A 130,871-nucleotide genomic window follows, 5' to 3' on the forward strand; every position below is an offset into this window, starting at 1 on the left:
AGATTGGGGACATGGCTGCTGTGCCTGGCACTGCCCTGCTCGCGTGGAGTAAAGGCACACAAACCCCACAGGCTCCGCTCCCACCTCGATGTGGCCACCCAACACACTTCCCCACTCACGCATGGGCAAAGCGTGACCCCCTTTGGTTCCAGCTGCCACGACGTCGCCTGGCCTTGCCCTGCTGCATCCCCCCCCTGCTCTGCAGCTGATCCCTTCAGCTTTTAATGCTCTATTTAAAGCCCGGGCTGCGGCTCTGCGGCCACATCCTTCTGACACAGCCAGGCACCATTCTCCTCCGGCGAGGACAAATTCCCATTGCTGGAGGCTGAGCACATCACCCACCGTGCAGCTGAGCACCAGCAGCTCATCACAGCAGTGCCCAGCTCCACTGTCCCCGGGGGAACTGCTCCTTGAAGGGCAGCGGGCAGCAGGGCTCAGCATTACGGCGAGTAATCCCCCGTAAAGCTGCGTCCCAGAAGGGAGTGCTGACTGCAGGGATTAGGATTGAAGCATCCATCCTCACCTATCCTCCCTGCCCCACATGGATGGGAATGGGGGTCGCTCACGCTCCCAGTACCAGTGCCCAGTAGCCTGCCATTGGTGTGAGCTGTGCATGTTCCCTGCTGTCTTCCAGCAGTGGTGTTAATGCTGGTACCGACTATCTGCTGAGCAGCACTCAGTATTGTCGCCCAATTCGCAGTGCTGGGGCTGCCCCCTCCCACCACTACCAGGTTCTGGTGCCAGTGCTGGTGCTCTGTACCCAGTACTGGTGCCATCACCCTTCAGTGGGTACCCACACTGGTGCCCTGTGCCTGGTATCAGTTACTGCTGCCCATACCCGGTACTGGTGCACTGTCCCGAGGCCTTGGTGACGGTGCCCCACACTCAGTTCCCAGTGCTGGAGCCCTATTCCCAGCACTGCTACCCCACACCACTGCCCTGTGCCTGGTGCCAGCACTCGGTCCGTGGCACTGGTGCACTGAATGATGCACACAGTTCTTGGTACCGGCGCCCTGTGCCAGTACGAAGCGCCGACACCGATGCTGGTGCCGGTACAGACGTTATCGCGGATGCCCGGTGCCGGTGCCAGCAGTGATGCCGCCGTCGGTGCCGCCCCGGCCCGCCCCCGCCCCGCCCCGCCGGCTGCCGTTCCGCTAATCCCGGCGGCGGGGCCCGGCCGTGCCGCTCTCAGCCGCCGTTCCCGGTCGGCGCCCGCCCCGCGCGGGCCGCAGCCATGGTAAGGAGAACGGCGGGGGGAGGAAATGACACACGGGACGCGGGATTCGGGATCGTCGCATCCCGGCTCTGCCGCATCCCGGTGCCCTCCGTGAAGGTGACGGTGCCGCGGGGCGGAGCGGGCCGGGCCGGGCCATCCGGTGCCGCAGAGGGGCGGGGGGGGAAAGGGGCAACCCGGCCGGACCTGACAGCCACGGGAGGAGCACGGGAGACGTCAGGAGGGGGGAGCGCGCTGCACGCTTCTCGTGCTTCATCGAGGCGGGACCCCCCTAACACTTCCACCTGCGCCCCGTTATCTGCGGAACCCCCGGGTCGGGGAGGGTAGCGGCTGCCCCAGCACAGCCACCCCTCACTTAGCGCTCTGTCACGCCTCTGTCACCCCTCGGTCACCCCCGGAGACGCGGCCCCGAGCGGTCCATCCACGTCCCTCCTCCGGAGCCCCGCGTCCCGCGCCGGTGGCACCGCTCCTCCGCCCCGCTGCCGGCAGAGGGGTCCCCGCGGTCCCCGTAGGGAACCCGTGCCCGCGATGGGAGTGCGGTCCCCGTGGCACCGGGGAGGGTGGGGACAGCGCTGCGGCCACCGTGGGAACCGAGTGGCACATTCCTGCGGCGCGGGACGCAGGGAGAGGGGAGGGAAGGGCGGCCGGAGGAGCGCGGCGGTCCCGCGGAGAGCCCTCCCCAAACGGTGCCGGATGGGCCTGGGGGACGGACGGAGCCGAGGGACGCCCCGTCCCCGCTGCTGAGCCATCCGCTCCCGGCCACGTCGGGGCCGCTCCGCGTTCTGGGCGCGCTCAGTGCTCCTGCTCGCCTCCCCCCCGCTCCGGGCTGCGGTGCGATCAGCGATCCGTACCGGAGCGCTGCGCTGCTTCTAGACCGGGCGGCCCCGGTATCACCTCCAGGCTGCGGCACCGCCGTGCTGCCCTGCGCTCCCGGCCCGCTCGTTCCTGCGGCTCTGGAAAGATGCCCTCGAGGGAAGGGCTGAACCAAGGGAAGGAGTTTTTTGCGCGGTCCTCTGCCCGATGCCATCACCATGCCCGGAGCCGGGCACCGTCCCACTGCCCGACCCTCCGCCCTGCTCCTCACCTGTGTTTCCCACGTCCAAAGCGATTCTCAGCCCTGGTAACGCTCTCAGCCCCATCACCGCCTCTCCGGGCTGCCCAAGAGCAACAGATGCAGCCCGAGGATGGGTTTCCCAACAGAGCCACCACCGATGGGGTGGGAGGTGGGAGTTGGAAGTGAGAAATTCTGATTTTAGGGTATTGGTGGCAGCTGGGAGCTCCCGGCACAGCTCAGCAACGTGTGGCTGCTGGCTGCCTTGGGAAAGGAACACAGGGACAGTTGAGTTCCTTGTTCTTAAGGGGGAGGGATGGGGAGCCATGAAGATGGGTTTTGGAGAAGCTTCTTGCAGTTTGCAGGGAGCAGAGTGGTTGTAGGTGTTGGGTGAGAGGACTGGCAGGCTGCAGGGGGGCAAAGGTGCTGGTGGTGTTGTGATGTGGGGAGCGGTGTGTGCAGGGCTGTGACACAGATGGATGCCACCTTTAGGTGAGATGCAGTGGTAGAGTGCAGTGCGGGTCTGGGGGTGCCCACATCCTGGCTGCAGAGCTTCCCCAGAGCAGCCTGGGAAGGCTGAGGGGAGCAGCCAAGCGTGGGGATGCTCAGGGTGGCTCTCCCAGCGCAGGTTTTGCCGCCCCAGTGGCTCTGCAGCCTCCCCCCTCGCAGCCCTCGAGCTGTCACCTGAGGGAAGGTGCGATGCGGGGTGGCAGGTGGGGACGAGGCAGCAAATGCCTCCTCGCTGGCGTGTGCAGCAGGGTGTGTAATCCGCTTACGGGGCGTGGAGCTGCACTGTAAATCCCCACTCACAGGTGGGATAGTCAGGGCCTTGTGGTGATGCTGCTGCTGGGACTCAGTGTGACAACCCGTGTGGCACCTCTGCGTTATGGGGTGCTGGGGGGTGGAGCATCACTCTCTACTGGACCCCTCTGCACCTACATCCCCGTGGTTCAGCTCTCCCCCTTTAGCCCCCCTGGTGCTTTGGGGCTTTTTAGCACTTTCCCAGCTAAGCCAGGCAAGTGAAGCGTGCCCAGTCCCGTGCCCAATGCATCTCGACATGCATCAAGGCAAATCAGCATCGGGCTGATGGGAGCAGACCCCAGCCCTGACAGCTTGGGCTTCTGCCCTGCAGGGGCCCTGTGAGCACTTGGGTTAACCCCTGAGGATGAGCTGGGCAGCAGAGAGGTGTTTTGCTGTGGATGGGGGTATTTGGGAAGGAGATGTTGCTTTTAGGATAGATGTTCTACTCAGCCTGAGGGGCGTACGGCAGTCAGGCAGCCCAGTTTTCTTCCCACCCACCCACTGCCTTGTCTGGTGATGCTTTATGACCCCTGCCACCCCCAGAGCTGCTCTCTTGCCTCACAGCTGGGCTCACTCTTCTCCCCATATCCCGGTGCCCCCCTGTGCCCCTTGTGCTGCTCCTGCACCCCTGCAGAGCTGTGTCTGGGTGCTGAGGGTGCTGGGTGCTCACGCAGGGTGGAGTTATGCTAATGTCCCTCCTGTCCCTCCCTGAGCCTGGGCGCAGCCTGTGCCACTCACAGCATCTCCCTGCCACGAGTGACAGCGGCTGGGCCATGGCCACCTGCCCCGAGCTGCAGCCTCTGCAGGAGGTATGGGGGGTAGAGGGGGCAGATGTGGGTGGGGGGCACAGTGGGAGCCTTCACCTGGCTGGTGGGAGCTGGGGAATGTGCTGCAGCTCTGTCTCCAAGACAGCCTTGCTTGGGGACACGCTTGCTGCAGGGTCCCCGAGGATGTGGTGCAGCCCCTAATAGAATGCTATTATAGGGCTCTGTGCTGGGCAGAGGACCCCCAAGGTCTGCTGGGAGAGTGGGGTAGTGGTTTTGGGAGTGGCTGGGGACAGAGGACATTGTCACCTGTCCCCGTGTGGTCCTCAGATGGGCAGCATGCCCTGAGCAAACTGATCAGGGTGAGGACACACTGAGTGCTGCTGACACGCTGAAGATGGGGGGGGGGAGAGGAGGGGTACTGCAGGGGCCATTCAGCCCTTTGAGGGGACACCGCTGTCACCATCCTGGTGGCAGTGGGGGTGCTGGGCAGTGCGGGGCAGCTGAGCATGCTGTGGCCCGGCAGCAGTGTGACCTCGTTTCCAGCCCAATAACTCAGCGTGCTTTGCCTCGCCTCCGGCAGGGACATAGGACAGGGGAGGGGGGAAGTGTGTTCCACGGTGGACTGTCACCTTGAGACCCCAAGATGCTGTCCTGCAGAGTGGGAGCTGCCCAAGGCCCTCCATGTCCCCTATTTGGGGCCACCTTGTAGGGCCAGGGATTCTATGGTGATGACCATGGGGAACCACGCACAAACTCCTGCCCCCTCTAAGGTTCTCCTCAGCTCCAGGGCTGTCACCTCTCATCTTTCTCGTCGCTGTCTTCCTCCCTCCCCAGTGCACCTTTCCCTCACAGCCACACATGGGGGTTCTGCCAGAAGACCCCAAGGAACGTGGGGGTGTCCAGGGCCCTCCCAGGGCCAGGGGGGACAGCCCCCACCCGTGTCCCCAGGAGTGCCAGGATCCGGCCGACCTCCCCATGCAGCAAGCTGTAAGCGCCCTCACCACCCTGCTGCATGGCACCGCGCTGTCCCCGCTCTGTCCCCACACCTGTCCCGGGGCTGGCACTCTTGTCCCTTTCTTTTGTCCCCAAGGTGTCCCTGCCTTGGGGTGCATGAGGCTGACAGCGGAGGTTTGGGGTTCTGATGTTGTGTTGATCTGGGGCTCCCACTTCGCAGAGCCGTCACAGCGCGGTGCCACCGTGGTGCCACCACGGCACGGCACTGCCGCCACAGCCGTCCCCTCTCTCCTCGTCCCTTCTCCCCCCCAGATCAAGCGCTTCCTGAAGGAGGACTCGGAAGAGGCTGAGCTCACCCAATTCCTCAGGGACTGCCCTCCTGCCGACAGCCCCCGCAAAGTGGAGCCCCCTGAGGGCCGGCGGGACTCTGGCCACCCCCTCTGTGGGAGGGCCCCCGGTGAGGAGCCTGCCGATGAGCACGACGTGCGGTCCTTCTCTCGCCCCCGACCTTTGGACACCCAGCAGCTCATCATGGCCCCCCCACCGCCCAGCCCCTCACGGCCGCGCAGCCCCTGGGGGCAGCTGGACCCCTACGATTCCTCTGAGGTGCGGTGGGCCCCTGGGGAGCAGGGGTGGTAGAGGGGATGGAGGAGTCACCGTGAGGTGTGCGCCCAACCCACGGGGTCCTACGGTACCGTGACCCCATGGGACCCCGTTGGGGTTGCCCAGGGGGGCACAGCCCCATGGTGAGCATGCTGTCCCATGTCCCCTCTACCTGTAGGATGACAAGGAGTACGTGGGCTTCGCCACGCTTCCCAACCAGGTCCATCGCAAGTCAGTGAAGAAGGGCTTTGACTTCACACTGATGGTGGCAGGTAGGAGACAGCATGGTGGCTGGAGTGGGGACAGTGACCTGAGTGTCCCCTCACCGCTCTCTGTCACTGCAGGGGAATCTGGGCTGGGCAAATCCACCCTCGTCAACAGCCTCTTCCTGACAGACATGTACAGGGACCGCAAGCTTCTCAACGCTGAAGGTAGGGCAGCAGGGAGGGGGCACGGATGGGTCTGGAGAACCATCTCCAGCTATGACCCTCGGAGCTGGCAGTTCCTCTCCACCCCAGCTGGGCTCCTCCGGTCCCCTACACCCATGTTTGTCACTTTTGGGCTTCCCCCAAAGGAGGAAGCAGGCGTGGGGCTCTGCCAAGGCAGTAGGGTCCTCTGGCATGGGTTTGTCTCAGAGCAGTGGCAGAACAAAGCCCGGCTTGTTGGGGCTCATAGGACACTGGGGACAGTCAGGTCCGGGGCGCAGTGCCACGTGGCCTGGTGAATTGAAATACGGTCCCTATCCCCGGGATCCAGCAGAGTTATTGGATTTCTGTTGGTTGCTAGGAGCTATTTGCAGCCTCGGTGAATGCATGCATGGCTACACACAATGGTAGCATCCTTGGGGACATGGAATGCGAGGACAGAGTGTGAGGGCCTCCCATTGGTGTTGTGTTTAAAAGCCAAGGACACAAAGCACCCATGATGTGCCTGGGTTTGGTGCCCATGGTGACCAGGTCACCATGGGGACACCGGTAGCCTGGTGGTGTCGCACGTCCCCAAGGGCTGGGAGACACTCAGGGGCTGTGATATCTCCTTGTGTCACTGCCGTCCCATCACGGGCATTGTGCTGAGTGCAGTGCCATTGTGGCTGTGAGCACATCCTGCTCATCCCCACCCCTTGCATGGAATGCCAGTGCCATCCCCGTGTCTCCCGTCCCTGCAGAGCGCATCACGCAGACGGTGGAGATCACCAAGCATGTGGTGGATATTGAGGAGAAGGGCGTCAAGCTGCGCCTGACCATTGTGGACACGCCGGGCTTCGGTGATGCTGTCAACAACACTGAGTGGTGCGACCCAGGGCACATCCTCAGCATGGGGAGGGGAATGGAACGTCCCCAAGGATGGGGATCTGGGGATGGGGATGTGTGTGCGGGCAGCCCCCGGTGGCTCGGTGATACTATGGCTTATGCTGTCCTTGGGACATGATACTGACCCTAGGAGGAGGCGTTGAGCCTGGAGATGGTGAGTTTGGGGCTGGGGAAGGGCCGTGGGGTGATCACCTCCCTCCCAGCCCGCTGTCCCCACAGCTGGAAGCCGGTGGCTGACTACATTGACCAGCAGTTCGAGCAGTACTTCCGCGATGAAAGTGGCCTCAATCGCAAGAACATCCAGGACAACCGCGTGCACTGCTGCATCTATTTCATCTCGCCCTTTGGCCACGGGTAGGGGTATCCCCATCCCCTGCCCACCTGGGTCTTGCAGCAGAAATGGGAGGGACGGGGAAGGGCTCGGGGCTCACGGGGCTTCCCGCAGCCTCCGGCCCCTGGATGTGGAGTTCATGCGGGCGCTGCACCAGCGCGTGAACATCGTGCCTGTGCTGGCCAAGGCTGACACCTTGACACCTGCCGAGGTGGAACGGATGAAGAATAAGGTGAGGTCCTGCCCCGGACTGTCCCCTCACCTCCTGCTCCTCTCGTCTGGTGGCTCTTGCAATCCCCTGCCTGGGCTTTGTGTGGAGCATTCTCTGTGTTCCCAGCAGTGACAGTCCCCAAGGACGTGTCTCTCTGCGAGTGGTGGGATGTCTGTGTCACCCAACTTGGGAGCAAGCATGCTGGGTGCATGAGGGACATGGGGTGTGTGGCCCTGTCCCTTCCTATGGAGCAGAGCCCTGCCACGCACTGGCTGTGTTCTTCCAGATCCGGGAGGAGATTGACCACTATGGGATCCGCATCTATCAGTTCCCTGAGTGCGACTCAGATGAGGATGAGGAGTTCAAGCTGCAGGACCAAGCACTGAAGGTGGGTTGGGTTCCTCCAGCACTGTGGAGAGGGGGCAGAGCCCCACAGAGTGGGGGTATCTTGTCCTGGAGGGGACCTGGGGCCAAGGAAGCCATGTCACATTCATGGATGCTGGACATCCCATGGAGATCTTGTCATCTCCACCTGCAACTTGGGGGGAAGGGATAGGATGAGGATGGAAACGGAGATGGGGATAGGGATGGGGATGGGGATAGGAAAACCCATGCTGTGATGCTGCCACCCCATAGACAGTGCTCCAGAGTATCAGTGCTGGATATGGACAGAGAAATGCAGGTGGAGGGTTGCGGGCTACAGCAGCAGTGCCAAGACCTGCTCTAATTCTATGACCATTCCCTTGCAGGAGAGCATCCCCTTTGCTGTCATCGGCAGCAACACGGTGGTGGAAGCCAAGGGACGGCGTGTCCGTGGGCGGCTCTACCCCTGGGGCATCGTGGAAGGTAACGTCACCGGGACGCGTCCCTGTGGAGATGGGGGCACCTCGTGCTCCTTCTCCACGATCTGGTCCCCATGCGGGTGCATTCGGGGTCCCCTGACCCCTGCTTTTCCCCCCACCCCCTCAGTGGAGAATCCGTCTCACTGTGACTTTGTGAAGCTGCGCACCATGCTGGTGAGGACCCACATGCAGGACCTGAAGGATGTGACGCGTGAGACGCACTACGAGAACTACCGCACGCAGTGCATCCAGAGCATGACCCGCATGGTGGTGAAGGAGAGGAACCGCAAGTACGGGCCTGGGAGCAGGGCTGGGCTGTGGGAGGGCTGGGGCAGCCCCTCCTCTCCTTGGCTTGTCCATGGGATGCCCTGTCACGGTGGGTGGCCTCGCCTTGGTGGCTGGAGGAGTGATGGGAACCCTGTGTTTATGGGCTTTGGGGGAGGAGCAGAGCAGGCAGCAGGTGCCAGGGCTCTGCCGTCATCGCCAGATTGATGGCGCTTGCACGCCCTTCAGCACCCCAAAATCTGGGTGCCCAATGGGCTAGCAGGGTGTGGGTGGGGACTCTGCGGGGGACCTCGTCCTTAGCTTTGGGCAGTCACTGGTGATGGCCATGGGTGCCCTAAGCTTGTCTCTCCATGTGCACTGGGAGAAGGAAGCAGCCCTCGGCGCTGCGGCTGTGCTGCTCCGACTGCTCCGCAGACTGAGCTGGGGACGGGCCCGTCCCCCTGCCACCACCGCTGCACCCCCTGCCCCTCTATAAAGTGCTTGCTGGTACCCAATGCTGTCTTGGTCCTTCTGTGCCTGGCAAGGGCTGTGCACAAAAGCACTGGGGGGGGGGTGCTCCTGGGCCGACCCTGCAGCCATCCACCCATTGCCCAGATTGGCAGCTGGTTGCCCTTGGTGCAGCACCGATGGGAGGATGCTGTGCCCTCGTACTGGGGACACCCAACTCATTTGGGCAAGGCAAGGACACCCTGTGCCACTGTCACCAAGCACCCACCTCCAGCAGGAAAGTGGCCCATGGGGACGGGTGCGCCAGGCACAGCACAACTTAGTCTCATCCTAAGGCACACAGAGCAAAGCGCCTCATCCTGGGGTGAAGCCAGCTCAGGGTGCAGCCACTGACTCCTTTAAGAAGAGTCCCTGGGGCAGGTCCCCTGGGCTGGTGACATTGCTCGGCCCGTGCCTGGTTCCATCCCCAGTGACCTTCCCAAAGTGACCCCCAATGGTGAGGGGCAGTGATAATGGGTGGTGGTTTCCCAAAGCAACTCAGGACGCAGTCAGAAGCCAGCCCTTGCCTGCGCACACCCACACCTACCCCAGTGCCTTGGGGCAGCCGTCCCCTGTGTCAGCTTCACTGAACCCATCACCGCTCCGCTTGTCGCTGGCGCATGGTGACACGCGTGACCACTGTGAGTGACAGTGATGTCCCCACCGCGTGTCATCCAATGGGGACCCTCCCCGTGCCCTTGTCATGGCAGAACCCATCGACTCAGCTCACTTCAGTCCTGCCCAAAAGGGTGGCCCGGGGGGGTGGGGGGATGCGCTGTGCTGCAATGCCTGTCCTCAGCGATGCTCTGGGAGAGCTGCACTGCCAGCAGCTGTGGGACACCAGGTTGACAGTGCTGTCCTCAGACGTTGCGTGGGGCTTGGAGGTGTTCGGTGAGCTGGGAGAGCTCGAGCCTGGGGGGGTGGGAGCATCCTCACCTCCTCTCTCTGCCCTGCAGCAAGCTGACACGGGAGAGCGGCACGGATTTCCCCATCCCTGTCATCCCCCGGTGCCGGATTCGGAGACGGAGAAGCTCATCCGAGAGAAGGATGAAGAGGTGAGCACTGAGCTTCCATTCCTCCCCCCCGCTGTCCCCTTGTGCTGCCCCCAGCCCCAGCATGGGACACCCTTTCTGCAATGCCCCACTCAAGGTGGGGAAGAATTTGAAGAAAATTGTTTGTTTTGCCCCAGAACACAACTCCTGGTGGTCCAGACTTGGCAGGCTTGATCAGGGGAGGTGACGTGGCCATGGGCAGCACACGGTGATGCCACCTTCCCTGTTGTCACCTCTTTGTTCCTTTCCAGCTGCGGCGGATGCAGGAGATGCTGCAGAAGATCCAGAAGCAGATGAAGGACTCCCACTAACCCCCTCCCCCAGCCCCTCCTCCTCCTCCTCCGGCCGTGCCCCACGCGGATCAGAAATGTTTACATCATGCTCCATCCCAGCCAAGCTCTGAGACTCGGTACCAACAACACCTCTCACCTTAAGCTGCTGCAGTGTCGCCTTATGGACTTGGGGATGGCGAGGGGATGGGGTGCACCTCCCAGGTTCCCCCAGACATTGTCCCAGTCCCTCCTGCAACCCCTGGGCTGGGCGCAGTGTTGTCCCCACGGCTTTGGCTCCCTCTGTGTCCCTCCTACCCCAGGTATCTTCAAGAGGCCACAACTGCCCTATTGCCCATGGTCTTGTCCCTGCCTGCTCATGCTGTGAAGGAAGACGGAAGGAGAGAACTGCTCCCAGTCTCACAAATTGGGGTCTGTACCACTCAAGATAGGGGTGGAAGGGAAATCTGATGACAGAAGTTCAGTGGCTCCTGGAGGCCACAGGTCATCCTTGGCCAGGGTCTCCCCTGCCAACAGAGGAGGTTCTGACGACCAACGGTGTCCAGCCCTGTGTCCTTGTCACATTCCCTGTCCCAACGGAGCATTGTCCCATGGGAGCATTGGATGGCTCAGGCTGGTGCACAAGGAACCCTGAGGAAACACCATCTCCCCCAAACACCATCCCTCCAACCCCAAATCACAGTGAGCAGAGACCTGACCCCACCTTGTTGGCCCTACAAAGCAATAATCACTGTCCCCCTGCTCAGCAAGAGCTTTGTCCCTGATGGCATTTCGGCTGCTTGCTTGTCCATCGTGACACTGTGTCCCCCCAGATGTCCCCATCCACGCTGCTTCCTGGCAGAGCACCCCAACTCCCCGCTTCCCTCAGGCAATGGGGAAAGAAGAAAGGGGACAGTGAGGCAGCACGGTGGCCCTGAGGGCTGGAGGCAGAGCTGGGGGCATGGGGACGTGTCCCCTCCCTGCCTGGGCCAACGTTTTTGGTATCCCCTGGGTGGGCTTGAGCCTCAGCCCCACAGTCCCCATGTCGTAGTTTGGATGGCTCAGGCTGGGTGGCGGTAGGGACAGTGCCAGCAGTGTCCCTGTGTCAGCCACAGCCTGAGGGGTCCCTGTGTCAGCTCGCCCATGAGCGGGGACCTGCAGGCTGGATGAGCACTTTCCTTTTTTATCTCGCTATTTTCTTACTGAAGAACCTACCTTTGCATGATGGCCATAGATGCGTTTATTAAGGTATACAAAGAATATAGGTTTATAAATTCGTATAGAGCTAGTGGAAATATTTTTAACCCCTCCACGAACGTTCTCAATAAATACAGCTGACCTGCCTTGTCTGCACCATGTGTCACTTCCACGGGTGGGCGCAGGAGGATGGTAATGGATGGCCCTCAGACCCACCCCCTCCTCCCTCCTCCCTCACCTTGTAGGCACTCAGGGAACCTCTTTACCCCCTGCTCCCCTTCATCCCTTCCATACATTCCCTGGATCCACATGGATGGTTAAAGCATGTCCTGGATCGACCGGATGGGAGCTAAGGCCAGCTGTTGTGTTTGCACCACCCAAGAGATGTCGATTCTCTTTTCTTACATGCTTTTGCTATCAGAAAGTTGTTAACCTCCCCTCTTGTCCTGCTCTTCGGGTCACTTTGGGCAGGGTCCTTGAAGGGGCAGGAGCTGCTTTGGGCACCCTGACCCCATTGTCACCCTGCTGCAAAACGAGGCTGTACCTCTGTTACGCAGAGAGCCTTAAGTCGCCTTCATCACTATCAATCATCATAATGCCAACACGGGAATGGAGAAGTGCCTGAGTTTCCCTGGCTGCATGAGTTTGCCTCCTGGAGCACACTGCGGTGGCCATGCCCACTGTTCCCTGCCCAGGACAGCTGGCCAGGCTGCTTGCTGTGACCTCAGAGCAGCTGACTTGGCTTGGTGCCCTTCACCCATCTCTGTGCTTGCATCCTCAGCAGGAAAACCCCAGTGCTCAAGCTCCGATACCAGCTCCAGCCTGTCTTCCTTCCCTTAGCTCTGCTTCGTTTCATGTGATTTTGATCACATCCTTAAAAAAACCCACACCCACCCAAAGCCAGCCTTCCCACAAGCGTTTCCAGGGCAGAGATATTTTAGTGCAGCGAAGTCTCTGATGTGAGTTTATGATGTCCTATTTTAGGTCCCTTGCCAGCGCTGGCACCGTGGCTCCCTTCAACCCTTTGGCAACGCTCGCGGTGGGAGGAAATGTTTTTGGGGAGGGAGAGGAAATCTCTGCTCCTTCCCTGTGCTGTGCTACCCCTATGGCTGCTGAAGCTCCAGCCAGCGCCAGCTCTCCCTTCCCAGAAGCCAAATGAATGCTCTGCACCCTTCCCTGGACCAACCCCGTGAGGTCCTCCTGCCCCATCATCTCTGTGCCATGGGGCATCCAGATTTTTGATCCAGAAATCAAGCCGCTGCCTCTGGTTCCTTCCCACTCCTTCTTGAACCATCGCTGTGGCACAAGAGCATTAAAACTCCAGGCACTGCTTGCAGGATGGCTTTTCAGACATGTAAAGGACTCGGGATGCTGTAGCACTCGTGATGAGACTGGTTGCCTTTGGATCTTCCTCCTCTAATGGGTTTCAGTAGACCCAAAACCACAGCGCTGCTGTGTGTGATTGCTCTTCTCCTTCTCGAAAAGGTGGGTGGAGCACTGCGGAATTACTCTGATGTTGGCCAATGGGCCACAAACCATAAATTGGAGAAGTGTTTTGGGATTCCTCTGCTCAAACCCTTTTCTCTGGCTCCTCTCACAGCTGATGGAAACCCTCAGCCCAGATGAGTGACTTGACTCCAGTTTCCAAACTACGCTGTGTTTTTTGCCATACATTCTCCTCACCAATAGCCTCACAAAACCCATGGAGAGCATCTGGCGTGACAAGCAGTCCCTCAGCACCCTTGGCAAACGCAGCTGTTCCTTCCCTGCCATGATGAGGTGACAAATGACATCAGCATGAAGTCCAGGGACCGAGTGGAGGTGACAGTGATGACGTCCCCCTGAGAGCAGGGATGGGGTAAACGCTGCTGGGTCTCCAGCAGGGACTACAGGCCTCTGCTGTTGGCTGTATTTGGAGAAACAGCACCATCTATTTGCAGCACTATTTGATGTGTGCCTTTGCTTGCAGAGAACAAAATGCCTCCTGGCGGAGCCAGGTGCCTGTGACCCATACTGTGCTGCCCAGTGGGGAAGATGTCACCTCTGAGCTGCTGCCCAGACTTTGCTCTGAGTGTAGGGCAGGCAGTGGGAGCTGAGTGATGTGTGCACAGGCAGCAGAGGAGGAAGCAGGCACGAGAGGTCCACGAAGAGGTCAGACAGCTCTGCACTGGGGCCTTCATCAGATTTTTAGCCCTGCCCCTGCTCTCCTCCGCAGGGACATTGGGGCACCCATCCTGAGTTCCCCTCCTTCCCCAGCCGTACATCTCCCCATAGCAGCCTCAGAGCCCTTGGATAGCAGTAGGTTGTGTGCCCTTGCACCGCTCAGTGTCCTTGGCTTTCTGCAGAGCCTTTTTGGCAAGCCATGAGCCCAGAAAAGGTGTTGGCATCCCAAAATCCAGGGGGAGGAAAGCCAGCCAGCCTACCCATGGCTTTGCTCTGGCTGGGAAAGCTGCTCCCACCGCAGTCTGCCCCCAGGTGGGTGAGAGCAGTGTGCCAGGACCACCTCCCAGCTCTTCCTTTCCAGCTTTACCACAGACTTGGGGGGAATGAGAAAGCTCTGCTCTATTAAACCTGCTGGGAAAAGGAAAGGCATCAGAAGCTCCGGGGCAGCAATCGCTACTTCCTCTTGCTGCTTCTCATCCTGCTTTCTATCAGGCTCAGCCCCTGCTTCTTGATGTCCTCCCGGGTGGGAACCGGGTCGTGGTCTTCATCAACAAAATCAGAGGGAGCTGAGGGAGAAAGCAGGGAGGAGTGGGCTTAGGAGGTTGTGAGGCTTCCGCTGCCATGCCTGCATCCCCAGGGAGAGCTACCAATCTCAGGGGGTTGGTAGCATCTCCAGCACAGGTGCTGCCCGCTGGGTTTTCCCTTCTCAGCATCCCCTGACCCTAACCCTCATCCCCTGGCACCACAGTGGTTCATTCCTGACACTGCTGGGGCTTCCCATAGAGGGCTGGAGCCATGGGGTGCTGGTCACAGGTCCTGCTTTGATCATAAAAAGGTGGTAAGCAGCTGAAAACTCAACTCCTCCAAGTGTCCCACAGGAGGTGAGGCTTCATAGAGCCAAGCACTGGTTTGCTTTCCCACTCAGGTGATGCTGAAATCCCTTATTTGGCTGATGAAGACACACAGCAACCCCAACCCCTGCCCCAGAGCCGTTCTGCTTGCTTCCTAATAGGGTTCAGCACTCACCCACCCGCTCACCAGCTGCCTTTACTCTTCTCCAGTCCCAAAACCTACCCTCAAAGCCTTGCAGACAGACACAGTTCATGGGTTGGGGTCTGATGGGACAGAGGAAGGCAGCACAGGACACCCAGAAGTCCCACAGCCACTGCCCAGCCCTGGGCACATATCCCTGCTGTGCTCACTTACCTTGCACCCCTGAGCCTATATCCTCCAAGGGAATCTTCAGGTTCCATGGCTCTCTCGCAGTCGTTTTCTCCATTAAATTCCTGACCTTCACAAAAGTCTGTGAAAGACTTAGAATTAATCGCCGAAGGGAAGGCGGGTGTTAGGACATGAGGAGTGTCCCACCTTGATGTCCCTTGGGAAGAGGACACTCCACAGTGTCCAGCACTATCCTGCCCTTTCCCCAGGGTCACCTCCATTCTTCCAGCAGGGAGGACACCTTGGGTTGTGCCACAGAGCCACAAGTGGACCCCCAAAAACCAGAGCAAGGACAGAGCATCCAAGCACCTCATTGTCCTCATCAGGGCTGTAGCTGTGGGCAGGCAGGGAGCTCACGCGCTGGGCCAGGTGCTGCAGCTTCTGCCTGCAGTGCTGCAGCTTCTCATCCACCCCTTTGAACTCGACGGTGAGATCCTGCAGGTAGAGAGAAAGACAACCACGATGGGGACAGCGAGTTGCTTTGGGTGATGGTGGCTGCACCAAGTGCCACAGTGATGCACTGCAGCATTGAACGCTCATCCCCGGAGGTGTGCAAGGCCAGGCTGGATGGGGCCCTGGGCAGCCTGAGCTGGTGGAGGACACTCAGTCCACGGCAGGAGGGTTGGAACTGGATGGCCTTCGAGATCCCCTCCAACCCATCCTGTAAGAAATGATTCTTGCCATGGGTCTTGCACTGGGGAGAGGACACACGGTGGGGACAGGCAGGAGCAGTTGGTGGCACTGTGTCCCCAGCTCCTCTGCACACCCCATACCTGCTCAGGCACGTTGATGCCATGCAGACGGATGATGAGGTTGTCGATGCCGTTCTCAAACTGCAGCAGCAGCTCCTGGTTCCTCACATACTGGGCTCGTGCCTGCTCCAGCCGGGCCTCCTCCTGCTGCAGGCGCACCCGTAGCTCTGCCTCCAGCTTCCTGCAGCTGCCCAGACCCACACACGTCCCTCTGGGTGTCCACATGCAGACATACCCCAACGTGCTGTACAGGCTGCCCACATGGACCCAACACTATGGAGCAGAGTGGGCTCAAGGCCCAGTGATGCCACCTCGCAGAGCGGAATGGGAAGAAGGGTCCTGCACGTGCCCAGCAGTGTGCTGGGACTGGGCAGGCTGGGTTTGAGGGATATCTCCACATCACAGCTTCAGGACCTGCTGCCACCAAGGCTCTGCAGGACCTCATCCATCCCTCCTCGCCTTGCGTCCCTGCTGTCCCAGCTCTGGGTGCTCTGCTGGGAGGAGCACCCTACTGAACAAAGCTCCTGGTGCAGGAGGACCTATTGGGACATGGACATCCCCGTGCCCAGGTGATAGCAGAACGTGTCAATACTGCCCAGAGCATCTGCATCTGGCTGTGTCCTGAGCCCATGGCAGCACCTGATAGCACTTGGGGGCTGGTGGAACTTCAGCTTGGCGTGCTTCAGCTCCAGTTCCTGCAGCGTGTCCTTCAGTGCCCGCCGCTTCTCCTTGCAGGCTCTGATGTGCTGCTCCAGCTCTGCTGTGGACTTCTGCTGTGCCAGCAGCCTGCTGGTGATGTCCTGCCAAGGGACGGTGCAGGGGCTCAGCCACGAGGACAGAACCTCAGATGAGACCACGAGCAGAAGGCTCAGGTGCTGGCAGAAGAGTTTTGCCCAGGGTGGATTGTTCCCTTACCCAGACACGGGAGCACTGCACCGCAGCCTTGGCCTTCTCCACCTCCGCCGTCACAAAGGTCTCGTGCTCAATCTGTGACCTAGTGGCTTGTACCTGGGAGCCTGGGTGGGAGGAAGGGCACCAGGGGATGGAACCCTCCTCCTCCCTCCTCAAACCCGAGCCCTAACCCTGTGCACTGCCAAGTACTCACCCAGCGCTGAGTCCTGCATCAGCAGGGAGGGGAAGTCCACAGCCAGGTCATACCTGGCTTGCTGAAAGGACATCCATTGTCACCACTGTGCTGCTTGCACCCAGGGAGGGTGGTCCTGAGCTGCTGCCCTGCCCCAGCTGCCACCCACTCACCGCTCTTGAGTGCTTTTTGCTTGCCTCCTTGAGACACAGCCAGTCGGTTTGCACCTTCTGGGCAGACAGGATGCGGTGTCTGTGCTCCTCCTCTGCCAAGAATCGGGTTTCCAGCATGGCCAGGTCCTTCTGGAGCACAGCAGAGCCGGAGAGAAAGGAAAAGTCAAAGCTGGAAGGACCTTTGTGGGCCAGCTGGACTTCTGGGATGGCCAAAGCAGACTGCTGTGTAAAAGGGCTGTGTAGGAAAGCAGGAAGGACAGAGGGCACATAGGGCCCAGCCCAGGGCAGCTGACAGCCAGATACAGAGGAGCTATGAAGGCATCTGCATGCCATGGGCAATCCCAGCTTTTTGCTGAAATATATTTCTGCAATTTACTCCAGGAAGATGTACTAGCCTGGGCAAATGGGGCCATTCGTGCTAAGCCACTGTGGGGATTTGGGGCATTGGAGAAGGCCCCAAGGTGACGTGGGGCTGTTCTCACCTTGGTAATGTCACTGGCTCTGAGAGCACCCGAAGCCATCAGCTCCCTGTCCTGCACCTCCCTGTGGTACGCCCCAGCCATGGTGTACAGCAGCTCCAGATGCAGAAGCAGGTAGTCCAGCTCCTGCAGCACAGAGCCACTGCATGTCACCCACTGAGACGTGGGTCAAACAAACCTCTGTGAGACGCCCTCAGCAGAGGAGCAGCCCTATCACACAGTGGGGACAGTGAGGGGCAGCTCACCCTCTTCAGGACGTCCCGCAGTGCCAGGTACAGCGTGGTCACCTTCTGCCCGGCGTGGATTTTCATGTGCATCTTCTCAATGTTGTTCTCCAGCTGGCGAATCATCTACGGGATGGGACATGGGGTGACCCGGCGTGCTGAGCCTGGGCAGCGCTGGGATTGGGAAGGATCTGTGTACCTGCACTTGCTCCTGGTGCCTCTTGTCATCGATCCTGACATCCAGCAGCTGCTGCAGCTGCCATCGCAGTGCATCCCGAGCCTGGCTCCTCCGCTTCACCTCGTGCAGCAGCATGTTGCAGGCATTCACCCGGTCAAAGATGCTGCTCCGGAGCTTCTCTTGGGCCCCCTGGATGGGCATGCAGGAGCTCGCGGGCTGGACCTGCCTGAACCTCATTCCAGGGCAGAAGTCAGAGGCTTGGGGACTTGGGGACACTGGGACATGGTGAATCCCAGGCTGGGCTGAGTGTGGGAGAGCTTTGCCCCAAGCAGCAGAGCAAGGCAGAAGTGGGTGCTGATGGTTTTCCAGAGCCAGGACTCTGCAGGATGCAGAATGCAGACCCAGGACTGAGCGAGCATCAATTAAAATAAATTGATCGTGCCCCAGATACAGATGCTGGCAGCATGTGATGGCACTGCTCTGCCCTTGCAAGAGACCCCTGGGCAAAGCAAATCCTCTGGGATGCCCTGGCTCCTCCGGCATAGTCCATGGGCATCTAACCGGGCTGTGACCTTGGGACAGGCAGAGAGAGCATGCTGCTCCCCAGGGTGCAGCCCTGCAGGAGCCCAGCAGACAACGCAGGCAGGACAGCCATAGCTCTGCAGGGGAGCTGGTCAAAGAGCTGGAAGATATCTATACTGATGGCTCCTACAACACAACAAGCATTTCTCATGGGATGGGACCCATGCAAACCCTAGGTCTCACAGCACCAGCCCTGGGGGGGGATGCTGGTCCAAGGACTCCTGTGAGCACCTGTTCCCAGCTGCTGCCAGGCAGACCCTTCCTGTTACCTGCACAGTTTTGCCACACAAGTACTTCTGCGCTCTGCAAAACTCAGACATGATGCGCTGGTCATGCTGCAGGCAGGAGAGAGACAGAGAGATCAGTGTCTGTCAGGGCACCATCACTGCCTACTGCTGCTCTACACGGCTGGCGTTTGCTCCTGGAGGGACCCAGCAGAGGAGCAGGGGGGCATCTGTCAGGAATGGCAGGTACCTTCTGGGCAGTGTCCAGTGCATGGATGTCCTCCCGCAACGTCCCGTGCAGCCGGGAAAGCAGATCTTTGTTCTGCCTACGCTTTTCCTCAGACAACTGCCTGGAAAACTTTTTTCCTTGCTCTGCACGATGTTAAGGAGCCGTTAGTGCCACACCACCCACTGCTGCTGCCCCGCGTTAAACACGAGTCCCCTCCTCCGCCCCAGAGGCTTGGGAAATGGGGAAAGGACAGTGGCCAGGCAGAGACATGGGACACTGGGCCAAATGCTGCTTCCCTAGTGCCTAGGCCCCACTGAGCCCCAGTGGCAGCCTGATGCCCTCTTTCTCCAGTCACTGCGCCCACGGGAACAGGAAGCCGCTGCAGATTCTGTCTCCTGTGGGACTGTCACCCATTTCGTTTGAGCGCCACACTGGAGACCAATGTCCAAAGCCACCACGGTCACTACCCCTCAACCAGTGCACGCATTCCTGCACCCCAGTGCCCCCACGGATTCAGCTCTGCACGGGCTGTCCCTGCAGTGCAGTGTAAGAGCAGCACCTTGCAAGGCAATGATGTTGCGCAGCTCCTGGATCTGCTGGTTCATGTCTGCCCTGCGGCCCTGCATGGTGCCAGCAGTCCTGCCTGCGGATTCAGTGCGTGCGACAGTTGCTGCAGCCCCCGTCTGTTGGAAGCAGTCTGTGACCTCAAACAGAACCAGCACCACGGCTCCTCCAGGCGCTGCACGCCCTGCGCCGGCCTTCTGGCACCCCCTGCTTGCTCACTGCCCCAACAGCTCCAGCACAGCACTCACAGCCCCTTCCCCTCCGCTTCTGCAGGGCGCAGAGCAACCTCTAAGCAATTACTGAGCTCTGACAAGCAAGGACGCAGACTGAGACCACGCTCACCACCCAGTCACCATGACTACGGCAGTTCCAACCTGCCCAGCGCCACCAGGAACCAGGGCACACCCAGAAGGATGGGCTGCTTTACTGTAGGGGCATCTCAGCACTGTACAGAGGATGGCTTGGGACCATCAGATCAGGAAAGATGAGTTATTACCTGCTAATTGTTCACTGCATTCTTCTTGTCCCCCCGCCCCCCTTGATTCAGCTCCCATCTCTCCCTCGTGAGAAATTCAGTCTGTGTGACAATTTTTTGTCTCACCTCAAAGCTGCCTGCGCAACAGAGATGACTGTTATGATCTGTGTATCTTTGGAAATCCCTGTTAATTAGCCCTGGAACCGTTACGCTCCTTCTTGAAACGGGCAAAAGTCAAAAATGGAAAGAACAGCTGCCAATACTGGTATTTATTTTGATGCTTACCATCCATTCTTGCTGAAATACAAACATGACAAGAAATGCGAGCATGTTTATAAATAAAATCAAGCTCCCTCTACCAGAGAAAATCCTCAGCATTTGATGTGTAGAAAAAGACTATATGGAAACTGACTTCCTAGCACCAAGCTCATAAATCAGCTTAGATTACGTTTCTGTAACTCGAGGTCCTTAACCTGCAGCCATCCTCTCGCACTCTAAGAGCATAAAACCCAAAGAAATTACACAACTGTGAAATCAAATCAACCAACACGACGCTGCATGAGGTTCTTGCTCAGCGTCTCTTTTGCAGATTTATGGATTACATCTTAATTCCAAGTGCCAGGGACAGGTTACATAGCAGCATTTCCATCCTTTTCATAAAGAATGCACAAGAAGACAGGCTGTTAAGGGCTTGCACACATGGGGAAAGTTGCCTGCCTATCCACACAGGTCCAGATCTCCACGTTTAAACTCTGTCCACCTCACAAATACATCAATTACACCCCTAAACTTTCCTAGGCAGCGTTTAAGCAGGACAGCAAGCTGTCCTGGGGGCAACAGAAAGCATTTTAAAACTGATCAAATGGTTCAAGAATCTCCACCTCACTACCCTTCAGCAAAACGCAGGCTCCACATTGGCAAGTCATCCCAAAACTGCTGAGGAAATTAAATCCAATCTTGTACAAGCTCACATTCACAGGCTGCAATTTCAAAAATGAAGCCCCTCACTGAGGATCTAGGCTCCTTCTCATCTGACATTTCCAATCTTTCTCTGGTTGACTTCAACTCTCCCCACATCAACTCACAGCATCTGTCAGAGGTACAAAGGAAAAGGTCACGTGAAGAGTACAAACCAGAGCTCCGTTTAATTGTCATAGAAAAGGTAAATTACCAGCAAGGAATGAACAGAGCACAGATTCATTTGAAGCAGAGATCCAGAGGTCGGCCAGCTCGCAAATCCCAACTCCTGTGTATTATCAGCATGAAAACAGGCTCATGAATACCAAAGGCTCCCCTGAAACTCCTGCAGGCTCAGCCTTCAGACACACAGGGCTGTGTACCAGGTATTTTCTTATTGTATTTTTAGTATCTTTCCAGCTTCTGTCCTCTTTTCCCCCTCTTGTTTGAGATTCCCAATTGAAACTTGAAAGCACTCGTTTGGCACAGCTGAAAGAAGCCTTCACAAAGCCAAGCAGAGTGCTGGGCCTCGGGAGCCGGCTGGAAATGCTGTGCTAGAAAGAAGCATAGAAAGCCACAGGATAAAGGACAGCTACCACGAGGGAAGGAGGGCCCAACAAAAGCCTGTCTGGCACAACAGCCAGAGGCCACTGCCTGGGAGAGATCCGCTTCATTTCATCCCATGAATGACAACAGCTCAGAAATGCAGCCTATGCCTTCAGCCTCCAAACGCAGCACTGCAGCCAGGGGCAGCTCCTATGCTACAACAAAAATAGTCTTTTCTTTCTGTATCTGTAATACATAAATAGATGATAATTATTATTTCTTTTTTTCCTCATCAATGTAGCTAAATATATTTTATGAATAAATTATTTGGAGAACGTTTTTTCTAAGTTAGCAAGTACTGTTATACCCAGTGATAGGAAATACACAAGAACGGTCCTTTAAATTACTGTAATCATTAAGCAGCCAATTATGGGTGTCTACATCAGTTTTCATGCTGCCAAGAGATCAGCAGACACGACCCACGCTTTGCACTTGCCTGAAAGTGAAAACGTGTCTCTCTTTCCCTCTCCCCACATCCAAACCCCCCTGTGCAGCCTTCCACTCAGCACTGACAGCTCAAAGCAAACGTGTTTGGCACCCTATCAGTCAAACACCCTCCATCAGCAACCCTTAACATTCACCAAAGCTGAACTCCCTATCGAGTCTTAATTCTCATTAGTGCAACTCTGACACCAAAGGTTCCTACAGGCAAATCACCTGTAAACCAAGTGGAAAACGATTAAAAAAATAAAAAACACCAAACCACCGCATGGAAAAAACCCAAAGGGTTCCTATGTGTCAGAAGGTATTTGGCAGGAGAAACAAAACAAGAAGGCTTAACAGAAAGGAGTGGCTAATGCCAGTTGTTTGCAGTGCTCCAGAAGGGTTTTTTTGTTATTCAGGGCTTTTTTTTGTTATTCAAGCTTTTCATCTCCTTCCTCCACATCTTTCAGACTGAGCACTTCCAGCGTTCCCTTCCCTTTGGTCTCAGATCGGATCAGCTCGTCAATCTCTCTGAAGCAGCCCGGGTCAATAAGGCACACCTGAAATACACCACAGACCATCAGTCAAGCAATAGTATTTGATTCTCATCAATTTCTCAAGGCCTTTTTAAATTTTCCTTTAAAAACTGTTATTGTTCAGTTACTAAGAAGGACTTGGTTACTTTGAAGAGTTGATAAGCAATCTGTATCAAGTCATCTTCACAAAAGCTTTCAGTTCCAGCACAGTCAGGATTCAGGACACTTGGACAGTTAGGTTTCTAAATTCTTAACTGTTTTTTACCAATACCAAATTTGCTGTACCACAAATTGCTTTTAAAAAGCTAACTATTGCCAAAACACAGGCCAGAACCACCAAATAATTAACAGGAAAATTCCATATATGCAGAGAAACTCATCAACGTGACAGGATAATGACTGCTAAGGGAAACTACACTGTGCTTCTCCTCAACCTGAACCAGCCACGTCTGTGCCACAAAACGACTTCCAATCTCTGTGTACAGAGAACTACCAGAGATCTCTGGTAGCCTTGCAGTTTATCTGAACAACTTCCCCACATTAATTCTACACTGCACAGGTGAAATCACATATGAAAGCCAAGATCTGCTTTATCACTTACAATTTCTAACTGATCATGAAAGTCTTCGTTCTCAATAACTTTAATCAGTGGCTTGAGCTTCTCTTTCAGTTTTTTCCCCTCCTTTACCGGAAGAATAAATCGTAACCTCATGTGAGCACGTTCAATTTGCATGGTCTCCTTTAACTGTCTGATCACTTCCAGTGCCTGCAGAGACATTCAGAAAAGGATAAAGAGCATTTAAACGCCACAGAGATCAAAACTTGTCATTTACATCACCATCAGAATTTGCTCCTACTCATCATTCAGCTTCCAGCCAGTTGAGAAACCCTTGTGACAGCTTTGAACCACAGGGCTTTTTTACTCCTGCGAGAACATCCATAGCAAAACTTCACTTGAAGGCAACACCTCTGAGTGCAAGCTGATTTTTAGGGAATACCAACCTGCTGCTTCGTGCTCTTGTTTGGTTTGACAGAGTAGTGAATATCCTTCATGGCTCTTTCTATAAGGATTACAGTGTATGGCCTCTTTGTCTCAGGGTTCACACATTTGTCAGCCACAATAGTTGCAATGTCCCTAAACATCTGCTCCAGCTGTGTTTGTCGCTCTTTGTCTGATACCTGCAACTCCCCTTTTGACAGAATCTGTAGAGTTAATTAAAAATAAAGAGGTTAATAAATGCCAAACATTTGAGTAAAAAGCCTAACGTGTTAAATTTAACAACTGCTGGAAAGTTTTGGTTAGACACCAAGAGCAGAAAAAGAATAAGTGTATCAACCATGACACACAGTGGTGGAAAGACGTCAGGGGAAAAACCCACAGCAGCAGCACTATCCGGCTGCTACGAGCTCTCCCTGAAGCCTCATCCTCTCCAGGCTGAACAAGCCCAACTCCCTCAGCCTGTGTGCATAGGAGCGATGCCCCAGCCCTCTGAGCATCCTTGCAGCTCATCTGTGTCTGCAGAGAACAGTGCATGAAAGCAGTACAGAATAATCACAACTCTCATCTAAGAGACGTATAAATTTAACATTACACCAAAGAGCTCCATCTTTCAACAGATAAATCATTCTTCTGCATACATCAACACTTCACTCTACGAAAGCTTTCCAGTAACACACCAACCCACCAGGTCTGCACGCCACGCATATCTCCAAGCTTTTATAAACATACTGCAAAGTGCACAGAACCTACCACTTTACAGATTTCTGTTTGGTCATCTGTTCCAAACGCCCGGACCAGATCTTCCTTCTTTGCTACCTGGCCTTTAGAAACATTGACAAACACTGTGTGGGTCTGCAGGACCTCATCAATATCCTTCTCCCTAGTGAAGGAAAGCAGCATTACAAAGGGCTGTGGGGTGACAACGAGCTTGGGGTGGAGAGGAATGAATCCTATTGCTAAGGGCTGAGACAGTGGCCCTGGGGCACTGCTGCCAAGGTTGCGGGGGGCAGCTGGGTTGAGGCAGCCGGCTGAGGCAATCCCTGGGCTTCTTCAGATCCACAGCTGCGTCCCGCAGGCACCTTCCTTCTGCAAACTGAGAGCCTTTTCCCCTCGCATCTGAGTCCCACGGAGGCCTCCCTCCCACAAATTACCCCACTGGGGGTTGGACCCTCTGCCCTCCCACCCCCCTCTCAGGGCCCCCTACAGCAGGGTACCATGGGGTTGGCTGCTGGGAGGGGGGTTGTCTCCTTTTCTAGAGATATTCAAGATCCATCTGGACAGTTCTCTGTACAGCCTGCTGCAGGGAACAGTGCAGTGGGGTAATGAGTTACGGGCTGGGCTCCTTTAGAGGGGTGTGCTTGGGGTAACTGGCGGAAAGGTGATTAGTGTGTATGTAGGGGACCCTGAGAGGGGGGTGGGAGGGCAGAGGGTCCAACCCCCAGTGGGGTAATTAGGGGTGGGTGGAGGGACTGACCTCCCTCCCACAGCCGATCCCACGGGAGCCGCCCCCTCCCTTAAACTTGAACCCACCGCGGACTCCCAACCTCCCAGTCTTCACCGGGGGCTTTCCCTTCCCCTCAACGCATGCCTCTCACTGGCGGCTTCCCCTTTCAAACCGGGATTCCCCCCACAAAGCCGGCCCTCCCCCTCCAAACAGGGCCCCACGGAGGCCTTCCCCTCCACACCGGTCCCACCGCAGGCTCCCCCTCTCGCAGCCAGGCCCCACGCGAAGCCTCCCCCCCCCCCCCCCCCCCAGCCGGGCTTTCAAGGCACTCACGCTCCGCTGCGCCAGCCCATGACTTTATTACGGTAACAGGCGATCTCGAAGCGCTTTCCGGCGCGCCGTGCCCGCACCACGGCCACATTGGTGAGGCGGATCTGGTTGGTGGGGGTGAAGATGGACATGGCGGCGGCTTGGCCGGGCTGCGCCCCCGCGTCACTCACGGCGTTTGGGGGGTGGGACTTCCGGTCAGTGCATCTTTTCATTGGTCGCTCTGTCCACAGTCCCCGCCTACCCGCGCACAGGAAAAAGCCGTCCGATGGGAAACGGGAGAGCGCGGCGGGGCCGGAAGGGAATGGAGGTGGCACATGGCGGGCGGTGGGTGCGCGGGGCTGGAGTAATTAACTAATTGTGTGGGTGCAGTGGGGTAATGAGTTACGGGCTGGGCTCCTTTAGAGGGGTGTGCTTGGGGTAACTGGTGGAAAGGTGATTAGTGTGTGTGTAGGGGGCCCTGAGAGGGGGGTGGGAGGGCAGAGGGTCCAACCCCCAGTGGGGTAATTAGGGGTGGGTGGAGGGACTGACCTCGGAGGGAGGTGGGGGCGTAGATAGGGGCATAGGTGTAGGCATAGGGTCTCCTCATGGGGTTCATGGGTGCGTTGGGTTATGGGAATGGCAGAGCTGCACAGTGGGGCAGTTATTGCAGTATAACTTCAGTGGGGAAGTGTGGGACTGAGGCACGGTGCTTACGAGCAGGAGGTGCCCCGGCTGGGATCCTCATCCAGAGTTGTGAGGGTGAAGCGATGGTGAACTTTCCAGTTGCTATGAAATACTCAATCTCTGAGCCTGTGAACAAAAAACAAAAACCAGAATCGTGGGAGGGCTGCAGGCAGCTGCAGGGTGCCACGATCTGTTTCTCATGCAATAGGTGTTGCAAGTGAGCCTTATTCAGGCTCTTGATTTTTATTCCTATGCAGTAAGTAATTGCAGGGGTTGCACAAACAGCACTCCTGGCTGCAAGATCATGTAGTTGAAATTTAGCGTGAGAGAGCCATAGCCATGGGGTTGGCTGCTGGGAGGGGGGGTGTATCTCCTTTTCTAGAGATATTCAAGATCCATCTGGACAATTCTCTGTACAGCCTGCTGCAGGGAACAGATATGGGGTTGAATTAGGGGAGCTCCTCAGGTCTCATTTGACCCTTACAATTCTATGGTTCAAGTCAGTTCATAACAGTATCAATAGCTATGAATTAAACCTCACCTATACTGCCTGGGAAAGCACTTGAGTTTGAATCTAGACTTCAGTCTGTTTTTTAAACTCTATCAAGCCTGTTAGAAGAAGCGTAGTGCCTTGCATGTGCAAGGTCTCTGTTCTGCAGCAGGCTCTCTCAGGATGATTCCCCTCCTTGGAATGTCATTTCCCATCTGCAGAGATCTACATTTGTTGGTTCTGTGTGAAATGAAGGCCGGGAAACTCCAGCTGATGTTTCACAGGGATGTTTTAGGCAGTAGCACTGTACGAATGTTTTCTGCTTTTCTTTGGATCAGAACCTGTCCTAGATCAGAAAAAAAACCAGTATTTCCATATGATAGCCTAAAATGTTTGCTTGGGTAGGTAGATGGAACTGCATATGCGCTGCTGGGAAGGTGGAGGTTTTTCTTTCAGTAGTGGTGGTGTCTTCAGCTGAGAGCTGTTTTCTGCAGAGCCTGAGAATAGCTGATGGCATGAGTTTGTGGGAGTAGTATGGTTTTCTTGTTCTAATTTCGTTCTGCTTCTGCTACATATGTGATTTATTCCAGGTTTAGATGTCTCAATGGATACGTGGAATTTTCTCTACACTTGCCTGGTGTCCTTATGGCTGCACAGAATTTACATCTATTCTGTTATGGCTTTTGGGATCAGCCTTTGGATTGCCATTCAGTTCTTCACTACCAAAGCCAAGAGGAAGGTAACTGAGTGGTTAAGTACATTCCTCTGAGAAGAACCCAAAATCTGTGTGTGGAAAGGAGTAGTAGTTACAAATGAAGGTGACTGCTGTGTCCCAGTTGTAGCTTATTTGAAGTTACAACCCCCTGTGTGGATTGTATTGAGTGTGGATAACTACAACACATTTGTTCCTCTCATGGCAGAGCAGATCTCAGCTGAGAGCTTCTCACTTTGCTGCAGAGAAGTGCCAGCCTGAGTAGCTCAGTCACAAAGCAAGTTGCTCTGTTTGTGCCCAGTGCATCAGGTTAGTCTTTCTGGTGACCTTAGTGGAAAGACTGAACTGGTTTTAGGATGGGAGTGTTGTTAGCTCATTCAGAATGTTAAAGCCTCCTTATATGCTGGAGCGAAGCTCTGTTGCATGAGGTGGGAGGAATTACTTCTTGGGTTCTGCCAGATCCAGCTGTTGCTCTGGGGTGTGAGATGAGTTTGCAGAGTGGCCTAGTTCAATTAAGTAGTCAGTTAGGCTTTTTTTTTCCTATGAGAGTATAAGAAGCTAGAATACTTTTATTATTGCATTTGCTTAATGCTGAGAAGCTGGATGCTGGCTTTGTATTTTAAATGCTTTTGGGCAAGTAGGCCGAATGACACTTTGAAAAGGGATTGAATGAGACACAATGTTCTTTTGTTTTTTGTTTTTTTTTTTTCCATAGGATGAAAATTCCAATGGGAATCCAGTGTCTTCTGAGGTAGCAGAAGGCAAACTAGTCAATGGATATGCTGCTCTGCAGCCAAAGGAGATCTATGTTGCTGGAGTGAAGATTTTCTATGGGTCTCAGACTGGCACAGCACAGGTATAAGTTACTGCTTTTTCACCTCTGAAATTGAGATTCGAGTATGTTGTTTGCCTCGAAGACACTGAGCTATGTAAAAATCTGAAAGCTTATTGGAAAGCTCATTAGGAAGTAGTGCCTGATGTGAAAGCTGACTCAAAACTACAAAACAGGAAGACAACTGTTCTCTTTGTAAGCAGGGCATGTAGTAGAGAGGTTAATTGTTGAGCTTAGGACTTGCTCTTAAAATATACTCTTAATTTGCTAGCAGATATTTCCTGTAGACAGAAGTGCTGTTCTGGGTACTTAGTCAAAAATGCTAATTTGCATGTATGTAAAATTATTAGCTATTAGCCTTTATGTAAATTCTCAGTGTGTTTCACTTTTTAAATATAAGTATTAGAGGTGCAGTGTCCAATTTTGAAGTGTCTGTACTGTGGGAAATCTTATGATTGGGCACACAGAGTTTCCTTGACACTCGCTGTAGCTGGGTTTGTCATTGATAACTTTCTGCCTTTAACTTTTTAGAGATTTGCAAAGGGTTTGGCTGAAGCTGTTACTTGCCTTAATTTGCCTGTGGAAGTCATTAACATGGGAGAGTATGATCCTGATGATTGCCTAGCAGAGGAGGTAGGTACTTAGTTACCTACAAGCTTTTCTGGAGATTGAGGCTCTTTTCCTCTTGCAGTTTCTCTTGTCCTGGAAGTCTCTAGAGCTGTGTGTGTGACTGCTTTCTGTTTGATGTAGGAAAGCACAGCTCATCAGTCCTCACCACTGATCTTGAAAGTTACTGTAAAACATCGTGTAGAATATGCTGATACTGACCCTGGTTTTGTGTGAGCTGGTTCTGCAGCTCTGGCAGGGCTACACCTGAAAGATTGAACACCAGAATGAATGGATTGTGAGACCTCCATAGCCTTCAAAGCCTGAAGTGAGAGAATTCCTTGGAGGCACGCTTATACTGAGTAATCCTTGATAGATTTTTCATCTGTAAATATTGATCGTTGCCTCTTGAATGTGTGGGAGATGTTATCACTGCAAGAGTTTGTTCAAGAAGCTGCTGATTGGGTAGGGAAGGTGGATGTCAAGTTTTGCTGTCGTGTTTTTTTGGGTCCCTAAGGAGCACAGCTTGATATTTCTAGGCTAATTTGGGGAGGCTTTGCATAGAGGATAGGCACTCACCACTGCTGAGGTCGCTACCTGCAGCATTTCCAATCCAACTACAATTAACAACAACAACAAAAAAAAACCCTGACTCCTTCAATTCTGTGTATTATTAGTGCTTGTCCTGACGTAAAGTGCTTTGAGAACTGCAGTTATCTTTCCTGTCCTGTTCTCTTTATTATACAACAGACAACCAGCAGGAACATCTGTGTGTTCCTGGTAGCTACGTACACAGATGGGCAGCCGACTGAGAGTGCAGCCTGGTTCTGCAAGTGGTTGGAAGAGACTGCAAATGACTTCCGCTTTGGCAAAACGTATCTGAAGGGCCTGAGATATGCTGTGTTTGGCTTGGGAAACTCAGTTTATGTTGATCATTACAACACGGTCAGTGTATTCCCATTCTCTTTCTTGTCTGCTCCTCTGAATGGCTAAATCTTCCTGACTGCAGTAACCCTCAGTGGCACTAGTGGGTGGTTAGGGTTGGTATTGTTCTGAGAATACACTGGTGTGTGAGCTGGTAAGGATTTGAAAGTGTGAGAAGTCAGCTTTTATTTCAGCCTTTGTGTGGACTTGGTAGGAATTGGGTTTAGGCCACAGGCAGTGCAGCTTTGAAACAGGTGTGCTGCCATCTGAAATAGGAAGGACTCCAGTATTCATGGTGTGAATATGAGTGGTTTTAGTGATGACTAATGAGAATACACTTGATAAATCCTTATTCACTTAGTTTCCCAGCTTTGAAAGCTTTCTATCATGCAGTTCTAGAAGCCCTTCGTGAAGATGCAGTACTGGAAGCCCTCTTGCTTTGCAGTTTAGAGCATGTTTCTCAACTTTCCATGTGTTTTCCTGGATTCTGTGGATCTTAATTTTATTTCCTGAAGTAAAATACGATGATATCGAAGCCTGATACTTAGTTTTTGGGTTTTGGTTTTTTTTTTTTTTCTAACTTGGAGCAAAATAGCATGGCTTGCCACTGGATCATTATCTTTGTATAGCTGCAGGCCATGAGGAATGTCAGTAAGCCCCTCGCAAGCTAGTTCCCATACCTCACCTGTCACATAACCATGATAGCACAGATGTTTACAGATAAAGCCTGAGGGTGTGTGGTGATGTTCAGACTGACTTGTATCCACAATCTGCGTCAGCAGGTGATGGGGAGTCCAGAAACCCCCGCTTTGCAGTCCTGCAGCCCCTCTAGCTTACCAGTTCTGTTGTCTTTGCTTTCTTAATTGCATGTTTTCACTTGGTCTTCATTCAATTTCTCTAATTTCCGTCCCATCCCAGGTTGGAAGAAATATTGACAGGTGGCTGTGGATGCTCAGTGCCAGGCGTATCATGACTCGTGCCGAGGGGGACTGCAATGTGGTCCAGAGCAAGCATGGCAGCATTGAAGCTGACTTTGAAGCCTGGAAATCCAAGTTCCTCAGTTGTCTCCAGGCCCTCTGCAGAGGGGAAAAGAAGCCCTGCAGTGGGAAGTGCAAGAAAGGGAAGTGCAAATCCCAAGGGAAGCAGAGTAAGGAGAGTTCAAGTCATGAACGTGAAGCGCCAGAGGTTGAGAACACTGAGGTAGAGCCAAAATCTATGGGTTCTTATTTCTGGTGTGCTTATTGAAGTGCTATTTGACCTTTTGCTCCTGTTCCACAGGCCAGAGGGATGCTGTGAGGGGCTTAGGTTTGATGCATCTTTAGTATGGAGTAGAGGGGAGAGAAGGGTATGAGATGGGGGATAGCAGGCAAAGTAATCCAGGAAGAGGAGCCAATGACTAGTGTGGACTAGACTGAGTGGCTTCCATGTGAGGGGGGAGCTTTTTGCCTGAGTGAGAGGAGGTGTGTTGTGACAGATGCTCCAAGGGAGTCAGTCTTTGCTTTGTGTTATGACCAGAATGAAGCCTTTGAGCAGTTAACCTGCTCCCACTTCAACCTGGTGAAGCTCAGGCGCTTTGTTTGCATCCCAGGGGCCTCCCAAATAGAGCAGCCTGTAATCTGTTCCTGTTTGTTCAGGCAGAGGTACCCAGAGAAGCAGGAGTTCAGGCATTGAGATCGTTGTAGCATCCAGCAGGGATCAGATTCTTCTGTATCACTTATGTGATCAGATAGGGATACAGCATCATGGATTTGGAGTTTCATGTGGTCTCTGTACTACTGAGTCACTAGAAATAAGGGCATCTCATCTTATAGAAGTTATTGCCAGCCTATAATGTATTTCTCAGTAGTCTTCATTGAGTGTTACTTGGTTTCACTGGTTAGTATGAGTGAATTTTTTCTGTTGTCACAGCAGATATGTTCCTATTCTTTTCTCTGGTCACTTATGCAGGCTGAAGAGTTGTTTGAAACCACCAGTGAGGAGGAAGCTGATGCTGAGGAAGCTGGAGGCACAGATTCTGTTGTAGATGTTGAAGATCTTGGCAAAATCATGAGTCACATGAAGAAAGCCAAGGTACCGCTACTACAGCAATTACAGAGCTGCCAGGTCTTTGTTATTGATTAAAATATTGCCTGCTGGATTCAAACCTGCAGAGTCTAGTTAAACACGAACTGTTTACAAACCTGTTCCAGAAAAGAACCTACTCGGAGATATGTTGCATTTGGTTGTTTGCTAACTGGCTTTACCTTGTTCACTGAGCAAATGCTGCAGCATAACCCATTGCTCTGAGTCTGAATATCACACATCTGAATGTACAACTCTGCCACTGTTATCTGTGTCTAAATGCAAATCCTGTTGTTATACTTGGCTGAAAAGCAGGTGTGTGCAGTGCTGATATGTCATGGCGAGGGAGTGGAGTGCCAGCAGTACAGGTGGGGTGGTAACAGGCTGCTGCAGCATCTTCTGTGTCTTGCTTGCTACTGCCCTAAAGTCAGGTACTGCATTTCATCTCAACAAACCTGTAATTTACCTTTCTTACCTTGCACAACTCTTTGCTTTGCTGAAACCTAGCAAGCCTGAGCCAAGGTTACACAGCTGGACCCTATCAAGGCAAACCTTGTGTCACAACAAGCTGAAGGCCTGGGAGGGAAGGCAGCTACAAGGAGAGTACAGGGATCTCTGATCCTTACTCTGTGGAGTGGGAGGGAGGTAACCCACTGCTTGCCTTCAAGTCAGATGTAAGGAGTAGCCCTGCTAGCTTAGGGGTTAGTGACCCTGCTGGGTGAGAGCTTCCATCCCTGAACAGCAGAATATCATCTTACCTGCTGTAGTCTGCAAGGGGAAAAAAAGTATGTTTTTCTTTTGTTGATGGGGAAAGGGTCAACATCGTTCACAGTAACTGTGCTGTGAGGTGGTGCTTCTCCTGCATGTGCTCACCACTAGAGGTCAGTGACAAAAAGGGAACTGTATTTTCTTAGCAGCAGGCATGAGAGATTATTTGAGACGAGCAGTTCTGTGAAAAATTAGGCCTTGAGTTCTCCCTGTCTGATAGAAATACAGCAACACCATGGCTGTGACTGCAATGATAAAATGCTTAAAGCTTCTCACACTCACTGATGTAGTGAAATCTGTGTTGTATGGTTTTGTAAGTAGGTGAAGATTTCATTGAAGTCTGCAATTCTGGTTGGTGTGATTCGAACAGCAGGCTTAGCTTTCTCGGTGCCTTGGTTGGTGAGAGGGCTGTAAGACTGCAGGGTGTTTGCAGCAGCAGTGCCAATGTGTAGATCAGGTTCCTGTGCCTCAGACCCAAGTGGTGTCACTGATCTGAGATGGCTTCTGTCGGAGCACAGGTGCTTATCTGGAGCTGCAAGCTGCAGTGTTCCCATCTGCTGTCTTATCAGAGGAGATGTTCTGCCCTGACAGCTGAGCACTGCCCTCTTACTTCTGCAGGCTGTTAATTCTTAGAGTGTAAATCTCTATGTGGGACCGTGGTGAGGATTGGAAATTGCACTTTTCTTCTGCATAGCAGTGTTCTGGCTGCTTTGAATGTGAGTTGTCAGCTGATGTGACGAAGGCCTCTGCAGATCAACTTTTCTTTGTCTCTGCATTGCACTGCCCTAGGACTTGTCTTAGGATTTGTTTTGAAACTCTAAATGGTGCAGTTCTTGTTAAGTGGCCCTGTTTTACTTGGCTGACCTGCCTACCTGCAGTTTACCTTGTGATCTACACTTCTGGTTTCACGTTGCTGTAACTTGAGCAGGTAATGGAGAAATAGCCTTCAGTGATGACTTCAGTGTAAGTCTTCAGCCCTCTTGGACAGGTGTGTTGTTTCCAGAATGACAGCAGAGTAGAGCTGTGTGAATATTTCATGAGGGAGCCTGACCTGATGGCTATCCATAGCATTACCTGGGAGAAAGAACAATGTCTCAGTGGTGAATCTCCTGGGGAATGTATGCATTTGCTAACAGGCTCATGTGAACACTTGAATTACAAAAAAAAGATCCCACAGGTGCAGTTATTTACTCTAATGAAAATAAGTGCTGAAGACTTGGTGAGAAGGAGCAGGATGATCTGTGTCTGTGGAAGTAATTCATTGCGTTGGGGCAGTTTTGCTCCCAGGCTGGGAGGGACAGTTGTTCAAATGCAGTGCATTTTTGGCTTTCTTAAGTTACCTCACTGTAGTATCTATGAATTTGTGCAATGAGAGGTTCTTTGTTTCCAGTTGGGTTGTGTTGTCCCTTTTGGTCACTGATTCTTTCTCAGGATGCTGAGCGGTGTGAAATCGTTCTGACATTCTTTACAGTGATGTCATCTGTTGCTGCAGTGATCTTTGCTTCTGGAGGCAGGTACATACAGGTTTCTGTATCACCTGTGTAGAAGCCAGTGCGTTCAAGTGTGGGTGTTCCAGGATTGTATCGCACTTCACATGCGGTGGTGACTGGGGTTTGAAATATGCCCAGCAATTTCCAGTGTGGTTTTTTTTTCTTTTGGATTCCAGTGTTGTGTATTAACTCCTCTGCATGCGGGAGATGTGTGAGGCAGAACCTCCTACTCTGACAGAGTTCATCTGTTGCAATGTTCTAGGATCCATCTTTTGGCCTTCGCAGGTGTGCTGCCGTTTGTGAGGATCACTAGCAGGCAAGATGGATGAAAAGCTGTAGCTCATTGACCTGCTATTGTGGGATAGCAAAGTGGGGCTGTAGCAGCAAGTACAGCTAAAAGATATTTACTCCAATCTCTGCAGGTGATCTTAATTTAATGCTGTGTTCATTTCCTGTTACTTGACTTGATAGAAACCCAGGCAGAGCTGTTTTGCAGCTTGTTTTGTGTATGTGTTGATGGCTGTTGCATTCTTGCGTGTCACAGCTTCGTGTTTTACATGAGTTTTTTGGGTTTTTGCAGTTTGTCTGGATCAGCCGAGATCCAGGGGTTATGAGGTGAATGGCAGAACCCACCTGCTGAGTAAAGTGGTAGCTGTTGCACTGTGTGCACCAGAGAAGAGATGGGTTTTTGAGTTGGGAATGCAGACACGAGGTTTAAGGTGCTACTTCTACACACTGTGCCAAAAAGCTGGCAGAAGGAGGTATCGAAGGGGAATCATTCAAATGCACAAAATGATGATTTAGTATAAAGGGAAATTTCACTCTTTATCGTATCATTTTCTATCGCTTAATGACTGTTCAATAGCTGCTGGAATGCAGCACATTTTTCTAAGTTTTTCAGTTTTTGCAGCTTGCTACCACGGGAAGTTGTTGCAGATGATGCTTAGTGGGCTTCTGACCAGAGCACAAACCTGGTTCAGTTCAGAAGGCACCTACAGTTCCATAAAGGGAAGTGCTTGAGCATGACAGTGCGGAAGTGGACTCCAGCCGTGGCCCAAGGAGGGCTGGGAGGTCAGTCCAAGCTCAGCAGCTGTATTTCCCAGGGCCCTGATGACCGGTGACTGCACACACAGGTTGGTTAACTCCTGGAGTTCTTCTGTATCTATTTATTCCAGCCTGTTTTTTTTTTTCTTTAGGTTGGAAGTCTTGACCTGTTCTACAGGTGCTTTTATGCGGCAGCAGAAGGCAGTGGTTCTTGTTGTAACAAAGGGACTTTTGTGTAGTTGTGGTACGCTTCTGCTGTCATCCAGAGTTGTTGATGCACCCTGAAATACACTTACCAGTGAAATGTGCAATCTAATGGGTATGTTTGTGGCCTGCAAGACTGCAATTAATCACAGGGACTCCATTTCTTAATGTAGATTATCTCCCACAGCTGGGAGATGGTGATAAACTAGAAAGGCAGATCAATCTAGACTAGTTCCCAGGGAATGAAACGGCTTTATTAACCTTCATATTTATAAACTGCAGCATGAGGAGTAATAATAATAATAATCTAATTTTTTGGATGGGCTGGAAGTAATCAAATGGGCATGTTTTGTTGGCACAGCTCAGTGATGAATGCTCCTGTTTTCCAAACCAAAGCTTAATGGTGCTGATAGTCACATTTTGAACATCAATACAAAGGAGGGGGGAGGGTGTGAGAACAAGGCTCAGGTTGACTTCATAGGGAAGAAGGTGTATCTCAGAGAGTCTGTTTAAGAAGCTTGTTTTGGTGCTGCATCTGTTGGCCATCAGGGAGGTTTCTCCATCTACTTTGGCTCCTCTTCCAAAAAAGCCATCCTAATGTGAGCTGTTCACCATCACTGGGGCTGGGAACTGCCTTGCTCGGTGCCTCCCAAATGCCCTCTGTGGGAGAGGAAACTTGTAATGACGTTGGTTGGAGCCGGGCCTGACGTGAGGCAGTGAGTTTTAAGGCTTACTGATGGGTTTACAGAAGATATTGCGTGTGACTTCATTACAAGCAGATAATTCTAGAGCATGCAAAAGCTGGTAGCTGTGTTCTGCCTGAGTTGAAAAAGGCAGACTACTGAACTGCTGGATGTAGAAACAGTTAAAAATGATGCGTGCCTTCAGAGATCCCCAAGAAGTTGTTCTAACTTTTAATGGGTGAGGGATGCATTGGGAGAGGGGGAAATGTGCTCTTATTTTCACCAGTCTCTGGGCCAGATTTTGACCTCTGCTACACTGGCTTGAAATTCAGAGTGATCTCAGGTTTTGAAATGAGCTTTAATAACTAGTATTTAATTGCTGAGGGGCTGCTTCTAGCCCTGAAATCTGGCCCAGGGACGCTTCACCTTCTCCACTTCCTATGTTTAAGTCTTTCTTCTTTGTATCTTAATATGTTGTAATTCTTCATGTTAGACAAACAAAAGAGATTTTGAGGCTTGACTTCAACTTGTAAATCCTGGGAGTACAGCATTTTTCTTCCCTTTTCCACCAGGTAAAGGTTACCTCTGCCTGGGCAGTCTCACTGTCTCTCCCTGATGAGCCTCTGTAGAGAGCTCTGAGGTCTAGGAATAAAGAGCCTTATTCCTATGCTGGTTGGTAGATCCCATACCCCTTGCTGCTCTTTCGTCTGTTATAAATTAGTCAATAAGTGGGTAGCGAGGCAGAGCTGTTAGATACAAAGATACAAAATGGGCTGGAAGTTGGAAGTCCCCGTGAGTATTGAGCTTTCTCTTTATTTGCAGCCTTTTCTGTTCTCTGTCTGTTGCTGGAGGTGATCAGGCTTTGCCTGCAGCAGCCCAGCCCATCTGCTTACCATTTCCCACCAACTTTTTGCTGTGTTTCTCGAGGTATTTCTTTCTTGTGCATTTTCTGAGGTTCTTGCCAGACAAATAACACAGCTGAAGTCCACAAATCAATGCACAGAATGATTATTTGCTGATGGTAATTGCTGGGAGAAGTGAGGAGGAGGTGGCTTGTTGATGTTGCTGCTGTATCCAAGGAGCGATGAGCGCAGTGATGGCTTGGAGCACAGCATCTGCTGCCAAAGGAGCGTGTTGGAGTAAGGTGTTAGGTCCTGTGTGTGCATCTGTGCTCTGCTAGATGAGCCTCACAGCGTGCACAGACTGCTTAGGTGTGTGCCAAACCACGCTGTGGATTTTTCTGCTAATAGCATGGCTAAGCTTTTGCGTGGGGAAAGCTTCATCCTTTTGGCTACTGGCACGGGCAGGAGTGCTATGGCTCCAGAGTGGGCAGCCTGGGTCTGTATTTGTGTTGGCCAATGTCTGTGTGCAGAGGGTTGTTTCAACCCAGCTGTCACCGTGACTGGGGATGGAGTGCCAAGCAGCTCCTAACTTTGGAAAGTGGGGCTTTGGTTGTGAAGGATGCTGAGCAGGGCTTTGGGTGTCAGGTTTATATTTTCTTACAGTTAACGAAGATTAATTACAGTGGAAACCAAGCAATTTCCGTTTGGGTTTAATCAGGTATTCTTTATAAGATTATAATTATTATAATCTTGTGTCCTTTGATCTAACAGTCCCAAAAAGCTGGCTAATGCAAATCATTGAACAGATTACAGGCCAGAGCTGTTAATTGAGTGCTTGAAAGACTTGCATATGGCTCCTATTTGGGGAAGTAGCAGAAGTGCAAATAGGATCTGTCCTTGCTGCTCTCCGGTTAGCTGATCACAAGCTTTCCTGCAGTCTTGGGCCAAGTGACTTTCCTTAGAAGAGCAGTCCAGGATGGGAGCTGTGTCTGGGGCTCTCAGCAAGGAAAGCGTGCGGTGTCTTGGCTGCTTGAAAGATGGGTGATGGCATGAAATGTCCTTTCCTTAGTCCTGAAGTGGAAGGAAAAGAAAGAAATGGAACGGAGAAGTCTTCTACAGAGCCATTGAAAAGAAGTATCCAAACTGTGCCGACATGCTAAGGGACGTGGTGTAGTGGAGAAGTATTGGTGGTAGATGAAGGTTGGACTGGATGGTCTTGGAGGTCTTTTCCAACCTTGGTAATTCTATGAAAATATGTACTCTGTTCTGCGTGAGAAAGCAAAATGGGCTGCAGCTGGAAGTCTTGCTGGGTGTTTCAGGATGCTTGTTAAATCTTGTTTCCTAGGTTTTAGTTTCGATTCTTGTAGTGCAGGAGAAAGGAATAAAAATGTGAATATATGTCCCGGTTTTCAAATATAAACTACTCCCTTTCAGGGGGAAACAGACACATTTCTTTTAGTTTTGATTCTTGTTTGCTTTGAAAACCAGTCGTTTTTACAGTGTGTCCAACGAAGCTTCCCAACTCTGACAAACATTGACAGAACCATAAAGCAGCGTGTGAAATGGAGGCCTGGTTTAACTGCAGCTTGTAAAAAGCCTTCCCTACAGCACAGCAGTGATATTACAGCTCTGTGAAGCAATCCCAAAATCTCTTCTGCAGCCCTGCATACATTCTGGGAAGTGTTATCCCTGAAGATTCCGATGCTGAACTTGCAAGAAAATGGGCATGGATGGGATCTGAGCTGCAGGGCTGTTGGAATAGCATTTTGAGTGGTACCTGCTGCTTGGAATGGTGCAGGGGATCTTGTGGCATTGCACAGTAAGGCAGATACAGACAGAAACTCCTGTTTGGTTCTTCACTGAAGATTCATGGGGGTTTTGATCATGCCTCCTCCTGCTTCAATCCAGGGCAGAGGAATGAATTGCTGAGCTCCCTGCTCCTTGGCTGTCATGTTCTGCTTTCCATCTATCTGCTTTTTCTTTTCTTTTTTTTTGCTTCAATTCAGCCTCGCGTGCCTAACTGGGCAGTGATGTATGCAGTGGGTACGTAACCTGTGATTATATAGACACCAGCAGCTATTCTTAATGAGGTTTCCTTGCTGTTAGGGTGCGTGCTGGTTCACTGATGACTCAATCCGAGTTCCTAATGCCCGTTTTTGTGCCCTGAGGAATGTTCAGGGCACTTTTGAGTGATGACTGACAGCAGCTAGATATCCTCAGTCCACGGGCTGAGCAAACTGCAGTTCGTTGGTTAGGACAGTCAGCACTTGGAATCTGGAGCAGCAGTCCTGCTCTGTCCCCGTTCAGAGCTTTGATGCAAGCTGACACCCTGTGCTGGACCTTCTGCTCTGGTTTTGGCCTCACGGGAAGGCTGCTCTGCCAGGAAAACTGTAATGCCCCAATGGCTGGGACTGCATGAGGGGAAATCTGTTCTAACTGTCCTAAGTGGTGTAACTGCTCCCTTGTCACCAGAGCTCTACTAGGGATTTTAGCTCTTCATTCATGAGCCTTAACACTTCATTTAACTGTTCCCCTCAGCAAGTCGTGCTACCATTGCCAGGCTGCCTCTCCTCGATAACCTTGCCAACAATTTTCCCTTAGCTTCAGCTCCATTTCTCTTGTCTGCTGCCCCTGATGTATTACTGTTTTCTTAATGTGTGCACCTTTCACATGTTAGGAGCTGGAGGAGGCCCTGATGGATGATGCAGTAAGTCAGGACAAGGCTGGGGTTGCCTTGTGTTTGTCCAGGGGAGGTTAAGTAGGAAACAAGCTCAGTCAGAATTGAGCTGTATTCTGGCTGTTTTCCTTCCTGGAGTAAAAGCTTTTCAGGGAATGTGTTGTTTTCAGCTCTGGCACGTGAATAGAGCAATGAGGCTAAAAACATAATTTAGCCTAGGCAAGACTTCTTTTGCATGGAGTTGATGCAATTTGCCTTTTTTCCTGCATTCTTCCTGCCCACAATCCTAGTTGGGAAAGCATTTGATGTAATAAAATGGGAAATGCAGTGAGAGCTCAGACAGCTCCTGTGTAGGGCAGGGCAAGTCCTGCTGGGCACATGGAGCTGCGCTGGGCTGCGAGTCTGCCAGAAACTGGGATTGATTCCTGCTTCTTTCTGACTGTGGGTGCAGTGTGAGTGCAGGGAGGGTGGGATTGCAGTTTCCTAGCAGGGAGGTATTTCAAGGACACGAGGAGCTGGCTCCTGTCACTGCTTGCTTGATTTGTTAGGGAAAGATAGTAACTTGCTTTAGATTTACTACAGGGCTTTCTGCTAAATCACTGCGACTAGAGAAATTTGCTCTGTGCAGATTTAACTTCATTCTCTGCGTTGGATCCCTAAATAATAGATATGAAAGGTTTATTAAGCAAATAAGTAAAACTCACTGGGGTGTGAATGCCTAAAGCCCATCGCCTGCCAGGCAGAGCCAGTCAGGTACTGCGGATCAGAGGAAAACAGATGATTGTTTTGTTTACAGCCTTTCGCATCAGGATGAAAGGGGAAAAAAATATATATTAACAGCATCTCTGAGGGGAAGATGATTATTGAAATAAATGCCTCTGCCTTGCCAGCGAGGCAATTGTATTTATTTGTTTTTTCATGTTTAGGTGCTTTTTCTCTGCTGTTGCAGTTGCAGCACGGCAGGCAGGTAGAAATGCAAGCCCTTTAATTCAGAAGGACTTCTCCTTGGATAGGGTATCTTGTTTGTAGTTAAGTGAATCGCTGCGTTTTTAATACTATGATGTTCTACATAATGCATTTTGAGTTCTTCTGGGGGAATTAACCTGGCATGAGATTGGGGAGTAGATATGCCAGGATGCATCTGTTCAGAAATCCTGCCCGGTGTTTTTCTTTGGATAGCTAATGAATCTGTGCTGACATAGTGCCCTTCCTTTATAAATGGATGGCTGTGCCTAGTTCTGGATTAAATGATGTGGGAGAAGCTCTTTGTTTAAGAATTAATAGCTGAGGATTTTATCTCCTTCCTCCCTTACGCACGAGGCTTTTCCAGCCGTATTAATGTTTTACCAGTGAAGCATCTTGGGGTTGTTGAGTCTGGAAAAAAGGTGACTAAGAGAAGACCTCATTGCTCTCTGTAGTTGCCTGAAAGGAGGCTGCAGGGTTGATCTGTTGGGTCTGCAAGTGAGGGTGGGAGGGGGCAGGCTGGAGCTGCAGCAGGAAAGCTAACAGTGGGCGTTAGGAAGAGTTTCCTCATGGACAGGGTGGTCCATGGGATCCCCATCCCTGGAGGGGTTTAAGGGACGTGTGGCTGTGATGCTGGGGGATGTGGGTCAGTGATGGGGCTGGGGTACTTGCCTCTGTGCAAAGAGCACAGGTGGGGAAGCAAGGAGCACTGCTTTCATTAGTGATGCTAAGGTGGGTGAACTCAAACTGGAAGCACAGGAGCGTTTGCATGAACTTCTTGATGACTTTGGCACAAAAGGGACTTGGATGTTGAATAGCCTGTTTTGCAGAAACAGAATGTCCTCTGTTGGTCTGTGTTGTTTATCCATAACTTCTTTAATGCTTCAAAAAAAAAAAAGCCATAAAGAATTGACAGATTACAAGTTGCATGAAATATCAAAGTAATTATTTCCACTTTCATGCTTCTTTGTGCAGACATAAAGCAATAAATACCCATAGTGTCTCAGAAGTGACACTTACATAGTGGCAGATTCACGCTTTTCTTACGTGCTGAGATTTGTTTGTTTCTCCTTTAACTTATGCTAATACATGGTATTCCTGTATTTGTGTTGTTTTCTTTCTTTTAAGTAAACTCCAGGAGTTTAAGCATGTTTATAAAGGTGCACCTGTTGGAAGCCAGATGTGTGGGATGCAGCAGCTCACTGTGTGGAGTTGACTGCTCAGGGGGAGCAGCCTTTTCTTGCAGGGTCTTTGGTGATTATCAGATTTTGATGGTGCTCTTGGCTGTCCTTTGGGGTGACTGGTAGAGAGCACAGCTCCTAGGGCAGTCTAAATCTCTGCAGTGATGTCTGTCTTCCCTGATCTGTCCCAGAAATAATATGAGATTGAATTTAAGTGTCTGTTACTGTCTTCAAACAGAGAGAACGTGTGCTGGAGGATGGAGATGCTGGAATGAGCTTGCTTGGAGAGACCTCTGGGAGGAAGGAGGCGGGTGAAAGGAGAGAAATGATAACTGCAGCCCTGAGGGATGCTCTCACAAAACAAGGTGAGGTTCTGTGAGCCTGAGTGCTGGACCAGGCTTGGTGATGGAATTCTAACAGAGCAAGTGAGACTGCTTCTGTTGGAGGAAGCTGCTGATGGAACTGCCAGTCCTGCCCCTGGTTAGAGCCTACCAGCACAGCTTAGTCTAGGGCTGTCTGCTTCGTTGTTCTGGGGGGGGAATCTAAAGCTATGCAGTGCATCTCAGCATGGTGCACGCTAACGTGTTGAGATCACCTGGTGCAATACTTCTGCTGTCAGCTTGAGGGAGAAGATAAACCTGCGTGTCTCTATCTTCCTTGGTAGAGAATGTTTAGAAATCACCTTTGCTTCCATCTTGCATTTTAGTCATCTACTTTTATCTAAACTTCAAACTTCTGGTACTGAAACTTCTCACAAAAGAGAATCTGTCAAACCAGCTATCTGCTTAGTGATTCGATCAATGAGCTGCAGAGAGCAGCGTTGATGAACTGGTGCATTTTTCTGAAACTTAACGGCAAGCACAAGAGGAGCAGGCTGAGGGTTTTGAACTGCAGGGCTGTCAGCTGTGAGTAAAGTTGGGAGAAGGGCAGGGGAAGGTGATGTGAGCGCCCCTGTGCTGCAGCTGGAGGGGATCACAGTGTGTTCTCCCCAGGATTTCAGTTGTTCTTCAGCCTGAGCATCTGTATGTGACTAGTGTTGTTCTGCCCATCAAGTGTCTGGCATATTTGCTCACTTTTTATTTTCATAAACTTTAAATAAAAAGCTGTTCTTTAAATCTGCAGGCTGAATGACCGAACCCAGCAAAAGCCTCTTTAAAATGGAGCTCAGCACAGGGTGGCAGTAACTTTGCCTCATCTTCTTGTCCATAGCTGCATCACTGCTGGTCAGGGCCAGTGCAGGGCTGCAGGAGCCAAAGGCTGTGTTGTATTGGCAGATGCACTGTGCCACAGAGGGGCTCGAGGAGCATTGCAGGCCTCCATTTGTGCACTGTATGGTCAGGAAGACAGATCCTTCTGCCTGCAGGGCTGCTGGGAGGATCGGTGAGCCTGGCTGGCAGGGTCAAAGGCACGGCTGCTAGGAATGGTGGGCAGGGATGGCAGCATCTGGCTGCTTCAGGGTCCTGTTCTGAGAGCCTGCAGGGTGTGCTGAGCTCCTGTATCAGGACAGAAGAGCCCTGAGGGGGGGAGATGAGGAGGTGCTGTGGCACTGATCTGTTGGGTATGGGTGCACCCTGCCCAGTGCTCTTCTTGGGGTGCAGTGCTCAGTTGGCTCTTTGTTATTCAGGGGGTGTCACAGGAGTGCTTGATGCTCTGCCTTGCTCTGATCCAGGCATCATGGGTTCAGTTTTGGGGGGTGGATGAAATGTTGGTGTTTTAGTGCTGTACAAAAGTGGTTGTTGTAAAAAAATAAAAATAAAAATAGTGCTGGAGGGAAGGTTGCATTCCTGCTGTAACTTTCTGACACGAAGGCAGGTTCTCCAGGTTACTCAGATCTCTGATATTCCGGGCACAGGAATTCATTGGTCACGTGAATTCTATTTCGTAAGTATGTATTTCTGCCTTCCTTTGGCATCCAGGGTGGTGCCAGCAGTGGTTGGGCTGCATGGGGTCCACTTGCCTAAATCTGCAGTTTAAAAGACTTGAAAACTGTGTGTAATTTCAGCTGCTGTCACCTTTGTGAACGCATCCCTCCTTTCCTTTCTTCTGCTCCTCGCATCGTTCCTCAGCAGTTGCTGAGCAGTGAAGAAAACAATCTGCTTTTCTTCTCCTTTCATGTCATAGCTGGTTTTTTTGCAGGTAAAACACTCCAGGGCAGTCTTACGAGGCTGTAAAAAATAAAATGAAACTCGCTTCTTCCCTCAGCACCGTCCCTTGAAAATAACAAGTGTGATACAGTCAGATCACCTAATTTATGTATCAACTGGCTGCTTTGGGTACAGGTTCAGTTTCTGTTCAGCATTATCCCTAAGGGCATAATTAGCCCAAGAGAAAGCAAAACCAGTGGTGGTGATTCACAAGAAAGCTGTTTTTCTGAACTGTGGTTGTGTAACAGGAGTTTGCCTTTGAGCAGCATCTCTTCAGCCCCCCCGCAACACTTCTTAATCACCTTCAGACAAACTTAGCGTGCTGCCTTGTAGGTAAACTGAATATTGCTTAAACAATAGTTTCATTTCAGCTGGAATTCAAAGGCAGCGCTGGATATAACCTGAAGTATTGGATGGTGCAGCTGGAGGCCCTTGTGGCTGGCTGCCTGCAAATACCTTCATAAAGGTCCTCTGTAACAGCTGCTGCTTTGAAAGTCATAGCCAGTCTTGTGCTGTGAGAAGATGCTGATTTCCTCCCCATCACTGTTCAGTCTTGCATAAAATACAAATACGGCACGAGCCACTTAATACCCACAGTAACAAGTATAGCTGGAGAGAGGCTGGCAGTGTGCTCCTGCTGCTTCATCTGTTTAGGTAAATGTCATGAAATGAACTGAAAATAGAAGCAAACCTTTCAGGCAAGTGTTTCCTGTGGTGATTACTAGGCGCAGCCTAACTCATTTGCTTTCTGCAGTGGCTTGTAGGTTTGTGAAACAATCCTAGCCGGGCTGAAATCTGTATTTTTCTTCTTAATCTGCTCACACTCAGCAGGTCCTTGCTTCTTTCTTTTCTAAATACTTGTAGTTTTGTGGTAGGCACTAATGCAACAGGATTGGATTAATGTTTCCCAAAAGCTGACCCCACTGGCATTGAAGAAATCATTCTGCTTCCCCAAGCTGCAGTTGGGTTGCTGTCTTTACTGCTTAAGTGTGCCTTGAATTTAGCACCACGGTGTCCATAATATCTCAGTTTTGCTCATATCTGAAGGCAAGTGCTGTTAGGAACAGCTTGTATCTGAAGTAGATTGGACTACTTCAGTAACCACTTCTGTCACGCTTTGACTTGCTGTTTGATGCAAAGATAAGCTTTTATCTGTGTTTTTCAGCATGTTTTGAAAATCAGGAGCTGACTTCAGAAGACACTTGAGGGCTGGGCTTTTCAAGTGCTTATTGACCTTGCTTGAGATCAGCTTTCAAAGTAGTTGGTTGATGGCTTTTGCTGCCCCTTACTGATTATTTTTTTCCTCATTGCCTCAGCTTGGTTGGCTGTGCCAAGCTCCGCATCCTGGCGTTGGAAGTGAGATCTGCTGCAGAGACATTGCCCAGAGATCGGTGTTGCTGGGGTTTGTTTTGCAGGCTGTGCACTGAGATGTTGGCAGGCAGTGCTGGGATTCAGTGTCGTTTACATGGAGCTCTGATACTGCAGGTGGCACTAGCAGCTCACAGCTGGGTCAGGGATGGGTATCGCTGGCGCAGTCCCTGAAAGGAACCAGAGACTTCAATTGCTACCCACGGGAAGATTTAAACATCAATTTGCAAAATACAACATTCTTCTTTTGTGAATAGCTGTGATCAGGGTAAATGAAATGAAATTGCCTGAAACCAGGCAAAGTTAAGCCTGCTAAGTTTTCTTGTATTTCCTTTAAGTCCCTGTAAATAAATGGAGAATGTGTGGTGGAGGAAGAATCCAGGAGCCAGAGGATGCTGAAGTTCCACAGTGTGGAAGCTGGCGAGAGCTTGGTGATGAGCTGATTGCAGTGCTAATTGCAGTGCTGGTGCACTTAGGAGCAGCCTTTATCAGTGGGCCTGATTCTTCCCGTGTGTGTGATCACGGGAGTTGGAGTTACCCAGGTATACTAGAGGAGTGTGAGTGTAAGTTCACTCGTGTTTGAAGTGCACTGATCTTACCTAACATTTGGAGAGTATTGGTCTTTGAAATTAAATCCATTAGATGGAAGGAGGTAAGGCTATATTCAAGTAAGCTTGAGATCCTGGTGCTGCAGCTGCTGCCCTGGCCCACCAGGGAGTTGGGGTTGTTGGCTGAGGCAGTGTAGGACACATGGCTGGTTCTTATTTGAGATGCCATGTTCAGGAATCCCATCATATTGTGTCTTGCTTTGCTTGCTTTCCAGCCAGAAAAAGGATTTTCCTCCTCGTGGAGCTTGTCTTCCCAGCATCCTGGAGATGAAGGGATCTTTTGCTGTTCATGACTTTGGATGAGCTTTGTCTTGAGGTCTTTATCTGCACAGCATCTGAGAGTGGTTGGAAGGGGGCTTGTGGCTGTAGCTGGCTTGTTCTTTTTCTCCTGGCTGTTTTAGTGAATGGAAGTGGATGTTTGCCAAGCTACAAAGGCCCCCTTTGGGATAGGAGACAGCTGTTCTTTGCTTGGAGTAGCAAAGCCAGTGTGGAAGTTAATGAAACTATCCAGGCAAGGAATGGGCATCTCATTTCTCCATCTTCTCTTGGGTGAGAGGAGGTCCCAGGAGCTTGCATTTTTGTTGGGGTTTGATTAAAATGGAATGAGCTGCCATGCCTTTATGCCCATGGTGTTCTTTTCTAAGGTGTGCCCTGCTGGGGCTGCTTCTGCTGGAGGCCATCAACATGAGTCATTTGTGGCAAATGTTTTCCAACAGCTCTGCCAATAGTCTGCCTTACCATTCCTTGTCAAAGCTGTCAGGTGCTGGCAGCTTTTTGTTTTTGTTCAGTACTAGCTGCTGCGGGTGAAAATGCTAATGGTCCCAGTGGTCATAAAAATCATAATTTGATCAGAAATAACGCGTTTAAGCATTGGAAGCTTTGGCAGTTCTGTAGTGAAATGTGCTCTTGGGTTACAGTGGACATCCCAGTTGAAGTGAGAAGTGTTTGCTGGCTCTCAGCTGTTGGTGCTGGACTCACAGAGCTGCTGGCATTGCCGTCCTTGGGCTTTGCTGGTCCCACTTTCATGACAGCAGGTCAGGTTTGTTTGCCTACCATGGCAGCAGTAATTCTTCCAGCAACTTCAGCAGCCTTTTGTTGCAAGTTAAATAAATAAATAAAAAATCAACACGTTCTTTGTGCTCCTCCACATCCTTCTCATCGTACGTGACACTTCAGCAGCTCCACTGATAGAAGTGGACAAAGTTTGGTGTGAACTGTAGTGTTTCCGTGTATGTAAGGTACAGCCCTGCAATCCTTTCTCACCAGCTTAGAGAAGGAAAGAGAACTTGCAGGCAAAACCTTCCCGCAGCTCCCAAGCCTGTGGTACTTTTTAAGAGCAGTTTCTTCCATTTCAAAGGAGGTTTTTAAACCAGCACCAACAAAAGCCTGCAGAGTTGATCCTGGGACAGAAAACAGGAGGTCTTTCCAGCCATGCTTGGACCATCAGAGAAATTCTACTTCCCAGATCCCACTTCTATTTCAGCATAAAATGCTGATGAAATGTGAGCAGGTTCCTTTCACAAACCACACTCGTATTTTTCTTGCTCGTTCTCCAGCTTTAATCAGATCACTGCCTTCAGTGGTGGCCTGAGTGCAGCAGCTGTGGGAGAGCTTTCGGGGCGGTCCCTCGAGTGGAGCTGATGGATTGCTGCTGTGTTGCTGACCTGTTAACCAGCTCTTGTGCAAAACAACACGGAAGTGGGAATTTTTTTCCTGTAAGCATTGCCCTGGTTTGGAGTTCCCTTTTCTTCACTGTTTCACAGCTTTAACAGATAATGCAGCTTCCAACAGACTTATTGAAGGAGATGGCTTGTTAGATCTGTGCTGGTTTGTCAGTACTGTGCAGTACTTGTTTCTCAGAAGCAAGCTTTGTGAAAGTCATTTGGGTTTTTGAAGCATAATATGACACCAGGTTGGCTTTTAGCAGGCATGCAGTGGCTGTGTTCTCAGAGGAGCGTGGCAAAGGCTTTGCACCTCCGGGGGATTTTTCAGCCAGTCATCTGCTTCATTCTTTCATAATTAAATCTTCTGCTCTGTGCTTTCAAAGGCTTCAGCTGAAGGAAGCTTTTAGTGTAGGGGGCTGTTCTGAAATGTAACGTGCCTTTGGTTTTCCACTGGACACTGATGTGTCAGGATAGCTGTTAGGGCTGTTTATGAGGGTGGGTAGTGATAGGACAAGGGGGATTGGTTTAAACTGAGACAGGGGAGGTTTAGGTTGGATATGAGGAGGAAGTTTTTCACCCAGAGGGTGGTGAGGCACTGGAACAGGCTGCCCAAGGAGGCTGTGGATGCCCCATCCCTGCAGGCATTGGAGGCCAGGCTGGATGTGGCTCTGGGCAGCCTGGGCTGCTGGTTGGTGACCTGCACACAGCAGGGGGTTGGAACTGGATGAGCACTGTGCTCCTCTTCAACCCAGGCCATTCTAGGGTTCTGTGACAGCCAGGGGAGTCTCAAGTTGTGTAGCGTTCAGGCAGTGGATTGGATTTTGGAGAATGAACCTTTCCAACTGTTTACATGATGGAGTTGAAGTTGCATTATGATCCTAAACAGCTGCAGACATGTTTTACACTAATGATGGAGCATTCACCATCTGCGACAGTGGCCATCTCAGCTAAAAGTCTGCCTGTGGTCTATTAAGCTTGGGTTGGATTCTCAGGGCAAGCAGTCACCAAATGTTTATTGGCCTTGTGTTATTGCCTGATGACACAAATTTCACCCAAAAGCTTGTTTAAAAACTTAATTCAAATTTTTGTGATAGTGACACTGAATTTCAGTGAAGCTTGGTGAGTGTCTTGGCCATTCAACACTTATTATCTAGTGTGGGATCAGCTAAAATAGACTTATGATCTGGGATTTTTGTGCCTTTAGTCACGAGTAGAGTTTACAGGTTAAGTAATAATGAGCGTTTCGAATATGAGAGATGCTGTAGAGCCTTAGGATTTGAATATGCACAGATTGAGAAAACACATTGTGTTGTTTGGAAGGTGTTGCATCCAAATATACACTTGTTTGTTATTGCTTACAAGTAATACTTCTTAGGTTTGCTCTTAAGCAGTAGATGGTGTTCTGTGAGCCCTGGAAACAGAGTGAGAAGGCTCTGCCTGGTTCTCTGTCTTGCTTTCTCCCATGGCTGATTTGAAACTCAGCACTTTTGGTTCCCACATAACCCTTTCCATTTTTCTTAGAGCTCTTCAAGCTGCTTTGCTGCCTGTGTTGCAAGCCAGCAGTTAAATACTTCAAGAAATGGGCTCATCAAATCAAAGGAACTTTGCTCACCTGTAGTAGATGTGCAGAGAGTCAGGCTTTGTCAGTGATACTTGATCTGAGTGTTCATGTGCAGCTTGCTGTAGTGCTTAGCAGGGTAACCATGCTCCCACCAATGCTCCCTGTGCAATTAAGAGCTGAGTTCAGGCACTTCATACAGTGCTCATAAGAAGTTCTGCAAATGTGTGGCTTCTTCCAGTAACCACAGCTGTGACTCCTGGCAGCAGCACGTAGGGTGAGTAAGCTTCTTTGTATTGCTGAAGCTGGCTGAAGCTTGTAAGGCTCTGGTTTGGTGTTGAGCGTTGGCCTTTACAAGGTGCTGCGGGCACTCCGTGTGCTGGAAGTAGATCTGATCAACTTAAAGAGAGTGCTGCAGCTTTGGGCTGTGGGGTTTGGCACCGTGCTCAGCTCAGATGCCTCCTGTCTTCCCTTAAACAGCTCAGTGGATTTGGGCAAGCGTACCCTATTTCCTGTTTAACTCTAAACTAAAGCTTGTTTCAAAGCAGCCGTGTTACTTCTGCTGACAAATGATCTACAAGAGAATAATCTTCTATGGATGCTGTTGCTGGGTTGTGGGAAATAGAGGATGGTGGTGGCTGATAGCAGCACAAAGCCTGGCTGGGGCAGCTGTGTCAGAGGGACATACTGCCCTTCTCTGTTCATCTGATCCTTTAGGGACACGAGTTTGACTGGCACAGAGAGGTGTCAGTTGGGATTAGCCCTTGCTGGGCAAGGCTGTTTGTGGAAAACTGCAGGAGAAACATGTAAGAGAGATCTAGAATGGGAAGAGATAATAGGATGCAGCTCTGTGTGCTGAGTTCTCAGGCAGGGGTCAGCTGGAAGCTGCTATGTGGTCTACTGGGTTGCATCCAGTCGTAGATGGTGTCTGCAGTGTCACCTGAGGCTTTGCAGAGCATCACTTCCAAGTGAGAAGCTCTGGGTAGAGTTCCTTTTCCAGGAAAGGATGTAAAATGTCAAGGCTTGTTGGCTTGCATCGCTGCTTGTCTTGAGTTTGCTTAACCCTGAACATGCATGCAGGGTTTTGAGGTCTGCTCGTTCAGGGGCTGAAGTCTGAAGTACCACCTGCTCCTATGGAGCTGGAGGGCAGATGAAGCTCTTGGGGGCAGCCTGAAGTCCTTGCAGCCTCTCTTAATGCAGCCATCAGTCCCTAAACAGCCTAAAGTGGGAAAAGGGGCAGGGGGTCCCTGCCCTGGCAGGAGGGATGCTGGGCACCTAAAGTATGATTTTGTTTGGAAGTGTTAATGAAAGCATCAGCCTCTGCTGCCGGTGGAGATGTGCTGGTCTGGGCAGCCAGGCCATGCTGACATGTCAGTGCTGCAGTGTGAACAGCACTGTGAGGCTCTCCAATCCCTCACATTTTTATGCTGATTTGTGTTTTTTTTTAATCCTTCAGATGTATTGGTCTCTAAGTACTTTTTTTTTTTTTTTTTCGAAGAGGAAAATAACCTAACTCAAGCAGTTTGGGTAATAACAGTACTTAGTGCTTAATGAATACTGTGGAATTAATCCATGTGGGCCAATAAATAAAATTCTGTTGGTTTTGGCTGGGAAATGGTGTGAGACCAGCTTCCTGCAGGTGTGGGGAGCAGCTGCCTGCAGAGCTGTTCACCAGGGCTGTGCCCCAGAGGTAGAGGTGGTAAATCTGCTGAGCTGTTGGTGCTTGGGCTCACACTTAGCTTTCCATCTCAGTGCTTTCCTCACCCTTGTGCTGCATGGGATGATGTGTGTTCCTCAGGCTTGCTCTGATGTGCTGCTGGGTCCACGTGCCAACCCTTGGGGTCAGTGCAGGTGTCCCATACCTGTTCCATGCAGTCCTGAGCCCCCTCCATTGATTCAAACAGAACCCAGCAGTACAAATAGATCCCGTGGGGAGAAAAACACTTCCCATTGACCAGATCCCTTGCATGACCACGTCTTGGCTCAGTGCATGGGCTCACAGGGTCAGGTGGGTGGGCATGGGCACCTCGTTGCTGTGTCCTGCTTGTGCCAGCAGGGAGGAGCAGCACTGAGAATGGAGATGCTTAATTTTGTGCAGCACTTTGTTGTTTCATGTATCAGCTACTGCAGATTAAAATTGATGGTTTGATTCACCTCTTGTTTTCAGGCTATAAGTTGATAGGAAGCCATTCTGGAGTGAAGCTGTGCCGGTGGACAAAGGTATGCTCTTTCACTTTTTCTCTGTTTATAAGTTGGAAGCTAGAGACTTATTTCTTAGAGCTACACAAGTATACAGCTTCCAGGTGGAATACCCTTTGAAAATGCTTTGTTACCTGCAAGACAACGCTTCACTTCCCAAGCTCTAGTTCTGCATGTCAGGCTATTACAGCCCCACTGCCAGCAGTCGGAACATGAGCAGAGAGCTGGGAAAGATCACTGTTTCTGTTTGTCCATTCTGTTTGTCCCTGCTGCCTACAGAAATGCAGGACAGGACTGGAATGCCACGCATTGAAGTGGGAAGATTGCATCAGAGGTGTGAGGTCCTGAGAGACAAAGACAGCACAGCTCGTTGCTACGTTCAGGTGGCATGTGGGCACTCAGACCTGTGGTTCTGTGGCTGATGCATCTCGTTGGCAACACTCCTCTGCTCTTCATCCCCTTGGAAGGTTCATATAGCAAACTTAGCAAAGCAGGTGAAGTTTGCTCTGTTTCTTGCTCCAGCTGTCCTCTGCAGGTCCCTGAGAAGCAGTTCACAGCTCGCATGCTGAAAGCTGCTCCGTAAGGGTGTGCATTTGAGGACATGCTGAACTAACATGCTGAAGCTGTCGGCGTTCACAGGGCGATAAACTGGGAATCAGCATCTCATCAGAGTGCCAGCTGACTCCCGTGCGGTGGCAGCGATCAGTTCCTGGTCTCAGCTCTCTTTTGCTACGTGATTAACTTTATTTATTTTTGAGAAGAGCTCTGTGGGTGGCTGCAGTGAGGCTTTATTTAATGCTTGCTATCAATGAACTGTCTCATCAAAGGCTCCTTGTGAACAGCTTAGCAAGCCCACCGCTGTACTGTCAGGAACATTTGAGGCGTGCTGATCCCAGCAATGCTTCTGCTGTTTGCTCTGACAAATATTTCTCTCCTCTGTTGTTCTTGGTGCCAGGGAAGGCCGTGAAATGTTTAAAGGAAAACTTGTCAGGCTTCGCCAGTGCTGGGACTGAGAGAGAACCAGAGAACCTATTTTTATTAAAGAACTGAAATGTAATGCGGCACTGTAAAGCCATTTCACAAAATAAATAGCAGCTCTGTGTGCTTAGATAGGCCCTCCCTATTTTTAGCTTAAGCAGGAGTTGAATAGAAGGAGCTCTAATAAATGGAGCTGAAATTGGCTACAGGCAGTGGCGTTGACTCAGATTCACACCAGTGTGTGAGTGCCTTCAGAGGGCTGGTCTGGATTTGTATCAGTGAGAAACAAGCCAGGGTTGGAAGGAGGAGTGTTACAGAAAGCTCTGTAGTGCTATCTCAGTTTGAAATCAGTGTCTGCTGGATTCTGGAAAGAGCAGAGAACCTGCAAATGTAAGGAAGAGTCTGATTTGCCGCCTTGATGAGATCTGTGAGACAGCTTGCTCTGCTGGAATTGGAGTCTGCTGGAATCTGTGGTTGGAGGGATGGACGGAGTAAACAGCATTTTCCATTCCGTTTAATCTCACCTGTATGCAGTGCTTTATGTACGCCAGGCACTGCCTCTGTTCTTCCCCCACAGCTCACTGCAGACCTGTTTCTGCATCGCTAGGACCCTTCACGTAGAGGAAGATAGATTAAAAGTTACACAGCCATATTTCACACTTTCTCCGGAGAGCGTTGAAGAACCTTTCCCATTTGTTATTATTAAGCTGAGATCATGGAAGACAGTCCCTGCTCCCTGTGTGCTGGGCAGGAGAAGAGTGTGGTGGGAAGGTGTCTGCAGCTCTGGGAAGGAAGCTCAGTGTCCTGCTGGGGCCAGTGGTGTGAGTGGGGGTTTGGAGGGGCAGGGTATCTTTTAATGGGAGGCTAGAAGAAGCACTCTGCACAAAAATCTGGGAGAATTGAGTGTTTCATAGAGCAGCCATTACATTGACCCTTGTTACTCTTTATTGGGCTTGTACAGTAATTCTTACAGCCTAAGTGGCTTCACTTGCTTCCTATGTTGGCTAATTCAGTTGAAAGCACCCTGCTACGCTTTGGTGTTACAAGTGAGAAGGTATTGATTTCACTTAAGTTTCCTCTAGGGCAGTTAATGTTGACACCATAATACCTTGTTTCTGTTCAGCTGTATGTAAGCAGTTGGGCTGTATGCTGATCATGCTTTGAATTTCTTAAGCTGGAGTGCATTTGTCGTTTCTCTGAGCTGCTCCATGGCTGCAGCACCCATCACAAGGTGACTTTGGACACCAGTGCAAGTGAACACATTAAATGTGCCCAGGGAGCTGATTTTAAAGCCTTTCTTGTATTTGTGTGTTTCTTTCTCTGCTGCAGTCGATGCTCCGAGGCAGAGGTGGCTGCTACAAGCACACCTTCTATGGAATCGAGAGCCACCGCTGCATGGAGGCCACGCCGAGCCTGGCCTGTGCCAACAAATGTGTGTTCTGCTGGAGGTAAAGTGCTGCTACAGCTCTGCTTTGGGAGAGGTCACCTGCTTACATGCCGTGTTACCCCCGTGTCTGTGGTCTTTCGTGGTGTAACAATGCAAGGGGCAGAGCAGAGCCCAAGCAGCAGTGTGTGCGGTGCTAAACCTGTGCCCTGCTCTGGACAGCCCTGCGTGGGCCAGCTGGGCTCTGAGCCACTCCATTGCTGTCAGGGAGCTCTGCTCCCCTCCCCTCTGAGTGCTGTGAGGCCCCTGGGCTGGGACTGGTGGGGCTGCCGTGGGCTGCCCATCTCTGGGATTTAATCATGGACTGGCTTGGGTTGGAAAGATGACCTTAAAGATCATCCAGTTCCAACTCCCAGTGAATTGGGTCTGAGGGCTCCCCAGTGCCCCCTTCCCTAGAGTAGTGTCCTCCGTGTCTATGTCCTGGGCCCCAGCAAGTTCAGATGTGCTGGATACCAGTGGAAGGTGAAATCAAGGAGTTGGGTAGGCTGAGAGAGAGTGCAGTCCGTGTGTCCCTCTGCTCCCTGCTCTGAACGAGCTGGCAGGTGTCAGCCCTTGTTACGTGCTTCCCTCTTGAGATGGCTAGAGCTTTGGAGAGCATGGATGAGCTCTCACCTTGTGCAAAGCCACTGACGTGCTAAACGTTGCAAGTACTTTTGTTCTGAAATTAAATCCTGTTTCTTACTTAAAATACCTTTGCCCCCAACTCAGTCACGTTTTCAGTGAGTGAAATGTGATGACTTCACCAACTGTTGCTTTGTAAAGCAGCTGATAAATGATCTGGCGTCTTAGTGAAGTGACCCCTTTCTCAGAGGGATTGCTTCCTTGTCCTTCTCTGAAGCTTTGCCTGGATCTGGGCTGTGAGCTGCCCCACTCACCAGATGCCTGGATGCTGGAGGGAGGCTTCTGCTGGACTGGGGGATGTGAGAGGGGATCTCTGAGGCTTGGCAGAAATAAAAGTGGTGACGTGGAAGTGTGCTGAGTGGGTGGACACACGTTATTCTTTCAGCTCTTTTGTCTCCTACCTTGCTAGCTATTTCAAACCACGGGGGCTGCACATCCTCTGCTATTTAAGTCTGCTATGGGGGGCTGGCTGCCAGGAACAGCCGTTCTATCCCTAAGCCTGGGTGTCCAATGTGCCACTTTTCATGCCAAAACAGCCAAAGCCTTTCCCATCTTTTCAATCTTCAAGCTCTAATAATGCAGATGTTTCATGAGGATATTAAAATGACAGCATCCATGCAGAGGTATGGCTGTAATTCTGAATGCACTTTGAAGCTGTCTCCCATGTTAATATTAAGTATAAGCATCAGGCAGTAGTTATCCAGTTAAGTTTGCATTTGGGACTCTATTCCAGAATGTTAATTGGTTCTCTTGATGGGCTTTCATCCTTTCCTGGCTTGAAAGGACACAGCAAATGGCATGTTTAATGTGCAAGTGTTGCCACTTTTCTTCAGAGTATGTAATAACAATCTGATGACTGAAGAAAAACGTACTGCTTGTTCCTTTTTTCCATCAGCTTGCAATGGTGCATTGAATTCTGCAGCTCTGTCTGTGCTGATGGGGCAAGATTGCCATGTGTATTATTGTCCCTTTGTCCCTACACAGAAGGTACACCATAAACAGCAAATAAAAAGCAATAACATCACCAAAATGAAGTGGGTTTTTTTTCCTGGTATTGTACTGCAGGCCATTTAACACTGCTCCTCTTCAAAATGACACAACTCTGCTGGTTTTTATTTATTTATTTTTTTTTTAGCAGCAGTCTGTGTCTGGAGAACGGGGCTAATTTAGAGAAGCCAATTGTGAATTGGGATAAATAGCTGTGTGTGGTACCTTCTATGCAGCTCCAGCCCGTGGTTCTGGAGGCGTCATTCCTCACGTTTAAGAGGAGTCCTGGAAGCAGTAGCTTTATTTCAGACCCACCACTTTGTGCAGGTTCTTAATCCCACGAGGCTGAAGGCGACATCCCAGGCACCAGTGGCTGGGCTGTATGAACACAGACCTTATTAGCAGTCACCATCTGTGCTGCTGGGGACATGGGAAGTGATAGTTTTGATCTGCTGCTGGCAAAATGTTTTAATAGCGGCTTTATGCTTTGGCCTCGTTGTGCAGCTCGGTGCGCTGAGCAGCAGATCAGAGCACTGTGGGTTTTTTTGTTTATTTCTCAATTGTTGCTTTGTGGGTTGAACTGCTGAGGCTGTTGCAGTAAGAATAAGGAGGGGGGTTTAAAAAAAAAAGAACAAAAACCAACAAAACAAATAGACTTTAATTACTGCACCATCCTTAACTCATAGCTCTCCCTATAAAAATAGTCTACTGTCTGTTATTGTTGCTCCCAGTTGCTCTTGCTGTTTGTAGTGCCTCTTTAGCTTAATTGTCTAAATGGAAATGTGCGAGTGACCAAATCTCTTAATTAGGGCGAGTGTGGGACTGAGGCTGCCTGATGCTGCTGGTGATTGTGTTGCAATCCAAACCTGATTTGATTATGTCCTCTGGCTGAGCATCTAAAACACGATCCATTATTGTGGAGAGATGGAGCAGCTAATAAAGCCTATTAATTTAAACCTCGTTTATTTTGGACCCGAGGAGGAGGCAAATCAGACAGAATAAAATATTCCATAAAGAATTTAGTTTGTATTTCTGTTAACTTTTGTAGTGTTTATGCCCGTGCTGGGAGGCTTCAGCTGACGTGTACAGCAGGCTGAATTTGTGCTCAGGCTGAGGGCTCCTCTTTACAGTAAGACTGCTACTCCCTTCTTTTTATTTACATGCATCTGACGTGGAGGTAAGGTCACTCTAAATGACCATAAGGTTGCTGAAATCCAACAGTAGCATCTACCATGGGGGATTCCCAGCACATGCTGCGCAGTGAGGAGCCTTGATTCCATCATCATGCAGAAGGGTCGTGATGGGGTGGAAAAGGACCCTGGTAGCAATGTCTGGGACTGACATCTCTGCTTCTCATCGTGCTGTATGTGCACTCTTGGACATGCAGCTGCTGTTAATGTAAATGCTCACTGCTTCAGTGAATATAGCCAGCTCACTGCCTCTGGGATGCTCATGTCTTGGCAGGTGTCATAGGTGGCTGTTAATAGTAGTCAGTAACTTGATTTTGATTAAAAAAAAAAAAAAAAATCAACCTATGCCTTTTTCAGCTGTCTCAGAAAATTACATTTGATTTGAAAACATGTCAAGTCCAAGTTTCACTTTTGGAAAATAGTGAACATCATGTCGCTCTTAAAATGATTTTTAGATATCCAGTGATTGACGTAGACTTAATTCCTTTGTGTTAATTAAACTTATCAGCACGTAGGAATCATTCCGAGCCTTTTGAAAAACTTTTATTGTTTTCCTCTGTTTATTCATTATAAGCTGTTGTTCTCTTAAGCCTACCAACAAAAGATGGAGCAATGTGGGGGAAAAAACCCAACAATTGAATGGGAAGTTTCTGTAGGTGCATTCTGTGCTTTTATCCTCAGGTAACAGTTTAAAAAGGTGCTTTTTAATCGTTGCTCCTATCTGAAGTGAGCATTGGCTGATTTGCAGAAGATAAATAGAAAATAAAACTGTGTTTGCTGTGCCCAGGGGCAGGAAGCCCTGATGCTTGCAGCCTGCTGCAGGTGCTCTGCATCCCCAGCCATCTCCTCTGCTCTGCTTTCAAGGCCGCTATTGCTTTTCCTGTGCACGCACAGAGCGTTGTGTGTAAGCACTGCTGAGCTCTGTGCTTGCCTGTCTTGTGGCCAGTTGTGGGTTGTGACTGCTTGTCACCACTGCTATGGTGATGATGTCGGTGTAATGATCTGCTGCTAGTTGTGTGTGTTTCCTATGGGTTTGCATCTCCCAGTGTGTGGGTTCTGCTGCTGAGCAGCTGCAGCCTGGTGCCCTGCCCTGGGGATGCCCCTTGGGCCATGTCTCTCATCCTTCTGAACCAGTGGTGGGCACATCTCTGGTTGGAGTTTTCCATTCTGTCCATAAGCTCTTCCACAGAGTTGCACTACCTCCATGATAATGTCTCTTTGTTCAGGTCATTAAAACACTGGATAAATCAAAAGCTCGGCCTCTTCTTTTTTCCTTTTTCCCTCTCTTAATCTTGGCGTAAGACATTCTCAACAGATTGGAGTTGGCTGCTGCTCATCCTCGTGCTGTCCTCTGGTTCCCATGTGTCCTGAGGAGCAAGGAGTTACAGGGGGCTGGTACAGGGGTTCCTGCTGAACCACTGCATTCACTCCCTCAAAGTGTCAGAAATCACTCTTGTGTGTTGCCCTCAAGCATTTCTCGTGATGCCCTGTCAGCCGGTCCATCCAGTGCACTGGGGAGTTTGGGATCCACCCCTGTGGCAGCACTTTGAGATGTTCACCGTTTACCTGTCCTTTTCATCACCTCTCCCTATTTTCCCCTTTGCCATTGGGAGATGCAAGCAGTTTTCTTGGCTTAACAGAGAAACGTTAAACTTTGTCCTTGTGCGTTGGCTGGACTTCTTCCTTGGCCATCTGCTTGCTCCCCATGTCATTATAGGGAGGTCTTTCTTGCTGGCCCTTTTATGCATCCCGTGGTTATTGTGCCTTGACCTCTGAGTGTGACCCTGTGGTTTTGTTCTTTTCAGATGGAGTGCTGCAAGGTTGCAGCAGTGCTGTGATTCTGCCAGATTGGTTTCTTGTTACACTTCTATCTTTGCTTTTTATTGCCACAGTTTGCACTTCTGCCTTAATAGGATTTCGAAAGCTGCCAGTTCCCTGGAACTCGTTGCCCTTAAGCCTTTCTCTCTCCTCTGGAACCTCACCTGCTGGCTCTGGGGCTCACTGCATCCTGCAGTCATCAGCTCTTAGTTTTGTTCTGCTTTTTCCCTCCCATCCCTTCCTAGGAACCACACGCCTTGTGCTTTCACAATTTTCCAGCAGCAACGTTTTCCTTTTCTAATATAGTGAGGGTTTTCTGGTGTGTGCGTGAAGTTATTTTAGGCTGAGAAGTGATGCCCCATTACCTGCCCAGGACCCGAGTAGCTGGTGGGATGCACGACTCAGAGGTATGGAAAGGGAATGGCTGTGTCACGGCCTCTGCAGTGATCCCATCAGCCACCAAACGGTGCTTTGTTTCCTAGGGAAGGAGAAGCTGCTGTTTGCCATTGAGCTGCTTTGCAGGCACGACTTGGTATGTTTTGTGAGCAGTTGGAATGTGTTAGAAAAGCAAGGACTGCTTGGCGCTGGTAATTAATAGTTGTCCAGCATGCATTAAGAGCCTATTGATTTCCTGCCAGCTTGCCCTGTTAAATATATAGGGTACAAGCTATGTAGTTAAACATGTAAGTGGTTTATAAATGCCTTTTTATAGTTGGTATTCAGAAAATTTTCCATGTTGGCAGCAAATAAAAAGTTAGAGAGGAAGGCTGCTATGGCTTGAAGGATCTGTGAGATGATAACAGCGTGAGAGCAGCATTTGGGTCTTCGCTCTCCCTGTGGACCGAGAGATGTTTGCAGAGGTTGGTTTTGTTGATGTTGGGTTTAGAATCTGTCTTAGCACAGCCCAAGCGTGGAACTGCAGGTTTTAATCATTTGGGGAAATCAGTGGGAGTCTTGCTTGTCTCCAGGAGGCACTGAAGCAGCCATTTCCTTCTGAAGAGGTGCCCTGCCTGCTGTGTGCTGGCTGTCACATCCCAATGGCCTTGGAGCTGGAAGGCTGAGCAAGGCAGGAGCTGCCAGTCCTCCCCATGGCTGACGCCAGCACAGATCAGCTGATGAGAGATTTGCCTTGCAATAGGAGGTGCTGCTTGATGTTTTCTTGCCCAGCCCTAGGTTAATCCAGTAGTGCTGTTTGGAAGAGGACCTCAAGTACATGCTGCTCTTCTTAATACGTTACTCCATGAGCCACAGTAGAATCAGGAGGGGAGAAGTGGAGAAAGTTTTGTAGTTTTAGAGAAAAAGAATGAGAGGACAGAGAACAAGGAGTTGAAAGTGCAGGAATTCTTCGATGTTCTGCGTGCATCCTGTAGGCACCTTCCTATCCCTGTTTGCTACTAACATGAGTGCAGCAAGGTCCCTGGGACGAGAGGTTTCAGGAGAACAGGTGATGGCTTTAATTTGTACCAGAAGAGTCAGATTGGATATGAGGAAGAGTTTCTTCTCCAAAAGAGCTGCCCAGGGGGCAGTGTGGTCTCTGGAGGTGTTCCAGAACCAGAAAGATGTGGCACTGAGGGATGTGGGCAGTCAGCATGGGGGGGGGTGGGTTGTGCTTGGCCTTGGAGATCTTTTCCAACCTTTAGATGCTGTGAAATGCCCCTCACCAGTAAGAGGTCCATGCTTGTGCACAGCCTGGCTGTGGTGTCCAATGCAGGCACACGCTGGTAGCACACCACTTTGGGGCATTTCCTTTGCTGGCCTGGATTAGAATCATAGAATGGCCTGGGTTGAAAATGACCACAATGATTGTCCAGTTTCAACCCCCTGCTGTGTGCAGGGTCACCAACCACTGATTGGGTTCATCCAGGTGGCTGCTAATGGTGTGGTGACATCCTCTTGTGCCAAAGAATAAAGGAAAGAGGAGAAGCTTCAGGTACCTTCCATGCACTTGGGTGGTGGATTTCCCTGCGTGGGCTTTTTGTGTTTTTGAGGAAAGCAAAATGTGAGTACAGTGGTGCTTTCTGCATAGGCAACATTGATTTCCAAACCCAGTTTGACACAGCTGTTCCTTAGAAGGATCATGAGGTGCTTTCTGCAATCTGTCTGCATTTGAGTGTCAGTAGCTGGTTAGCTTGCAGATCTCAGAAGTGATGGGAGCTCCTGCTGAGTAAAGCTGGGAGTCCAACCACATCCACCAGAGACACAGCTCTGGCATGCTGCAGGCCCCCATTGAGCAGCCTGCCCTCATTTGTATTCTTACTAGAATGTTAACCAGGAATTGGCTTAGGAATAAACCTTTTCCTTCAGTACCTCCAGAATGGAACTTAAGAGGGGCTTAGGATCTTCCTTGTTGAGTGCTTTGTGTAGCTGTTACTAGAAAAGGAGATAGAGTGGATTTTTCTTTCCTTGAAGAGGTCTTGCTGACTGCAGAGCATCATTTGACTTCTCATAAACCTTTTACCCACGATTACAAATAGATGCACAATGTTGATACTGGGCTGCAGTGTTTGCTCTTCTTCCTGGGGAGACCAGAGAGTGGGAGGAGGAGGACGTGAGAGTGGTGTCCAGCGATCACATCTGAGAGTTGTCAGAAGGATCCTGCAGATAATTTGCTGCTGCTTTTGATTTTATTAAGCAGTGCCAGAGTCCGCAGGGTGACAGATGGGTTTGTGCAAACTGCAGCGAGTCACTCTGGTCTCTTTTTCCTCCAGACATCATACGAATCCCGTGGGCACGGAGTGGCGATGGAAAATGGATCAACCTGAGATGATCTTGAGGGAAGCTCTTGAGAATCATCAGAACATGATCAAGGAGTTCAAAGGTAACTAACTTCTCTTCCCATCACTGATGCTGTTTGAAGATGCAGAAGCATCTTTAGAGCTTAGATCAGAGCATCCTAGTCACCTGCAGGACAGAAAGAGGCATAAGATCTATGATCTCAGAAGGTGGGAAAACCTCGAGGGCATGATTACTGCTTGGTTTTAGCAAAGTTTTGTCTTGTTTTTGTCATTACAACCTGAGTCAGCTGTTGAGTGCCTACCCCTGCCTTGAGGGAGCAGACTGGAGCTGCCTCTTGTGCATGCTGGTAGCTGTGACATCGTGTCCCTCTGTGTGCCCTGAGGCTTCCGCAGCAGTTAAAGCTCACCTGGGTGATGAGTGATTTCATTGTTCTTATGTCAAAGTGAGAGCAGATGGAAGGCAAGAGGGATTGATATCTAACACAAGTAAGAAATACATTGTGTGGTCTAGAAGCTTCCACTAGAAGCTTTTGTTACCTCTGAAACTTCTAGATTTTCCTCATTAATAAGTGAGCAGTAACATTCAGGTTATTATTTCTGAGGATTACTCAGTGTATTTGTGTGCAACTGAAGCTGCAGTTATTCGCTGATCTGCAAATTACTGTATTTTGCTTCCATTATCAAATCCTTATGGGTTCATTTATTTGCTTTTCAGCTGTACGTATAGAAATATTTGCTTTCTTCTATTCTTCTCTCCCCAAGCCGTGAGCATGGTCACCCTGCCAAGGTCAGCCCTGTGCTCAGCATGCCGACCAGCTTGGCAGGACAGGTCTAGAACTCTGCTCCTCCTAATTGACAGCAGAGGCTGTGCGAGCAGCAGGAGTGAAATGAAGCATCCATTAAAAGTGCAAGAGGAGCCTTAGCCTTGGCTGTCGTTTTGGGAACCCGTTTGTTTACATTGGCTGTTTGCAAAGAGAACCCAATGGCTTAAAAATGTGACAGGCAAAAACTCGTGTCAGCGGAGCAGCGTTGCTCTGCCTCGTTCATTGGACTTATGCAGTAGGAGGAAAAATAACTGGAGCTGGGGCCTCACGAGCTTTGCTGCTCACAGGGGCTGGTTTGCATCATCTTGCAGTTTCAGATCCCTGGGAGCTCCCGTTCTGAGCTGCAGGGAGAGCAGCCAGGAGACCCAGCCGTGCTGCTGTGTGCGTGCAGTGTGGAGGGCTGGGTTGCTTCTGGCAGCCAGGCTCTTAAAGGAGTTGAAAGTGTCTTGGCAGGCTGAAGGGTTTGTGCTCAATGGGTTCAGGGCTGGTTGGTGGCTGATAACATGCGGGGCGATTCAGGTGTTGATCCAGGAGCCTGTGCTGCACAGCTCAGAAAGCAAATGGTGTCCTGGGCTCCATCAGCAGAGGGGTGGCCAGCAGAGACAGGGAGGTGATCGTCCCCCTCTGCTCTGCTCTTGTGAGGCCCCATCTGCAGTGCTGTGTCCAGGTCTGGAGCCCCACTACAAGACAGGGAGCTGTTGGAGAGGGTCCAGAGGAGCCACAAAGATGATCAGGGGGCTGGAGCAGCTCCCCTACAAAGACAGGCTGAGGGAGCTGGGCTTGTTGAGCCTGGAGAAAAGAAGGCTGCGGGGTGACCTCGTTGCAGCCTGCAGTACCTAAAGGGAGCCTACAAACAGGAGGGGAATCAACTCTTTGAAAGGGTAGATAACAGGACAAGGGGAAATGGTTTGAAGTTGAGGGAGAGAAAATTGAGGTTGGATGTCAGGGGGAAGTTCTTTACTACGAGAGCGGTGAGGTGCTGGAACAGCTGCCCAGAGAGGCTGTGATGCCCCGTCCATCCCTGGAGATGTTCAAGGCCAGGTTGGATGGGGCCCTGGGCAGCCTGGGCTGCTATGAAATGTGGAGGTTGGTGGCAGGGGGGTTGGAGATTCACGATCCTTGAGGTCCCTTCCAAGCCTGGCCATTCTGTGATTCTGTGATCTCAGTGAATGGATGGTGAGACTGAATGCACACTCAGCAGCATTGCAAGCACTCCTAATTTCGAGGGGGTGGGAAGCACACTGAGCAGCAGGGCTCTGCTTCAATAGAACTCTGGAAACCTGACTGTTGGACTGAACACAGGGATTTGTGTGCAGTTCAGCCTGAATTGGAAAGGTCTGTGTGAAGATGTCCTCACCACCATCTGCTGGCAGGAGACCCACCTGCTGTGGGTGAACAAGGGGCAGCAGACTCAGGTTGCTGTTTGATAGCTTCAAGCTGTCCAGTGAAGGGAGTGCATGTTTGCACGCGTCCTCAAGTAAGCAACTCTCCAACCATGGAGGTTTTCAAGGCTTCTAAGCAAAGCTGTCACCATCTCAGCCAGTGCTGGAGCCTGAGCTGACACCTGCTGCAGTGGTTCCATGATTTGTGTTGCACCTATCAAAATCAAAAGCCCTACAAATAATAAAACATCCTATCTTCTTTTCTGTCAGATAGGGCTTGAGTCAAAATATTTGTTTATATTCACACAGAAGAAAAGCCACACACTGTTAAAGTGATGCATGACCCAGGGGCAATTCCTGCATTCTGTGTTGAAGCACTGCAGTGTGATGGAGGCATTGCTCCCGCAGGGCAGAAATATGGTGTTTGCACAGCAAGTTGGTGAAAACCAGAAGTTCCTGCAAAGGAACTTCTGTTTGAAGCCCAGCGTTCTCCTGAAAGTTGTGTGTGGGAGTTGGTTTAAACCCAACTTCAAACTGTGAAATAAACCTTTCTTCCTTAAAACAACAGCAACAGACACAACACCGACAGATTGCACATCGAGCCTGTGCACACAGAGGAGACCCAGCATGGTGCTCTGTCTCATGTGCACGTCTCACCACCCATCACTGGAGGTCCTCCTGACCTCTTGTTGGAGCCACTGGAGCAGGGATGCCAAATCTCTTGGATGTGATTGGAAAAAGGCAGCCCAGAGCTCGGGTGGGAAGCCAAGTTCAGGAGCAATGAGCATCAGCTCTGCTCATCCTGCAGGCTGTAACCGAGCGTGCTGTGGGGCAGGGCACTTGAAGTAATCATCATCTGACCTCACCAAGGCCTCAGTCAGTACTCTGAGACTTACAGATACGCTCAGCTGGAGTCCAGGCATAAATCCACACTGGACTCTGCCACTGCCCAAATTTATACATGAGAGTCAGTGAGGTGGCAGCCGTCTCTTGCTGGTGTCCCAAACCCTCAGCTGGTGACCTCTCAGTCTGTGGCTGTGTGTTTTTGAGCACCAGCCTGAGCCTCCATCACCCTCCATCGTGGCCTAAAACTTGAACGTAGGAACTTCCATGCAAACATGCAAAAGAGCTTTATAGTGACTGTGATGGAGCACTGGATCAGGTTGCCCAGAGAAGTGGTGGAATGTCCTTCTATGGAGATCTTCAAGACTGTCTGGACACCTACCTGTGTGACCTGCTTTGGGGTACCTGCTGTGGCAAGGGGGTTGGACTCAGTGATCTCTTGAAGTCCATTCCAACCCCTGTAATTCTGTGATTCCATGGTTTTCCTTTGCGGTGTGATATATTTGGGAAAACAAAAATTGCATAAAAATTTACTGTCTTCACAATAATCCATCTTCCCTTAACTGTTGTCACTTTCTGAAACTCAGACACTGTTTTGCCTTGTCCCAGTTTGGATGCAATAGCAATTGGCAGCAATCTCTACATCAGGCTTGCTTTTTATACCAAATGCTCCTATCACAGCAGGTTGTTTGCTCACGCTTTTCCTATGCAGCCTACTGCAGGGAACCTGCCTTAGCAGGAGAATCTCCAGAGATCCCTTCTGACCCCTGCAGTTCTGCAGTTCTGCTTCTCCCCTTACTGCACTTCTCAAAAAACGTTGGAGAGGAGGAAAGATTCCAGAGTGATTTGGCAGGAACTGTTCCTAAAGTGTCAGGAGCTCTGCAAAGACAGTCCTGTTCTCTCTTGTGGAACTTATTTTCCATTAAACCAATTGCCAGACATTCCCTGAAACGTGCATGTGCTTCCTAGCAGCGTTACCCTGGGCCAGGAGTTGTGAGAGTGCAACCAGAGGGCAATCTGTGTCCTGCAGGAACCTCACTGTGTGCTTCTGAAAACGTGTTCCCTCCTCTTTTAACATTTGCCATGGTTTGTGCAGGTGTTGGAGACCGTAAGTGTTAGTTAATGTCACATCATTCTCCTAAAGAAGAACTGTTGGAGAGGCATCTTCCTGACAGGGAGCGGAGGTGGGGAGGTGCGAAGCAGTTTGTTTGATGGATACATTTTGCAGGTAGGGACTGTGAGTCTCTGTGCCCTTGTGGAGGGCACACGTGGAATGGAAACATAACTCAGAAATAAGAGAGTGGATGTGTGACAGCACAGCCCTGGTTTGGCTGGGGGGAAAAATAAAGGAATAGACACAAACACATGACCTGGAAGAGGAAATCCTGTGGGCTTGCAGGACGAGGTGTGTTCTGAGCAGTTCCCACTGGGGTCTTAAAGTTAGATCTGGGAATGCCTGTGCGTGATGCTACGCTGGTGTTCTGTGCATCGCAGGCACAGGAGGCTGCAGAGGGACACCCACATCCAGCAGGCTGTGCTGGGCCATGCTTTAGTTTCCCTGATCCACGTGCACTGGTAGGATAGTAGCTGGAGGCAGCAATGCCCACTAATCTGTTTGCTTTGCTCCTGTCTAGCTTGTGATTTATGTGGGCAAATGATTGCATATAAAACCCTTGCCCTCATCTGCGGTGTGTTTGCTGTATGTGCCACTGTGATGTAAACTGATTTGAGAAAGTTCCTTTTGAACTCTGTGATGTTGGAATTTTTCTTCCAGAGCTGGCACTGTAATTACTGCAGTCCTATTGCCAGATGCTGAGACAGAGAGAAGTTAATTCCCCAAACGACCCACAGTAGCTCTAGAAAAACAAAAGGCAGTTCTTTCATCTCCGTGTGTGGCTGAGATGCTCCTTTCTTTCCCAATAGTTCCCAATAAAGCTCTCATTTAGCGCTGTCAGGTTGCTGCAGTGCAGCCATTAGTCCTGTCCCTATTCAGGACGAAGCCCGGCTGGTTTCAATGTGCTGAGCTTCACTCTGATCACCAACCAGCTTTTCTGCGTGTGGCTGAAGCAATATCCACCAACACCTCTTTTTTATCTAGGCTTTGCAGCATAGCATGTAATTTTCTGTGCTGTTTGAGCTCCAGCGTCTAGGCAACGGGAGGTGAGCTGAGGACCTGCTTTCAAACTTCACTCTTTGCTTTTTGAAGCAGACCAACCCCCAACCCAAAACCTCAGATATTGTTCAAGTCCATCAAGGCAAGCCGAGGAAATGGGATGTGACACATCTGGAACAAAAAGCTTGCTTGCAGTCGGATGCCTTCATAGGGACTCCTGAGCGCATAGCTGGGTATGGATGGAGCAGCCTTCCCTCTCCCCTGCCCGCTCATGGGTGGAATAATTGCAGTTCAGATCTGCTAAACCTGCAGACGGATGCTGCAGTTGGATTCCTCGTTTTTCTCGTTGCTCTGAAGTTTCTCTGGCTGCTCACATGTGGGTGTTCTTTGGGGCACGTCCTCTGGGTTGTGCCCAGCAGACCTGGTGGCTGAGCTGTGCCCAGCTCCTCTGGGGGCTTTATTCTCATGGGGAGGCTGGTTGGCAGGACTGAGAATCAGAATGTGGTGTGACTTCTGTGAGTGCCTGCTGGAAGTGGCACAGAGCTTGCTCCTGTGCTTGTCTCAGCATTTAGGCAGTGTCACCAAGATCTTAGCAAGGGGAAGTTTGACTCACATGTCACTGGAGTGGATTGTGACAGCTGACTGAGCCCTGAGCCTCATGTGCCTGGCCATGCACTGCTGTGCGGGCTCCTGCAGGGCTGTGTTGGGTCTCTCTGGCCATGGCTTGCTGTCCACTCTGGTACAGAATGGCTCCAACTGGCATCACCTGGTGCCAGGGTATATTTTATCATAGAGCTACAGAATGGTTGAGTTGGAAGGAAACTCAAAGCCCATCCAGTTCCAACCTGCGGGCTGGGTGCCCCCCAGCTCAAGCTGCCCAGGGCCCATCTCTGGCCTGGGGCACCTCCAAGGATGGAGCACCGACAGCTCTGCACAGCAGTGCCAGTGCCTCATTGCCCTCCAGGTGAAGAATTTTCTCCTCACATCTGACCTAAATCTCCTCTCGTTTAGTTTAAAGCTGTTCCCCCTCGTCCTGTCACTATTAGACCATGTAACGGGTCGCTTTCCCTCCTGTCTCTTAAGGTCTCCTCAAGTACTGGAAGGCCACAGTGAGGGCTCACAGAAGAGAGAACAGAACACCCCCAACTCTCAGCCTGCCTCCATAGGAGAGGGGCTCCAGCCGTCTGAGCACCCTTCTGCCTTCCTCTGCACCTTCACCTTCCAGATTCAAACACTGCTGGGAGGATGCTGTGTGTAATTTACACCCTTTCTCTCTGCAGGAGTGACAGGAGTGAGGGCAGAGCGCTTCGAGGAGGCGATGGCAGCCAAGCACTGCGCTCTGTCCCTGGTGGGAGAGCCCATCATGTACCCCGACATCAACCGCTTCCTGCGGCTCCTGCACCAGCGTGGCATCTCCAGCTTCCTGGTTACCAACGCACAGTTCCCAGAGGAGATCAGGTGAGAGCTGAACAAAAGAAGCCCCCACTACAGCATGTCAGTGCTGACCCGTGCTGTAATGCCGTTTGGTCACTCAGCTCCGTGCTGGCAATGAAAGGGGCTCACCCAGCAGCTGCTGGATTTCCACCTGCATCTCCCTGTGTTCTCCCTGTCTTTTTCTCTCTCTGGCTGAGCTCTGCCCAGCTCAGCCTCTGTGGCAGGACCCAGGGTACAGTTCTAACAGCAGGGACAAAGCACAGTGCCACATCACCCTGCAGAAGTGGCAGCAGAGGGGCTTGTGCTAAACATTCACAACAGCTCAGTGTGCTCCCAGAGTTTTTCTTTTGCAAACACAAAAAACTGCTGGTTCTGATGGCCTTTTAACTACCAGGCTGCTTTTAACCAACCGAACCAAGGAAATGCAGTAAATACCCTTGCACTGCAGGATGGCTGGGAGCTCATCTGAGCACCATCAGTTCATGGTGCTGCCGAAGTGCAGCCCTGCAGTTTGCTGAGCTGTGCTGTGTGAGGGCTGTTTGCAGCACAGCCTATTTCAGTTCGCTGCCTTTCCATGTTAGCACTCGGAGAGCTTCCTTTTCCTTTCCTTCTTCTGGTCTGAATATGGCAGTGAGGGGGGAAGGGCATGCAATTTTTGAGTGAGTAATTATACACTACAAAGGCATTCCAAATGATTGAATAATTGTGTAATCAAGTTACTTTAAGTCATGTATTATGTGCCTGATCGACAGAAATTGCTCCCTCCTAAAAATAGCCTTTCAGAAGGAGAGCATACTATATTTTGGAGCTGTATCTTTTAGGATCTGCTGATTGTTGTTAAAAAGAAACCAAAAGAGCAATAAAATGCAAGTCTTGGTGTCATTGAAAATTGCGACTGATCTTTGGCTAATCAAAGCAGATGACTTGCCTAGTAGGAGAGCTGAATGTGCACCAAGTTTGGTTTTTGTTGTTAGCAAAGGGGAGATGTTGTGTAGAAGTTGGTCCGGAAGTGGGTGGTGTGAGCTCAGAGCGTGCCTGGAGGGTTCAGTGGGCTTGAGAGGACCCCGGGGCTCCAGGGTGGTGCTTCCTGGGCCTTCCTCCTCTCCTCTTCCTCCTCTCACACACAGACTGCAGCTCCGCCGGCCTCCAGGCAGATAAAGCAGAACTTTTTACTGTGTGCAAGCTCATTGAACAGCTACCTGGCTCTTGTCCTCTTCCTTGTTTCTGATTATTGGCTGTGAACAAGAACGCTCACATAGATGTGTTTGCATTTAGAAGCATCATTAATAATAACGAGCAGGTGCTTGCTATTGCTCATAAAAATGCGTATTTGCTTACTGTATGGATGTTCCCATTTTCTTGTATCATTAACTACCCTGTGTCCTGTCTCCTGCTTGTAAAAGCAGCCCATGGCTGCTGTCTGAAGGCAGCTCGTTGCTCCTCCGTTGTGCTACACTGCGGCTGTGATTTCTGCATTCATCTCACATATGCTAATGCTGTGGATTTTAATGCGATCTCCTGGACCTCAGCTGTCTTCACTCACTGTAGTGTGCAAGTTACAGCCCCGAGTTAAGGAGGAACTTTGGAAAATCCATCTGAGCCATGGGCAACTCAGATTCCCATTCATTATGAAATTCACTTGCTTCCTGGGAAGCTCAGATGCTGCTTTTCTCCCTGGCCATGGGTGCACCCCCAATTGCCCTTTCTCCTTTTCCCCGTTCAGTGTTGGTGTGCAGGAAGCCATGCTGGTGCCCAGCCATAGGGAGCTCTGGGGGCAGCGTGGGGCAGAGCTCCCATGCTGGCATCTGCTAAGGAGAGATTAGCAAGCTCCCTCATCCTCTCTAGTGCTGAGCCTGCTGCCCCTTGCCTGCCTTTAGGATCCAGCTCCGTGTAGAAGAGATGATTTTCTCAGCTCATCTTTTAAAAAACCCTCATTCCTTCTTGTGTGGGAACTGTTGAGTCAGGGCCTGAACCACTGGTCCTGGGGAAAGGACCTGGTCAGCCCTGAGAGCACAGGTGGAGGCAGTTCACCACTGAGACAGGAAGGGATGGAGCCTGGCTGCACCTCTCCTAGTTAGAGAGGTGATAGACCTTATTTAAGGGCTGACCCCCAGTGGGAAGGATCTCTTTCTGGTGATCCCTACTTGAAGCTTTCCTCTAGGAACCTTGAGTCTTTTGACATGGATGAGCAATCTTCTTCCCTTCCTTCATATCACCTTTCTGTCGTGCTGGTCCTTCCATCATCACACCTTTGTTGTAACACCTTTCCCGTTGTGTTGATCTGTCCAATTGCTATGCTTCTTCAGTGGGGCTTCTTCTAATTAGGCTACTTCAGCACTAAAGAAAGAAGAGCACTTTGGCTGCGTTTTTTGTGCTTTAACACTTCTCCTTACAGCTACAACACTCGGTCATTTTGGAGCTGCTAGGTTGGACAAAATGGGTTTTTAACCCAAGGTGTCACTCTTGTTCTGAGCTGTCCTCTGTCTAAATACACCTGAGGAGGTATGTTTAGATGGGCTGTTTAAGTATTCACATTGAGTAGCTGGGTTTTGGTGGCCTGCAGCTGTATTCAGTCTTGTTCTGGGCAGTTTCTGTCACCTCCTCACCTCTGGGGACAGCCAGGGACTTGGTGTATTTTTGGGTGGCATTGTTTGGCAGCTGAACAATAGCTGTTAATTTCTTATCTTGTAAAGAACCAAATCAGCTTGGGACTATAGGCTGCTCATTAGCAGCCTTCACAAAAAGCACTTGCTAAATGTTGTCCTAAACCTGCTGCAAAGTGGAGTCACGGGGCGCAATCTGGAGGCTGTCACCTCCTCTGCCTCCAGGTGACAAAGGAGGAATGGACGTGTTACACCATAGCTGTTATCAGCTCCGTTTGGCAGAGGAGATTGCTTTATTTTGTCCCTTTTTTTGCCCTTCAGTGTCCCTTTGCTAACAGACTTCAGCATTGCTTGTTCTCCTTTCTGCCCTTGGGTTTTGGAGGTGGGTTGGGCTTGACCCACATTCTTTGCACAGCAGAGCAGGTTCCATCTGTGCTGGGTTCACAGATGCTGCTTTCACCAGCACTGTGTGACTGGACACTGTTGATATGAAATGAGAGTCCTGGAAGGGGAAGGAGAGCACCGTGGGGAGGTTGGGATTTGTTTGATGTTTTTAAACACCTTTGATTTTCCTTCAAAAAACTTATTTGGCAGATGCAGCCAACTGCAGATCAAGTCAGTTCATCCTGTGCAGCAGTGGAACTGGGCTGAATTAAGGTTGTCTTTCTGCTGGATGAGTTTATTTTTCTATGGGCCAGGAGAACAGCGTGGCTTGGAATGGGCTGAGCCTCAAGATTTCTGACCCCAGGGGCTTAAAAAAAAAAAAAAAAAAGCAAAAAATCAGCTATCAGTAATGTCAGAAAATAATCACCTACTTCTCTTTTCTCTTACCAAGGAACTTGGAGCCTGTCACACAGCTGTATGTCAGCGTGGATGCCAGCACCAAGGAGAGCCTGAAGAGAATTGATAGACCCCTCTTCAAAGATTTCTGGCAGAGGTTCCTGGACAGCTTAAAGGCCTTGTCTGAAAAGGTACCTGGTTATGAATATTTTCTTTTTTCCATACTTTTGCATGTTACCTTCTCAGCCAAAAGTGGAATGGCTAAAGGTAGCAGTCCCGTAGTAGTAGTAGTAGTGAGCAGTAGTAGTAGTGAGTAGTAGTAGTAGTAGTAGTAGTAGTAGTAGTAGTGAGTAGTGAGCCCTGGATGTGCTGGGAGCATGTTACCTATCTTATGTACAAAGTGTGTAAGAGTTCAGCAAGCTCAATCAGTTTCCTATGAGAGAAGAAATTTCATCTCTGGGAGAGCAGTATGTGTCAGATGGGACAGAAAACTTTGCTGTGAGTTTAAAAGGATGGCTGTGAAGTAAGCATAAGACACAAATGCAAGGTAGGACTCTAAATAGGACATGAGGAGGTCCAAGGGAGGTGGTGGAGTCACCGAGCCTGGGGGTGTTCAAGGAAAGGCTGGATGTTGTGCTGAGGGACATGGTTTAGTGGGAGCTATTGGGAATAGGTGAACGGTTGGACTGGATGATCTCTTAGGTCTTTTCCAACCTTGGTGATTCTATGATTCTATGATAAGAGAGTGGTTCTCCTAATGAAGCTGATGCTGCTGAAGAAAGACTGGAGATTCAGAGACAGCTGGGAGGTCAGAAATCCACGTGTTCTGGTTCTCATAGATTCCCTTGAAATTGAGGTACATAAAGGAGGTGAAAATATGTGTGCTGGAGATGAAGGCTCTGGTTGCCCTCCTGCCACATACAGCTCAATGCCTCTGCTGTTTCTGGAAGACTCAGTCAAACCAATGGGTTTGAGCTTAGTTGTGATGGTATCCCTTCACACTGCCAGCACTTTGGGTCTGTCCAAGAGCCAGCTGGTGCCCTGAAGGCACGGGCTCCCATCTGCTGCTGTTGGCTCACAATTCCATCCACCATGTTGCAGGTTTTAATTGTAAGTAATGAATCACTCATGGTCCCAGCGTCATATGAGGTAGTAGAAATGCTTCATGAACGTGCCTTCCCTCTCCTGGTTACTGATACTGTGCTCTGATGGAACAAGCACTTCTCTTTGCTGTTTTGGCAGAAGTTTATGTGCTCCCTGCTGAGATGAACTGACAAGAGAGACTGTTTCAGCTGAATTAAATTTTCTACCTTCTGAGCTGACTGTGTTGGGCCATTTTCTGCCAAATAACGTTAGGAGACTCTGAAGACTCACTGTAACTGAGTGACACTTCTGCAAAGGCATGTAGGTTTATCAACATGTTTGTAGGTACCAGCTGATCTTGTTGAACCAAGGCTGAATTCTGAGCTGACTGAAATTAGGTATAAACCCAATTAAGCTCTCTCAGTGGAGGAGGCCGTGGAAAAAGCAGAGGGGCTGAAATACCAAGAGCAAAAACATGGAAGACTTTTGGGAAGCTGATTTTGCACATCGCTTCTCTCCCACCTCTCTTGACCCTTAGTAGAGATGGTTCGTTCCTTGCTGTGTGTTGGCAGAGATTTCCTAGGGAAGAACTGAAGGTGAACGTATTGGCAAGTCAATCCATACAGCTAAAAATACTCTGGTCAAGGTGAAGAGGAGGTAAAAAGCAGCTCAACTACCAGGTGCGTTTTCTCCTAAAAGCAACTGCTGTTGGAAGGGTCCTTGAAGCACTGGTAACACAAGAGCCAATTATTACTTGCTCCAGTGGACAGTATGCTGTGCTGCCGGCCCCATCTCAGCTGCACGTTGCATCATCAAACAGAGGCAGCAGCAAGAAGCTGCTGTTTGTAAGTTTGTCCTTCAGTGCTGTTTGTAGCACACCGAAATCATCTCAAGCTGCTTTGAGGCAAAAGCAACTTCTGAAGTGCACTGCCCTGCGTTAACATGTGTGCTGTTGAGCACCATTCTGCAGGGCTGTGATGGCTGGAGGGTGCTGAGAGCTGATGCCTTGACTGCTGTTCCCAAGAAGTACAGTTTCTGTTTCTGAGCGGATGGTGAAGTGCATTGTGTTGGGAAAGTGATGCTAATGCATCTGGAAGTGAAATACAAGCCCGATACTTTCATATAGCCTGAAAAAAAGAGAAAACCCCACACAAACAATAGGTTTGTTCAGGGTAATTCTTCCCGGACTGCTGGCATTGCAGCTGATATAAGTCAGTGCTAATAAGAATCACAGGCTTGATCTGGGAGCATCTGAAAGAATAGAAATGGGCACAGCCCCAACAGAAGCCATGACTTGCTGTGCTGCTGTGGAGCTGTGCATGGTGCTGCAGGACCTGCGCTCACAGATGGCAGTGAATTGTTCCAGTGTGCTTCCCCTGCACCATGCAGTGTGTTGGTGATGGCTGCTGCAGTGCACGGAACGTTCAGGAGGAAAAGAAGCAATGCTTTTGTGATTTTTTTCTTTCTGTAGCAAACAACAAGAAATACCATCCTTGTTCCCTGCTCTTTGGAGCAAGTATTTTTGCCTTTCTGGAGCAGTTTTTACTGAGATGGTCTCATGCTGGCTTTTCTGTACTGAGAAATGTTTCCCAAGAGAGGAATCTGTTAAGCAGCAGGTAGACTCCCAGAAGGCTCTGTTTGTTTCTCATCGTGCATCTTCTGCCCTCCAGATGAAATTGAGAGGAAAAAGAAGGATGCTCTGCACGATTTAGAGCATGCTCTTTCCACACACTGTGTTTGAGAGTTTCAGAGTCGTCCTACGGCGGCTTTGAGTTCATCAGAACAAGAGTGAGGGGCCTTGGTGTGATGGACGAGCCGTTGATGAGGCACCAGGGATGTGAATACTTGTTCTGCAGACCAGAAAGCTGTTATTTCGGTGCTGAAAAGCATTTCTTTGAAGTGCTGTATCCAAATGAGGAATAGGTGTTAATTGAGAGCAAGGGCTCAGAAGCTCAAGAGGGAGGAACTGTATTTCCCGTACTCTGGAGTTTTCGTATCAAGCTGATGTATTTTTTTTTTCCCCCAGAGGTGCCATTAACCAAATGTACTGCCTTAGGAAGAGAATAAGGAGCTGACATTGTGAGCTCTGATAAATGGACCATCAGCCTGCTCCTTTGTTTTTCTGACTTGGTGCTCCGTTTCCCTTGCTGTTACCAGAGCAGGTTGAGCAAGGCGTGGAAGCAGTGGTGTGTGTTGCCTATCAATCACAGATGTTGTCCCAAGCAGCAGGGCTGGTGATTGAGACAAATGCCCTGCTGCTGGTACACAGAGTGGAGATGCAGTGACCCCAGGTTGCAGAAGCACCTACAGATTTCGACACGAGCACGCTGAAGATAACTGGAGAAAAGATGGTGTTGGGCATACCAGAACGTGCCCTGTTTGTGACTCAGCATTACTCTGCAACACACTTCTGGTTTCCACCTGGCTGAGAAGTAAGGTGACTCCTGAAGGAAAACGTGGACCTTGGTGCTGGGCTCTGCTCCTCTTGGCACCTGGGTGAGCACTCTTCCAACCTTGACATGGTGTGACCTCCTCTGTCTGTGTCTTCTTGACTTAATCGTGACAAATCCTGTCCTGTCCACTTGTACCTCAAGTACTTGCTGTGCTGCCAGACACCAAGTGGGCACTGCTGAGCTGCTTTAACTTTCAGAGGACGGGTGCCAATGTTCTGCGAACAAATCGGAGCCATGCACGAAGCGAAGGGGGAGGGGGGAAAAAAACCCCCTTCAGGTTAATAGATGTTATGGCACTGCAGGATGTGATGACGAAGCAGAACCTTATCCTTCCTGTCCTTCCAGGAGGGTCACAGAAGAACAAAAGAAATGGCTTATTGGCACTTTCTGGAGGTCAGGTACAGGCTTGTCTTTATACATCATAGCTGTTCTTGGCTTAGATCTTGGATAAAACAATGCCATCACTTTTTTTTTTTCTACTTCAGGAGAATTAAGGTTTCATGGAAACACAGGGTCACGAGTAAGGTGTAGCAAAGCTCTTTCCCTGATAGAAAAGGACCATCAAAAGGCAGTTTTGTAGCTCTACCTCTCCCTGCAGATCACACACCTGGCAGTGCATTGCCCTTCTGTGGATTTTGGTGCCTTTGGCGGCGTGCTCCTTCCCCTGAGGTGCTACAGAAGGCACATCCAGAGACAGGCACAAAGTGTAAAATGGTGCTGTCTTCCAGTTCTGCACGTTGCTGACAAGTCGTTCATTTTCCAGTTCTGGGTGATGACACCAAGTTGCATGTTAAAATGTTTCATGCTTGCATCTGGTGCTCTTTACTTTGGTGGTCTTTTCCAATACGATCCTTCCTTCAGAGCTGCCCTTGGCTTCTATATGATTACAAGCATAGCATAAATGCATCGAGTTACATCTTTAATGTTGCATGTTGTAGGGCTTGCTGTATAATACATGGTAGTCATGATTGCTTTATGAGAGGAGTACATCTGATTTGCATGGAGATTATTTGTGGTTAGTGGGGAGGGGAGCTGGTTTGTAGAGCCCAGTCTGGTGTGTGAGCTGGGTGACTTTTTAAAGGAGAAATTAAATGAAAATCTGCAACAGATGTTAGAATCAGTAATCAATTTTACCACTATGAATTTAGAAGAATTTGACTCTTCTGCACAGTAAATGCTCTCCACCAGCTGTGTGCTCATTTTAATGGTTTTGCTAATGAGACTTCTGGTGTAAGCCTTTTCAAGTGAGCGTTACGGAGGTACAATGTTAATATTAAGTTATGGTGTCTGAAATCCATCACCTCCTTTCAGCTTAGCTCAGAGCAAGCAGCAGTCTAAATGAGGCTTCGGCGAGATTCTTGGCATCATAGGGAGTGCAATCTTTCTTCTGCTGTCTGCTCCAGTATCTCTTAGTTTGCTTGCAGGCAAGAGGAGGGGAAAACGTTCATAAACACACTCCATCAAAATGATATGATTTTCCAAGTTGCTTTGCTGTGTCTTATAAAGACAGTCTGGTTGAGAAGTCAAGGTGCCTCAAGGCTGGAGCACAATCTGTGCTGTCCCACTGCTGCAGGGCCCTGCGATGGCATCAAGGAATTGTTGAGGTTGGGAAAGACCTCCAGGGTCACCTGGTCCCTGACCACGTCCCTCAGTGCCACATCTCCATGGTGTCTGAACACCTTCAGGGATGGTGACCCCACCACTTTCCTGTGCAATCTGTCCTTTCTCCCCCTCATCCCCTCCTGCCTTGGCTGCTCCTTCCTTGCCAGGGAGGACAAGAGCTTCAGAGTGCCTGCAGCTCACCTCTTCTGCTGCTAACCCTCTCATTTAGGTGCATTCACACTTCCTAGATCTTTTGCCTTGAGACTCCTCCTAGAGGCTGCAGGAGAGCTGGACACTTGGTTTTGAAAGGATTTTGTTGGAGGCGATGCTCTTGTTCTGCAAGGCTTGGCTCCGGGAGCCAGCGCTGCCCTGGCAGCCTCTGTGCCCCTGGGGATGACATCTGACTTCATCCCTCCTTGTGGCATTTAAATATCCCTGCTGTGCTCATTTAAAGCAGTCTGGGGAGGAGCAGCATGTGTGTGTTTTTGTGCAATCTTAAGAAGGAGAGAACACGTATAAAATTCTGCTCGTGGCATCTAGACAAAATAAAGTTATATCTGCAGTTTATTTTAAAGCACTTTTTTATTTCAGCCTATAAAGTTGAAGTAGCTGGGCCAAATGCCACGAGTTGGGGTTGTGTGGAGCATTGGGTAATGTTTCATTCTACTGAACACATTGCTGCTGAATTCCTCTTCTGACTGACTGCATGTCAATGGTTCCAGCGAGGTGACTGAGATCAGAAGCGTTCACTTGGATCAGTGAATCCACTCATTTGACATTTCAGCAGGGATGAGTTGACAAAGCAACTGCAAGACTGATCTGTTTTCTCATCTCGGGGTGAGTGTAAAGTCGATGCAAATGAGAAAATAGGTTCTGTGGGAACGGAGCACTGAGCCCCAGCAAGGTGGACCCAACCAGGGGGATGGATTGCTTTGGAGGGCTGAGAAATCCTCTCCAAAGGAGTTAGCCATGGTGGGTCCTCCACTTCTCTTTTAGGGCAGGATCCTGGCAGGTAGGTGGAACACTGTCACTGTCTGTGACCTCCAGACCCACGTGCCCCATCCCTTATTCCATTGCTGCTGACATCACCCCTACCAAGCCTGGTTGATTGCAGGCTGTGTTCTTGAGAGCCAAGTTCTGTGTTTTTTTTTTTTCCTTGGACAAAAGTGCTGTTAGATTTTGCCAATGTAAGAAATGCAGAAATTGCATCACGTGGAATCGGAGTCTTCTGAAGCTGCTATGAGTTGCTGGAGTGCCTTTCAGATAAATTTCTGGGATTTATTGTCTTGTACATACTTAAATACAGAAGGCTGGTAATTAGTAAAAGGTCAAAGCAAATTGGCAAATCAAAGATGATTTATTTCTCATTTCTCATGCAGCAAAGGCCTTTGTGATGGGCAAACTTGGCTTCCCTCAAGCCTTTCAGTTCAGACTTTCATACTGCAGTAGATGCCATTGCTGTACTGAATAATTTGGGAGGAGTCTCCCTTTGTTATTATCCTGGAATAGCTCTTGGCTACTCATCAGTCTGGTGGAGGATCTGCTATGAGATGTACTGTAAAGCATCCTGAGCTGTTTAATTCTAAAACCAGAGACGAGGTGAGGAGAGGGTGCTTACAGGGGGTGAGGGATGGTACCTTGAGCCTCAGGCATGCATTTGGGCAGGTATGTGCACTCAGCTGTTCCCCTTCTGCTCTGCAGGAATGGGCCGTGCAGCAGATTTGATGTGACTTTGGATGTCTTCTGCTGCATAAAGTGTTCACTTTCTTCTCCACCCAGCTCCTGCCAGCTGAGGAAATCCGTCTGAATCTTCTCTAAGTTCTGCATTTCCATGTGCTGCTTTTGGTGCAGCTGTGTGAGGACAGCTGATGTGACGTAGCCGTGCTGCGTTCCAGGTGAACTGGGGGCAGCAGGGCAACGCACGGAGGCACACGGGAGCTCTGTGTGATGCCCCGTGCACATGTACCTGGTGGCAGAGGCACTGAGGTGCTGCACAGAGCAGCAGTGACAGCCCCCTTTGCAAGTAGGAAGGGTGCCTGCCCTGCTGGTTGCAGGCTTGGTGGTGAGTGCCATGATGCCAGCTGTGAGCCTGGAGCAGCTTCATCGGGGGTGGAAATGGGGAGGGCTGGGATTGAAGAGTTCATGTACCACCATCTGCTCTGCAATGGCTACATTCCACAGTTTTTCCTGGAGTGATCCTCTTGTCTCTTCTGGCTCTACTGTGCCCCAGCACCAGGCAGGAGCACTATCAGCCCCATCTCCTGCTAATAGGAAAGAGTTCTAATGGAACAGGCAGCTGACATGCTGAGGGCCTGCTTACCTTTGCATTACATTCATTACTTTAGGTTGTAGACCCCCGAGTTAAGGCTGTACAAGATTTCTTTCTTGCAAAGGATGCTCCCCCAGTAAGAGCAGTTCTACTTCAGGCTCCTCATTTGTGTTATTTGTTCAATGGAGTGGACAGAATCTCCAGCAAATTGTGGTGAGGCTTTCACTTTTATTTTCAGTTTATTTGGACAAACTCTCCCCCAGAATTTAATCCTTTGCTTCACAGACAGTGAGAGCGGTTTTCGTGGGATCCTTGCTGTTTTATGGCAGATGAATCTCTGCTCTCATCGCTCCTCCAAGTTGCATTGCTGGTTTGTTGTTTTCAGATAGCCAATGTCCACGTCATGAATTCTCTCTTCATTTTCCAGCCACGATGTCCTCCAGCTTTCGTTATCCTGCATCTGCCAACTCAAACCATTGTTGCGATGGGATCTGTTAGGATGCAGTTTTTCCTCCTTGCCCACATCCCCCATTGCTGAGCATAAAGCACTGATTTTGAGGTCTGCTCTACTGGAGCACTGCAAAATGTCAGGGGATGTTGTTTTCCTGGCTGAGATTTCACACCACAGAGGTCCATAACAAAGCATCTGAATATCTGTCTGGGTGTATAAATAGCTGCTGGCGTGGCTTAAAAGTATGGAGCACCTGGCAGCTGCCATGGGGAGATTGGGTTCCTCCATTGGATCCACGTGCTGGTGAATGTTCAGTACCTCCTTTAGCCAGAAGCATTTGGCTGAAGTTGGCCTCTTTTTAAACTGCTCTTCCCCCTCACTTACTTTGTGCACATCAGTGCCATCCAGGCTTTTTCCTGAAGTTCTCTCTGTTAAGATACTGTGCACGTTGCTGTGCAAAGCCAGTTTCTTGCCTCTTCTCCTTGCCTGTAGCCTATTTTAGTATCACCCTTCTCACAACCCCCAGCACTGCAGCTGTGTTTAGGGGCGATGCTCAAAGCCTGGCTGGGACCATCCTGCACAGAGCAGCACCGAGCTTTGCTCTGTTCTAATGCTGATTTGAAGTTATGCTGTGCTGCATTTTTTCTTGGGTATAAATCTTACGTAGCTCCTTGAAACTGCTCTAGATAGAATAAAAAGCAATAATTAATCGCAGCAATATTGTCACTGGTGATTTACAAGGGTAAGTGTATTAAAAGATGGATAAGAGGCAGTCATGGTTTCTGATTTACTCTGAAACATTCTCAGTTCTCAGAACAAAGCTGTTACTGTGCATGGCTTTATTTGTAGAGGTTTTAAACTAAAACTGGGAAATTACTGCCGAGGTACGAAGCAATAAAGTAGATTACAGGCAATAGATGGCAAGTAGAGGAAGAATAATAAGGAGAGCAGCATGACTTGAGGTGCTCCTTCAGAAAGGTAAGAGGGAAATGCGTATTGCTGACAGGAGCTTTTTGAGCTTTTATTTTCAGGGCTGTAGCACAGTATGAAGGATGCAGTGTCTGTTAGGTACAGCATTTCAGAGCAGTTTCCATACAGCTGTCGTGTTGGGGAAGTTTGGGCAAGGAAATGCAGGGCAGCAGCGCTGGGTGCTGCTGTGGAGCACTCTTTTTTTTGAGCAGCAAAGTTGAATTCTGAGCTTTGCTCTGGTTTTACAGCAGAGTAGCTCATGCACTAATTATCCCATGGTAAAACGCACCTTTTTTAGCAATGAAGACAAAGCCTTGGCTTGCTTTAAACTGCTGTATTAATAGCAAATGCTCAACAATGTATGTCTTAGTAGATACCTACGCAGCACAAACTATTCAACTTCTTCACTTTAATGATGGTATTAGCCTGAAGAAAGGAAGCTGAAAACTTCTGTGCTCTGAGCTGAGTTAATCTTTGAAGGAAAAAAAAAAACCCTCTGCTGTGCAAATCTGCCCGTCAGAAAGCTCACAGGTGCTTGCATGTGACTTTAGGAGGATGCCTCTCATTGCAGTGCTCAGGGCTGGGGGCTGTGATGGATGAGCCCGAGCGAAGGGGCGAGCCCTTCCTTTTAGGGGAGGGTCCTGGTTGTCAAAAACGTAACAGATTAATCTGCCATCGTTGCAAGGGTACTGAGTCTCTTCCTGCATGCTCTCCCAGAGTACGTTGGGCCAGGAGAGGCAGAATGTGCCTCACAGGCTCTCTGAACCTGCAGTGTCCCCAGGCTGAACTGGAAGGCTTTGGAGAGCTGTGGGATCTGGGGCGTGCTGCCATTTCACCCTTCCCTTTGCTGCGCTTTGGATCTTTCATCCTTCACGGGTTTTATGCATGAAGATGGGTGTTGCTGAATATGGTGAAGAGATGCTTGGCTGCAGGGATTTTTTTATTTTTTTTTTCTGATCACATCCCTGCGACAAGTAATTTCCAAGTGTGAAAATTGCTTTGATATCTTTATTCAGGACATGCCTGCCTAGGAAGGCGTTGCATAACCTGAGCACAGGAGGCAAAGCAAGTGGCTGTGGGACGGCTGGTCCCGCTGTGGGGCGGCACGTGCTGTTAGCTATTGGGCTGTTTGCTGCTCCTTGCCAGCTGGGGAGCTCTGAAAACATGGTGGGAAGTCAGCTTGAAGTTGAGGCTTCAATTGGAGGATGTAAAAATATTAATGAAACTGAAGCTGGCTTTTGAAGTGGCTTTATCTTCTGATACCTGCTAAGGATCTGTGAAGCTGGGTGAGGGAAAGAGCAGTTTTTGTTTGGAGTCTGCACCACGATTTCTTTGTCCTCTAAGACTGCTTTTTGCAGTTAGGAGAAGCAGCGTTCCTATTAGCAATACTGGTTTTGCTGCTTGTGTGTCTTTAGCTGCAAAATATGGATTTATTCTGGTGGGTGTTTGAATGTAAAGTCTGGAGTCTATTGCTAGCAATTCATCTGTATCAGAGGGAGGTGTCTGAGTGTTCTGGATATCTGGCTGTAAACTAGAGATTCTAAACCAAAACTGGGATTTTGTATTAATTTCCAAACAGAAGGAGTGTTAAGCTGTGCCATTAAGAGCACGTTCAGGTGGCCGTGAGCTGAGGTAAGGGTCTGGTTGAATCATCAGATCACTGAGGTTGGGAATGACCGCTAAGATCCCAAGTCCAACCCCAGCCCACCCCTCTGTGCCCACTGCCCACAGTGCCACATCCCCACAGTTCTGGAACCATCACCTCCCTGGAAACCTGCGTTGTAAGAATTGTAATCTTGCACGATTCCACTGCACCACCGGTGCTTGCTCACCTCCTGCTGTCCCTTAGGGTCAAATCCTGCCGCTGCCACCTCCCTGCCCAGCACACGAAGTATCCATCTCTGCAGCATGCCAGCATGCTCACCTCTCCCTCTCCCCCAAGCCTGGATCTCAGGTGGTTTATGAAGAATAATGTTACTCGATCTATGAGAAAATGAATGTTGAAAAGGGAATTAAAAAGAAATGATTTGGGGAAAGAGAAAAAAAAAAGCCCATTTCTCTCTTGGTTATTGAAGCAAGACGGGAGCACTTTGTCAAGCTGACATGCAAAACCTTTATTAACATATTCTGGGACAGTGGAGGCCAGGAGTGGCATCACCTTGTGGGCTCTGCCTGAGCTGTGCTGGGTGGTTTGGCTTTGAGATTTGGCCAGAGGGAAAATCTGGGAAAATCTGTGCGTACAGACAATGCTTTTAAGACTAGGAGCATTTTAGATTGGTTTCAAAGGAAAAGGGAACCGCCTCAGTCTCAGTGGCTTCAACTCAGTCTTGACTGCCCTGGGCAGGATGGAGAAAAGAGCCACGTCAGTCTGCTGGCCCCAGCACTGCTTTGAGTCCAGGCAACAGGTGCTACAGGGACCAGGGCATGAAACAAAAGATTTTGGACTTTAGAACCAGTTAAAGAAGAACTAGTTTGTTACAGTAAGTATCCTTCCCCCACAGCTCTGTTCGTTTATTTATTCCTTCTGCCCCGTTTTGGTATGCAAGAGATGCAGTGCTTTGTAGGGTAGTTTGGGAAGAAGGCACTAAGAGCTGCCTGCAGGGCAAATCCTGCTTTTCACCAGGTTGGTTCTTCATTCCTCTGTCTGAGGTGTTCATTATGGCACAGAAGGCCAAGCTGGTCCTTTTTGGGCCTTGTTATATAAGCATGGCCATTGCTACATCACTTTAGAATGCACTGAGTAGTGGTGCCCCTGCTCAGTGTGCTGCTGTGTGTCCTCCAAAGAATGAGGAAAGTGAAAGACGTGGGGAAGGGCAGCCAGTCATACCAAAGGTGTGCTCCACATTTTCCTTGTCTGAAGATATTTCTTGGTCAGTAATCTGGGCCTTTGATGGACCAACCACTACCCATAGTCCAGCACTGCTGTATTTTAGAGAATTCTGCTGTGATAATCGTAGCGGAGGTCTGGGAAGGTGAAGGCTATTTGTGTATAATTGCTGAGTCTTTCCTTTATCTGGGGCTCCAAGTCCTTCTCCAAGGGCTCCCTCAAGGAGTTCTTGCAGTCTGTATTCATAGCTGGCATTGCCTGACCCAAGGGCAGCACTGTGTGCTTGGCTTTGTTGAGCTCTTCTGCTTCACATGGTCCTGGGCAGGCTTGGGTCCCCCTGGATGGCATCCCTTCCTTCTTTCCAGGCTGGGCACTAAATGCCCCATGCTCTGCTTGCAGTGGCCTTGCTGTGCTCCTTGTAGAGACAGAGGAGGAGATCCTGCACAGCAGAGTCCAGTGCCTTGCCTTGCAAGAGGTCTGCAGCTTCATTAGGTTCCTAACTGCAAAAATAATCATGTTAATAGCCCGTTACTTGGGTGTTCCCTTTCACAGATCAGCTTTTTGTAGAGCACGCTCTTCAGCCACGATCTCCACCAGGAAAAGGCTGAAAATTGCTGATGGATGGCTCCCAATTTGCACAGCTGGATTAGTGTAATGGCTCAGAGCAGCAGGATGCTGCTGCTGTGATGCACTCCCAGATTTTATTGTATTCCCTTCTGCAAGTTAATTCTGACTTCCCCAGCCCTGAACGGCTTTGCTTTAGCACACCTGGCTGCTCCTTTCCCTGTGCTCCTGGTTCTTCGCTGGTTGTCTGCCCTCCCCTTGGCTGCAGCCTGCAGGAAGGGCAGTAGGGCTCCTGCTGTACTGAGGCTGCTCAGACACAGTGTGTGCTTCCCATTGCCACCCCAGACCCTTTGGTTGTGCAGCCTGTGCCTGACCATAGGGAGCATTCTCTGAAGGACTGAATTGCTCACTGGGAAGGTGCTGCCCTTGCTCCTCACCCCACAAGAGACTTTGCAAGAACCTGTTGTTGCACTGTCCTGGCAGTGATGCAGTTTGCTGTCCTTCAGCTTGTGCCCATCGTCCCTTTCCCTTGCTCTTGGAAGGGTCCTCTTGCACCAGCTATTTCCTTACAAGCACATCTTGTTTCCTCTTCCATCCCCTTTCCTTTGCCACCCCCTGCCCTGCTCCAGCGCTTGGCCATCCATGTGTTGGGCTCCATGTTCCCGAGGTTTGTTGCTGTATTAGTTTTCTTTTACACACTTGTTATTCTAAAGTGAATCCAGGTTATTTTTCCTGGAAACATGGGGCAGAAAGCATCACAGTCTGTTTTTATCTCCCGGTGTTTTAGATCATTAAATTCTCTGAGTTTAAGCTCTTATTTCTTGATTTTAGTGCTTAGGAGGATCTCCTGGGGCCCTATTGTACAACCAAATACAAATAATCTATTAATAAAACAGCACTGTGTGTTTGTAGGGATTATTTTGCAGCATTAACCCCTCAGTCCTTCTGATCTGGCGTTTCTGCCGGTATGGAAAGGGCATTAAACTATTAGAGAGTATCCAGAGGAGAACTATGGAGATGGGGAAAGATCTGGAGGACCGTGGCGCTGAGTTGCTGGAGCTCAAGGACTGGTTGGGCAATGCTCTCAGACATAGGGTTCGTGTTTTGGTTGGTGGTGTTGAGAGCAGGGGTTGGATTCAATGATCTTTGTGTGCCCATCCAACTTGGGGTGTAATTCTTTAATTCTGTAGTTCTTTTGACAAGCCTTTATGCCAGAAGGTCCCGCTGACAGCCTTAAGTGCAGGATTGCCTGATAAGAACCAAGTGCATTTGTTTCTTTTTTAACAACCATGTTTGTTAATCTGCAAGCTGATTTCACGCATGCTTGAGTAGAAAAGCCTTGTGGTTATTTATTTTTAAAATGCATTGCTTCTGTTCTGTTCTGACAGGGGATGTGAGCAGCTCGCTCCTGAGCCACAGGCAGTGCCCCAGGGGGGTCACCTATAGGCTGTGGGTGCTGTTGGCACATTGCCTTGCCTGCAGAGACGGGGGGGTGACAGTGTCATTAATCTGCTGGAGCTACCCATAGGTATATTGATAACAGTCTTTCTGCTTAATTCCAGCCCTTGAGACCAGTTTCTGCCTGGGCCTGTCTCCAGCATCCCATTACCTGTATGTTGTCTTCACGTTCACCCAATAAGGAGTGCCAGCTATACCGAGATCAAGCAGATTCGTAACACTTTGCCCCACCTCCCACCAAAGATTGCCCGTGTTTCTTTGCTCCCTGTCAGTAGGGCTTTCTGTCGTCCTGTTATTTCTCCCACCATGATGCAGCACAGTCACACTCACTCCTCTTCTACTTTAGCAGGAGGGATTTGCCCCAGTTGCTTCTTGTCAAGTTTCTCTTTCCATACCCAACTCAGGCATCTGGGAATCTGCTCTTAATGTTAGCCCCAGATAGAATCATTAAGGTTGGAAAAGTCCTCTGAGATCCCCCAGGTCCAACCCCAGCCTATCCCACCATGCCCATAAGCACATCCCTCAGTGCCACATCTCCGTGGCTTTGGAACACCTCTGGGGATGGTGACCCATCACCTGGGCAGCTGTGCCACTGCAGCACCCCTTTTTCAGAGGATAAATTCTTCTCAATATCCAACCTGATCGTCTGGCACAACCTGGGGCCTCGTGTCCTATGGGCGACCCACTACTGAAATAACCGGCTGGAAGGTGATGCGCTGTGTTGGACTGCAGTGGGATGCAATCCTTGGGGCTGGCCCTGCTGGCTGGGTCTGTCGGTGGGCTCTGAAGGTTGCTGCTGGGGTGGGACTCTGTTTATTGCTGCCTGCCTTTGTTTACTAGTGAGAGCTGACCTTTGGGGAGACATTTCTCGACTAATTGGGTGCCTAATCATATCAGGCGATTGATGGGCCTGCATGTATCAGTTGTTCTCTTGTTAAATATTTTCCCTCTGGTTTCTTCTTTCCTTGTTAGATGGTAAATGATGCATTTATTTTTGCAGCCTCTCATTTCTCGGTATGTTTTTATAAGCTACGTGTAAAGCAGAGGCTATGTGTTTCAATTCACGTAATTGACCTTCAGTAATCATTCTCTCAGTAGTTCTTTAATTAAAGCCACTCTTCCATAGACTTACATTAAAGACACTGCATTGCAAAATTATTTTTCTCAAAACATCATTGGATCCTTTCAGGAATCTTTGTTTGTCTCCTGGTGCTTGAGGACGTTGGGCTGTGGGCAGTGGGTGCATTGGGAGCTCTCTGTGCCCAGCAGCCAAAGGATTTGTCCCTTGCTGATCTCAGGTTGCTCACAGACCAGGGGCATGATGAGAAGTAGAACAGGGCTGGATTTGAGGCAGGCGGTGGGAAATGTGCACTTGATTTGGGGAGGGGTGTTGGGGTGTGTTTTTAACAGAGCCTTGAGCTCAGTGCCTGGGATTTGCTCCTGGCATGTGGGATGCTGCAAGCAAGTAAAGATTTGATGTTTTGTGATGAGAAGCTGTTTGATAGTGGGTGTCCTTATGGTCTCAATATTCTCTGTTGGAAAAAAATAATGGGATAAGCTGAATAGTGTGCATGCTTACCCCAACTGGTTGTTGGCTTGGGGCAACCTTGTGTCACAGGTGCCTTACAGGCAATAGGTAAGGGAGAATCTCTTAATTCAAGGAATGGATGCATGGAATCATAGAAGGGCTTGGGTTGGAAGGAGCCCCAAAGATCAACAAATTCCAACCCCCTGCCAAAGGTAGGGCCACCAACCTCCAGGTCTCACACTAGATCAGGTTGTCCAGGGCCCATCCAACCTGGTCTTGAACATCTCCAGGGATGGAGCATCCACAACCTCTCTGGGCAGCCTGTTCCAGCACCTCACCGCTCTGTGAGGAACTTCACCCTGGCACCTGAGTCTCTTAATTCGATCCCTTAATTGAAGGAATCTCTTAGATTCAAGGAATAACTCCAAGGAAAAGTTCTCGGGGTGCTGTCTGGAGCTGTGCATGGGGATGAACCAGGCAGTCTCAGGACGCGTTGGTGTGGTAAGCAGTGGCGGTGGTGCCCAGCTGGCTCTGCACAGGGGTGGTGCTGCTCCCATAGCTGCCAGCACTCTTCGTGCTGTGTTTGTTCCTGGTGCTGTGCTCTGCACTTTTTTTGACAGCAAATCATAAGCACAGGGCATTGCCAGTGCTTCCTGGTTGGGATTTTCAGTGGTCGCTTTGTGCTTCCGATAAAATTCTGCATGACCAACCACAGGAGAGTCTTTTCTCTGCCGTGTTGTACCTAATGTGCTGGAAGAGTTATCAGGCAATGCTCTCAGTGTTCTCAGCAGTGACCAAGCCAGGCGATCCAGCTGGAGGAGAGAAAACAGCTGCAGAGCAGCTCATGGGAAGATTTTATGCCTGCGGAAGCAAATCAAAGAGAAACCTCCTGGTTATTTTCCCATTAAGCAAAAGCTCCCGTGGAAATGAAGTGCCTGGGTTTTATAGAGAGAAGATGAGGCTCCGCAGAGCAGAAGGTGCCTGGCTCACAGCTGCCTCCTTCAGACAACAAGTCAGGTGGCTCCGGGTCTGGGTCTGCTCTGTTTTATCCTCTGCTTTCTTGGAATAAACAAATGGGTTCTTTTTTCCTCTTAGAAGCAGTGTGGGAGATGGGATCATCATCCCTGTGTCAATGCTGCTGGTGTAATTTCCTTTTCCATTTTTTCATTTTCCAGCAACAGCGCACGGTCTATAGGCTGACGTTGGTGAAAGCTTGGAATGTGGATGAGCTCAAAGCCTACGCTGACCTGGTGTCCCTCGGAAAGCCAGACTTCATCGAGGTCAAGGTGAGCTGCACGGAGCTGCTTTTGCCATCAGTATTTTCCCTTTCTCCTCCGTTTTCCCCCACACAGAGTCAGTGTTACATGATCAAACACGGTTCCTCTCTGAGGTGCAGGGAGCTTATCTCTTGCTTTTAACACGAGGCAGACAGGTTTCCAATACGTTATGTGTGTATTTGCTGTAGTCCTTAGTGTTCTGCACTACCAGCCTCGTAGCAGCGGGCATCAATTTCTGCCCAACAGAACCATAACCCCAGGTCTTTTTTGTATTCCTCACAAAAGCAGAGAGAGATAAATAGTTTTAGACTTGCTTCTTTTATATCAACCAGCATTATAAGCAAAATACTCGGGGACAAGCTGATAGTTTGTAAATAAGGTATTATTCTTCCCATCCTGGTCTCAAATTCTGCTGGGGGGGGTAAGGTGATAATGTCTGCCTGGTTGACGTGGAATTGATCAGGCAGTGTGAAACAGGAAGAAATACTGCCCTGGGGCCTGGAGGAGCTGCTAGCAGCAGCACATGAGATACAGGAGGGCAGGAGGTGTTTTATCTTGGGATTAATCAATTTAGTATATAGAGAACATAGAAAAGACAAATCACAGTGCGTTGTGCAAAGAATCATTACCAGTGTTTCCTTCCAGCAGCTCCCCTGCAGACCTGCACATCTACCTTGCTCTGCCTGTGTTCATCTCCATTGCTTCCGTCCTTTTTTCCTCTTTCCTTTTTCTCTTCCCCTTTTTTTGAAACCTTTATTTACTGCTGCTTTCAAGAAGTATCTGGAGTTGGCAGCAACTTCCTTATGAAACAAAACCCAAAGCTTTTTGATCTTACCGGGATGGAGCGTTCTTCTTGAGCGTGCTGCTGAAGTTGAAGGTTTAATACAGAGTAAGATGTTGAGTGCACTTTGGGACAAAAAAAACAGCTTTATGATGCCTATCACACTGGTTTATGTTCCTTAAATAAAACCTATCAGCAGAACTGCTGCTGTGGGACCCTCCCAGCCCATGTCTGTTCCCTGTCTCACTGCACCAAGGAGGGCAGAGAGGAGGGGAGGCTGTATGTGTTACTTCCATTCTCTGTCGTGTGTAGAGACTTTAATTAGTCAAATGAAACAGGTGTAAGTTAATCAGTGTTGGAGTGCAGGCTCCCCAAAACGCTCTCCAGGGCAAACATCTGCCTGCAGGGCTGCAGTTTCCTCTGCCTGACAGCAGTGGAGAGATCAGCATTCTCTGCAAGCCTTTCCTAGCAGAACCACACCAGGACTGTAGGAAGTAGGTGAGGAAGAAGCCCCTCGAGGTGGTCGGAGGTGTTCCCCTGCTTGGATCTAAATGGAGGCTCTGTCAATGCTGCAGGACCAGCCTCTCCCAGCCCTGGGTCTGGCAGGATGCTGACCTTGGCCAGCTCATGCTTTATCCTCCTGTGTGACCTTCGTGCCTCAGTTTCTTCCTCCTCACCTGGCCAGGTGTTGTGCCGTGGCCATGGAAGCCCTCTGCAGGTGGCACGATGAAACTCTCCTGACTTGGAAATCCCAACAGCTCAGCCACACACAGAACTCAGGGTGAAGCCTTTCCAAAGGATGCTGCACACATTTCCCTTGTCTCTGCTAGCCTCCGTGCTTAGGCTGGGGGTGGTGGGGAGGGAGCCTGCCTTCCCTCTCCCAACTTTTGGTGGAAAATCATCTCTTGAAAACGTCAGGAATGTTTTTGGTGGCTTTCTGGACCGGGGAATTCACTTGATGCTGAGTTGTGTTTAAACAGAGTTGATAGTGATGCCACTCCCAGGCTTGCGTATGGGATGCTGTCATGCAGGAGCCAAGTGTTAATGAATCTGAATGGTGTGTGGTTAGGACCTGTTCTGTTTCTTCACCACCACCCCAGTGAGATAGGTGAAAAAGGCAAAGCCCAGGTCCCGCTTGAAGCAAATAAACAACAAACACTGCAAGATCCTGTGAAGCATCTGCCAGAAGACGAGGCTCATCTCTGTGGGATTTCCTGGTTAAAAGCTTGAGATAAATGACATTCATTTAAAATGAATGTAGCTAATCTCCTGTTGCTCCAGAGAGGCTCATGAGGTGGAGTGGGTAGAGATTTAGATTCTTGCAGGGCTTAATACTTGTTCTCATTTACATGAGTATCTTACAGCAGCGGAACTCTGCAGGACCCTATTCTCTTACTTAAGCCAATAGAAGTTAGCAGTGATTGCTGGTGTGCAGAACCCAAGGAAAGGAAGAATCTGTTGTGGTTATTAAATACACATCGATTTTATTCAGTGTTTTAGTCTGTTTTAATGCCATGCCATTGCTATTGCAGTTAAGCAAGGTTTATGGCTGTATTTAGGAGCCAGAGAGTGCAACTCACAATAGCAAGCATCACAGAACACTCTTTTTGTCCTAAAAGCCAGAGGCTTTGGTTAACACACAGGGTGTTACCACCTGCTTTCTTAAACCAAAGCAGAAGAAGTATTCAGAAGGGAAATGCAAGAGCCTGCCTGGTTTGTCCTCTCTTCAAGGGCTGCTTGTACTGTGGTGCTCAGGCAGGGCAGAAGGGATTTGTGGCACCACACAGAACTTCTTCAGCCTTCCTGCCCTCAGCATTCAGCTGACTGAAAGCACCTGGGCTGTGCTCACGTCCTGCAGGGCTAGGATTGAGGCTGTGGGCTGCAGCTGCAGCTCTTGGCATCTGAGGCTTTGCTGTGAAATTCAAATGACCCAGTATGAGAGGAAGGACCAGAGGGACAGCTCTCTCCCAGCCTGCTCACTCTTGTCATCTTACACCGTAAAGATGACTTAAGTGCTTAAAATAACGAGGAAAGTGAGCTCTGCTTTAATGAGTTTTTAATTACATGCACCAGTAGGCGATTGCCCCACCTGTCAAGGAGCTGCTCAGAGCTTTGGTGACATTCTAGACTGTTTAGATGTTAAAGTTAAAATCACCTGCCCTCATGCTTGCTATAAAACAAGTCCAAACTATGTATTACATCTTGGGAAAGAAAACAACCCAGCATGACATGCATGGCATTCTCCCCAAGCTGCAAGCTATAGGTCTGCAAGTATCCTTGCACCGCGTTTGGGGCAGGAGGCACGGGGCTGCTTTTGGGTAGGTGCTGAGCAGCCTCTGGTGCTTTAATTATTAACAGCTGGGTGAGAGAGGCAGGCAGCCAGCTTGCTGTTTCTGCTGGTTCAGCTAGAAGTTGCTAACAGACGTGTGTGAGGAGTTTGGCTTGGCAGCAGTGTGCTTTTCGTGCCTGGAGCACCTAGCAAGGCCTGATAACAAGCTTCATTGCTAACACAGGTGAGTGATTAAATCTCAAGTGTGGAAGTGAAGCTGCCACGTTGTTCCATTGAAAAGCCAATCTTCAGGCCAGCCTGCATTTTATTAGAAAGGCTTTTCTGAAATTGAGGAGGAAATTCTGGAGCCCAGGTGTGAAGACAAGCATGGTGCAAATCCAGGCTTCAGTAGGTGGCTCTCATGCTTAAATAAAGGTTAGCAGCCAAAGTAAATAGGAAGCAGAATGCGTGGTGAGGGCTGGTGAGGAGAGTTTTCATCCAGCATTTCAGAGCTCAGCTTCTGCACGGCGCTCCTTGGGCCTGAAGGAAGTCAGTGCAGATCTGTGGGCTGCTGGGACGTGCAGTGTGTCTGGAGGGCTGGTGCTAAATGTTGGGGTAACATGGCAGAACCAACCATTGCCATCCCTGCTCTTCAGATCTAACTGACACAAACAAACAAGCGTCCTTTGTTACATCAGCTTGAAAGTGACTATTAAAAACAAAGAGCAGCCAACGAGGCCAAATCCGTTCCAGCAAGGAGCAGACATGCATGAGAGCTTGTGTATGTAATTTGGACAGTGCTGATGCTCGAATCGTAAGCATTTTTATTGCAGGGTGTAGGATCTATCAACATCTCATTTGAGGCCTTTTATGTTCGTCTCGGGGCAGGGCTGCCCTGCTCCTGGAGCTCTGCAGTCCAGGGGCACTCAGCCAACACTCTGCTGCTGTTAATTCACGGAAGCCTCAATTGAGCACATGTATAATTTGTGTGCTTGGAGTAGTAAAAAAAAAATAAAAAGTAATAATAATAATAATACTGCATTCCCTCAGTCAGCAGTTCAGTTGGGAAGGCTGCTTGGCGGCGTCGTGCACTCCTTGCTCTGTTACAGGAGCAGTGCATGGTGCTGTGCATTCCTACCAACGTAACCAGGAACGTTTGAATGCTTTCCAAAGGCCTCTGCATTTGCAGGCGTTTGTCCAAAACATTGCAAAGATGCTAAAGAGCAGCATTAAGGAATAATGAAGAGGCAGCATCGCTGATGTTTCTACCTCAGGGAATTTGGCATAAGCGTGGGGCTGTACGAGGGAATGGTTCCCTTTTTAATACTTGAGGTCTTAAGAACTGTCTCCGTGTATTACTGACAAATATAACCGCCCTAATCAAACTGTTTGCGTCCTTTAAGTGGTATCAGTGCTCTTAATTAACTCAAGTTTTAAGAAGTTGGGGAAGTTGAAAGCTGACATGCTTTCATTCGGCGCGCTGCTAAGCTGATTTTCATTGATTTGTGCGCAGGCATTAATCAGCCACCCGAGCACTCCGTTATTCCATTTGCCACTGCGCTTTCTTTCCTTGTAAACGATATCTTTTGAAGTTTATTAAAAGAATGAGTCATGTTGTAGCTTCCTCAGAATCTTCCCCCTCTGTAAGTCAGCCGTTTTTCGTGCTGCTCCAATCATCGTCTGCACAACGAGCGCGGGACAGAGCTGCTGTATGGAGCTGAACCTTGCAGGGACATATCCCATCAGTTGCTGCTCACATAAGAGAGCACTTAAAGTCTTTTTCACACTTCTAGAGCCGGGCTCAAAAAATGAATGTGCTTCCCTATGCAGTGCTCCCCTGATTCGTCTGCTGTTGTGCACAGCCAGTCTGCTCCTGCCTCAGCCCTGAGTTATGGCACAGCTTTGATATCCCCTGCTTGGGTAGATTGATAGAGGAGGGCATTGTGAATGTAAGGGAGAAAGTAATTGCTTCTAAAACTTGTACAGTTCCTAATCAGCATGAATCTGTTTCTTTGTAACTATCTTTAAGCGTCTGCCCTGCAGCGTGGCTCACCTTGCTCCAGTTGTGTTTGCAAAGGATCTGTCTGTGTTTATTGCTGGATGTGACATGTTTGACTTTAACGGTGCTGAATGAGGTCCTGGGAGCAGGTGCTGTAAACGTGACATGGGCACAGATGCCACGCAGGGAGGTGGAAGTGTTCTGCAGAGGGAAAACATGAGCACGCTGAACAGGGTCATCCATAAAACTGTGTGTGCTCTGTTGTAAAGACCCGTGCTTGATGGGATTTTGTGCTTGGAATAAAACAGCAGAGGCAGGGAGTGGAGGTGGTGAGTTCAGGGGACCTGGGCTTCTGTCTGGAAGCAGAGCTGGGCTTCTGTCTGGAAGCAGAGCTAGGCTTCCTAATGAGCTTGTGACCTGTGCTGTGCCCCTCAGCCTCGTTGTATCAGGAATGGCAGAAATAAGAGAAACCACACTTCAGCAAGCTGTGCACTGCTGAGCCTATGTAGGAGAATTTCACAAATGCAATTAGAGATGGAGTAAAGCAGAAGTGAAATTGAGGGCACGATTAAGATTTAAATCAGTGGTTGAGGACATTCAAGTGGTCAGATCTCCGAATTGAAATAACAGCAGATCTCAAAGTGAAGAGCCCAAAGTTAGCAGCAACTTTGTCTGCTCAGGCTTCCAACTTCTGCTTGCAGATGTCTTTTCCTTGCTTGCTTTGGAAAGAAGGGCATCTTCATGCTCCTGGCTCAAGCTGCTCCTTTCTCCCACTAAGCCACATCTCTGCCAGCTCTGGCTTTGCTGCCCCATAGAGCTCTGCACTTGGGCACGTGGAGGAACAATGATTTTTCTAATGCCTTCCATACAGAAAGGTGGGAGGATCCTATTCTGTCTACAAAAAGGTGAGTAGTTGGGAAGAACCTTGTGATCTCCAGGTCCAAACAAGTAAGGAACGTTGAGCGCTTTGTGCCCTGTATCAGCTGCAGAAGCACACAGCCCAGGTTGCGCTTCCTTGGGTCTTGTCTCATGGGCACCACTGCTGGGGAAGGCTGAGCACGCTGCTCCCAGCACACCAAGGGACAGCCAGGTTTGAGGCCATCCCTGAATCTACGTTCTTTTCCACGAGGGAGGGCAAAACAGACCTGACCTTGAAGCGCTGAGCCGCCGCTGACTGTCCCCTTGTTTCTCCCCAGGGGGTGACGTACTGCGGCGACAGCTCGGCCAGCAGCCTCACCATGGCCAACGTCCCCTGGCACGAGGAGGTCGTGCACTTTGTCCAGGAGCTGGCCCAGCTCCTCCCAGACTACGGCATCGCCTGTGAGCACGAGCACTCCAACTGCCTTCTGATAGCTCACAAAAAGGTGAGAGAGTCCTCCGTGCCGGGTGTGAGACCTTGGCGTGATGTGCGTTTGCCTTCTTCAGACTGCTTTTCCTCTCCAGCATTCAGGTGAATCTTTCTGGGGGCATGGAAATGCACGGTGGGTATTGCAGAGGGCTCATGAAACCACTGCAAGGCTTTAGGGGCTGGAGGTAGGTCACAGCATGGCCACAGCAGTGCAAGGAAGAAACGTGTAATGGGTCCAGGAAGAGCTCGTTGCTGTATCACTTGTGCTTCATCGCAGCTCTGCCTTGTGTTTTGAGAAAAGCCAAGAGCAAGCCCTGTGATTCTGTGAAACCACGTTGGGTCAGCTGATTTTGTCTCATTTCCTGATTTTTTTCCACCACATTTTGCTGTGGTGCGTACAGCTCAGTAGGGAAGTGATGCTTCAGATGAAGTTAGGGCTGTTTTTTCCCCCGTCTTGATCTTTCCAGCACCTACCAGAGCTCTACATCTCCTTACTCTTCAGTCAGAGCCAGAATAACTTATTTTTCTTCTTCTGGAGAGGTAATTTAAAAAAAAACAGATTGATAGATGGACGTTAACACTGTCTGCTTGCCTCTGTTGAATTGGAGCTGCTTTACTGCAAAGCTGTTTATCCACCCTGATGGTGGGGAAGAGGTTGTGGAGCTGCTGTCTGGTGGCAGCCCTCATGCAGGCCACACACGTCTCACAGCCCGGGTGTGTAAAATGTGCTTTAAATGTGGGCTCGTTCCTGAACGCCAGCACAAGTGAAATGCAAGTGGAATGCCAAGAAAGTAAGTAATTTTAAAGGATGCAGGATCTGAAAAATCCCAAGTGCAACCTGGCTTTCTGAGCTTAATAGAGAGATAAGAAATGAGTAGCACGCAGTCTGGGAGGAGCAGGCACTGTGCTAATTGCAGTGGTTTTGCTTTGCAGGTGCTTTGCTCCTATTTGCTGAAGTCATGTGCTCTCTGTCTCCCTTTGTTTGACTGGGGCTGTGGTTTTAGTTTACACACGACACACTTCTGACCGACCCCCAGCACGCACAGGGAGGAACTGGTTAAAATCCCTGCTTGCAGAAGGTCTGAAATATGTTGAGTCGGCGCGTTGAAACAAGTAGAATCCCACTGTTGAAAACTTCTGTCCAGTTGCAAAACTTTCCTTGGTTTGCTGCTTTATGGGAACGGTTGTAAAGGAGCAGAGTAAAGCGCTGACACCTGGCACTTCCTTTGTTTCAAGTCACCTTCGGGTTGCTTTTTTTACAGTCTCTTGGTTGTTGCCACTGGCAACTGTGCCTGTGCAAATGCAAATAATTCTTCTCTGAGGTGCAAGGCCTGGGGAAAGAAAGGAAGCAGATTGCCACCTCAGTTATTGATGCATAATTCAAGTAACACCGTTAGTAACAAGCACAGATTGATACCAGCCCAGGAGGAATTCAACAGCTGCTTTGCTTTCCAAAGCCATTAGGAGGGGGCGTCTTTTGGAAACAATCTATACTCGGTACTAAAACAACTAATAAAAAATAAATTTATTTCTATTACATTTAATTCAGAATTTCAGGCTCCAGTGGAGAATAAAATTTGTCAGTGTATATTATTTGCAGAAAACGTGTGCTCTGGGAAGGATCAAACTGCGGTGAGTAATTGCAAAATCAAAGGTGTCTTTAAAGAGTTAAGGAGTTGCAGGAAAAAGGTAATAAAAATCAGTTAAATATGTGATTTATTTCGCTGGGTTCTGCTCCGTCTGAGATTGGAGGTTTTCAAGCAATAGTAATAGTAATAATTCAGAACTCCAGTATTGAAGTGCTGCTGTGTGTGGACACATCAGGGGGGTAACACAGCTTGATTGCAGCCCCATCTCTTTGACTTTGGAAGAGTTGTTGCTTGGCACTTACTCGTGTGCTTTGGGTGGAAATGAATGGGAGGAGATGGTGGTTTGCTCAGTGGTGCTCGTCGCTCTCCATCAGCCAAGAGATCTCCCCAGCAGACACCAGTTCAGCCTTTTCCTGCCCGTTTTCCTGCACTGCCCTTGGGCTCTGGTGGGACTTAGCGGCTTGACATCCCTGCTGCACTTGCGGGATGCTCGAGGCTGGATGAAAGGCACTGATGTTGTTCCATGCTGAGCATGTAGTCTATATTTAGGGAGGAAAAGGAAGCACTTAACTACCAGCTGCAGATTGCCTAACAAGGGTTACATTGGAGAAAAATAGTCCATCGCTTCTTATTCCCTTCTTTTGCCTTGAGAATCATTTGGAGAGTGTGAGCTGTCCCTGTGACCCTGCAGCCCAGATCCAGAGTCATAGAATGGCTTGGGTCAGAAGAGACCCTGAGGATCAACAAGTTCCAACCCCCCTGCCATACACAGGACCACTAACCTCCAGATCTGCTACTATACCAGGCTGCTCAGGGCCCCATCCAACCTGCTAAATGTGCTTATTCTCCCAAGGGTTACATTGGTGTTATCCAGACCCCGTCCTGCTGCTTGTAGTGCACACAGGACAGGGTCGCTGCCCGTTGCAGGTCTCAGTACCCACAGCACAGCCTGGCTGTGCTGTGATGTCTCGCAGGTTTGGAGTTTTGTTCCACCCTTTCCAAATAGGAAGGTGGCTGTGCTGTGCTTGATCTGTTAGTTATTAAAAGGAGATCACAGCTCTGCTAAAGTAATCCATTTTTCATCCGCAGGAATTAAAACCGTCTGGATGCAGCGCCGGTGTAAATTGGCAGATGAGTTGTTCAGCTCAGCAGCAGGCACAGATTAAAAATTAAAAAAAAAAAACCACCCTGCATTAAGGAGCCTGTTCTTTAGAACAGCTCACACAAGATTAGATGTAATAAATAGAAGCAGAGGAGGGGTCCCACGAGTGTCTGGGGCCACAATCCCGCGTCCCAGCGTGGCTGCAGCACTGCAAGGTTCTCCATCTCCTGCACTGGGGCTGTGTGCTGCAGATGGGTCAGTTGCAACCTCCTGTTTTGTAACTTAATTAGCCTAATTTCTCCCACTCGGCTCTTGAGGTTACAGTTGGTAATGAAAAAGAGGAACATTTTTAGTTTTTTGCAAGCTGTATGGCCCTGTTTAGGATTAATACAGTATTTCTCCTTTATTTTCTTTCCTGGAATGACTCCAGTTCTGTCACTTTTGCTGTTGAGTAAAGGGAGCCCTAAATAATTGTGAGCATTAATTAGACAAGAAACTGCATGTAATAGTGAATTATTTGTTTGACTTCAGAGAGCTTTGTAGTGGCAAAAGTACTCATAGCAGTCGCACGATGCTGGTGTGTGCAGTCAGTAACACCCCTGTATGAGGGTGCAGGAGCCGTTGTGTTTATTGAAATGATCTTCAGGTTTGCATGAAGGAGCTCAGGATTGTGATAATAGGGATAATTTTCTGGCTGTCCCCCTTTCCAGGCACGGAGCAGCAGTAGGAAGCCCTGAGCTGAAAGCAGCTGCGTTGCACATGGGCAGCAGGACCTCCTCCCCGAGCAGCACAACCCATGGAGCATCACCCCGCACCTCTCCTCTTTTGGGACCCCAGAGCTCTCAAACATTGCAAAGCAGCCCTGAGAAATGACGTGGGGCTGAAAGTGGGGCTGTGCCCCTCAGCAAGGGAACTGTAAAGGTCAGGCCTCACAGACCCAGCCCTGAGGCAGCAGTAGGGCCATCCCATCCCAGCCTTGCTCTCTGCCTCTGTGCCTGTGATATTTAAATTCCTCCTGCATGCGAGAGCCCAGCTGCACCGTCTAGACAGCCCACGGCCCTCAGTGCGTTATGGAAAATCCAGATGTGCACAGGCCCCACCACATCTGGTTTGCAGACAGGTTCTCTGTGCTGTCTCTTCAGGACTGATGTGCTGCAGTGGAGCTGGGCTCGGTGAGTGGCCCTGCTCTCCGGTGGCAATGAGAATGCACGAGGAAAACAGTGATTGGTGCTGGCTTCAGTGTGCCCACTCCTGGCCAGAATTATTTCCTTATTCCCTGCTGGATGTCGCTGCGGATCGATGAGGTTTGCAGTGGGGATGCAGCCCACACCGCTGGCAGAGAGCTGTGTGGATGCTGGGAAACACACAGCCCTAACTTTGACTTTCAAGAGCATAAGTATGGAAGGGAGGAACTGAAAGCCAAAGGAACAAAAAGAAACCCCACTTTCTTAAGAGCAGAAGCACAAAGCCCCATTCCATCTCCCCAGAAGAATGCCTTTTCATTACCAGGAAAAGGATCTATTGGGGCTCAGCGAGGGAGGATGCTAGAATACAGACTGGAGATACTATCTCCCTTTCCAAATATTTTTTTTCTTCTCCAGGGATATAAATGGAGGGGAGTAGTGTTGGCTTTTTCAATCCCTCTGTGCTTTTCAAGGCCCAGACAGCACAGGGAGTGTTGTGCTGCAGGCTCTGAACGCGCTGCTTCCCTTCACAACGAGAAGCAGGGAACCCAGCAGCCCTTGTGGATGGAGCAGCAGTTTGCTGGGGAAGCTGCAGTAGGGCAGAAGGCCTCATCCCTTCCAAACACCGGGGAGCAGAGCCAGCACCAGGTTGGTTGTAGTTGTTGGGATGGGACATAGAAGCGTAGAGTAAGGAAGGAAGAATCCGTGCTGCCAGCCTCGCAGCTCTGCTGCTGAGATCTGCTCTTGCAAAAGGCTCTTTAATGTTTCACGCTGTGTGCAAAGCAAAACGAGCATTGTTTGAAGTATTGGCTGTGACCAGTTGTTTTTTTTTTTAATGCTGGGAATTGGAAGTAGAAAAGCTGTTAAGGGATCTGAGCATCCTCCTGTATCACTGCAGCCGTGCCCTGTTTTCCCTGCTCGCCACTGATGGGTCTTTGTGCAGTCTTTAAGCTGTGTATAAAACTGCTGTGTTGAGCTGTTAAACACAGAGCCTGTGCCCAGGGAAGGATCCATCTGTTGCATCACAAGGTCTGTGCTTTTGCCCATGCAGCTGCAAGCAGCCAAAGAGCCATGGCAGGACCAGCCTGCTGCCCACTGATGCTCCCCGTGCTGGGCCATCCTGACCTGGGGACACACCTGTCTCATAGGGAATGAGCAGAGTGATGGTGCAGAGGAGCTGCCATTCAGCCTGTTTTCCTCCAAGGGCAATGCACTGGCCTTGTTAGGACAAGCTCTGTGGGCTCCGGCCAATTTCTATCCCTCAGCATCAGTGTTTTGTGTCATCGTTTCCACCTCTCCTCTCTATTTCATCATTTTGTATCAACTCCATGTTTATTTCTTGGTAATTACTCATGTCTGGGCCAATGTAGTAAAGTGTCCCGTACATCTTTAGCCCCCAAATTGTTTATTCAGGTAGGTTGGTAGGAACTATATAGTGTGGCTCTTTGTCACGAATGTTGATGGGTTTATGTGGCGAGAACTCTGCACAGACTAAATAAACAGCTCCAAATATTCTGCAGAAGTTGATTTAAAGAAATGTCCTGTTCATATCCACCATTGTGAATGCACCCACAGCACTGCAGCTCTGTGCTGTGGAACAGCTGCGTGGCTCTCAGCACTTGGTAGCGTGGAGGTGATGCTCAGCATGGGCACAGCTGTCTGGCCCCAATCTCTGACTGTCTGCTTTCAACTGACTATAAGGCCACAACGAGTTCCCCCCTCATTGTCTCCTTCTCTCATTCTTCCCATACCATAAGACCTGTGGAAATCAGGTTTTGTATTGCTGGGCGTGAGGGTCTGGCTGCATGGGATGCTGGGCAGTTCTGCTGCTTGTTGGCAGCCTTGGCCACTATGGGGGTTGGAGCCCCTTCCAACCTAAGCCCTTCTGTGATCCTGGATGGAGGAGCCCACATTGAGACCTTGGGGACACAGGGACGAGGGCTCTGGGGACAGCAAGCACCGGCCCCAGTGCTGTCTCCAAGCCACAGGGAGATGCTGGGTATCCCTTTGCAGGCAGCACAGCCTCAGTGCCTCTTGAAGAAGCTTTACTGCTTGTTTTATGATGCTAAAAAGGAAAAAACACCAGGGGAGGGTTCCAACTGTTTGTCTTTCCCCAGTGTGTTTATCACCTTGTAAGACTTAACCAGGTAGCGAAGAATTCCATAAAACGCCGTGCTGCATTACTCTGAGCTAATGCCAGTGCCTGTGAGATGGCTGTTGTGAAACAGTGCTGAGCCTTAAATCTTTCGTTATCTGCGGAATAATCATACAATTGTTAAAACCCCATCTGTAAATCTCGTGGGCCATTGAGGCTGTTCCACCCCGCCCCGCATTGCTCTGGTTTTCATTCCTTCACAGAAGTAAATGGTTTCCGTGACACATGTGAGGGATGGCTTCCATTTCTGTGTGTTTTACTGCTGTGGTATCGCAGCAGTAAAAGAAATAATAAATATATTTAATATTATTTGATCTGCTTTTGTAACAAAACCCAGGCGGCCTTCGCTCGGTCAGCGGGGGAGCAGCCTCGGTGTGCTGCTGTGCCTGGACCCAAAGCAAACAGTGTAATGTCTCCCATAGGTGACCCAGCCAAAGTTCAGGATGGGAGAGGTTAGCAAGAACCTGGGGAGTTGGCTTGGATGCTGGGAGCTGCTGTGGCCACAGAGAGCAGTGGAAAGATCCAGCTCCATCCAGAGAGGGGTTTTGTCCTCCAGAGGGCACGTGCACAGTTTTCCTCCCGAGGGTGAGGACCTGCAATGTGCCTTCTGGTGTGTGCAGTCAGTAACACCCCTGGATGAGGGTGCAGGAGCTGTTGTGTTTATTGAAATGATCATCTGTCTTCAGGTTGGCACGAAGGAGCTCAGGATTGTGATAATAGGGATAATTTTCTGGCCCCTTGTTTTGGGGCAGGGTTTGGTGCTGTGCTTCCCTGTGTTCTCCTGGTGGATGTGGCCCCAGTTGCCCCACGGAAGATCTCCCAGTGTGGGATATGTTCAGCTTTACCCCGTTCTCTGCTGGCCTTGTTGAAGGTTGTAGGAACTGATAGCGCAGTGAAATACAGCTGTGGCACAACAGCAAGAGAACAGTTTGCTCTGGAAAGGAGAAAGCATCTCGTTGTCTCCCAGGAGCACATTTCGGGCTCCCACCCCCTACAAGGCAGCGTTTCCCCAGCAGGGATATTCTGCTGGGGCTGGGAGGGATGCAGCATCTCTGCCCTTTGGGGATGGGGCTGAGCACCCTCATTCTGCAGCTCGGGCACCATGGGCTGTGCAGCAGAAGCTCATCTCAGCCCCTCTGCGTGGCATAGGCATCCAACTGCAGCTTTGTCTGCAGGTGAAGGGTGCTGCAGGGTCCCCTCCCCTCCTGAGATGAGAGCATCCCAGGGATTTTTGGGGAAGCAGCCTCTCCAGAATGACCTCAGCCAATCTCAGGTCTGAGCTGCGTTTCTGTTCTTTATGAGAAAGGTTTCTCTTAGCTGGCCTGGAGTTTGTCATCATGGCAGTGAACTGAACTGGCTGTGTGCTAAGCAGCTCTGCCTTGTGATGAGAGCCTCAGGTCCTGGGTGCTGGAGGCTTTTTGCTCCCTGCTTCCCTGCAGCCCCACATCCCTGCCCTGTGCAAGGACTCCTCCTGTGAGCACTCACTGCAATTGCACAGCAGCAGATGAACATTGGCAAGCCTGGATTCGCCATTTTGCAGGTATCAGCAGTTTTTCCAACCAAAAAAGCTTTTAGCTCTTGGGCAGAAAGTCAAGTGCCATTTAAATGCATGGCCATCAGGTTTCAAAAAAAGCAGGGAGCCGGTATGTTTTCCCTCTTTTTTTTTTTTTTCTTTTTCTTTTTCTTTTTGTTTTTTTTTTGGATGAAGTGCATAATAAGCTCTTAGCTCAGATAAATCCTAATTGAGGATTCAGTCAGGGCTGTTGCTAAATTAGCAGAGCGGGTCTGGGAGACAAATGTAGCTCCAACTTGTCAAAATAAGCAATTCTTAACATCTTTGCATGGGAAGAGGATTCGTGTCTTTAAAACTCTTTATCTTTCCCCACTCCCAAATGCAGCCCTCCTGCCCCTTTCAGAAATCCCCCAAATCCTTTCCTTAAAAGCACGTGGCTCCGTTGTTGCTCCTGTGGGAGTTTGCAAAGCGGAGCTGAGAATTGGGTAGAAGCTGATGGTTGGAGTTGCAAACTGAGCTGGAAGGGACCTTAAAGGCCATCTTGTCCATCTCCCTGTGATGCACACAGACACCCACGGCTCCAGCAGTGCTCAGAGCCAGAAGGGATGGAAGGACACGTGGAAGGTTGAGGCAAAGCACCAACCAAAGCTTCCTGAAGTTACCTGCTGGTAGGGACTGTGCCGAGTGACCAGAGCTGTAGTGCGAGTGGCTGTGTCCTGTGCTGTGTGCTTTGTGAGACCTCGCGGGTGAAGTCTCAGAAGCAGTGAGCTCCTGTTACTTGTCAACCCGAAGGCTTTTCTTTTTCCTCTTAAAGCTTTTATCTTCTGGAGCTTCTGGTTGGCTTCACACGGATCTTAATGTGGTTAGGAAAAGACTGCAGCTGAGCACACAGTTTAATCTGCACCCCTGACCTAACCGTATGCTCTTTCCCCAGTTCAAGATCAATGGTGACTGGTGCACGTGGATTGACTACGAGCGCTTCCAGGAGCTGGCGAGGGCACACGTGGACAGTGGGGGCACACAGACCTTCACAGCCACAGACTACACAGCCAGGACTCCGCACTGGGCGCTCTTTGGGTCCAACCAGCGTGGCTTCGATCCCTTGGACGTGAGATACCAGCGGAGAGGCAAAGTGAGAGACGTCTCTGGGTGCTGATCATCGCCCATCTCCAGGCTGAGCCTTGGTCTCCATCTCCAACCTTGTTCACATAGACTTTCTGAAGTTTGATATTGAGGAGGGTAGAGCCTCTGTTGAACCCTGCCTTCCTGTTTTTTAGAGTTTCTTGCTTAGAAATATATACAGTGCTCTTTATCTCTGATGGATGGTGTGTGTGTTGACTGGCAGAGCAGAAGGGGGTGATGTGTGTGCGCCCAGCCCAGCAGCTTAGAGCTCTGCGTCCATGAGTGTGAGTGTGAGTGGGATGTAACCCCTCCAGCACTGTCTGTGCAGGTGAGGCTGCAGGCACACTGAGATCAGAAGCCCTGCTGGAGGTATCACTGTGCCAACAACAGCACGCTTACCTGTTTTTGAGCACTCATACCAATCACTGAGAAGCCCCATCTGAACCCCCAAAAGCTGAGGCTTTGGAATGGTGTGAGTGGCAGCAGCCCTATCAATACTGTGTGCAACTTGTGATACCTGATTGTAATACTTTCCAGCATTATGGTTTTGGCAGCATGTATATGCCAGCTGGTTGGAGTGGAATCATCTGCAGGGGGCCACGCTGGGCTCAGTGGAAGGCTGCCCTCTGTCTCCCTGCACCAGTCAGCAGTATGGGAGGACTTGGAAAAGGTAAAACTTCTAGGTTGAGATAAAGGCAACCTCATAGGACAGAAAAGGAAGGGAAAATAATGATGAAAGAATATCCAAAAATGGCAAAACACGGCGCCATACCAGCTATTAAGAAGAAAATTACATCTATCACAGCCTAAACTAGGACACAGCATCGCCATTGGTTTGGATGGAGGGTGTCAACCCGATGGAAGTGCAAACTGACCCTGGTTGAGTTCCTTTGTGTCTAGAAACCAATTCTTATTACAGAGGGGTAACGTCCAGCCCTGTGGTCCACTGTTCCATCCCCATAGGCTGCTGTCAGAGGCTCATGCCTTGTGCTCTGTTGGATGTTGTGGTGTGGCTGGAAAATTGTATTTAAACTGAGGGAGGAGGTGGTCATGTGCATTCAATTCGTGCAGTGTCCCTGCAGGCTGCAGCCCCAGCACTTCCACTGATGGGAAGCAGTGGGGGCTCAGACCAAGCCCCGGAGGTGCCAGCATCACTCTGACCACACTGTCCAGGTCCATAAGCACCTTCAGGCAGCCATTTGTGGAGCTCTTGTGTTTTTGGTGGGAGCGTTCCCAAGGCAGTGACTGTCTGTAGAAAAGCCTCATTTGTTCAACTGTTAAAAAGTGATTCTAAAATAGAGAGAAAAATAAAAGAGTGATTTCTGCTAGGCCACCTGCATGTGTCATCACTGCACAAGGTGCTCTAAGGGGATGTTAATGTAAGATCAAAAGTGCAGCATTGCCAAACGTCTGCCTTTCCCGTGGTGGAAAGGAAGAGAGCACCCACATGTCTGCGAGCCAGGGCTCAGCTGCTGGGAGGCTGTGTGGACAGACAGGAGCACTGAGCAGAGGCAAACATTGTGCTTGGATTCCTTAACAAACCAGTGATGCAAGGATGCTTTCTTTCCTCCTGCTGGGGAGGGATGTGTTGTGTTCCCACCAGGGGCTGTGTCACCCTCCGCTCAGTTGTGGCTCTGTTCTTGGCCGTGTTTGTCACCATTTAGCTCACATCTGGCCTTTGGGGGGAATGCTGGCAGCACTTGAAAGCCCAGGAGCTGTGGACTGAAAGATTTAAAGTTGTTAACAGAACATCTGTATTTTTTCTGAGCCCTGTGCTCTTGAGCACTACTTTTGATGGTGGGGATGCTGTGCAAAGAACACGAACTCTCAGAAATCCCCAGTGCTGTGCAAAGTTCGAGTTACAAACTGCTGTGTTCAAGGCTTATTTTGTAGAAATAATGCAGTCTTGAGTGAGAACAGCAGAGGTGGGATGCAGGTACCTGAGCACTGACTTCACTGCCTTGGAGCAGCCCTCTCCACAACCCTCCCTGCATCTCTGTGCTCCTCCATCCCTTCCCCCAATCCTCCCCCTGCCCTCCTCATCCTGACCCTCCTGCTATCAGTGTGGGTCTGTCCCTTTTTGTCCCTTTTGGGCTATGTCTAACAACTGGAAGCCATACTGAGAGCGATTTGGGCAGAATTCACACGTGCAATTAGCCTGGCGTTGCCTTGTGCAATCAATCTTTCAATGCACATATCCCAGAGCAATCCTCTTACATGAGCAGCTTTCAGTCGTACAGCTTAATACAAATGGCTGCTGGGGCTGCTGCAGGATGTAGGCGCTGTTGGGCTTTGTCTGTCTGCAGGTCTGGCATCACAGAGGCATTGCATGGCAGAAGTCCTCCCTTGGCTGCCCCAGGAGCCCCCCCAAGTGCTGAGCCTGCTTTGGTTTGGGGAGATTTACCCAAATCCAGGGCACAGTGTGCTTCTGGACCACAGGGTCCTGGAGCCTCGGAGGTGAATCCTAAGGGCAAATTGGGCAAAATGGAATTGAACCACTTAAGGCCCAGAGTAGAGGGGCTGAAGGTTGGGGTTGGGGCACTGCAGCTCCTGCCCTGCCTCCCTGACTCACAGCATGAGTCACAGCATGGCTGTGCGCTGCTTCTTGAAGGGGATAAATCTATTTGTTTCCAAAAATCTCCAGCTGGAAAACATCCCCCAAACAGAGAATTGTCATCCATCAGCTTTCTCTTTATCTGGCTCCCGTCCTAAATCATTTATGATGTTGGAGCTGCTATCGTGCCTCGAGGGGCGAGGAAAAAGACGTCTGAATTAATTGAAGGAAGGGCATCTTTCTCATTCCATCAATTGCAAATGGAGCCAGGAACAAATTTTCTCCATCACCTTTTGGACAGACTGAGGACAACAAGGTGCCATCGGCACAGTGACCCCACATCATGAGTGATGCATGGGCTTTGCTCGTGGGTCCTCCCAAAGGCAGTTCTGGGATGGGTTCTCCCAAAAGTGATGCTCTCCCATCCTGGGAGATGCTGAAGAAGGGCTGCAGGAAGGTGACAAAGGTGTGCTCAGCAGCATCAGTACTGGGAGAGGAAAACTGGGTGGTCTGGGGTGGGAGAGAGAAGTTTGGGGTCTATGCACCACCACTTAGGGACAGTGAAAGAGTTTCTTCAGACATCAGATGCTCATGTGATTGTTTTTAACTAGGGAATGCTTTGGTCTCCATTCTTGAGATGAGAGCAATGATGCAGTGGCACAGCTGCCCACGGAGGTGGTGGGGTCACCATCCTTGGAGGTGCTGAAGAGCCATGGGGACGTGGTGCTGAGGAATGTGGTCAGTGGGCATGGTGGGGGTGGGTTGGAGGTGGACTGGATGATCTTGGATGTCTTTTCCAACTTTAATGACTCTACAATTCTATGAAATGCATTGGGCATCCCCCAGGGCAGCATCCTGGGCATCTCCCATCCTGCCAGCATTACCCCCACTTTCCCTATGTCCAGGAGTTCTATGTCCAGGAGTTCTAGGGATGCTCGGTGCTCTACTCCTCATGGGAGAGATTGGGGTTTGCTGGCTGCATTCCTCCTGCGCTGGGGGCTCAGATGAGATCAGCTGCTGAAATCATCTTAGCGCTCAATACGTGTTATTTGGGAATCAGAGACAAAGCATCAAAGCCATGAATAATTAGCAGCTCAATGCTGCCTTCCTTGAGGGAGCGCCCCAGGAAACATGAAGATGCCGTTAAGTGCCCTGGGCTGCTGTTCCATCACTCGCAGGCTTCCCTCTGCTGCTGCTGCTTCCATTGATGTTCTCCAAAACCCAAAGAGCCAGCAGGGCTGTGGGATGAGGACCAGGGCTGTGGGATGTTGTGGTGAACCATGTGAAAGGTCTTAGTGAAGTCTGGATAGATGATATCAGAGGCTCCTCCCTTGTCCACCAACGCAGTTACGCCATTACAGAAGGCCATATGTTGGTCATGCAGGACTGCTCTTGGTGAAGGGTTATCTGGTGGTCTTGCTGGAAGCCCTCCTGCTCCATCCACCCCATGGGACCCTGCAGCTGTGGGACTGATGGTGCTTGGCATGTTTCAGCACAATGGCGGTGTTTCTCATGTGCTCCTTTTCCTTCCCTGCAGACTATCACAATACATCATCCTCAAATTACAGAAACCTGGAGTGATTTGGAAGCAAAAGAGGCTGGACTGGGGCATTAGCACATAGCTAACAAAACATTGCTCTTCGGTAGCAGGCTTGCAGCTGCAGAAGAAAAGTGCTCTGAGCTCTGCTTGGCTTACACAGGTAGTGCTGAAATAGCTCATTTCAACTCCTAAAGCCTGCTCAGAACACTGCACTTCGGGTTCTTTAAAGAAATAAGCTACAAAAGGTGCTGAATACCTTGGAGGGACAGCAGTGGGAAGGCGAGGCTGCAAAAACTGATGTTAATATTCACTATAGGGAGCACTGACTCCCCACCAAAGGATGTCACTTCCATCTTCTTAACATCGCCAGAACCTTTGGGGCTTCCCGAAGCCCCCCAGCTCTGTGCCCTGCCCACGGGGGTGGCACTGCAGCCACATGGGGCTCCCAGCTGTGTCCTCTACAGTCTTCACCTCATGCCATTGAATGCCCTTGAAGGCAGCATGCCCACAGCACCAAACATGTTCTTCCAACTCTTCAGGCACGCTCCAGCCCTGCTCATTTGGGAGTTTCACAATACAGAACATGGGAGACTTGAGCTTCACTGAAAGCTGCAACATGGCATGCGAAGGGCTCTGGAGGAGGAAACCCACAGCTGGTGACTCCCCTGAAGGTGGATCTGGTTCATGTAAGAGGTGAACGGAAGGATCCATAAGGTTCTAGAAACCACTGGGGTTGCCAGAGGGGAAGGGGCTGCTTTTAACTTCCAGAGTACGTGCATGGGAGATGGAATCCTGAAGGATCGCTGCTTGTGGACCGTGCCTCTGGCTGCTTTGTCCTGGCTGGGAGCAGTCAGTTCCCATGGGTCAGGAGATGCTGAGGGCTGGGGGATGTGTTGGCTGTCGCCGTGGCTGCGAGGCTCCACACTGCCCTAACTCCTTATGGGGGTGTGGGCTCCCCTCCGACCTGGGGCCAGGCATGGGAGCACCCCTGTGTGCCAAGCTGCGTGCTTTTGCAAGCCTGGCCCCAGTTCTGGGTCTGGCAACACATCAGTGCTGGCAGTACTTCCAAGAGGAAAAAAAAAATAAGGCAAAATTGCCAATATTTATATTAAAAGCTTGAGTTTTAGACAATAATTTGTAGGTGAGCGTTCCTTTTCTTACTCCTGGCCTGCCTGGCCCAGGTACTTATTTCCCGACTATTACTGCAATAACTGAGTGCATCAAAATGCTCATTGCTCATAATTGTAATCACGTGAAGCTTCACTAAAAAACAAATGATCTCTGCACAGCCAGCTGTGTCTTTATGGAGTGGTCTTGGATGGGTTTCTTTAAAGCCATTTCACACGTTGATTTTATAGCTGGCTCTTCGGAGTGAGGACGCATCAGTGGTGGGATGGCAGCGTTGGCAGATGCCCCCAGGCACCCAGTTTTGTTACGGAGGGGATGGGAAGTGTTTGCTTTGCCCCCTCCCATGGGCTGAGTCCATTGCCATACCCAAGCTCAGCAGTGCAGCAAAGTGTTTCTCCGCTTTGTTACTCCTCCTCCCCATTTTCTCTTTCCTCCTCCCAAGATTAAATGGGAACACGGGGAACATTCAGAACCTTTTGAAGAAAACTTGCAAAGCTCTGATCTCTTCAAAGCCCCTGTTTGATGTCTGCTTTAAAAGGAGCTGTGCAGCTCTCCCGATGCAGCAGTTGCTGGAAGAGCCGAGGATGTTGGGTTGTGCATGAGCCAAGCCATCGCCTTGCACCGTGAATGCTGACCTGTTAAAAGCAAAGGAAGCCTCAACCTGGCACCAAACATTGGCTCACCCCCAGCAGATGATGAGCTCCATAAATCACTCTGGTCTTGGAAATTGTATCTCTGTGGGAGATAAAGGCGCAGGTAGGTTGGGGTCCTGGGAGTGCTGGGAGGGGATGCTGTAGGCAGCATGATGGTAAAGTTAATGGGCAGTGGGCACTGCTCACATCTTGTCCCTGTATTCCAGGCAAACTGGTTGAGGTGAGCAGGGACCTTGGCAGTTTCTGGAGCTCTCCAAGGAGAGGAGAACCCTACAGCCTCCACATCCCTGTGCCAGTGCTCCATCACCCTCATGGCAGACATTTGTAGTCTCTGAGTTCCATAAGGAGCAGCTACCATCACCGTGAACAATTTCCTTGCTCTTTTAACAGTTTTGTAGCCTTTGATCCTAAATTCTGACCAGTGGATGAAGGATTGGCTTTGCAGGAGCACCTGCAGCAATGAAGACAACAAAGGCAACATACGGAACAGACTGCAAACCGACATAAGCTGTTTTCTTCATGTGGATGTGCTGAAATCACATTAAATATAAGTAGTGCTGTGCAAACCTGGGAAGACTTGTAGAAAAGGATGAGTTTGAGACAGAAAATGGGACTTAATATTGTAAGTATTTAATTCTACAGCAAGAGGGTGGGTTTTGCTTCCCTCCTTCTGCCTCCATCCTTAGGGGACTTCAGGATTTGCCAGGAACAAAGCCCTGAGCCTATGGCTGAGAGTGCATGAGGAGAAGGTTAGGCTGGAGACCTCTGGAGGTCTTTTCTAACCCAAAATGTGGCACGACCTTTTCATCCAGGCCTCCCTTCCCTTCCCTTCCCTTCCCTTCCCTTCCCTTCCCTTCCCTTCCCTTCCCTTCCCTTCCCTTCCCTTCCCTTCCCTTCCCTTCCCTTCCCTTCCCTTCCCTTCCCTTCCCTTCCCTTCCCTTCCCTTCCCTTCCCTTCCCTTCCCTTCCCTTCCCTTCCCTTCCCTTCCCTTCCCTTCCCTTCCCTTCCCTTCCCTTCCCTTCCCTTCCCTTCCCTTCCCTTCCCTTCCCTTCCCTTCCCTTCCCTTCCCTTCCCTTCCCTTCCCTTCCCTTCCCTTCCCTTCCCTTCCCTTCCCTTCCCTTCCCTTCCCTTCCCTTCCCTTCCCTTCCCTCTAACCCTGGTTCCCACTACAACAGGATGTCACCAAACACCCTATTTCTCCCCATTATCTTTGTGGGTTTTTTTGGGGGGGAGGGTTGGAGGGGGGGAGGGCATATCTATTTTTCTTAGAGATCTTTGAATCACTATCAAAAAATCAAATCGTCCCCAGTTATTTCTGTATTTAATCAGCAAATACGATCCAATTACGTAAGGATAAAGAAATTAAGTCTCACTCAGCGAACCTACTTCTCTTTTTCCCCAAGGGGAGGAGAGGTCTTCCCTCGGGATTATGTGATTAAACAGAGGTTTAGAGGAGAAATCTTGCTTTGTTGCTTAAAGAGCTTAATCTGAAATCCTCTCAGAAGTGAACTGCACTTACAAATGCTGAGCAAGGGATCTGTGGACTGATCACCAGCACCAGGTCCAGCAGGGCTCCACACCCCATGGCCTGGACACAGAGGTGAGCTTAAAATCACGGAATCACAGGACCGTTGAGGTTGGAAAAGGCTGCTAAGATCACCAAACCCAGCCATCAACCCGCTGTGCCTCCTGAATGCCCCTCCAAATGGTGCCTAAACTGGGAGCTGGGATTTTCTGTGTAGCTAATAAGGAATCTGCAATATTTCACAGACGGACTGGAAACTCTTCCCAAACTTTTAGTCCCTTGCTTGCATTTGTCTTTCCATTCACGTCACCCAAAGCTGTCATTTTTGTTCAGAAGAAAGCTCTTCTGGGGAACTGGAGGGAGTTGAGCTGTCAGCTGCACGGCAGCAAGCATGGCAGATGCCACCAAAGGAGTTGGGATTCCTGGCAAACCTCTGCAGATCTGAATGGGAGCGGAGGGTGAAGAGAGAGAGGAGAGGGAGGGAGCTGCCCCAGAGCTGAGCCCAGACGTGAGCTGATCCCCAGCTGAGAACTGGCAAGGAACTGAGAAATGTGGTAGAAATAAGAAGGTGAAAACATCAGCACCTGCTGTGGTGGGCACACCAGTGTGTAACACCGTTGCCTTGTCCTGTGCCCTTCCGTTGCCCACACAAGGGCTGGCAGAAGCATCCCTGTGTCTGATGTCCTGGTCATAAAACCCTGCAGCTATTTCACCAGGTTTACGGGCTGCTCTTAGAATCACTGACTGACAGAATCATTAAGGTTGGAAAAGATCTCTAATGTCTCCAAGTCCCACCCCCACCGTTCCCATAACCACATCCATCAGTGTCACATCTCCACAGTTCTGAGCACCTCCATGGACGCTGACCCCACCGCCCCCTGGGCAGCTGTGCCACTGCAGCACTGCTTTTTTTAGACAAGTTCTTCCTAATATCCAAACGATGTTCTTCCCTTGGCTCTTCCATGGCTGTGCTGCTCCCAGGGAGAGGGAAAGCAAAGGGGAACGTGTGGGTCCTGAAGGTCTCCAGAACTGCTGAATTGAAAACGTTTAGTCTTGTCAGTAGTTGATGTAAGGTGTGTATGTACATGTGTGTGTAATGCAGGACTCAGTGCAGAGGAAGGGGTTTGGAAGGGCTCCCCAAGTCACCTCTCTTCACAGATCAGGCACATGCAGATGGGTGAGTGCCAGGGGAAGCAGACTGCAGGGCAGAGCCCGGGGAAGCCAGAAATGAGAGAAAAAGAGGGCTGGGCTGGCTGTGCACAGGTCCCTGCAATAGCTCTGGAGCAACGGGCATCTGGCTTCAAGGAAAGCCATGCTGGAGGGAGGAGAGGTGGGAGCCTGGGCTGCGGCCAGGTGGGATCCTGCAGCCAAAGGAGCAGATGGTGGCCGAGGGGAGGAGAGGGAGAGCAGCAGCTGCCCTCCCACAGGGCACAGAGCACTCGGAGGGGTGGCTGAAGTTGGGGTTGGATGTTGGGTGCACGCTGTGTTTGCCATCAGAGCACTGTCCTGAGCTGGGACCCCCGCTCTGCAGCACCACGTTTCACATCCACGGTGCATCCCAGCTCCTGCTGCACCACCAGACTGCTCCTGGCTGCAGATGTGGATGTGAGTTAAGTGGGGTTGAGAGACTGCATTCATTATTCAACAGTTCCTCAGCAGCCTGTTCTCTAAGAAGGGGCTGTGCCATAGAGCATCCATACCTTTACTCTGTGACAAGGAGGTTGCCTGCACTGTGCTGTGATGGAGGAGGATTTGCTGTTGTGGACTTTGCAATCTGAGTGAGTTCCAGTGCTGGATGTGTGTTTTAGGGAGCAATTCCCTGGTGACAAAGCTCTGTGACACAGGCTCTGCTGCGGTCCCAGAGCTTTGCAGAGAGGTTCAGCAGCTCTGTGTTACCTTTGGAACAGCACTTTGGGCAATGCCAGAGGAAAAAATTCAACTACAGCAACAACCATGGAAAGAGAACAGTGAGAAAAGGGGCAATTTGTTTGTGACGTGTGATTTTGGAGGAAGGAGTTGAGCTTACCCTGCTGAGATTTGGTAAATACCTGCAGGTTTGGAAAGTTCACCTTTTTCTCTATCTGTATTTGGAACGGAGCCATTTCCAAACTGGTATCCTTTTGTCCTCTGCTTCGTTTCTTCGTGTAAAACAAAAGGTTTTTTTTGTGTGTGTGTTAAACCTAAAAGGTCAGATTTTCAAAAGCACACAGTGCACAAACTGCATACTGAGCATCTGGCTGTCAGCTTTCCAACATTACTTGTAGTACTGAGGCTTATTTAGGTGAGAGCAGAGCTCTGCAAGCATCCTGCCCGTGAGCATCCTCTATCTTCTCCATATGATGCAAGGGGAAAATGCCTACAGCCCTTCGCAGCAGAGACCTGAGAAATACAAAACTGAAATCCAGCATTTCTACAAATGGGAAACTCATACTGTGCACATCATTCTGTATTTTGATGGACAGACTGCTGTCGTAACTCAAACAAGGATATAACCAGAGGTCCCAAGGCCAAGAATCTGTCTTTGTGGGGTCCTTGGCTTTGCCATCAGCCACACAACATGGTGGAGCTTTGCTGGCAGCCTCACGTTGGCTGTCCCTCGACATCACAGCAATGGGCTTAGAAGAGCTTAGCTGGTGATCTCATACAGAACCATCCTCTGAAATTCAACCAGCATTATCAAGAGCGGTATGGTCTGATATTTCTAAGCAAGCCTCGCTGCTACGTGGTCTGGAAGTAGCAGGCAGGTGAGGGCTGGGTGCTGTTGTGAGAAATACAGCTTAACTCAGGACCGAGCCCTTCCAACCCTGCATAGAGGGGTATAAAGGAGCTGGGAAGAGCAAAACAGCCATAAATAGCCTCCCACCTCCTCACAGGTGCTCCTTGCAGGGGAGCTCGTTATCCCCCACCAATGGCACTGACAGTGGCGGGGGCAGATGGTGACAGCTCCATCATTAGCACCTGTGGGGAACCGTCCCTGGTGTCAGCATGCATCTCTCATTCCTCATGGTGCCTGAAAGCTGACTGGGATAACCCTGACACACAGGAGGAAAACAAATCCCTCAGGAGAAGAATTCAGTCTGCACGATCCATCCAATGCCAGGAGGTGCTCCTCTCCCTGCACCTGAGGCTGCTGTTTGTGAAGAGATCAGTGGGAATGGCAGCAATACCCAGGAGAGACCTTTCCTGCGATGGCTGTGCCTTTCTCCAGCTGGATTTTGCCCAGTACTCCATTACTGTTCCTTTTTAGCCTTTTATTCCATAGACTCACTGTACCATAACTGCTGCAAACTCTTTTGGACGTGGGCGCACCAAGAGCCAGACCGTTGGTCTCACATCTCTCCTGCAAGTGTTTCTCCTTTCCCAACAAGCCAGGATCCGACATTGAGCATGCTGCCCAGTTGGAAGGCAAAGCTCAGTCATGGTGATGTTTTCTCCACTGCAAAGCCCACTTCTGGCTTGTGGCACCTGCTGGGGCCACAGGGACTGGCCTTAATGGCACAGGGCGGGCTGTTCCTTCAGGTGGCTCAAGAGGAGAGCATTGGAACATTGGGTGAGGCATAGGCACAGGATGCCCAGGGAGTGGTGGGATCACCGTCCCTGGAGGTGTTCCACAGCTGTGGGGATGTGGCACTGAGGGATGTGGGAATGGGCATGGTGGGGTGGGCTGGGGTTAGGCTTGGTGATCTTAGAGGCCTTTTGCATCCTTAATGATTCAGGGATTCTAAGCCTCCACAAAACACAACCTATGCTGGGGCCCTGCTCTCACTTTCCCCCAGCACCATCCCAGCTTTCTGCTCTGGGTTTCAATGCTATTGCACAGGGTTTCCTAAAAGGGCACACATCGTTGGTTTTCTCTCTATGGAAGCCTTCCAGTTTTCAACACTGAGAGTCATTATTGGATTACAGTGTTTTCTTGTGCATTATGTGTTTTCACTTACAGCTTCCAATTATTTTGCCTTCCTCTGCAGTGTACTTTCATATTTTATTCTGTAATGGCCTTACTGTGCCTGAGGATCTTTTCAGCTCTAGTAATAATTGTAGCAGTAATAATATAAAACATTTTTGTGCTACCTGCATGCATCTAGTTGCCTTCTTTGCATCATTCATAAGAGCTACGTGGGACCAAAAGGGATATTTTGGGCATCTTTTCCCTTTATCTCTCAAAGGAGAATTGCCAAATCTACCTAATTGTGTGCCAACCCAGGTAGTTCAGTGCATCACAGTTGTTACTGGCCACGATCAGACAGCTGATGTTTTTATAGCAGTACGTCAAATCCTGAAGGATTAGGAATAGGGGACGAGTGCTCAGAGATCCCAAATGGTTGCATTCGCTCACTTACGGGCGCTGTTATTGGTGTTGTCAGTAGTATTGAGCTTTTGGTTATCGTAGCTGTAATGGAAGTATTTATTTGCATTAAGGAAGAGCCCAGAGGCTGTATTTTTGCCTGAGCCATCACTTGCCACAGCAATTTACAATTTTAATAATAATAGAAGAAGAGAGAAGAACTGGAGAAAATCAATCGCTAACCATCCTGTTTTTGTGAGTGGCAAACTGAGCCTTGCCCGGCTTCCCACCACCAATGAGGGCTGAATCACCAGAACAATTCCCAGAGCAGTGGTTCAGGGCTGCAGCCGCATCATCCCCTCCTGCAAAATGAGCCCTGTGTTTGTGCTCAGGATATTATATCCCCACCTGATGGCTGGAAGGCGCTGCTTTGCAGAGGGCTCTAAAAACAGGCTTGGAGTGCTCAGGTGGAGGTCAGCATTTGTCATGGGTTTAAGTGAAACCCAGCAGGGCAACACATGCAGAAGACAAAACCTTCAGGTGCCATGGTGTTCTGGTTGAGGCTAGGCAGTGGCCATGTCAGGAGAAGGACTGTCTCTCCCCCCCCCCCCGGAGGATCTGCCTTCCAAAGATGGAAAGGAGGAGGCAACATGGCCCCATTGTTGGAGATGAATGGTTCTGAGTAAGGATGGAATAAGGCATCCTTCAACTCCTACCTCCATCCAGCACAATGAGGCCCCTGTTCTGTCTCACTCTATGTTTTTGTGTGAGAAAATAAATCTTTGGCAGGGAACAGGACAAAGTAGAGATATGTGCTGAGCTGGTTCCAAGCAAGATGCAGCCAAAGCCCCAAAGACCACAAGCTGAGTCACATCTGACGCTGCTTCTCTGCTTGTTATTGCCCTCTGGGCTCCTCCTTCTGCTTTGCAGCTTCTCATTCTGGGCTGTGGAGGCTTCTGAGGAGCCCAGTACCGCAGCACAGGGTGCCACATCTCAGAGGGGATGTTTGGAAACGTGGCTGCTACCGCTGGGAGATCCCTTGGGATCTCAGCAAGGGTCTCCTTGGGGGCTGTGCAGGCTGCAGGTGGCGCTGGAAGAGATGAGTGATGGGGGACCCTCACTGATGGACCTCACTGGGAAAAGACCCCTTGGGTGCCCTGTCTGTTTGTTAGTCAGCAGGGCCAGGGGGTCGTTTGGAGAAGAAGATGTCTGGATGAACAGAAATGCAAATGGGAGTGCAGTGTGGAGCCTGCACTTCTGAGCTGCCCATGTCCTGGGCTGGATGGCCAAGAGAGGATATCAAGTGGATCAGAATAAGCTTCCCTGACAGCATGAATAATGATGGGGAGAAAAATAGGGAAGGCATTGGGGCTTATCTGTCCCCCCCTTGCTGGGAATTAGGCAGTACTACCAGATGCAGCTGCTCCTGCCAGGCTGGCTGGCTGATAGAGAAATTACAGATGGGTTCCCGCAGTAGGGAGTGGTGTTTGGATCACACCCCAGTGCCCATACTGTGGGTCATGGCAACACAGCGGCCATTCCAGCCATCCCACCTCTTAGGGTTCATTAAATCTCACCTTCATTCTGTTGTCACTGCGTGGCTCTGGTTTCATAGCCTTACAGAATCATTAAGGCTGGAAGATCACTAAGATCCCCAAGTCCAACCCCAACCCACCCCACCATGCCCCATAATCACATCCCTGAGTGCCTGGATGGAACACCTCCAGGGATGGTGACCCCACCACACTCTGGGCAGCTGTGCCCCTGCAGCACCGTTGCCCCATGGCACATCTGTGTCTGTGACAGATGCAGTACCTGTGTCCCCTGGGCAGATCTTGGCTCCTTTCTGCCATCGCTCCATTCTCCTTTTTGATCATGTGTGATCTCTGCTGCCTATTTCTGGGCTCTGTTTACAAACTCCAAGTGCAGCTCTGGGCTTTATTAGTGGCTCTGAGCCACTTGGAGCAGTTGTCAAAACGACACTTCAGAGCCAGATGCTCAGTAACATCCACTTGTAGAAATAGAATTTTGGGCAAAGTTTGCTGGCTGCCCCAAATCCCATTTCTTATATGGGTGCGAAGCCTGGGACTTGCGGAAATGTCACTTAGTGTCTCTTTTACATCTTTATTTCTGTTTACCCGAGCCTTCCAGGGTGAGATGCTGCTCAACATCTTCAAAATCTGTTTCCTTTTCATTTTAGGTGCTAATTATTTTCCAGCGGGCGGAGCAGCCCAGTCCCTTGCTCCACTTTCATCCCTTCATCCCATCAAACAGCCGCGCTCACTCGGGCTCATTACAGTTTGCATCCTGAACTCTAATTGGCAGCATTCCATCAAGGCTGAGCCTCCCCGGAGCCTCCCCAGCTGCCTCCATACGTCAGAGCCCATTCCTAGAGCCAGACAAGAAATGCAGTGGCTCTGGAGTGTTTCGTGCTGCCCCACCAGCGCTTTCCTTGTGAGATGTTTCCTCCACATGTGGGGTTCAAGGCATTTTGGGGAGCAATAGGTCTCGGCTCCACCAGCCCCATGCTCACAGGGGTGCTCTGCCTGAAGGACAGCCCCATCTGTTCAGCCCCTGCCATCTCCATTACCGCTCCATTGCTTCGATCTGGATGGCTGCAGCATGTTTCTCTCCAGCCCTAGCATAATGGGAAAGGAAATTACACGTATTTGAAAAATCAAATCACTTTCACAAAATTCAAGGGCAATTTGACTGAAGTCAGAGTTGTTATCCTATCTCTCATCACTGAATGAGCAAGCAGGCTGTTAATTCCGACTTGATTTTGTCCCTTTAAATAATAGAAACGTGTGATGTCAGGTCTAATGCTCTATCAGTGCCTGTAATGCCATCAGTCATACCAGAAATATTATGACATAAATATTTTTTAAATGCTGAATAGCTTCTACTCTTTTGGAAAAGATCCCATTGTAAATGGAATGAGCTCCCGCCAGAAGAAAGATAATGATCATAACCCAAATCCCTTTGGATTAGCTGGACGTCAGTGCAGAGGTGTGTTGCCCTTTGGTCTTGGAAGTTCCTGCAACCTGAATAACCCCTACAGCCTCAGGTTTCCAATCCTAGCAGCCATCAGCCCTGTGCTGTGCAAACCAGGCTGCTTCGGAAGCTGCACGGAGCTGTAGGAGCATGGAGCTGGCAGCATGCTCCTCCTGCACCTGCTTTGTCTTCTCTGTGGGCAAAACCCAGAGGCCTTTGCTCACTCACAGAGCAAACAAGGGAGGAAAATGCTTCTGAGGGAGGAGGTGCTTGCAAGGATGTCTCACAGACATCTCAAATAATCCTTTGGGGAGGGGGAGAGGAGCCAGACCCCCTCTCCCTGCGTAGGGAAAGGAACAGGGGGTTATTCCTAAGCAGACTCGTAGCTTTGGGGTTTTCTGCATGGGAAGAAGTGCTCGCACGCTGGGGATGCTCATGCATGTCTCTGCAAATCCCAATGGACGAGCTCCCAGGTCCCCAAGTGGCCCCACCGATGCTCAGTGAACCCAACCCCAGCCTTCCCCCAAGTGAACTTGTTCCCATCCTATCAACCCATCTGCTAACATTCAGGATCAACCAGTCTCTCTTATTCCTTTCCTCACCCCAACAATGAAACTCAATGTGAGCACGTCCTGGGTATGGCTGCCAAGGGTGCTCCTCCATCCAAAGGAGATGGGTGACAGTGGCACTAGGAAAGGCCATCTTCAACCTGAATTGCTGCTCTGTGCTGCTCCTGGTGCCTCTCCTTCATCCCAGGTATGGGTGGGCAAGGGGGAAAGGACCACATGAATGTTTAATCTTTGCTCTCCAGCAAACAGAACTGATGTAATCTGGCACACACTGATGGAAAGCACCGTGTGAAGACATTAGTCATCGTGCTGTCCCAGTCCTTCAATTATTTGATTCATTCCCATCAGTATAAATACAGGATTAACCCAAAAGAAGGGCTTAGGAGGAAGAATCTCTTTCATTTTAATCTAAAGCTCGTTAAAAAAAAATAATAAAATCACTCTGGTGACTGTGCAGCAGTGATTTAGGAGAGGAACGGGCATGAGGTGGCAGCACCCCTGGGGTGGATGGTGGCCATGGTGGCCACTTATGGCTGCTGGGAATGAAATGTCTCTTCTCTCCCCTCCAAAACCCCTGCATCAGCTCTTCTTCCCAACTCCATAGCTTAAGCAATGGTTGTCCTGGCTCCTCCACGCACATCGTTAAGGAGAGTTGTCTGCACTCGTTTCCACCCTGGGATCCCAAAATGAGGCCAAATTTTGCATCAGTTGAGGTTGCTGAGCTAAGGGATGACGCAGAGCCATTGCCATGGAGACAGAAAGCCAAGGTAGAGTCAGGCTGCTCCCGGCAGCATCCCAGGAGTGGGGACCTCACCCCATCCTGCAGCATCCTCACAAGGAACACAAGGAAGTGCCCCACGTAGACGTAAGCACAGAACTTGGTCAGGGTCACTCGCTGCTGTTTGGGCTTTAAGGAAACTCCTCGTGTCCGCATGGGATGCAGATATCCAGGCACAGGTTGAAAGCTCCCTCCTCCCTCTCCCGTGTGCTCTCACGTGCCAGCTGCACGTACAGCAGTGAGCACGGTCTGCCCTGCGTGTGGCTTGTTGCAGGTTACACAATTTGGTAGCATTACATCGTGCTTAGCATCTTAGGTAATAATAGCTACACTTCAAAGAATTGCTTAATGGCTCTTGCTGAGCTCTCTGAGTTGCTCACACGAGAGCGGTGCAGGAACTCGTAAAAACCCAATTAGTGGATGTGAACATGCTGGGGCTCAAGTGGGTTTTCGCAAGGTGGGTGGCATAGCCACAGCACCTGCTGCACCTGACATGCAAAAATCCATCCACAGTCACAGCACAGATTAAACACAGGGGCTGGAAAGATGCTGAAAGGCCCCTGATTGACAGGAGGTATTCTTCTCCTCTTGGGTGGAGGGGAGCCACGCTGCTCTGTGCTTTGAGGGAAAACTTACACGTAGAGAGGGTGGGACCTGAGGCCAGCAAGGGACACTGGGATGGGACATCAGTGAGAGATCCCATTTTGGAGTTGGTGCTACTCCTCCATTGGAAGAACCTCCAATAGAAGAATCTCCTCTCCCAGTGGGCTCCAGTCACTTCTTAGCTTTGGGTGCAATGGAAAGAAGAAAGCTTCCATGGAAACATGGAAACAGCCAATTCCCAAACACTCTTTATATGGGATGTGTGATTTGTGTTGGATTGGGTGCTGAGCCTGATGGACATAATGCTGGAAATTCACATTGCCCATGACTATTTGGCAGCCCCAGGGTGACCCAGCAGAACCAGTTGCCCCAAGATCGCCCAGGAACTGGGCCTGAACCTCTCCAGATCTGATTTGGATGATGAAACAGCATATGGTAAAAGCCACAGGAATGGAGAGGTGGCCACTGGCATCTTGCTGTAACAAAGACATCATCTTGGCTTGCTCCACTGCGTGTGATGGATCAGGTTGTTCCATGAAAGAGTAAAGGACAACAAAGCGACCACAAAGGTAAGAAACGTGTACTGAGAATAAGACTGAAATTTGTCTTTCTACTCCTGTAGACAATACCTGGCTTTGAGAGATGAAGGATGGTGACCATGGTATGGCCACAGCAGAGGGCAGCAGATGGGAACTGCAGTGATGGATGAGTCCTGCAGCTCCATCCAGTCCTGCAGGTGTTTCGCTGAAAGGTTCTGCTCAGGAGTAGAACAGATTGCAGGGTTTTATTTGAACATTTTTCTCATTCGAGGCAACTTGAAACTTTCCAACTGTGCCTCTCAGTCAGCCCAAGGGAAATAAGAAAAAGTAGTCAAAGGGATAGGATGTACTTTTGTTATGGATTTATGTCCTTAAACGCTCATGAGTTAAATTTGACTCTTCCTCTTATGGACACCATTTTGGTCCTCCTCTTTTGTCCATCCAGGTCTCATGAAACCTGTTGGTAGAACAGTTCTTTGAGATCGCTGCAGTACAAAATTAAGGTTGAATTGGCCAACATGTGCAAAACATTTTTAGTGAAGAACAGACTGACGGGTGGACAGCTAAATGAATGCGTGCACCAGCTCCGTGGCTTTGCTTTAGACTAAGGTTTATAAAATGAAAAGCAGTCCTCAGAACTGTGAGCAAATGTTTTCCTGTTTTTTTCTTTTAACTTTTGAAACTCTAAACCAGCCCATCAATAATGTTTCCACTGAGTGCAGGGTTAGTTTGAGGCTGATTTATGTCCTGAAGCAGGATGTTTGTATGGCTCCTTCACATTTTTCTTTCAAAATCTCTGCCAGTGGATGTGGGGATTCCCATTGCTTGCCTGCTTGCAGCTCTCTCTGGTTTTGCTAAGCTCTTCCACGAAACACCATTCACTCACTGTGGAAACAAAACATCCCTCTTTCAGTTTCCCATTCCAAAAAGCCATTATCTGGGAACACAGATAGTGCTCTTCTATGTCTTCAACCTATATCTTAGCACTAGTAAAGCCTGGGCTCTCATTAATTACCATCTTACAAGCCCAATAGAAGACTTTTGCAAGACTGGCACTTTTTGGAGGGCTCTCTCCTCCCCAGCACCCATCAGGATGAAGCCTTTCTTTGAGCACAACCATGCCTAACACAGCTAAATTTCTCCCAGGGGTGCAGAAGCCATTAGGACAGACAGACACACGCACATCAACGCAGTTTGGTGTGCAAATCTGGGTGAAAAGCATCATTTGCAATGATCTTAATTAAATACCCCTGTATTGTAACGGTTGAACCCTGGCCTGAACCACTGATTGAGCACCTGGGGAAAGGACCCTGAGAGCACAGGTGGAGGCAATTCAGCTGTGCAACCAGGAGGGGTAGAGCTTGGCTGCTCCTCCCTTAGAGCCCACTGAAGGGCTGACTGCTGGTGTGGAAGAATCTTTGACTGGGGATCCCTCCCTTGTGGAGTTTACCCTGCAAGCCTAGATCTTTAGGGATGTGTGAGCACTCTTCCTTTGTAACCCCTTTCCATCGTGCTCGTCCATCTGTCACTACACCTCCTGTATCACCGTTCCACCGTGTTGATCTTCCTGACTCTTATGACCCCCTTATGCTGAGGAGTGGGTGAGAACTTTCTCTGCGCCCTGAGCCTTGACGTTTGAGACTCTGCCACAATAACAGAGGGATTTGGAAAATTCACCATGTGGAGATGCTGGGAGCAGATATACGGAAGTGCAGTAAGAGTCAGCTCCTCTGTAATGAGCTTGTTTGTTTGTTTGCTTCCAAATTCCTTTTGAAGTCCAAAGTAATCCCCTGTGATTCTTGGAGAAAGCAAACTAGGTTTTCAAAGCCTCGCCTTTGAATTCTGGAGAGCAGAACTCTTCCTCTGTGTTTCCGGCATGTTTTATTCTCTTTGCTTTTTCTCTTTACTTAAGGGCTCTAATTTGTCTGATTAATTGGAAATGCATACGGCTCTTCTCTTGGCCTAACACAACATTGCACTTTGAGAGTCCCTTCTCTGCCCAGAGCACTGAATCCTGTTTTCACGTCAGCAGCAGAAGAATTATTGTAGAGTCTCTTCCTTGGATGATAAATTAATGAGATCTGATTTGGGGTCTGCAGTCATCATTGCTGCCCTGGGGCAATATGTTAAGGCAAAACATTCCAGTCTGTGTTATGGGAAGGAGCAACGGGCTCCTTCTGCCTGGAAAGTTATGCAAGCAAGATGGTTTGCCCTCAGAATGCATGATATACAGAGATGGAGAGCACGAAAATCTTGCAATAATGGTGAAAGACAACACTGCTTGTCTTGAGAGTGAAAGTCTGGTGTTCCATGCAGGCTGGGTGCAGGGATGCTCTGAGCATGGAGCCAACGTGGCTCTGACCCAGCCTGGCAATTTTTCTCTCCTTAAATGCCTCTGCTGTGGTGTCTTTTCTCTATAATACCTTGTTCTGTCTTTTCATCTTATCCTCAGAAACCTGCTGTTTTCCCCAGATGCATGAGAAGCTTTCCTCCAACATCCTCGCAGTTAATGAAATCAAAGTGATGCCACTTCCATTAAGCAAGCAGCAACCCACAGAAGGGAAATGAGCTGCCAGCTGCATCCCTACTGGGCTGTGTCCCGTGCCCTGCTCCTGGCACACACCCCAGCAGACACCTAGGCTTGGAAAGTCAGCAGGAAAACTTGATGGAGCAAGATTTGTACCTACTGTTTCCCATTTTTGTTTGATGGAAATCTGTATGTCAGTCTGTCTGTCCTGCTGGGGCAGTGGCGTGGCAGTGATACCACCTCCGAGCCCCAGCTCCCAAAGTGGAGCAGCGTCCACGTGTCAGCTGTGATGGGACTCAGCTGCTGAGGATGTGCTGATGCCACCTCTGTTGACACAGGTTTGGACAGCCATGTCTTACACTGCTGGTATCTTGGTAATGCAAATATTTGCAAAGATTGGCTTCTGCACTGGGCTGAATGCCTCCTGCTTTGCTGGGGAACTTGTGTCCTGAAAGTTGGGACCAAATGAGGTTGAGTGCAAGGTATGGGTCATTGGAGAAAAGAAGAAATGATAAAAGCTGTGGTAGACCAAACTTCACTCCTATGGTTTCCAAACAACCCAACACTTAAATTCTGATCATTGAGGGTTTTCCTCAAAGTTGTCAATGAGAGTGGCTCTACAGGCAATTTCTGGATTTTTCCCTCTCCATTGCAGAGTGAGACCATCTGTGCCATTGCTGTGGCTCAGCCCTTCACAAAGAAAAGGGAAGAGATGAAAAATTCAGAACCAAATGCCAAGATGATCTCCAAATCCTGGATTGCATCATGATGAGGTCTATTCCCCCTTTGCTGGGGGATGCATCTGACGAGGAGCTCCTACACGCAGTACTCAGCGCATGGCAAAGCCCTGTGCCCAACACTGGAGGTGGGAATCAGGTAGCAGGCAGAATCCCTCTTCAGCACACAACAGAGCACTCATACTGCAGGCTACGTCCCAGTATATCACGGAAGGGATCTTTTAATTGAAAGCCTTAATGTTTCTCGTTATATTTAAAATTAGAGCGGAACGGCAATAAAATTGGTCATGGAATGGAGACAAGTTTTAAGGGAGAGAAGGAAATGTATTTTTCATTTCTACATCAGAGCACCCTTTAGAAGCCCGTGCACAGTTGAATACGTCAATGCAAGGATTAATAATTAAAGGAACAACATCTCTGAGATGCACACGGGGAAGCAGAGATCCGGGCTGGAGGCTCTGGGGATGCGCTGTTAGTGCTGGCATTTCACCTCCTCCTGGTGCTCCTCTTTATATAGAAAAGTGCATCCCCAAATCCTCTCCCAAGGAACATACTGCCAAGAAATTTGCAGTCAGTGGTTAACCTCGGCAGGAATGATGTCCCTGCTTGTTATCAGCTTGACTGTGGAGGTGCTCACAAGCAGTTTGGACAGATAGTTTTGGGGTGAAATCCTCACGGAGAGCAGACAGCCTGAGTCCAGCTTGACTCGGAGCTGCGGTACCCAAGGCCCGTGGGAAGCAGGCTCCAGAGCTGCTTTCTCTCTCCTCCCAGGAGCCAGATGGATGTCAACAGGCTACTGCGATGAGACGGAGCCTCGCCGTTCCCCAGCATGGCCCAGGGCCAACAGAGCCTGAGCGCGACTCTGCAGAGCTGTCCTGCGGCACCATCCTGCATGCGGGTGCGAGCGGCTCCTGGTGCTGGTGCTGCAAAGCCTTGCCTTGCTCTGGAGGTTGGCTTCATCTCCGCCTTCGATGCAGTTTCCCTGACCAGGCCCCAACTGTGCTTCTTCTCCCTCCCCGTTTTGCCTTCCTCCATGTTGGTAGTCTCCTCGTTCATTAAAAACCTGCTATTTATCTCAGCAGCTTGGAACTGGGTTGCGGCGTGGAATTAAAACCAGCTTTTCCTTTTGGCATCCAGCGCTTTGTGTAATTAATAGGGAAAGAGAAAGCCAGAACATGCAGGTCAGCCCTGAGTTTGAGGAGGAGATGGATTGGACACAGCCAGCACCAGCCACGGTGCTCTGAGCTGGCTGCAAAAAGAGAGGGTTGCATTTTGGGGCCAAACTTGGGGGGAGAAAAAAAAAAAAAGAAAAAAAAAAAAAGAGGCGATGAAGTTCTTTCTTTCCCAGTTGCTCCCCTTTGGTTATTCCCATCTGAACTCAAAATTTGGACCATGCTGTGCTCCCTGCTTTGCACTCAATCTTCTGCACCTCTTCTCAACAAGCAGTAGGAAAGGAATCCAGCAACGCCTGACTGCACATTTCCATTGTATGTGCCATGACGAAATGGTCAGGATGCTCCAAAGGATGGAGATGGGCATCTTGATGGAGACCTAAAGGCCTCTTGCAGGTCTCCAATAGTTGGGAAGCTCACACCCCCACCAGCACCAGCTCCTCTTCAGCTGCCTTGGCATGAGAAAGCATTCCCATGTCCAAATGGGAGCGCTCCCATGGGGTGACGTAACCCTTCCCATGGCCATCCAGCGCACAGGGCAGAGCCTTTGGGCACCAACACCAGCATCCAAGAGAGGAGACAGCGCTAAGACCAGGGGCAAGACCCTCCTCCAGCCTCACTGTGCTGCCAGGAGCTCGTAGAGAGCAAACTTTCCTCCCTCTGGCTCTCCACCTCAATGCACTGCCAATAGCATCGCTGCTCGCGAGCAGCCGTGCCGGCTCTCCAACACCTTGATTTACAGTTTGTTGCTGCTGCCACCGAGGAACTCCCGCCGCCACCGGATCACCAGGATGGTCCCTACGGGCACCGAGCTGCTGCTGGAGCCGGCAGGACAGGGCCGGTGAGCATCGCTCCCGGAGAGCAGCACCGCCAAATTGGGATTCTAGCCCTTTAAATCCGATCCTGTACTGAAAAAAAAAAAAAAAAAGAGCGAGTGAGCAAGCAGGAGAGAGCCTTCAGACTCTTTTAATTAATGCCTGTACTCTGTTCTGTCTCCCCAAGTCACAGTGGGTGCTCTCACTTCCTCCAGACCACCTCGGGACACGGCGGCATGGCGGGGGGCAGCCGCTCACCTGGCAGCAGGTACGCGCTGGGGGCCGGGGCTGCCGCGTGGCTTCACCCCTCTCATCTCTCTTCTCATTCCCCATCTCTTTCCATTTTTTCCCTGCGGAGTTGCGTGGGGTTGGGCAGGGTTGCACGGTGCCCTCCTGGGGACCCCGGGCTCAGCCTCCTCCCTTCCTCACCCTTCGCTCCTGGTTGCGTGCCCTGGATGTTTTTTGTTCCCCTCCCTCTTTAAATACAAGCGCTGCACTCGGTGGAAGATAAGTTGGTTACCTACAGCAAGAGTCACAGCAGAAGTTGCCCTCACGGCTGCTCGCTCCTCTCCTCTCCCCGCTGCCTCCCCTCCAGGTCCACCAGGTGAAGAGCTTGGCCATATCCTTTCATGCGCAATGCAGAGCGCTCCGAGGAAGCCGGTCCCGTTATTGGGAGTTCCGTCTGTTCAGCAGCACAGCCCACAGCAGCTTTGGCTGGGCTGATAAATCGCCCTTCGTTGGGAATGTTGTTGGCGGAGAACGTTTAGCTGCTAACCAGCACGTTCCCCAATTGATTTTTCTCTCCCCCTTCTGCTCCTACCTGAGTGATCTCCTAATTTATATTTCTATGCTCCAGAGCCATTTCTTTACGTTATGCATCATTGATCTTTTGTGCAAGTGCATGTTTGGGACCCCCAAGCTGGTTCTGCTCCTTGCAGGTGTGCCCCATGCGGGCGAGGGTCCTCAGGAGCCCTCTCCCTTCCAGTGGGAGAAGAGGCTCTGCCAAGAAAACATTCATCTTGGTGCCTGGCTGAGCTTAGGAACACTTTTGACGAATAGTAAACCTCCTCGAGGCTTGAAATAGGGTTGGAAAAGCAGCCACTAATCTCCTTGAGCAGTGCTAGATGGTGGCCATCGCTCCCCGTAAATCAGGAACAAGCTGTTTGTGTATGGCATGTTGAGACGTTAGCACAGCAAAAAAAAAAAGTCCTATTAATCCACCAGCATCACCTCCAGCTTGCTGGCATTGCAGAGGGCTTTGTGGGGGAAATGCTGTGAACTCAGCATGTCTTACAGCACCTGGAAATGTTGGGGCTCCCCAGCGGGGCAGAAAAGCATGTCTTTTGTCACCAATATTAATTGCTCTCACTGAGAGAGGGATGGGACAGGGAAGCTTCCAAAGGAAGCAGAGCTGTGTGTGTCAGCAGCCCAACAGCAATTGCACCTGGAGGGGCTGGGTGTGCTGTAGGCAGCAATGAGTTTGGAAATAGACTCAGCGACGAGGAGATGCTGCTGGTGAGCAGAAGCAAAGCGGCTGGGGAAAGAGAAACCTGCAGTGATGAGGTCACAGGGGTGCAAGGCTGGGGGAGAGCAAGTGCTGCGTGCCCGGGGTTATGTGGTTACTGTTTAACCCTGGGTTCCTCTCGGAGGTGACTCTTGTGTTGTTGTTGAGATGTGTGCAGGCGGTGGTTGAACTGTTTGAGGCTCTGGGTGACGTGGTGATGGAACTCGGTGCAGGATAATAGCTGCCTTGTTCCACTCCAGGGACCTGGCAAGGAACCCTGAAAGTGCCCTTAGTTTTGTGTTTGATCTGGGATCTGAGTGGGGATGTGAGCAAACGTGCCCAAGAAACCAGCTTGAAAACCCATTGGTGGCTGCAGGTAGGTGCAGCAGTGGTGGGGGCATCGCAGTGTGGGGCAGAGCTCACCATCAAGGGGGAGAAATGGGAACACGTCCCCTGCCACGTGCCATTGCACACCAGGACACCCAGCGGGTGAGATGTGAGAGCCACCAGAAATAGAAGCAGGCAGAGATGGAGAGAGCAAAACATCCGTCTTGGTTCAGCAAAGTGACTCAAGCATCGCGAGCACGCGGAGGGTGGGGAGTAATTATTTATAGTGCCATCAGCAGAAATAATACGATGAAATGAAGGGCTGAAAAGTTTTGCTGACTCTCAGGGAATGCATCCTGGCACGGGATGTTTGTTCCCAGGCCCAGACCTTAACATCTCCACTGCTACCAAGTTTGGAGCCTGGTGCTGGTGCTGCTGGTGCCAGCAAAACTTCACCAGGAGGTTTTTTTCCTCCTTTCAGGAGGAACCCCCTGAAATTGGAAGTGAGAATCTGCTGAGCTGAGCCCGTGTCATATGGCTCCCACCTGAGTCAACTCTGACACCATGGCCAGGATCGTTCTGCTTCAATGATGCCCTGGCACTGCTGCCCACAGTTGTGGGTGCCCCATCCCTGGAGGTGCCCCAGGCTGTGGATGGGCCCTGGGCAGCCTCAGCTGGGGGGGCACCCAGCCCACAGCAGGGGTTGGAGCTGGATGGGCTTTGAGGTCCCTTCCAACCCAACCATTCTGTGATTCAGTGACTTAGACAAGAGCACAGGACTATTGCTCCTCAATAGGACAGGGATTGTTGGGTTTGGGATTCCCATTCTAATTCCGTGGATGCTGTGATTAAAAGAGGGGGGGGGAAAGAAGCTATTTTCAAGATCAGCAGTTGGTGTAATCCAGCTCATTGTTCTCCATAATTAAACTCTGCACTGTGCGTTTCAATAACGCACTTGAACCATGATGACAAAAGGAATTAGAGGGATTGGCAGATAGACGCAGGCAGAGAAGAGCTCACCTGGCATCACTCAAACTAAAGGTGACCCGCCTAAGGTTTTCTTTTCCAAGCCAAGAAAATTGAACTTGGGATCTTCTTTGTGGTGATGAAAAGGCCTTTTTTTTCCCCCTTCTCTTTATTTTCTTTGGGTATGGGTGATGAATAGCATCAAGCTTGTCTCTCCCTCTTTGGGCGGACGCTTGGGGGCTGGAACTTGAACCCAGCCAACCCCTGGCATATTTGGTGTCCTGTCCTGCAAACACTAAGGGGCAATAAGTGTTCTGTAATCCCCGAGCTCGTTCCTCCCTCTGAGCTTCTACCAAGCCCCTTGGTAACATGAGAGATCAGTCTGAGTGGGCATGTGGCTTCATAACGTCCTGAAAGGCAATTTGCTCTGCTTGTCAATCTCCATCCATTCAAGGCTTTCCTTCTACAAGCAAGACCTGAGTTTCTGAAGAAAGAGCAGAAAAGTAATTCTTTTTCTATTGTAGGTAATAACCTTTCCCACTTCCTCTGCTCCATACGCAGGAAAGGGCAGAAACACAAAAGACACAGTTCTCATTTTCGCTTTTTCTTTGCCAACCACCTTTAAACAAAAGAAAAATAGCAGGGTTTCTGGAGCAGGAAGGTTCCAAAATTGATCTGACTGAGATAAAACCTGAATTTGCTCTTTCTAGCTGCTAGACTCTAATACATTCTTCTATTCAGAACAAGGGACATATGTCAACCCCGTTCTACGTCTCTGGCAGGATATTACAGATTGAATTAGTATGATAAATTAAACATAGTCGTAACATTCCACAGAGGTCTCAGATAGTAAAAATGCATCGTATGAATGAAATGACACAGTTATTAAGCAGTGTGCTCAAGATACAAACATCACTGCGGCCGGGAAGGAAGAGAGCAGTCATGTCTGGGGCTCGGGGAATCCAGATGTGGGGTTATCAGTGCAGATCATCGGCGGCTTAGCTGGATTCAGGTGGCCTTTCAGGGCAGCTAATCCACCATCTGCTGCCACATTTTCTTCTTTGAGTTTTTTATCCTTTTTTTTTTTTACCTTCATTATTCTGATACTTCTTTCTTTTTTTCTCTTTGAACGTAAGCTACTTCTAGCGTATGAGCTAAAACCTGTGTTTTAATGGAGGGAGGCAAGAGGCTGCACAGACAGTTACAACTTGTTTTCAACCCAGAGACTGCTGGAAATCAATTGTCTACCAGAGGCTGACCATTAGATAAAGTCAAGACAAACTGCATCAGAAGCCATGGGGATCCTTGAAAGCAGGTTTTCAGTAGTCACCTTTAGGTGTTGCCCATCTTGACAGAGGTTTCACCCTTTAAATCCTTTTATGCTGGGACCTGGTTTGCTCAGGAATGGAATGACAATGAATTATTTCTGGCTTTCCCCAAAGCATTGACTCCAGATTGAGAACTGCCCAAGTGCTCTGGGAGCCTGGCTCCTATTGCAGAGTGGCTTAGTGGACTCCCGGGAGTTTTACACGCTGTGTTGGAAGCTGGCAGAATGCCCTTGGGTGGTTTTACAGGAATTTCCCTTGGAGGATCTGTTGCAAGAGTAGACACAAGAATGGTCTGGCATATGAAGAACTGTAAACGAAACAGGGATGTATTTTTCTTTTTGCTCCCTTTCAAACACGCTTTGGTAAATCAGTCAATGAAGACAGGAGAGGGTTGAGAATAATAAAGCTTTTCTGGGGTTTGAGGAGAAAGCTGCTGTGCTATGACCAGCACTCTTACGGAGGAGAACCCAGGTCTGCCTGCCCCTAGGGTGCTTCCTGCTCGTGCAGTGTGTGACACCACAGCCACCCAGGAGTGACACCAGGGGGTGGCTCCAGGTTTGCAGCCATGCCCAGGAGCCTGCTGGATGAGCAGGGGGTCAGCTGCTGGCTCTGGGAAGGGCAGGAGTTCTGCGGTGGTCAGGGAGCTGGTGGTGGAGATGAAATTGCTTGTGGGCACCTGAGCTAGAACACATGAATGGACTGTAACGTGAGTTATGGCTGTGCTGAGAAGCTTTGGTTGCGTGACATCACCACTTGGCATTGTACGCAGGTCCACACAAAATCATGGTCCTGATGGGCAAGACCTCACACAGTGGAGGGCCACACGGTCCATCATGGTGTGATGGATGTCACAAACAGGCAGGAGGGCCACTGCTCCCAGCTGGTGCAGCCCAGCCCCAGGGTTCAGATTCCAATGGCCATGGGGAGTGGGAAGAAGATTGAGATGTTTTAGAAAACCCTCACCCTTGATGAGCAAGTAGAAAGAGTAGATTGATTCTTTTCTGCGTCGGATTGGACCATGGGCTGAAAGTGCTCTTGTCTTGTGACCTGCTGATTGAAGGAGCAAAATCATACAGTGCTGTCATCGGGAACTTTGATAAATATTTTATTTCCTTGTGAAATGTCGTTTATGAGAGACGCAGCTTTCTCTGGGGTACAAGAATAAGACAGATTGTGGAAACTACTGTCACTGCTCTTTACGACCCGGCTGAACTGCGTGACTTCAGACAGGGGTTTCATGATGGAGGAATACAAGCTTATATCATCTGTGGCACAAAAGATGACAGGGAATGCAGCTCAGGTCTCATTTAATGCTTGAGAAAACAATTACGGCTCTGTCCTGGCTGGGAGCAGCCAGAGGCGTCAGGCAGCCTTGAGAGACCTTGCTAACCCCCTGCAACACTCACCCTGCTCTTGCCCTATACCTGCTGTTAAAAGCCCATCAGATGCTGTGCTGGGCCTGAGGCAAACCTCTCAAACAGCTTGGATGAGAGGCAGGGTCAGCTGCAACTTGCCAGAAACCACTGCTATGGACGAGCTTTGGTAACCATATGTGTCTTGATGAGAAAGTCCCAAGCAGAACACTGTGATGTCCATGCATATCCATGAACAAGGAGGCATCGTGGTGCCTGAGAGCAATGTGGGTGTTCTCCAGGTCCCCCAAGCCCCTCTGCTATTTGTGTCTGCCGGAGGCAGCTGGCTGTACTGGGAATACAGATCAGTGACAACAATGCTACCAAAGTACGTGACAGAACACCCACCCTTGTGGTGCAGTTTGCTGAAGACAAGCCCTTGGAAGTCCCTGAGAATAAGATAGTTTTTTTTTTTCCTGTGATAATGTGCTTAAGTTAGATCCACCACAGAGGATATTAAATGACAGATTAGCTGAGCTTAATAGTGTGAATTATGAAAAGAACCTGCTCTGTGCAAAGCATAGGGTCACATTCAATGACTCACTTGGCTTTTTCTTGACCATTAGTTGAACACTTCATGTCAAAAATGTGATCCACATAGAATTTCAGCAGTTTGATGGAGAATGACTTTAGCTCTCAGTGTCCAGCAGCTACAGGAGGAAACGTTTCCCTCTATGTCAGCAAAAAAAACAACCCAAACATAGTCCCAGGGCAATGGTGTGGGAGTTCCTATGTTAAGCTACGCCTCAACACAGCTACTGTATAATACAGTGAGAACAAATTCCCATTTCACCTATTATCCTGGAAGAGTGCAAGTGCAGCACATGCCTTCTCTTACAACTTTCCAGCTTCTGTTGATCACTCACAGACGATTCCTGAGCTGGGGGCTATGCCTGTCTCAT

General features: G+C 50.0%; 4 protein-coding genes across 4 annotated transcripts; 2 read left to right on the forward strand and 2 right to left on the reverse strand.

Annotated features, from left to right (window-relative positions):
* Positions 1–3,859: 3,859 nt before the first annotated feature.
* Positions 3,860–10,238, forward strand: SEPTIN4 (septin 4; the record flags this gene model as incomplete). The annotated part of the gene is given in 13 exon segments (XM_079545260.1): positions 3,860–3,895; positions 5,120–5,413; positions 5,589–5,682; positions 5,755–5,841; positions 6,576–6,699; positions 6,940–7,074; positions 7,166–7,283; positions 7,549–7,650; positions 8,012–8,108; positions 8,232–8,394; positions 9,832–9,872; positions 9,875–9,930; positions 10,179–10,238. Coding segments are annotated over 13 exon segments (1,407 nt in total).
* A 3,771-nt stretch (positions 10,239–14,009) lies between these two features.
* On the reverse strand, positions 14,010–19,328 carry CCDC183 (coiled-coil domain containing 183; the record flags this gene model as incomplete). Its single annotated transcript, XM_079545126.1, has 14 exons — positions 14,010–14,122; positions 14,763–14,859; positions 15,087–15,212; positions 15,551–15,716; positions 16,169–16,329; positions 16,445–16,545; positions 16,635–16,695; positions 16,787–16,915; positions 17,269–17,391; positions 17,511–17,615; positions 17,689–17,856; positions 18,519–18,584; positions 18,724–18,845; positions 19,262–19,328. The coding sequence occupies 14 exons, from the start codon at positions 19,326–19,328 to the stop codon at positions 14,010–14,012; spliced, it is 1,605 nt and encodes a 534-aa protein (XP_079401252.1).
* A 2,830-nt stretch (positions 19,329–22,158) lies between these two features.
* SBDS (SBDS ribosome maturation factor) lies at positions 22,159–25,168 on the reverse strand (the record flags this gene model as incomplete). The annotated part of the gene is made up of 5 exons (XM_079545298.1): positions 22,159–22,287; positions 22,865–23,029; positions 23,266–23,466; positions 24,014–24,143; positions 25,041–25,168. 5 exons carry the CDS (start codon positions 25,166–25,168, stop codon positions 22,159–22,161), a joined length of 753 nt encoding a protein of 250 aa, XP_079401424.1.
* Positions 25,169–26,794: 1,626 nt separating this feature from the next.
* Positions 26,795–102,047, forward strand: LOC306954074 (S-adenosyl-L-methionine-dependent tRNA 4-demethylwyosine synthase TYW1-like; the record flags this gene model as incomplete). Its single annotated transcript, XM_079545132.1, has 15 exons — positions 26,795–26,929; positions 27,618–27,758; positions 28,266–28,367; positions 29,091–29,285; positions 30,183–30,464; positions 31,212–31,334; positions 41,416–41,542; positions 50,687–50,739; positions 53,026–53,144; positions 60,465–60,574; positions 66,934–67,111; positions 70,526–70,661; positions 86,850–86,960; positions 93,197–93,364; positions 101,826–102,047. The coding sequence occupies 15 exons, from the start codon at positions 26,795–26,797 to the stop codon at positions 102,045–102,047; spliced, it is 2,202 nt and encodes a 733-aa protein (XP_079401258.1).
* Between the last annotated feature and the right edge of the window lie 28,824 nt (positions 102,048–130,871).

This window comes from Tetrao urogallus, assembly GCF_951394365.1.
Source record: "Tetrao urogallus genome assembly, chromosome: 20".
NCBI classification, from domain to species: Eukaryota; Metazoa; Chordata; class Aves; order Galliformes; family Phasianidae; genus Tetrao; species Tetrao urogallus.